Below are 121,896 nucleotides of genomic sequence, written 5' to 3'. Positions count from 1 at the left end.
CACAACAAGCTATAACTTTGAAATCCTTCTGATGATGGTAAGCGTAAATTGTTATTACATATAAAGTGGTACAGATACGATTCCTACAAATGTTTAAGCTTTAAACATGCAAACCTAGTGGTTCTCTAATCCAAATTGCAGTGAAGAATCATGTGTTTTTGGTGTGTCTCCGTCTATCCATGAGGCTGATCAGTGTTTCATCTGCATTGTATGATGAGAGGACTCTCAAGAGGCTGAACTGGTGCTTCCAGCGTTGGTGGTACAACATTCACGTCAGTATCTTCTCACCCTGTCTTATGTTGAGTGAAAGATCACAAATAAAACTGTTTCACTGCCTCAAACTAAAAACAATCAAATGTACCATTACAGTACAAATGTGGGACTCAACAGACTGGAACATGTTTGTAAATAGGAGATTAACAACGCTTGATTATCTAAAATTGAAGACTGGAAAAATCATATATTGGTTTGGCCTGACGGGGTCCAGGACTCAAACTCAGTTAAGTCGGGGGCAGCGGGGGCTTGGCCAAGTTCTTATTATATAATTCATGGTAAATTACTCAGGAAAATGTAAAATTGTAAAATGTTTCATTTGACAGATTTGATCAGATAAAACATTGGATGAAGTGCCAGCAGAGCGGTAGTTTTTTATTACAAGTGAACTATATAAACTGCTGACCAAATGTTCCTATTAATATCAAGCAGAAATGCAAAAGCAAAGGAAATGGCTGAATTACTTTGTTGATGTTTGACGTGACCCTAACCTGAAAATCTGACCAGCTCTCTCAAAAAAGATATTTCAGACCCTGATGTATCAAATAAAAGGGACATGATTGTGTTTTTTTTCCTCATCAAACCTGAAATATATACTCTCATACACATGAGAAAAGTACAGTAAGTTTTCAAAATGTTTCTTTTGTGTGATTCAATTAAGTGTTGTAACATTTTTATTGGAACCGGTTTGTCCAATGATTTAACTCCCCAAGTACATCAAAATAAATGTGGTAGATTCACGGGGATTTAACATCGTTTCTGAAACAAAGTCCAGTGTTGGATAGAAATGTTGTTTTCTCTTTGGTTCAATGAAGCATCAGGTTGTAGCAGGGATATTTATTTATTTATTTATAAAAGAAAAAAATGCACATTAAAAATCTTAAGATGTGAGAGGAATTAAACTTTTTTTTTTAATTAATTATGCTGGTTTAAATCCTGAAAACAAACAAGAAAAAAAAATATTTAAAAGGAAGCCATCTTATGTACTTGGATTCCCGTGTGTCAGCTGTGTAATGTAACTTATGCGTAATGATGTATTAATGAAGTCCAAAATAATCTTGAAATGGTCTGTGACACCGAGAGGTTTGATATGACTGACGTTTAAACTCCCCGTTTCCCCGTGAGGCCTTCTTCTTTCTCCAGTCATTATCTCATTTTCCTAATTTCCTCTCTCCGTCATTGCTTTCTCATTACATTTGACCATCCTGTTCTCATGTTTCCAACTCTGGACATTCTGAGTCCACATCTCAGCGTGTTCTTGCCAAGAACATGCTGCTCGTCATCGTAATGACATGATGTTATAATGGAGCTATTTCTACTGCTTACATTTACAAGAATCCCAGAGGAATCGCTACGTTCTCGTTGACTGTTGCCCATGTCGATGGCCAGAGCTGTGGACAGTGGTGGAGGGAAGGCTGTTTAACTGGAGCTCTTTCAGACTCAGCAGGCCAGAGGTCTCAGGTCCTGGACCATGTTCTGTCAGGGATGAGTTTACACCTTTCTAGTTGCCGTTCTGTTGGGAAGCCAGTTGAGTTGGTTCTGCTATCTTGTTTTTGGAGATTAGTGACGAGTAGATTGACATTTTAGCTGTGCATGACATGAAATAAGACACTGTTGGGAAGTCCACTGCATGTGAGTCCTTCAGTCTTGAATGTGGACAAATGCGAGTCAGACCAACTCCAAATGCAGACTGGGAATCTTAAACATAGCCAAAAACTTATCTGAATTACTTTCTTTTATGGGTTTAATGGTAGTAAAATTATTCTGCATTAAGTAGATTTAGTAGACATAATAGTCCAGACTTTAAAGTACTCTAATAAGGCTGGGCTAATTGGTTGGAATGTCATGCAATGTTGGACGTTTGCAAAATCCTTTTGAGAAAAGAGCTAAAAAAATGTTCAATACATACAATTGAAGTTTGTGCTACAGACGTCTATTTAAAACCAGTGGGGAAATATGTACTCTAACGATATACCTTGTTACCTGAGTAAAAGCACCTCCCTCTTACTATACTTAAAGCACGAAAGTAAAAGTGTTTAGTGTACAGTAAATATGTGTTCTGCATGAGTTTGAAATTGTTCACTGCTTTTACCTTCAGTGTCTCCACTGACCCCAGATTCAAACTCCACAGCAGAGATAAACATATTTACAGCTTGATACAAAGACATTTTTGGCCTCAATGGATAGATGTCAAATCAAAGATGACTGAACGAGGGTTGAATCTTTTTTTGTACCTTGTCATCTGGTAAGATTATACAAACTAGATATTGTATGTATGGAGGATTTTTTGTGCCAAAATTAAATAAATAAATACATCATTAATTAATTAAAATGGGAATGAAATTTATCATTAATTAATTAAATGTGTCATTAATTAATTAAAATTAGAATGAAATATGTCATTAATTAATTAAAATACAATTCATTTTAAGTAAAAATATTATTATATTATATTTATATATATTATATATATATTTATTATTTCAGCATTTAATTAATTAATGACACATTTAATTAATTATTTCGTGTTGCGTGTGAATCATGAAATGTAAAACTGCATTTAATTAATTAATGACACATTTAATTAATGATTTTGTGTTGCTGAATCATGAAATGTAAATGTAAAACTGTCAGTTTCCCTCGTCAAACTCAGTGGGCGGATTCCAAACACCTCATTGGTTCCCCTGCACATCAAGTCAAGATGGGAAAGTGCAGAAATAACTCCAACGACTTCGAGCAGTTCCTCTGCTTTACACGCTACATGCTCGGGGTCAGCAGATCCTGCTTCCACATACTCTGCAAGGTCGAAGATATCGCTCACCAACTCTCTACAAAGTTCACGAAAATCCTCCAAACTCACAGCTGTCATGTTTAGAAAGTCCAAAGCAGTGGATTCCACTAGACTTGCGTTAGCCCCGCCCACTGAGTTTGACGAGTGAAACTGACAGTTTTACATTTACATTGCATGATTCAGCAACACAAAATCATTAATTAAATGTGTCATTAATTACTTAAATGCAGTTTTACATTTCATGATTCACACGCAACACGAAATCATTAATTAAATGTGTCATTAATTAATTAAATGCTGAGATAATAAATATATATTTTTACTTAAAATGAATTGTATTTTAATTAATTAATGACATATTTCATTCTAATTTTAAGTAATTAATGACACATTTAATTAATTAATGATATATTTCATTCCCATTTTAATTAATTAATGATGTATTTATTCATTTAATTTTGGCACAAAAAATCCTCCATATGTATGTACCTAAAAGAGTGTAATCACCCTTATTGTAGATGTAATATGGCTTGTTGCAGTACCTGTACCAACAGAGCACTGTGACGGGCTCTGGGTCGGTCTGGAAGGGTCCTGGGGTGAAGCTTAGCTAAGTAGCCAGAAGCAGCTACTTCGGAAGGTTGCTACTTGGGCTAAGTAGAGGAAGACCTGTAGCTTGCGGGTCGTAGACTCAGCAGCCAATAGAACAACTGGCTCCACCAACTGAGCCCCCTTCCAGGTTTACCTAGACCCCAGACTGACCAATAAGACTGCAAGTTGATGAGTTACCTTTGCTTGGATCTCCAATGGGACCCGGCTCCAGAGACCTGAGAACTCCCAGGACGCAGTCAGTTAACGGAGCATGGAGTTGAGGTCCTGCTGAACCTGGTCGGAGCTCTGTACTAGTTTCAAGCTTTCTATTAGTAGTGACGTAAGAAACGGCGATGAGCAAATCTGATTGGGACGGATGTACGGTAAAGGGTAATCATGGGAGCTCGGCCTGAGCCAAGCTGAAATAACATAGCTCGTTTGCGGTGACTGAGATTGGCTGGATGTTTTTTTAACAGTTGTTTGGATTCTTTATCGCCAATAAACACGTGAAACAATATTACTATTATGCTGAAGCCTTAAACGTATCAGAATGTCCCTTTTTTCATTTTCATTCAGCTTTCATTTTAGTAGCGCATATTTTCATTATGGGGACGCATTTTCGGCAGCCATGCAGAGCTGGGTAATATTCAGTGCTTGAATTTAGGAATAAAGCTTCAGGAATTGTTATTTCCACTGTTGCTCATGTTGCATGGCATGATTTCTGTCTCCACAGACCCAAGTAAATCACATTTGAGTCACATCAGTTGATTTAAAAAAAAAAAAGAAGAAAAAAATTGGATATCAATTTAGCCGGATATCTATGTGGGCTAAAAAAAACCTCAAAACGGAACAAATAAACTAAACAAAACAAAAAACAGCAGCACAAACAAGATGTTCTAGGGCAACGTTATGCAACAGCAGAGCAGTTTACATAAAGCAAATTATGATGGCTTACCTCAACATGATTTTCAGATTTCTGGAAGCAAGTAACTTGTTTTTTCCAGGGCACAAAAGGAAGGCTATGGAAGCTCTGAAACTCTTCATACCCGTTGAAATCAAGTTTCTCATCTGAGGATGGCAGTAGAGGCTTCTTCAGTCATTATGAGCACAAGCAAGTTTTTTGCGCTTTTAGATGATCTGATTGTGACTCCTTAACATACTGGGCAGTGGAGTAGAGGTCAAAATTACTAGCATATAAATGTATTAACGTACAGATACATGGAAAGAAAATTGTAGCTAAGTACAGCAACAAAGTGTTTGTACTCCATTACTTTCCATCACTGTTTAGACCAGACCAGTAATGGCTACGCCCTTTTCCTGGGATTGAAGACGTCTTGTTTTCATGTCCCACAAAATGCATTCACACAAAGTTTACTGGAAGCCATATTTCTGTGTTCTGTGTTCAATAACCTGTTTTAGGTTTATAACAGGAGTTTACAACAACATTGTTTGGAGGCAGCATTTCCCCTCATAGAGCTCCTTTGTCTGGGGGACTACAAACAAGTTTCCTTTTATTCAGGTTGTTTTGAGTGCGTTCTCGCCCACGGCAGAAGCCTGTTGGACTCACTGGTGCTGATTGAAGGCAGGAGCTTTTCTTTTCAGGTCCATGTGCTGGAAAGCATCAGTTCTCACACTGACTGACTGCAGGCCACGCTCTGCCGGGTGTGATGATTTTCATTACATGTGCTTTTTATTTAACCTAGACAAAATGTTATTAGTTATTTGATGTTCGAGTAGCCAGCGGCGTTTCAGATGTGAGCTTTGAGTCTAAATCTGACAAGCTCCAGATTCTGTTGGAAATACATTCCTATATTTTAAAATCAATTATATATATATATATATATATATATATATATATATATATATATATATATATATATATATATATATATATATATATATATATATATATATATATATATATGTATATATATATATATATATATATATATATATATATATATATATATATATATGTATATATATATATATATATATATATATATATATATATATATATATATATATATATATATATATATATATATGTATATATATATATATATATATATATATATATATATATATATATATATATATATATATATATATATATATATATATATATATATATACATATATTGGGTGGGGGACAATAAAGTTACTTGTGTATAAAGTCCTGCATTGTCCATGATTTCCTTTATTTTTATCCTCTATTTACCTTTGTGTCCACTTGCTGTTTATGGTAAAAGTGATGCAGGAATTAATCTTTGTACTCTCCAAAATCATGCACGAGGTACAATAAAATAAAATAAAAAGAATGAACAACCAAAAAACACGAGACTAATCATCTTCAAAAAACAGAAATTTGTTTGTTCGAGCAGGTGTTATGAACTAAACTGATGTTTCAAAGTGATGCAGCCTCTAAATATTTAAAATTGACAAGCAGATAACTCTGATTCCTGAACTAAATTATGTGATTTTAGTGCAAAAATATAAACAAGAAACGATTTTGCCTTAACCCATCCAAGGGCATCTAAGACGAGAGAAAAAGAAGTGAGCTAATGGATAAAAAGGAGGAAACAGAGACGTGGAGACACAGCGTTTACAGTTCCATCTCAGACTTGAGCATCCTGTTTCTGATTTGGTTACCATCCCTCAGCTACCTTCCAGTCTTGAAAGTAAACACTTCATGTTTCCCGATGTCATTTCTTTTTAACTCATGGGAAATGATCAGACTGTGCATATTTAGGGCTGTTGACAAATGACATCAAAGAGGTGCCACATGTGCAATGTCATTTGTTTCGTGCCACTTATACAGCTGCTATGTGCTGTTTTTAAACTGTGAGAACAACTTCTAAGAGGAGGTGGTTGACCAACCATGAACAACGCCAAACTTTTGTTTCTGGTTTTTCTGAGCGGAAAAAAATAAGTGGTTGTTTTTTTCCTAAAGTGCACCATCTCGTTGGAGGGAAAAAGGCTCCGGGTTGATACTGAGACATGCAAGGTTTTAATTCAGGATTAAAAAGTTTTGGTAACATGTTTATATTTTAAAAACTTGATGATTTCAAAAAAGCATGAGTTTCTGTCTTCATTTTATTTTCTCTGGGCTCCAAGGCTCCATAGTGGGTCAGATTATTTCATATTTATGTATTTTATTCATCATAAAAGTAGAAGAGTGTTATTGTACATCTCCATCAGTTAAAAAAGAAGTGAAATAATAAATCAGTTATCTATAATCACTTTGAATATAATGACTTACGGTCTTATCTTGGGTTTCATGGAGGCTAGGCTCACAGAAATAGGTTAGATGAGTTTGACCTCACAAGACATAATGAAGTGGTAGAGGGACACGGCACAGAAAGCAATAACCCTTGACTCCACTGCTGTGAAACTTAATCCAATCTCAAAATGAAGAACAAATGGTGTAATCATTTTTGTTTTTAATACATACAATGATGTCTGCGGTTTTGGAGCTGCAGGGGGAGAGTTAAGGTCCGTCCATAGCAAGAACACTACAGTATAACAATAACTATAAAAAGTTCAGGTTCGACTAGATGACAGGTTTCACACCGCAGCTATGATAACACTGGAAATAGAGAACTATAGTTAGCTCAAGAAGTGTTTGGATAATGCCAGTTTTTATGATTTTTACCTTTACACACCACCACAATGGATTTGAAAGAAAACAATGAAGTGTAGACCTCGAGCTTTAATTTAAGAGGCTTCACAGTAATATGACATCCATCATTTAGGAGTACCAGTCATTTTAAGCAAATCCAGCCGTTTTTAAGAGCTCAAAATATTGTATTATGGTTTTTGTCAATGATTTTTGCCTTTATAGACTGCCCCGATTGATTTTAAATGAAAGATAATGCAGTGAAAGCGTTTATATTCATCCTTCATTTAAGATATTTTATTAAAATGTACTTTTACAGTTTAGGATTAACAACCATTTTACACAAAGTAACTCAATTTTCAGGGGATTTCATTTATTTTGGCAAAGCGTCATAATTTCTTTCTATAGTTCAGGTTTCTCTTCAGTAACTGTAAAAGCGTCCTATTATGTTGAGACCAGGCAGCTGACTTGGTTGTTGAATAATATTCCATTTATTTACTTTAAAAAGGTTTTGAATTTCATTTGGAGCATGTTCAGGGTTATTATTCATCTACAATAAAACAATGTCCTGTTGGTTTTGTAGCTTTTGGCTCAATATGAGCTGAGAGCATTGACTTAACACTCTATTTTCCTACCTCTATCAGCAGACGGATAGTCACTAAACGCTACCGAACCCATTCCAAAGGCACCCATATGGGCCCAAACCATAACACTACCTCCACCATGTTTGATACATGGTTTGTTTTTGGATCAGAAGCTCTGCCTTTCCTTTAATCTTCTCCTCCCATCATTCTGATGAAAGTTTATATTGGTTTAATCTGTCCAAGGAATCTGATTCCAGATAATGTGTTTTCTTTTTTCAGATGTTTTCTGTAAAATCTTATCTGATTCTCCTGTTCTTAAACGTTACCAGTGGTTTGCACCTTGTCGTAAACCCTCTGTAATTACATTCACGATGGCATTTCTTAATTGATTTCTATGTTGTCCAGAGAATCCTTGACCTCCGCTGATGCCGGACGGTGCAGGAGGGTTTTATTTACTCAGCAAAGGTTCTGCGATCATCCACATTAATTGTTTTCTGTGGTCTCAATGTTGTTGAGCTCGCAAGTACTTTGTGTTTTTAAGAACGTAGCAAACTATTGGTTTGGCCACACATAAGGGTTTTTGCTACCACTCTTATAGATTTATTTTGCCCCCCTTTTGACGTCCGTCTTTACTGGCATTGAGACCGTAATATTGGTAGCTCTGGCAGCATCCACATGCCAACTCAGTACCTGGTATCAACTCCAGACCTTTTATGTACTTTGTCTTGAAGTAAAGAGTGAATGGACAACATGTGGCCGATATTTTATTTTATTTAGCTTGTTGTACATGGCCGTAATTGTGCTTCCAAACCTGTGTGTCATTCACTCTGCATATGTGTGTTCTGTGGTTGCAGCAGTTACCCAGGTGTGAAGTCGTTTAGTGGTCGCAGGTTGGCTTTTTATGAGATGGTCTGTTTGCAAGCAGTCATCACAGGGCCATTGTGACTCCGTATTTCCACAGATGTTACAACCCAATGACCCTCTAATCACCCGCATGGCCAGACACAGTAAGTGGTAACACAATGGAGCCTGTAACACTGGGTCTGTAATTCTTTAATCACTAAAACACGTCTTCCTGTTTTTAAGAAAAAGTACACAAGCAAAGACTGGTCCAAGTAACACTGTCAAACTTTGCGCCTGTATATATGCGCATGTATCTTGCTGCCTGTTCTTATCTTCTTACCTGATACCTGTTCAATGGCTGAAAGATGATCCCAGTTTTCCCATAATAATGGAAAAATGTCACTCTTTTGGGGTTTCATCCAAGATTATACCAACCCACACATGCAAATGGGGACGGTCATTTCAAAATAACAAATGAAAAGTATTGAAAAAAAATGTCTGAATGCCAAATAGTATCATTGCATTTGTGGAGCCTGTGTGTTGTTGATTTTCTATTAAATGTAATGTGTTTCGGTGCAGTAAAAACCACGTTTAGAAGAAATGACCACACTATAAATAAAATGATGTTGGAATATGGTCTCCACATTACAAAGATCCACTTTTAATATGTTAAATAGTATACAAGTTCATCGCATGCATGGTAGAAAGACATAAATAAAACATAAATATGTATTTCATTATTGTCAAAGACCCCATGACCAGCTCACATTTTTACCTGGCAAAGATGAAACAGTTCATGAAGCAACAGTTCATGAAATGTTTCACTAAATTCATGTTTATTTAAATGTTCACAATTTAGTCCAAATTCTGCATTGTATTTAGTAAAGTGTTTTTGTATCCGGAGAATCCGTGATATCGATCATTGATTGTTTCAGGTCCAAAATACTGACTGTATATGTTAGCTGGACTGCCCATAACTTCAAGGAGAAAGATGTTTTACAGTAATTAGTTTGTTTTTTCTAATATGATCTAGTTAATGAATAGTAGCTGTGAAGGTCAGAGGACTTGGTCATCAGGTAATAAACATACAATCAATCAGGATTAGCAGCTAGTCTCAATCTTCTACCTGGAGTGAAACCTGCTGCTCCTGATTTCTAGAAAGTATCACAACACTGTAGCAAATCTACCAGTTGTTTTCATACACTCAAGCCAAAAAACATCCCACCTGATTGTAACAATTGCTGTGAATATTAGATAAACAGCTGGCAACTGACACATCGAGTTGACGTGAACATGAGTAGGGCTGGCCTGAGTACCATCTTATAGAATCTGGAACTTTGGCAGAAGACTACAACGGATATTTGAATCCCACAAGTTTGAGGCCCACATTGGCCCGGACCCACACGTGAGCCAGAGGGAAAAAAAATGGAAGTTTAAAATTTGCCAAATTCTGATCTGCCAATTTAAAGTGTGCCACACAGCTGAGGCCTTTGTCATGCTGTCATCCTTTTTATTAGTTAAAATGCACTGAGGCATCACTGCAAGAAGAAAAAAAAAAGAAAAACATACTCAAATCGGACATCCAAGTATCCGGACATCCGAGTATTCAGGTCCAGCCCTAAACATGAGTTATGTTAAAATATCTGAAATGTCAAGTGCAATACCACCACATGCTTTCAAATGTACAACAACTGCAACTGATAGATTTACATTGTTTAACATGCAAAAAATTACTGCATTTAGTCAGTCATGGTCCATTTTTTTAGAAGCACGAGTCGCTTACTGAAGGAGTTCAGTGTTGAAGCACTGCCCAGCGAGTGTCTGCATTTACCAAAGCAAAGCCATCTTATGACAGCTGTTGTAAAACGGAAACTTGTACATTAAGACAAAATTCTGTTACAATATTAGCTTCAAAAGTTACATTTTGTTTTTACATCTTCTGATGACACTTATTCATAAGTAAGAGAAGTAGAAGCTCAAACAAATACATCAAACAACCATTAAGACATTTTTAGTTATCTTATATCTTCAAAAACAGGAATATTCGCACTATTTGCTGATGATTTGAACATCTATTGAATAGAAATTAAGAGTTTTTAGGAATTCTAAATACAGATTTTCTAAGATGCATGTAGTACCTTTAATAAAAATATGTAGCTCCCTCCTTCTGCTCATCTTTATTGCTCTTTTTTCTTTCTTCTCTGAGAAGCCATTCGCTCTCCACGGAGGCCAAAAAGTTAACTGGCATTAGTACTGCTTGCAGTTAGCGATGATAGTAAATCAGTGCACAATCAAGTACATTTATTCATGCAGTTTTCACTTCAGTCTGGTGCTTGTGCTGGATCATTCACACAGTAACAGCTTTATATTAGGACAACAAAACAACAAGCAGCAGCCATGAAAACTGACAACACGGAGCCATAATGATGTGGTCTCATTTGTGTGTGTTTTGACTTGATTTTTGAGTGTAAATCATGTACTTAATTCCTTGCGTATAGGGTAGAGAAGTGAGGAAGATGGATGATAATACCAGGTGTGACCAGGGTTGAAAAAAACTTCAATTCTGGATCTGTACAATCTTCCAATTGTTCTTATCCACATAATCCATATGAATGGCATGAATCAGTATTGAATTTTAACTTTGAACATGTAATATGAAGGGTCTCTGGTCAAAATAAAATTCAGCATAAAATGGCTGATAGCCCACACAGATAAAGTAGGTTGACTAAGTTTTTTCTGCAGATCCTTTATACCTTATTGGACAGTTTCACTTTACAGATCATTCAACACTGATGCATGGATTTTACAAAATGGAAATTGGTCAAAAGTCTGCAGTATATGAAGTACAGAGCTTCTGAACGCTCCAGTGAGACATGCTGGAGGAAACGTGCCAGCTAACACAGCTAGCAGAAGGACAACAACAAAACAAAATATGATATATTGATTAATTAAAAGTTGACTTGTTTTGTGATTTCTTGCATTTTGATAGTCTGGAGGCTTGTGCCAGACTTTTTGAGTATTAATATTATTATTATTGAATAAGGTAGTCAACCAATGACACATTTATCAAAATGGCTCCTTCCCATGTACAATGCAGTATTGAATAACTACACAAGTTTCAAAAGCATTAACCACGGATCACATTTAACTAAACTGATATATTCCTTTTAAATTCCTTCATGCCTGAACTGGATTTGACCTGAAACCTTAGCTGCTGCTCAACGTGGGGGAACTAAAAAACTCTCTTTTTATTTTTTCTATTAACCACATAAAAAGATTAAAATTTAAAAAATGTCAAGGCTGTACGCTACTGTGAAATTCAACACTGCATTTTTAACTGCATCAGAAAAACATCACAAACATGTCCTTGATGGTATGGCCGTCTCTGACGAGAAAATCCTCCCCCAGGAGGTCAACAGGTAAATACAGTATGTGACCTCTAAAACAGCTCTGAATTGGCTACAGGAAGTCCTCAAAAAGGTGAAGGTGACTCTAAATCACCCAGAGCTGCCAGAGTGGACCCATTGGATTTGACAGAACATGACAGAAAAAAAAGAAAAAAGATTTTGCTGACTGCCAAAAGAACTTTTTAGTGACAGTCCTAATATAAATGCTGTGGCTGAACATGCATATACCAAAAAAGAAAAAAAATATATTGAAATGTATTCCTCAGTGTTGGAGATAATGGGATTGTGATACGTAGCCAATATGCAGAACAATATGCCTTTAATCTGTTGAATTTTCAACATTTGTCCCATGATATCCAGTTTGAGCTGGATGAGCTTAAGCATTCAGTTTAATTAAAGTTCATGTAAATGTGTGTTCATACATAAAGTGAGATACTACTCTTCTAAACCTGCGTGCTCTGCCACGTCAAATATGAGCTGAAGTCATTCCATCCAAGGTAAAGTAAGCCAGGAGACATGGACCATCAAATGTAAAGTGAAACGAACCCAGTGGTTGCGTTGTCTCTTAAAAGAGTCCAAAAAAAGAAAGTATACGTTTGCACAAGACAACCGACAATTCGGCAGAAGCCGAGCCGGAGCGTTCAGAGAGGTGAGAGAGGATAAGAAGCAAACATGAAACAGATTCCTCTGACAGACAAGTCTGCCCGCAGGCATGCATCGCTTTAGGAGTCTGAGGTTTTGGAAGTTCTGATGATTTTTCTATGCAGCAAATGGAGTGATGAAACAAAAGCTGAGTCTATCACCTCAGGAACGAAAGTACATGAGGACAAAAGTTCTGTGAAGGAAATAAAAAAAAAAGATCCCTCTCAGACTACATATAGTTGAAAGGTTGTTTCTCCTCTTTACCAAACGCCAGCATCATCTTCACCAGCTGCTCAGTCTCTTGTTGCTGTGTCTCTCCGGAGAAACAAGCTCTTAACCCAAGAACTCGACGACTGCATATACGGATCAATACATGCACCTTAGAACAGCTGAAATCTTCTTTTTTCTTCTTTAGTTTAAGTTGTGCTTTCTTTGTATGCAGCAGTCCCATGTTCATGCATTCACTTTTCTAGAAACGATATGTAGTGTAATGACTACAACAGGCTGTTCTACTAAATTAAAACAAATGGTTACTAGGCTAGTTTTGATCTTGCCCCTCTAATCTCTCCCCAAACTATAGTCTTTTTCCCTTTTTCCACTTGAACTAAATAGTCCACACATGCACAGTGCTTTTATACCCTACACAGGTTGTATGAAGCACTCTACAAGGTATTTTTCATTAACACAGTACTTCTTATTTTTTTTATACATCAATGAACTCTATTTACAGTGTGAATCCATTTTCTTTGTCTACAATCACACATGAATGAGCAAATCTGGTGCAATGTGAAGTTCAATGTCTTGTCCAAGGATGCTCTGACATGTGGAGGGTCTTGGGATTGAAGCATTTATCTTCAGATTGAGAGGTGACTGCTCTCCCACCGGGGCCTCAGCCCTCCCTCCACTCCCCGCTTCACTGCCCCCCCCGCGCGCTGAGGTCCCGCGGTGTTCGGTTGCGTTCACCAGAGCTCTTGCTCCGAGTTTTCCTGGCGCTCTCCTGTGCTTGGCGGTATTTCTCCAGCATGCTCTTGTGTTTCCTCCTGAGCTTGTCGTTGCACCACATCCTCTCGCAGTACTCCTCCACGTGGGGCATGTTCGACGGCCCGATGAGCTGCATGATGTCCTTGAACCATGTGCGTGATTGGCTGATTTGGCTGGATATGCTGCCTTTGCTGTAGGTGCTGCAGGGCATCCAGGTCCTGTAGTTTCCTGTAGACCGGTCCTTGAATGCGTCGAAGAGGCCGGTGTTGTCACGCGCCATGAGCTCGTCCACGGTGTCGCCGCGTAGAACCTCCAGGGTGAGGCGCGCCAGGGTCTGCGTGAAGCCGTGCTCTCGAGAGCGGCAGATGTAAATGCCTTCATCCTGATGGAAGAGTTGACGGAAAAGCAGACCCTGCTCTGTGGACATGACGCGTTCATCCAGCTTCACCTGAATGTGTCGGAGAAAGAAAAAAGTCTTCAGTCTTGGTTTTCTTACTCGATCCAGCAGATATTCTGGATGAATCACCAAAATCTCTACCTTGATCTCTTAACAAGTTTAAAGGGGACATATTATGGCATTTAATGTATATTTTAAACAGGCCTTGAATGTCTTAAAAACAATCTAAAGCTTGTTTTTTCTACATAAATCAGAAATCCAGCCTGTGGGCCCTGTCACTAGTTTTACCGCTTCTAACCCCTTTTTCTGTGCTCCATTCTAAGGGAAGGGGGGGGTATGATAATGAGGCTCTGTGCTGATTGGCTCCCTGAATGACGTGTAGCAGGGGAGGAGAATAAACCTCGCTCGCCAGAGCAGCCCGAGCTTGTAAATTATCACAACACTGAATTTTCACAAATGGCAACTTTATTGTTAAAAAAATAAAATATGAGTTGTATATAAATAACATTTATGCACTATTTCAGCCGGATCTACCCGGCGGATGCTGAACGCTGGCCACGCCGGGCGCCCGGCGCATGGCTCCGGGGCGCATCGCCCGTTACCGGGGATCAAACCGACAGATTTAGCTGAAAATCTCAGAGGGTGAAGCTGGTCCAGCCTGGGACGTACCCCAGAAATCCCTGCTCCCAAAGCGGCTGGGAACCTGGACAATTTAGTCGGAAACCCCGCTTTGGGAACCAGGAAGTAAGCTGGAGCAGCGCGCATCACCGCGGCTTTAACGGGGGGATCTGACCGGTTCCGACCGGCCGGGACCGCAGGAACCGGCCTGGACTGATAGCAGGGACTCCCGGGGACCGACCAGCGGAATTTCAGCCGGATCTGCCCGGCGGATGCTGCACGACGGGCGCCGCAACCCCACGGCGGGCGCACAGATCTGTGCGCATCGCCCGTTACCGGGGATCAAACCGACAGATTTTGCTGAAAATCTCGGAGGGTGAAGCTGGTCCGACCTGGGACAGACCCCCAAAGACCCAGCTCCCAAACCACCCGGGAACCTGGATGATTTAACCCGGATCCGCTCCGCCGCGGCGCCGCGTCCGACTGGCTGAAGGATGGACCCCTCCAGCCCGGCGTAGAGAGCTGGTTGTGGGCGTGGTTTCAGCAGCGGAGGCTGAACCTCTGGAAATCTGCTCCCGTCGTGACGTCACGACGGGAGCAGATTCTAAACGGCTCAAAAAAAACCACGTGACACTGGGGGACTCTGTCCGGCGGGGGTCAGAGAGCTTGCAGAAATTCATGGTATTTTGTCTCCCCTGTGCTGGCAGGGTGAGGGGAGACCACTTTATATATGTTAAAACAAGAAAAAACGTGTTTTTCATAATAGGTCCCCTTTAAACGTATTTATTTATAAGAGCTTACTTTAGCCTTCCTTGCATTGAATTTAAATATATTTACATTAAAATAGGGAGACCAACATGCACACATGCATAAAGCTCATGTTCATCATATGTCTTTAACTTTCAATAGCAAGAACAAGTATGTTCATTTTTCATAAAACCTGATCTGTTCCTCGTGTAAATCACAAAACTATTAAAAGAAATGTACTCAAGCATATAACCTATAATTATAATCGTCTGAGTTATTTGCGGGTCAAACCTCCTTGGGCAGCAGTGGTTTCAAGCAAGTGCTTTTGGTTGTTCTGGGTCGAACGCGCACAAGGTTCAGAAAGATTATTTTCTAGAACGAGTTGATTCCCATGGGTGGTGTGAACAGCTCTCTTCAGGATAATCCACCACATCTCATCCAGTTACGGTCTAGGCCTCAATTGGACCCATCTAAACACTGGATTTTCTTTTTATGAAGCCGTCTTTTATGAAGCCATTCACTTAAGTCAGAATTTCAGCAGGCGGACAGCCACTGTGATATTATCTTGTAGAATACTAAACTTGAGAATTAATCTTCATCCACGATACTTCACAGCATGTTTATGTTGCTCGTGGGAAGCGGTGCCCTTTTGCACTGTGCATGAGTTTTCTTCCGAAACAATTCAACTTTGGCAAAGAGAAGTTCAGACACACAGCAATGTTATCTGGGAAAGAGGCGGCTTCTTCCAAGCTACTCTGCTGTGGACAGCCTGTCTACTCGGTGATTTATGTACGGTTGACTCATGAACAGAGGTGTTTGCCAGTTGTCTTCAAGCCTTTAACTGTTACTCTTGGTTTCTTCTTTACCTCGCTCAGGAGTCATCAATCTGCTGCTTGGAACGTAGCCACAGAATTAAACTGCCTCTATTTAGGGAGTTTGTATAACTGTGAACTGATGAATCCCTAAACACTTGGAGATGACTCCGTTTCCCTTTGCAGCCTTATGCAAATCAGCTACTCTTCATCACAGGCCTTCAGAGATCCCCTTTTTGCGAGGCATTCCTTTTTATCGACAGCAAACCTGAACATTTTTATTTTTTTTAACCAAAGTAACACTAAACAACACCTTCAGACTAATTGTATTAATTGTGACTACAGTTAGCTTTTCCTAAAGTACTTAATTTATGGGTTCACTTACTTTTCCCACCAGCACCACAAATGTTTATTAGTTGTATTCAATAAAAACACGAGATATTATAATTATCTCCAGGTGATCATTTAACCTCAATGTCTTTATCAATTATTGTGATTTAGATGAAATCAGATCACATTTTATGAAATTGCCAAGGGTTCACATACTTTTTGTTCGGGCAGGCTCTAGTTGAATGTAAGTAAACACTGTATGAAGAACAAAATAGCACATTTAGTAATATGCAACCTCAAAATCCACTGGCCTTCTGGCAACAGTTCAGATCTATATTATTCATCCATCCATCCATCCCTACTTTATCAAGAGCCACTTATCCCGGTTCAGGGTCACAGGGAGGTTTATTAGCTTTTTTAAAAGCGTGATATGTAGATCTTGGCCTGGAAACAAGGTCCACTAACCATGACCGAAGCCCTGCAATACAAGCCGTATTCTCCAGGGTGTTTTCAGTTTAAAGAATCTCAGATAGCAACACAACTGGAATCAGATGAGCATCTTATGCAGCATGGTTTGGCCAAGTATGATATTTCTTAATTTAGAAATTAAGAAAACCAATGCGAAGTAGGTCAAAGTTACTGGAGTCGAAATGCAACAAATGCCGGGGAAAACATTTACAATTACCATAAATGCATACTTTAAGGCACAGATGAGATTAAGAAACAGAAGATAAAACACTTGAATAGTGAGAACTCCAACCTAATTCCTTTCCTCAACAATTCAAAGAATTAGTCTGGGGTCCTCCAGAATGAATGTCTCTTCAAAGAAACCTAAATATTAATCGTTACTGCACCATAAAATTCCCTCTGGGGATTAAAAAGATATTACTGAACTAAAATAAAAATGAATACAAAGGGGTTATTTGAGAATAAAATTAGCAGCCACCTTGGCTGTTTTGGACACTTTTGTATGAATCATCCCATAAATCCCTTTGCGATTAGTTCAGTGGTGGAAACATCTGTGAATGAGAGCAGTACCAGACCCATTACACAGGAAGGATCTTTACATAGTGAATAGGTATTACTGATGATAAATATCTTACATTATGGCATCTTTAACGTTTTCAAATTGTGATGATATACTTGTGCACACTCTTGTTGACCCAAAATGAAATATTCTAAAACTTGTTTTTCTTTGCTCAACAGTGGCCTTAAAAGTGTAGAAATGTCTCATTCTTATGTGTATTTTATTGAAGTAGGTAGCCATCCCTTCTGTATTAACACTACTGAGGCATTCTTTTAAAGTTCTGTTAAACATGTCGGCAGAAAAATAAAATTGAAAACCCTCACAATATCTACAAATCAAGACATCAGGAACTTTTGAGTGAGGTACTGTAGCATGTTATATTCAGAATGGAAGAGAAAAAAAGCTTGAACTGCAACAGCAATGATAAACCACTGAAATCAAACGCTTTTCTCCTCTGCTGTCTCTTTCTCCACCGTCCCCATCCAAAACCTCTCTGCCACCTCTTTCTGCATAATCTGCCTCCTGCATCCCCTTCTTTTCAGATTCCATCCGTTGGCCTCTCTTACTGTCTCCTGGTGCCAACACAAACATAGCAGCCTCGTCAGCTCGCGGCAGCCGAATATTTATTTGCAGTGAAACGGAGCCGGCTGGTAATGCCTTAATACTTTCATGGCCGACCGAGTGTGGAAGAACATAACCTCGAACAGATGAAAGATTGCTCTGGGCATGGACACACACAGCAACATCATTTTCTAAACAGAGCTTTAAAAGACTTTGCAGCCCTGTGTTTAAGTCACAGAGGCCGGTGGAGTGTCACTTGATCTTTGAGTGGCATGTGGTCGAGGTTTTTTGCGAAGAATTCCCTGTTTATTTAAGAGACGCAGCAGTCGCGCATTTCGCTTTGAAATCTAGCTGCTTAATTGCAACCATATGTCAAATGGCTGTCAAATGCGTCAGCCACATGCCAAATTCACACAAAAGTCTCACTTTTACAGGCAGTTAAGTAAGGCCACTGTTTTGCCAGGCGTCCCATTCCCTAGGAACTGTCTCCCAAAGCCTGCGCTCCTTCCTCCGATCACATGTGCGTTTTATCATTTAGCTTTTGATTTGCATCTGACTGTCATTAAGTCGTCATCTTACATCTTCCTTGCGGTCATCGCGTTGGACGAGCCAGGTGACGGTAGCCTGTGGAGAGCGAGGAACGCACTCCAGGAGGGTGCTGTTGTTCTCTGTCCCGTACACCACCTTGTCCTCCGTCATATCCAGGTCTGCTCATCAAAAGACAGACAGAAAGAAGGAAAAGAAGAAAGGAAGCATAGGTATAAGTATAGGACTAAATTACTACTTAAGATTGAGTTCCCCTGAAGGATTCAAACAACTTAACTAATATTAACTACTCAGCCACATGGAACTGTATATCTTTAAATATGTGTCAAAGTCATTTACGAGACAGTCATGATTAGGTCTTTTTACTTTTCATGATTCAGTTCTAATCACTTTTTTCCTATTTGATTTATTTTAGAGCAGCTGGAGCACCAAACTGGAGTCTTTTCACTATTTGGCCAGTATGTCTCCAGTCCTTTTGGAACAGTTGGATATGTTGGTACTAGTCAACACTAGGAATGGGCGATATTTTACCGTTCACGATATATCGCCAAAAAAATTCCCCACGGTTAGAATTTGTCATCTCGCGGTAAAAACGATAAATTCCCGTTGATGACGTTTTTGTGTAAAGCTGATTTATGATTCTGCGTTAAATCCACGCACAACTTATGTGAAGGAAGGAAGGAAGGAAGGAAGGAAGGAAGGAAGGAAGGAAGGAAGGAAGGAAGGAAGGAAGGAAGGAAGGAAGGAAGGAAGGAAGGAGCCAGAAAGAAAGAAAGAAATGAGCCAGAAAGAAAGAAAGAAAGAAAGAAAGAAAGAAAGAAAGAAAGAAAGAAAGAAAGAAAGAAAGAAAGAAAGAAAGAAAGAAAGAAAGAAAGAAAGAAAGAAAGAAAGAAAGAAAGAAAGAAAGGAGCCTGAAAGAAAGAAAGAAAGAAAGAAAGAAAGAAAGAAAGAAAGAAAGAAAGAAAGAAAGAAAGAAAGAAAGAAAGAAAGAAAGAAAGAAAGAAAGAAAGAAAGAAAGAAAGAAAGAAAAATTCCCGTTGATGACGTTTTTTTGTAACAAACATGGCGGATCTGACTCATTCCAGTTTTGCAGTACAGGTGTAACTCATTTAATTGGTTTTTATCAATTCAATTGAATTGGTGTAGTTTAGTAGCATTTAGTATCTTTTAGAGCAGTGTTTTGGCTCCAAAGACTGAATGTGGTGATAGATTTATAGTTACAAAGGTGGAGTTGAATTGGTATTTATTTTATCGTCATTTTTATCGTTATCGGGATAAATGCCAGAAATTATCGTGATAAATGTTTTAGTCCATACCGCCCATACCTAGTCAACACGTGCAGGTCAGCCAAGTAAAAATCCTGGCAACTCGGGGGATGATATACTGTAAAATAGCTCTATTACAAACTATTCAAAGCTGACTGCTCAGCACAAATTAAAGCACAGGAACTCATTTATTAAATCTACATAAAACCCAACCATTAGTGATTAGGAGCTTTGCCATCACTAAGAGGTTTCCAGGTTTGCAACTGATACTACAGTCTTGGAGTCTTTGGTCCTGGCCAAGAAACAATCAACTCCAACAAATCTAAAGATGGTAGAAAACGTACCCGTCTGATTTTGATCCACACACTGCAGCACAGGGTTCCCATGCCTGATGTCCTGCCTGCGGTAGCGTCGTTTGCTGTTGGGAACAAATCGTGAACAGGACGATCCATCCCATGCGCAGTAAGGGTCTCTGGCTAGACAACACTCAGCGCAAGCTCTCCCATAAGCCTCGCAGCGATGCAGCTTCACCTGCGTCATTCCTAACGGAGAGCCCACGTACAAGGCTTGCTGTTTGACAGAGGAGCAAAAACACAGTCAGGTTTTGTGAGGACTATTATTTACGTTGGCAAAAGGATGGATGACAGTAGTAAATCAAGGCTGCATTTGCTCACCCTTTTTACAGATATAGCCATTGATGTGATTGGAGTCGGCACCTGCAACAATGAAAATAATGAACCACAGCTATTTATAGTTTGCATAGAATAATTATGATTGAAAAGAAATATCTAAATAGCTGGAGAAAGAGTTGTGGAGAGGGTTTGATCATGAGCATAACCAACTGACGATTGTCTATGAGGGCTCATCTGATATAGATAAGCTTAAAGTGGGGTCTTTTTTGGGATAGTCCACTGGTTCCGTATTGGGCCCATATGAGTTCACTTATGTTTTTTGCCCAAATGAGACCCAGATAAGGCACAATTTGGGCCCATATGTATTCCTCAACCATGACCCAGGGCATGTTCATTTTGAAGAATTCACACAGGGCTAACACAGAACCAATGGACAATTTTTCACCCCTTTTACAAAGGGCCCCGTGTGCAAATCCTGGCTGGGATACTTTTGGAGTAAAACTTACTTTGAACACTTGTAGTTCTTCAAGGGTGACCTCCTCTGTCTCCAAACTGTTTCCATTCTGCAGGGCGATTACCTTCAGTACTGTACCAACATCTGAAATAGAAACAGACAAATACAGTCAGGCTACTGCATATTTTCTCCCTTATGCTTTGTTTCCCAGCCGGCTGGAATTTAAGGGTTTTATATTTAATGAGCAACAGACAACAATCGGGTTTCCGTTTACAAGTTTCTCTTTTCAGAAAGGCGTGGAGTCACATGTACTTACCTGTACCAATGAACATGACATCATACTGCCCGTCCTCCGCCTCGACCCGGTCTACCACAATTTGTTTCAGCTTGTAAGGAATGTTGGCCTTCACGAGCACAGGCTGGCGCAGGAGAGGATACACCGGCCGCCACATCAGTGGGTGGCTGCGCGCAAACTGCAGCACTGAGTCAGGGAAGTCCTTTGTGCTGCCAAACTCTCTGCCAGGCTGGTTGGTGATTTTACTGGGGCACTAAAGACACAGGGGAGGGGATGATAAAGTGTGACTGCATTTTAAGAGATAAATCTGAAGGGAGAATTTAAATAACACACAGAAACAAAGGCAAATGGAAACGTTTAGAGTAAAATCACAGGCATTTTCTGGATATTACCACCGTTTTTTACCACATAAAGTACGAGTGCGCTTGTCAAATGAACTGTGGCCTAGATAAGGTTTTCATGTTTTCTCAGAGAACCCTCATTAGGAGTTTTATTGAACCTAAAACCTTTGGATGGAAGTTCAAACCACCATTATAGAGTTATGTGCTTGGAAAAACCTCTGAAGAAGAAAGGTTTGTTAGAAAAAAGTCCTGCCGCATGTGCCACTTTAAGATCGAGAGAATGAATGTGCGATTTCTTGGCAGAGATTGTGTATGGCTCAAACAATCAAGAGAGCTGAACACTCTCCAAATGGAGGCATTTACATGAACTATATAACCGCTGATTATGCTCATGATTCAGATCTCTAAAGCTTGGTGGAGCAGCCGGTCTTTGTCACGCAGAACTACCTTTTCAATAAATCCACAGTTAAGTGTTACATATGTTTAAACCAGCGAGGGGTGAGAACATAACATACAGAACATAATTCCCTCTGTTCTCCCTCTGTTGGTGGCATCATGACGCCATTATTGTTCATTTACCAACACAATCACATCAATTATTTATGGCTCTCCTTAAACTTTCTGTCACAGTTCAAGAATCCCGCAGCCTGTGTTGCATTTACTTATGTTCAAAGATGACAAAAGGACCAGACATTTTTATGTACAGACCTTCTGTTTTAGCTCAGGAGACTTCATTATTGTCTGATCACAATATGTAAATGATCAAAAAAGAAACAAAATGAATTTGGCGTGTCCTTTGGAGGTTTACTTGCATGCCACAACAAAGAAAAGATCTGATTAGAAAAACCAGAAATGGGCAAAGACTCTGACTGATTAAATACTGTGTAGTCATCTTCTCATTTAGCGCTGAGCTGCTGGATGCCAAAAGGTAATTATACACAAGCAGGAACTTATGATGACTGTCTGTTTGTCTGTAATTTATGAGCCAAATAAATTGGAAAATGAAAAGCTGGTGATTTAATTTAAATCATATTTGGAATGCCAAAAACATCTGGATGAGTAAAGGACCATCAGTGAGGAAACTAATGACGAAATGAAAGATTAGGTCAAAAGTTTAGATGAAAAAATGAGGCTGAGACAAAAAAAAAAGTCTATGAAAGAGCAGTTGATTATTTGATTATTATTTGAAGGGTTTCTGTATCAATGTATCCGGTAACTAACTGAAATGTTCAGAGTTTACAAAATTCGGGATTGAAGAACATTTTTGTCATATTGCTTCATGTCACATAACCCTAACTTTAAAATCTACCTCATCTTGACTTCCTCAGATGTTCCACGGTCTCTTTAATGACTGCAAGGCTCTTTATGCATGCTGGACTTTGTTACCCTACCCAACCACAGAAGACTTAATGCCTAAATCTAACCAGATTCTCAGAAGCTCTTTCAGTGATGGATCTTCTTATATGTGCCCTGACTTCTTGCCCTAACCTCAGCCATTCATGGTGTTCATTACCCTTCAACCAGGACATTTCACATAGCTAACTTCTTCTTCATGTGAAACGTGGGACATCCTGACCATAATCAGAACATCTGACTCTTCATTTTCTTGCTGAATCCTGCAATTCTGGTCCTTCTGAACCTTCCTTAACTTGATGACTTTGTAAACATGTTCGGCTCTCTTGGTCCTTGTGGATTAGTGGTAACATCTAATCTACAACTGGGACTACATACAAATACAACAAATACAAACATAGCAGAAGATAATATGGCACTGGGAGCTGTGGTCTACCTGTGCTCGTCCTTTAATCCCGGGTTTAACTGCCCACTCAGTGGACGATGCCACTCAGTGTGGTTACATGCATATCTAAGTCAAGGTATTGCCAACAATCTAGCTAAGGATTAAAGTTTCAGATAAATCTAATCATACATGCACAAGTAGACAATCGATTATTGAGTGAGGTGCGCTCGACTCCGCGACGCGAGGTGGCACCACACGCACGCGTTGGCCTTGGCGTTGGCGTTCTTCCGGTACAATTAGTAAACAAGCGTGAAGGAGGAGAACATGCGAAAAAATGAATGCTAATGATGCAGCAGCTCTGTAAATTTCGTACATACAAATCGTGTTGCAGGTAAGATGCAAAGTCTCCCTCTCCTTCTGTTACCGTGTTGTAGTGGTGCCCTGACTGTTATTATTCCCGCGCTTCGTCACTCCTGGAAGGGGGAGTCCCGGGTGGTCAGTAGCTCGGCTAAGCGTCGGTTGCGTATAAGTGCCGGAATAACTTGGATTAGGACCGCATCATGGCACTAAAAGCTCGATCTCAAGAGCTTCGGTTCAGTTCGACTGCAGCCCGGCTAAGGGATTTTCTGTTAGTGCATGTAAACGTACTGACTGAGTTAACTATTCTCCACCTAACAACAGATGGTGCGAGCCCAACGCTAAATCCACTGGTCCAATTTTTACATGAAGCAATCAATCATCTCTTTTTTGGATTAAACAAAAGCAGCATTTTAATTTGGAAACATAAACTAACATGCTCCTTCATATTTGTGTCACGGACCTTTTAAAGCCTGACTTTTTCAAAACACCTCACTAAACTACTATTCATTGCACATTAAGTCAAAGGATCAAAACTCCAACTGGCTTTCCGACTTATTAAACATTTTCTGAAGTAGGATGGCTGGTTTCAATCAGAGGGAGGACTTGAGTTTGTTTGGCAGACACTTGGTCATGTTCATTACTGAGTATGTGCACATGTCTTTCATGTATATACTGTTTAATCCTGAAAGATTGCATTGTGGTCTAACTCATTTCCACCCTGAAAGGATAAAACAATTTCAAACCATCAAAGAAACATTATCTTTGACGGAGAAAAACAGCAGAAATGACATCTCTTAAGCAAATGTTTATTCCTCTGTAATAACATTATAGTTATCTGCAATATAACAATCAAACTTCCAATTAAAATATCCAATATAATGGTACACTTGATGATAAGTTATATAAATTAGCATGATGAAAAATTCATGAAAATGGGAAGGACTTAATATTCAGAAAATCCTGATAATTAAAGCTGACTTGAAGCAAGTTAAAACTGCGGAAGGTTCATTTTCCTGATAAAGATCTACAGATCTGGGACTTGAGAGAGAAACAGCGGCTCTCTTCCCACCATCTGTACCTCCTCACCAGCCTGCCCTGAGTCACCAGCCTCCTCTACTTCCATTCCTTCCTTCCTGCTCTCTTTTTGTACTGTCACCCGAGACATTCCTGTTAATCAGAGAGTCAGTGGAGTGAAACCACAGAGGTGTCTGCTCTCTTCTCAAATTATTCCTCTTCTTCTGCCTCCATGTGTGCTCGTTCACTCTGCCAGTGAACTGGAATACTTACATCATCTCGTGTGCTGCGTACACGTGTGTGTTTGTGTGCATAACAAGGCTGAGTTACAGCGATATGGTTGAGAGAACATGAGAGAGCTCCGCTGAGAGTCGGGATGTAAACCAGGAGAGGGCTTCGTGCTGTACACAAGCTCCACAGCTGCACTTCCACATACAGTGCTTTACTTTACTGGCATGACAACTCTCTGCACCTCCAGTTCAATGTTTTTATAGGCTTTCTATCCCATAACATTTTCTCCCTTCTGTCTTAGTGCACACTGTGGACATAAGCAACTGTTTTTTGAATTAAAGGTCATTCATACACAACAGTTTTTTTAAGAAAACTGGGAGTTTCACAAAATACCACTGATTCATCACTGTCACAGGCCATATCGCTGCTTTGAGGGAAACAGTACCAGATTTTCTATCGTGGTGCTTAGCTTTAACTTGTAAGATGTTTGTTTCAGGATGTGATTAAAGTAAGGTGCTCCATCAGGCTGCTGAACTCCTGCCAAAGTTGAAGTGGCAAAATGTGCAGTTTCTTGAATGATCACTGGCTGGCTCCAAAAGAGAGCCAATCTCCACAAAAAACAAAAAAAAAAAACGATTTTGATCTCCAGTGCTACTTTTCAGATACGTGGGACTTGTACGGAAGGGGAATTTCTATGAACCTCATGAAGTAAAATTGATTGAAGCCACAAATTCATGCTTAATTAGTGGGACAATTTTTTTGTGTTTTTTTTTTAAGCAACAGTTACACTCCAGTGTTTGGTGATCAAACTTAAGCTACTTAGCACATAGCGCTTTGGGTGGACTTGACTTCTGAGCTGTAAATTAAGAGCTGCAAGAACATAATCAGTATTATTTTAAAGATACTATGGCGTGTTGTGCTCTCGGTTGGCCTGCAAGGGTCTGGTGGTGTAGTTGAACACTAGCTAGCGTTTTTTTTCCTTTTTTACTGCTTCCAAAACGTATCTATTACACTTTATTTATAACACAGCTAGGATGCAAAAGCATAAAGTCCATTAAAAACAGATTGTATAAAGTAATGGTTATGAAACCTTAACCGAAAGCAATATATGGTCCATTCGCAGTTGATTATTTTTTTTTACAACCAGTTAAACTGTAGACATACCCTGTACAGTGCAATACGTTTTAGTGTGTTTGCTGGGGTTTGACGTCATCAACAACACAAATACCCTGCTGCTTCAGCAGCAGAAGGAGACACGGATTGTCACAATCTCCAGACATATGTTCTCCTGACTGGTACTTGCCAAGTACGGACTTCCCAAGAACGCAAGTCTAGACAGTTCGGTCCAGCTACTGAGCCAAGTAGCTGGACCGAAGCTTGTCTGGCCAGTAACCTGTGGTCAGGGTTCCGTTTTCACCTTTGGCAGTCCTCATCTCAGACATTATTTTAGTAGTAACAGATGCGAATGGAATGAATATAAGGTTTTGTTGGCATCATGGGTTAGTATGAGTTAAGCTCAGATAGAAAAAATGTGTTTTTGATAACGGACGTCCGCCAGCCATGTCCATTCTGTCCATTAGTCTAGTGATGAGTTGAGTACCAAGTTTGGGCAGAATTCTCTAAAAGCTTTGACTCTCTTTAGAAAACTAGTGGGTGTCGTAACAGAGACTTTTTCCAGATGACTTAGCTGATAATATACTACTTACCACTCCTGGCCGGGGATAAGGCACCCTGCCTTCATAAGCACCCCACTGGTGGTCAGGACCCTCTTTATGAGCGAAAGGTCCGTTGAAAGCTTCTCTGATGTCAGCCATACGGTAGACACACACAGCAAAGCCCTGGAACACATTACTGTGGAGGAGAGGAGGGAAATAAAACGTTTAGGAGTGAAACACGTCCACCTGTCTCAGTTCTTCAAGGCAAGAGGTTAAATAGAAAGAAAAGGGAGAGACGATTTTCTTTCTTTCATGTAAAGATTGAGGAGCTTTATAGTCTTTCTATACCAGCCACATGGTTGTCTTCTTTTTTTTTTTTTTTTTACAGCACCCTTCAACCATTATCTCATGTATAAAAGCATCTGATTAGCATTTGATTTGCATTAAATCAGGGAAAACCGCAACTTATCAAACTATTTTTTCTGACAACACTTGGATGGATTACAATGTGGTGGAATAGATGGTGAAGAGGCTGCACGCATGTTTACCTGATGGTGCTGAAGATGGCGTAGATATCTGGGTTCCTCTCATCCTTGGTCCTCAGCAGGAAAACATCCTCTGTTTTACATTGAAACATTAGTTAACACGAGTGTGACTGAGTATCCGTGAACTTGTGTGTGTACAAGATTATAGCCATCATATGGCACTGGGAGTAATCGTGCATGTCCAAATACAAATTCTCACGGCAACAGTTTGTTGTATCATACCAAGCTGGTTGAAGTGTGTGTCGATGCCATGTGGTCCTGGAACAGAACACACCAGTCTGGCTTTTATGAAGGTGCTCCACTTATTGACCAAAACCCTTTGACCGCCAACATCATTCTGGAGGAAATCACAGAGAAAGAATCTGTTAAACACAGCTGCATATTTATTTCAAGGGAGTAATTAGGGCCCGAGCACCTTCAGTGCGAAGGCCCTATTGTATCTGTAGGAATTCTTCGCGTTATTATTAGGGCCCGAGCACTTGCAGTGCGAAGGCCCTATTGTAATTGCAGGAATTATTAGGGCCCGAGCACTTGCAGTGCGAAGGCCCTATTGTAATTGCAGGAATTATTCTTCTTCTTCTTCTTCTTATTGTTCTGACAAAAGGAAGGCCTTTTTGCCCCCCTAAACGTGCCCAAAAAGTCACCAAATTTTGCATGCAAGCCAGGTCTGGCGAAAAATTTGATATTTAATGGTTTGCATTAATGGGCGTGTCAAAATGGCTCAACAGCGCCCCCTTGAAAACTTTGTGCCTCAAGCCCCACAATGCGGTTTGTCGTACATGCACGAAAATCGGTACACACCTGTATCAGTACACAACTTAAAGAAAAGTCTCTGGGCGTCATGTCGAGAAACCGAACAGGAAGTCGGCCATTTTGAATTAATCGCGTCATTTTGGCGAAATTGATGCCATTCCTTCGGCAGTTAATACGGCCCGAACCGTAACGTGCACCCAGGTGTGTTATACATCAAAATGTGCGTCTCCATCCTGCGACTACGCGCATTACTTTTCTCTTTCACAAGCGTTACCGTGGCGACGCTAGACGCCAAAAAGTGCGCCCACCCTTCATCTGATCGGTTCAGATAGAAAAAACTTTGCGCCTCAAGCCCCACAATACGGTTTGACGTACATGAACGAAAATCGGTACACACCTGTATCATGTCGCAACTTAAAGAAAAGTCTCTTGGTGCCATGGCCGAAACCGAACAGGAAGTCGGCCATTTTGAACATTCTGAATTAATCGCGTAATTTTGGAGCAATATATGCCATTCCTTCGAGAATTAATACGGCCCGAACCGTATTGTGAACCCAGATGTGTTATACATCAAAATGTGCGTCTCCATCCTGCGACTACGCGCATTACTTTTCTCTTTCAAAAGTGTTACCGTGGCGACGCTAGACGCCAAAAGGCGCGGCCCCCCTTCATCTGATTGGTCCATATTTGATAGTTCCCCAAAAGTCACCAAATTTTGCATGCAAGGCATGCCTGGCAATAAATTTGATATTTCATGGTTTGTATTAATGGGCGTGGCAAAATGGCTCAACAGCGCCCCCCGGAAAACTTTGTGCCTCAAGCCCCACAATACGGTTTGACGTACATGCATGAAAATCGGTACACACCTGTATCATGTCGCAACTTAAAGAAAAGTCTCTTGGAGCCATGGCCCAAACCCAACAGGAAGTCGGCGATTTTGAAATCTGATTGGTCCATATTTGATAGTTCTCCAAAAGTCACCAAATTTTGCATGCAAGACAGACTTGGCGATAAATTTGATATTTCATGGTTTGCATTAATGGGCGTGGCCTAACGGCTCAACAGCGCCCCCTAGAATACTTTTCTCTGCCATAACTTTTGAATGGTTTGACATAGGAAGTTGTGGGTGGTGTCATGGGACTCTGTAATGAGTCCTTAAGCTTCGTTGGCCTTAATTAGCCCCGCCCCTTCTTCTGATTGGTTGTCCCGATTTTCTGCTATAACTTTTTAATGGTTTGACATAGGAAGTCGTGGGTGGTGTCATGGGACTCTGTAATGAGTCCTTAAGCTTCGTTGGCCTTAATTAGCCCCGCCCCTTCTTCTGATTGGTTGTCCCGATTTTCTGCTATAACTTTGGAATGGTTTGACATAGAGAGTCGTGGCTGGTGTCATCAGATTCTTTATGGAGTCCTTGACCTTCATTGGCCTGAATTAGCCCCGCCCCTCCTTCTGATTGGTTGTCCCGATTTTCTGCTATAACTTTTGAATGGTTTGACATAGAGAGTCGTGGGTGGTGTCATCAGACTCTGTATGGAGTCCTTGACCTTCATTGGCCTGAATTTGCCCTGGCCCTTCTTCTGATTGGTTGTTCCTTTTTTCTGCTATAACTTTTGAATGGTTTGACATAGAGAGTCGTGGGTGGTGTCTTTTCTGATATGCTTATGGGGGGCGGTGGACGTGAGTGCGAGGGCCCGTTCATCGCTGCTTGCAGCTTTAATTAGGGCCCGAGCACTTGCAGTGCGAAGGCCCTATTGTAATTGCAGGAATTATTCTTCTTCTTCTTCTTCTTATTGTTCTGACAAAAGGAAGGCCTTTTTGCCCCCCTAAAAGTGCCCAAAAAGTCACCAAATTTTGCATGCAAGCCAGGTCTGGCGAAAAATTTGATATTTAATGGTTTGCATTAATGGGCGTGGCAAAATGGCTCAACAGCGCCCCCTTGAAAACTTTGTGCCTCAAGCCCCACAATGCGGTTTGTCGTACATGCACGAAAATCGGTACACACCTGTATCATGGCACAACTTAAAGAAAAGTGTCTGGGCGTCATGTCGAGAAACGGAACAGGAAGTCGGCCATTTTGAATTAATCGTGTCATTTTGGCGAAATTTATGCCTTCCTTCGGCAGTTAATACGGCCCGAACCGTAACGTGCACCCAGGTGTGTTATACATCAAAATGTGCGTCTCCATCCTGCGACTACGCGCATTACTTTTCTCTTTCAAAAGCGTTACCGTAGCGACGCTAGACGCCAAAAAGTGCACCCACCCTTCATCTGATCGGTTCAGACCGAAAAAACTTTGTGCCTCAAGCCCCATAATACGGTTTGACGTACATGAACGAAAATCGGTACACACCTGTATCATGTCGCAACTTAAAGAAAAGTCTCTTGGCACCATGGCCGAAACCGAACAGGAAGTCGGCCATTTTGAACATTCTGAATTAATCGCGTAATTTTGGAGCAATATATGCCATTCTTTCGAGAATTAATACAGCCCGAACCGTATCGTGAACCCAGATGTGTTATACATCAAAATGTGCGTCTACATCCTGCGATTACACGCATTACTTTTCTCTTTCAAAAGTGTTACCGTGGTGACGCTAGACGCCAACAAGCGCACCCCCCCTTCATCTGATTGGTCCACATTTGATAGTTCCCCAAAAGGCACCAAATTTGGCATGCAAGCCAGGCCTGGCGATACATTTGATATGTCATGGTTTGCATTAATGGGCGTGGCAAAATGGCTCAACAGCGCCCCCCGGAAAACTTTGTGCTTCAAGCCCCACAATACGGTTTGACGTACATGCACGAAAATCGGTACACACCTGCATCATGTTGCAACTTAAAGAAAAGTCTCTTGGCGCCATGGCTGAAACCGAACAGGAAGTCGGCCATTTTGAATTAATTGTGTAATTTTGGCGCAATTTATGCCATTCCTTCGGCAATTAATACGGCCCGAACCGTAATGTGCACCCAGGCGTGTTATACATCAAAATGTGCGTCTCCATCCTGGGACTACGCGCATTACTTTTCTCTTTCAAAAGTGTTACTGTGGCGACGCTAGACGCCAAAAGGCGCGCCCCCCCTTCATCTGATTGGTCCATATTTGATAGTCACCAAATTTTGCATGCAAGCCAGGCCTGGGGATACATTTGATATTTCATGGTTTGCATTAATGGGCGTGGCCTAACGGCTCAACAGCGCCCCCTAGAATACTTTTCTCTGCCATAACTTTTGAATGGTTTGACATAAAGAGTCGTGGGTGGTGTCATGGGACTCGGTATTGAGTCCTTTACCATAATTGGTGAAAATTAGCCCCGCCCCTTCTTCTGATAGGTTGTCCGATTTTCTGCTATAACTTTTGAATGGTTTGACATAGAGAGTAATGGGTGGTGTCATCAGACTCTGTATGGGCTCCTTGACCTTCATTGGCCTGAATTAGCCCCCCCCCCTCCTTCTGATTGGTTGTCCCTTTTTTCTGCTATAACTTTTGAATGGTTTGATATAGGAAGTCATGGGTGGTGTAATTTCTGATATGCTTATGGGGGGCGGTGGCCGTGAGTGCGAGGGCCCGTTCATCGCTGCTTGCAGCTTTAATTCTTCTTCTTCTTCTTCTTCTTCTTATTGTTCTGACAAAAGGAAGGCCTTTTTGCCCCCCTAAACGTGCCCAAAAAGTCACCAAATTTTGCATGCAAGCCAGGTCTGGCGAAAAATTTGATATTTAATGGTTTGCATTAATGGGCGTGGCAAAATGGCTCAACAGCGCCCCCTTGAAAACTTTGTGCCTCAAGCCCCACAATGCGGTTTGTCGTACATGCACGAAAATCGGTACACACCTGTATCAGTACACAACTTAAAGAAAAGTCTCTGGGCGTCATGTCGAGAAACCGAACAGGAAGTCGGACATTTTGAATTAATCGCGTCATTTTGGCGAAATTTATGCCTTCCTTCGGCAGTTAATACGGCCCGAACCGTAACGTGCACCAAGGTGTGTTATACATCAAAATGTGCGTCTCCATCCTGCGACTACGCGCATTACTTTTCTCTTTCAAAAGCGTTACCGTGGCGACGCTAGACGCCAAAAAGTGCGCCCACCCTTCATCTGATCGGTTCAGATAGAAAAAACTTTGCGCCTCAAGCCCCACAATACGGTTTGACGTACATGAACAAAAATCGGTACACACCTGTATCATGTCACAACTTAAAGAAAAGTCTCTTGGCGCCATGGCCGAAACCGAACAGGAAGTCGGCCATTTTGAACATTCTGAATTAATCGCGTAATTTTGGAGCAATATATGCCATTCCTTCGAGAATTAATACGGCCCGAACCGTATCGATAACCCAGATGTGTTATACATCAAAATGTGCGTCTCCATCCTGCGACTACGCGCATTACTTTTCTCTTTCAAAAGTGTTACCGTGGCGACGCTAGACGCCAAAAGGCGCGGCCCCCCTTCATCTGATTGGTCCATTTTTGATAGTTCCCCAAAAGTCACCAAATTTTGCATGCAAGGCAGGCCTGGCGATAAATTTGATATTTCATGGTTTGTATTAATGGGCGTGGCAAAATGGCTCAACAGCGCCCCCCGGAAAACTTTGTGCCTCAAGCCCCACAATACGGTTTGATGTACATGCACGAAAATCGGTACACACCTGTATCATGTCGCAACTTAAAGAAAAGTCTCTTGGAGCCATGGCCGAAACCGAACAGGAAGTCGGCCATTTTGAAATCTGATTGGTCCATATTTGATAGTTCTCCAAAAGTCACCAAATTTTGCATGCAAGACAGACTTGGCGATAAATTTGATATTTCATGGTTTGCATTAATGGGCGTGGCCTAACGGCTCAACAGCGCCCCCTAGAATACTTTTTTCTGCCATAACTTTTGAATGGTTTGACATAGGAAGTTGTGGGTGGTGTCATGGGACTCTGTAATGAGTCCTTAAGCTTCGTTGGCCTTAATTAGCCCCGCCCCTTCTTCTGATTGGTTGTCCCGATTTTCTGCTATAACTTTTGAATGGTTTGACATAGAGAGTCGTGGGTGGTGTCATCAGACTCTGTATGGAGTCCTTGACCTTCATTGGCCTGAATTTGCCCTGCCCCTTCTTCTGATTGGTTGTTCCTTTTTTCTGCTATAACTTTTGAATGGTTTGACATAGAGAGTCGTGGGTGGTGTCATTTCTGATATGCTTATGGGGGGCGGTGGACGTGAGTGCGAGGGCCCGTTCATCGCTGCTTGCAGCTTTAATTATTAGGGCCCGAGCACCTTCAGTGCGAAGGCCCTATTGTATCTGTAGGAATTTTTCTTTCTTTCTTTCTTCTGACGAAAGGAGGGCCTTTTTGCCCCCCTAAACGTGCCCAAAAAGTCACCAAATTTTGCATGCAAGTCAGGCCTGGTGAAAAATTTGATATTTAAGGGTTTACATTAATGGGCGTGCCAAAATGGCTCAACAGCGCCCCCCGGAAAACTTTGTGCCTCAAGCCCCACAATACGGTTTGACGTACATGCACGAAAATCGCTACACACCTGTATCAGTACACAACTTAAAGAAAAGTCTCTTGGCGCCATGGCCGAAACCGAACAGGAAGTCGGCCATTTTGAATTAATCGTGTCACTTTGGCGCAATTTATGCCATTCCTTCGGCAGTTAATACGGCCCGAACCGTAACGTGCACCCAAGTGTGTTATACATCAAAATGTGCGTCTCCATCCTGCGACAACACGCATTACTTTTCTCTTTCAAAAGCGTTACCGTGGCGACGCTAGACGCCAAAAAGCGCGCCCACCCTTCATCTGATTCGTTCAGACAGAAAAAACTTTGCGCCTCAAGCCCCATAATACGGTTTGACGTACATGAACGAAAATCGGTACACACCTGTATCATGCCGCAACTTAAAGAAAAGTCTCTTGGCGCCATGGCCGAAACCGAACAGGAAGTCGGCCATTTTGAACATTTTGAATTAATCACGTAATTTTGGAGCAATATATGCCATTCCTTCGAGAATTAATACGGCCCGAACCGTAACGTGCACCCAGGTGTGTTATACATCAAAATGTGCGTCTCTATCCTGAGACTACACGCATTACTTTTCTCTTTCAAAAGTGTTACCGTGGTGACGCTAGACGCCAAAAAGCGCGCCCCCCTTTCATCTGATTGGTCCATATTTGATAGTTCCCCAAAAGGCACCAAATTTGGCATGCAAGCCAGGCCTGGCGATAAATTTGATATTTAATGGTTTGCATTAATGGGCGTGGCAAAATGGCTCAACAGCGCCACCTGGAAAACTTTGTGCCTCAAGCCCCACAATACGGTTTGACGTACATACACGAAAATCGGTACACACCTGTATCATGTCGCAACTTAAAGAAAAGTCTCTTGGCGCCATGGCCGAAACCGAACAGGATGTCGGCCATTTTGAATTAATTGTGTAATTTTGGCGCAATTTATGCCATTCCTTCAGCAATTAATACCGCCCAAACCGTAACGTGCACCCAGGTGTGTTATACATCAAAATGTGCGTCTCCATCCTGCGACTACGCGCATTACTTTTCTCTTTCAAAAGTGTTACCGTGGCGACGCTAGACGCCAAAAAGCGCGCCCCCCTTTCATCTGATTGGTCCATATTTGATAGTTCCCCAAAAGGCACCAAATTTTGCGTGCAAGCCAGGCCTGGCAATAAATTTGATATTTCATGGTTTGCATTAATGGGCGTGGCAAAATGGCTCAACAGCGCCACCTGGAAAACTTTTCTCTGCCATAACTTTTGAATGGTATGACATAAAGAGTTGTGGGTGGTGTCATCGGACTCGGTATTGAGTCCTTGACCATAATTAGTGAAAATTAGCCCCACCCCTTCTTCTGATTGGTTGTCCCTATTTCCTGCTATAACTTTTGAATGGTTTGACATAGAGAGTCGTGGGTGGTGTCATCAGACTCTGTATGGAGTCCTTGACCTTCATTGGCTTGAATTAGCCCCGCCCCTTCTTCTGATTGGTTGTCCCTTTTTTCTGCTATAACTTTTGAATGGTTTGACATAGGAAGTTGTGGGTGGTGTCATGTCTGATATGCTTATGGGGGGCGGTGGCCGTGAGTGCGAGGGCCCGTTCATCGCTGCTTGCAGCTTTAATTATTATTATTTTTCTGACGAAAGGAGGGCCTTTTTGCCCCCCTAAACGTGCCCAAAAAGTCACCAAATTTTGCGTGCAAGCCAGGCCTGGCGAAAAATTTTATATTTAATGGTTTGCATTAATGGGCGTGGCAAAATGGCTCAACAGCGCCCCCTTGAAAACTTTGTGCCTCAAGCCCCACGATACGTTTTGACGTACATGCACGAAAATCGGTACACACCTGTATCATGGCGCAACTTAAAGAAAAGTCTCTTGGTGCCATGCCCGAAACCGAACAGGATGTCGGCCATTTTGAATTAATCGTGTCATTTTGGCGAAATTTATGCCATTCCTTCGGCAGTTAATACGGCCCGAACCGTAATGTGCCCCCAAGTGTGTTATACATCAAAATGTGCGTTTCCAACCTCCGACACCACGCATTACTTTTCTCTTTCAAAAGCGTTACCGTGGCGATGCTAGACGCCAAAAAGCGCGCCCACCCTTCATCTGATTGGTTCTGACAGAAAAAACTTTGCGCCTCAAGCCCCATAATACGGTTTGACGTACATGAACGAAAATCAGTTTTACACCTGTATCATGTCGCAACTAAAAGAAAAGTCTCTTGGCGCCATGGCCGAAACCGAACAGGAAGTCGGCCATTTTGGACATTCTGAATTAATCGCGTAATTTTGGAGCAATTTATGCCATTCATTTGAGAATTAATACGGCCCGAACCGTAATGGGCACCCAGGTGTGTTATACATCAAAATGTGCATCTACATCCTGCAACACCACGCATTACTTTTCTCTTTCAAAAGTGTTACCGTGGCGACGCTAGACGCCAAAAGGCGCGCCCCCCCTTCATGTGATTGGTCCATATTTGATAGTTCTCCAAAAGTCACCAAATTTTGCATGCAAGCCAGACTTGGCGATAAATTTGATATTTCATGGTTTGCATTAATGGGCGTGGCCTAACAGCTCAACAGCGCCCCCTAGAATACTTTTATCTGCCATAACTTTTGAATGGTTTGACATAGGAAGTTGTGGGTGGTGTCATGGGACTCTGTAATGAGTCCTTAAGCTTCGTTTGCCTTAATTAGCCCCGCCCCTTCTTCTGATTGGTTGTCCCTTTTTTCTGCTATAACTTTTTAATGGTTTGACTCCCGCTTCCTGATTCAAACGTCTGCCGGCCCCGCCCCCCGACCAATCAGGGGCGAGTAGGGTGATGACGGCCCCGCCCCCCGACCAATCAGTGGCGAGTAGGGTGATGACGGCCCCGCCCCCCGACCGATCAGCTGTTGTAATGTGGTGACGTCAGAAATAGTCCCGTGCTCAGCCCGGTTAGAACCTCGGTAGAATGTTTACAGAAAGAGTAATAAATGAAATTGTAGTGTTTTACTAATATTTATACCTTACAAATATTTAAAAAATTTGGAAAAAAAGTTCCAGACATTTTATTGCTATGTTGGTCTCTCCTAAGCCAGTAAGTCAAAGCGAAAGGAATGGCTGAGACATAGCTCACACAGAGCATATCGGTCTTTGGTGCCAGAGGTCGGGAGTTCGAGCCTGGTTGTAGCCTATGCCGAAATTTTTGTCAGCAATTTTTTTTTTCTTTTTACATCAAAATGTGCGTCTCTGTCCTGCGACGACGCACATTACTTTTCTCTTTCAAAAGTGTTACCGTGGTGACGCTAGACGCGAAAAAGCGCGCATCCCCTTCATCTGATCGGCCCATATTTGATAGTTCTCCAAAAGTCACCAAATTTTGCATGCAGGCCAGGCCTGGTGATACATTTGATATTTCATGGTTTGCATTAATGGGCGTGGCCTAACGGCTCAACAGCGCCCCCTAGAAAACTTTTCTCTGCCATAACTTTTGAAAGGTTTGACATAAAGAGTCGGTGGTGGTGTCATGGGACTCAGTATTGAGTCCTTGACCATAATTGGTGAAAATTAGCCCCGCCCCTTCTTCTGATTGGTTGTCCCGATTTTCTGCTATAACTTTTGAATGGTTTGACATAGAGAGTCGTGGGTGATGTCATCAGATTCTGTATGGAGTCCTTGACCTTCATTGGCCTGAATTAGCCCCGCCCCTTCTTCTGATTGGTTGTCCCTTTTTTCTGCTATATCTTTTGAATGGTTTGACATAGGAAGTCGTGGGTGGTTTCATTTCTGATATGCTTATGGGGGCGGTGGCCGTGAGTGCGAGGGCCCGTTCATCGCTGCTTGCAGCTTTAATTATTCCTTGTTTTTGTTTTGGCTCTGTAGTCCAGCACACTGGATTTAGATTAACACAGTTGCTGAGTTGAAAGCGCTTGGCGTCCAACTTAAGCTACGATTCCAGGTCTTCCCACCTCTTCCTCTGAACAATCCAGTGCTCAAAGCTTTTTATTTGCTTAATTCCACAAATGAAATAGTGTGAAGCAGGATACTGTTCGAAGTTACAATGTGATCATTGACTTTCATTTAATTATTTCTAGATTGGAACTGAAATGGTGAACGTTAAGAGTCGCTTGCCGCAGCCCCAAGTGGCCATTGGATGAACTGCACATTGCAGCACTTCCTGGACTGCATCAGTTTAGAAAGTAACCATGTAACCTCGTGTACCTGTAACCCGTGTGTGTGTGTGTGTGTGTGTGTGTGTGTGTGTGTGTGTGTGTGTGTGTGTGTGTGTGTGTGTGTGTGTGTGTGTGTGTATGTGGGTTTGTCTGATAATTGTTCAAGTCTTGACAACTATTCATTTTTGCCTGAGGAAGAAGTGGAATCAGGGAGGAAATATTACAAAGCTAAAGTTCAAACTAGAAGGGTTTAGTAGGATTTTGTTTCAGAGGTCCATCAGTCGTCAACTCTACAACCCCACAGCTGCCTATATACGTGAATTTGTGTGCATTCCTTCATGCATAGCTTTTATTTGCCTGTGCCTCTCACGGTACACTTATGGATCTTTAAGACAGATCGATGCGTGACAGAATGTTAAAGAGCGTGCAGAGCAGATGGAGGCTGTGGTTGGGAAATATGACAGCTGCATGCACTTTAGGAGAAGAAAACGTTTATCAAATTCTTAGTGTAGTGATACCTCTACACTCCTTTGGGGGAATGTAAATACATAATTACCCTAAATGAAAAGTTGTCTCTCCCACAAGAGGGTTTGAAAGAAGTATAATAATAGGATAAATGAATAAACCCATTACCTCCTGTTGTAGAAAGTGATGCATGCAGAGATTTGTATGTCTCAGAACCGCAGCAAGAGAAATGGTCAACAAGTTTCCTAAATCTGCTACACTTCCATCAGCAGCCCCAATCATGATCATTTACTGTTTCAACAATAACAGAAAGTTATGAAGCGCCTCACCGCACACACTCGTCCAACACGTGTGTGTATGGCTCCCTCCCTGTCACCGGCATCCGAGGCTTTCTCAGTGAAGAAGAAGTAGACTTTATCGTTGTCCCTGTCGTCGTTGTCTGGGATGAGGTGGGCAGCGATGAACTTAGGGTCTGCAAGGAGAAGAGGGTAAACAATTATTCAGATAAAAAGGAAAAGAAAAAAGGATAAAACCCTCTGATTTCTTTTTTCTGTATCTTCAAAATGTTTGAGTCCAACAACTCTATATTCATCGGTGTTATGTCTTAGAAGGAGAGAAACAGGAGTTTCATATATTAAGTACGGTAACTCATTTGAGTAAAAAGAAAAAAAAAAGAAAAGAAAAACTGATAACTCGAAAGCAATGAAATAATAATCACTAAAAAATAATACAGCTTTCATTTAACTTCAGGTTAGGATTTTAAAATCCTCTCCTCACCTTCTTATGGACCTTCCTCCTTCTTATTTTAAAGAACTCATAGTTTCACATTGCTCCAAAAAAGCACTTGGCTGTAAGACTGTAGGTCTACTTGTGGTTCCTAAAGTTCCCAAAAGTTGGACGGGGGACAGAGTTTTCTTCTCTGGTAGGTTTCAGACAAAGACAGTGTCTCTACTTTTAAGATTAGACTTAGAACTGTCTTTTTTGATAAATTATAATTAGGAATATCTTCAGTGATGGCATATGCTCTTCTCGTAGGTATATGTCATTATTATTGCAATTAACGTTGTTCTCTGTTGTGTCTCATCATCAGATATCAGAAAAAAACCAAACTGTACCATGGAGGAGTTTCTGATCGGTCTCTGTCCTCATGGTGGAACGAGTCCCCATGCTCCTGAAGATCACAGAGTCTCTTCCCAGGAAATCTGCTGTCAGCCCCGTGTACAGCTCCCCACCTGCAGACAGGAACCCACGGAGGGTTGGAGAAGAGATAACATGCTCATGATGAGCAAATGCTCAATACTGAAATCAAAAGAGTCTGTCCATCCATCCATCCATCCATCCATCCATCCATCCATCCATCCATCCATCCATCCATCCATCCATCCATCCATCCATCCATCCATCCATCCATCCATCCATCCATCCATCCATCCATCCATCGCAGGGTCACTGTGGTCTGCTGGAAGCTATCCAAGTGCAATTTAAAGTTATTTTTGAGTTTTCTCAATCAAAACAAAAATCTAGAGTTAGAGGAAATAAAAAGTTAGTGTTGAATCACAGGAGTAATGTCTTCACCGCCTCAGGGCCTGGACTTCATGGGGATGTGAATTCCCACACTCACAGTAATATTTAGGCCTAATTTGAAGAGTTATGTAATTCCACTGCATATAAAATAGATTTATCATAAACAGGCTAAGAAACTTAACATGTTGCACAATTGTCAGTCAAAAGTAAATAATAACCAATAACAATGAGATTTGTGTAATAACACCAATAAACTCAACGTAATTTAAACACATAATGACAGATTTAAGGACCAGTGGCACACCTTACGATCACCTGTTGGGTGGCCGAGGCCGGATGATGCAGCAGGACAGGTGTTCTGGCATCAAAGTAAACCCACCACAGGAAAAAAAAACTGTTTCTGGACAAGCCAAGTTACAGCACAATCCTAAAACCCCCGGAAAACCACAGAGATTTGGATACTTTTCTTTTCAAGTGTTGACTGAAATATCCGATCATATATCTGTTAGATGGCTGTTTTTATTTAAACAATGAATGGAAAAATATGCTGAATGGCAGAAGAAAAAGCTCCGTCCCTGTGTCTGACTGACTACGTCTATCTGAAATGCACCATATTACTTATAAAAAAGTCTCTTTTTGGCTTTGAAAATTGTTGCAAACATTTGGGAAAATGAATGTTTGCAGTTAAACATTTTAATGGGAAAATCCTTCACATTACGGCCATGAATTGAGATGTGGAAAATAAGCACAACAGACGTTGAAGGAAAAAGGCTGTAAAACTGTGAATGGAGGAGGAAAGAAGTAGTCGTACAAACACAGCGGGAATAAAAAAGAAGAAATTGTCGGAAATGAAAAAAAAGGAACATTAAGAAAATCACAGGTGACAGGCTTTTTTGTGGGTTAGACAAATAAAATAAGGCAGGAAAGGGAAATCAAAGAAATCCAACACTGGACCCATTCAGAGAGATGTGAGCACATTTAGAGCCGTATGCTTCACACGAACAACTTTCACTTTCAACCAGTCAGAAAATTCCCGGTAAGTGGCAATAAAACTCCCTGGCACTTTTGTTGCGTGATATGTGGAAAAACAAAGTAGTTGGCAGGGTTTTCTGTCCTTAGATCGGACAGCTGCATCTGGAAACAGCAGAGGGAGGAAAAAAGAGACAAAGGATTCACGCCCACCTTTGTCAGATGATGATGAATTAAAATGGTCTTTCTTGTGTGTGTTAAAACCCAGAGTCTTTTTAATTTTTCCCAGCTATTGCAGTAACTGAATCTGGACATGGATCGCTCTCCTGCGACATCTCAGACAACGTTACTTATTGTGTTTGGCTGCGGTATCCGTATGAGAATCAGACGCACTCAGACTTCTTAACCTCGCAGCACTTTTGTTTGTCTTACGTGCTACAACATTATCCCACAAGCTGATATGAACAGATAGACGTGGTAATAAGTTATGACAGAGGCTCAGGAGTTCAGCTTTTATGTATTTTGGGAGAAGACGTCGAATCTGTAGAGGAGGCATTATAACTGAGGAAGAGGACTTTCAGAAAGTTTCACATTTTCACTTTTTGGCTCTGACCTGATGTCTTCCTTCCGTCTCTTCTTTGTATTCCTTCATTATTTTGATTCCCTAATAATTGTATTCATGTGGGAAGAAGAAAATAATCGGGAGCAACTGATGTTAAAATCCCATGGAGATGTCAAAGGTCTGGGGAGGGACTGTAAAACGTTCAGAAGGAGTTTTTGACCATTTTGATTCACAGAACTGTGACAGCCCAGACACATTTGTTGGAAGTCTGGTTTGAACGGCTCTTGAGGTCATTTGAGCATCATGGATAAAGGTCTGGACTGTAGTTAGGCTTCTCCACAAGCCAGATTTTCATCTTGTGGTTAGTTGCTTCAATGCTTCAGGTCTTCCTCCTGCTGCACCGCCCAACCAAACTTCAGCTGGCAGTTCACCACGCTTGCACTTGGGATGTGTTTTTTTTCTCTATTAAAGGCACTGAAGCTGCAAAGCGAGTCCACATCATGATGCTCCCTCCACCAAACTTCACCACTGATAATCATACGTTGGTAAACAGTGCCATGTTTCCGCCATACCATAGTTCTGTGTATTCTTTCTAAATAATTCAACATTTGTTTAATGAATATCAAAACATTTTCTCAGCAGTGTCGCAGACTGCCAAGGTTTTCTTTGGAAAACTTAAGGTTCACAGCAATGTTTGTTTTGGTTTTTTTGGAGTGCAGCAACTTCCTCGCAGGCATTCCCTGCCTGTTCGCTCATGAAAAGAGAGGGTTCTCCTTTACATCACTGATGATTCTGCATGAGGCTGCCTGTCTCCATTTATACACAATTTGGCTAAATGTGAACTGATGGATACCTTAGTACTTTGGGATCACTTTGCATTTATGTCCAGCCTTGTGCAGATCAACTACTCCTTCTCATTTTTCTCCAAATTTTCCAATGCATGCATGGTTAACATCAGCAGATGCATTGTATGTCAACCAAATTTAATATGCTTGAGTGTCTTTTGTTAATCAAAGTAGATCTAAACCTCACTTCCAAAGGCAATTTCAAATATTTGACTCCGTTTAGGTTTCTTAAAAGTCATTAGTCTTTGGGTGATAAGAGTGATAGAGTGATAGAGTATTAGAGAGTGATAAGAAATACTGTAAATGCAGTTATGTCACAAAAATAAGGACCATGTTGCCTGCTGAGATATCTACGCAAGTTAGCATGCTAAATAACTAGCATTTCACCATCCAGTCTGCCATGTCATGCGGTAGTGAGCAACGTAGCTGCCTCAGTAAAACACAGTGACACAAAGAAGTCGTTTGCCCATGAAGTTTGTGGGCGAACCTGAACTTGTTACTAGTCATGTAGATACTGCCCATAAACTCTATATAAGAATGGATGAAGCATTCGGTCATATGACCCATTGGTTTCTGAAGAGCGCTTTTGAAGCCCAGCAAGCCTTGCTCAGCAAGGCAACAGGAACTCACTCACTGCATGTCAATCAAAGTAGCTCTGGCCCCAGCTCCTTCAGCTGAACCATGCCTAAGTATCTGCAAAGTATTGCTTGATATAATCTCTCCTGGCGTGGTACAAAAAAATCACCTCCTTCAGAGTTGTCATGCGTGTGAAATTAAAAGATTGAAAACAAAACTTTTTTTTTTGAACCAGGCTGTAAATATGTTTATTTCTGCTCTAAAGTTGGACATTTTAACATGGAGGTCAATGGAGATTGACTCGCTTTTGCAGCCAAAGGAACTGGTCATCAAAAACAGCAGAATGCATGATGCTCTAGGGGAGAGAACTTAACTCCATTAAAACCACCCGGTACAGGGAAAAGCCTCATTCAGACGATAAAAAAAACATATTAAATCAGGACTAGCAGTTTAAGTTTTCTTATTATTCTTTTAATTGACACCTAATCTGACATTTTTCGACAGAAACTTCCATCTTTATCAGAGGTGTCACTAGGTGGTGAGTTGCCAGTACAAATCAGCTGATAAAAAGCAATCGTAAACACAGAAACTATAGACTTTGTTGGCCTAAAATCGGGACTAAAACCACATTAAATATCCGTAGTTATTTCCCCCGTTAGAGACAGCTCATGGACAGCAGAGAAATGGAGTTTGATGCTGAACTTGCATCGGTTCTTAGATTGGTGGGTAAACTGCTGCTGATCATAGTTATCGTCGTTGTAGTTACAATCCTTCATTTTGATTGGAGAGTGGAGTATGAATTTATTTTTTGGCTTCCCATTACTAACTCTTCCCTTAAGCCCATTGTTTTTGTCTACTATTGGGACTTTTAAAAAATCAGATCATTTTTTTTCATAAACTAATGCAGAAAACCTTGTTGCATCTGTCAAATAGCACGTCCCTGAAGCCAGGTGATAGTCCCAGTGAGCAAACATGGATATATCACTCTCGTCTATTTTCAGATCACATCAATGTATTTTTATGCTTGCATGGAGCCCTTCATATCTGCAACTCTTTTCAGAATGAGCTTAAACAGTGCTGTGTGCATGTGGCCACTGCATATCACTCCTGCAGTCTCAACTATTAAAAGTTTGGCTCCGATTTAAAGCTTAACTGCCAAACAGAAAGCTCTGTGGGACGACATCTGATGCTGGAAGGATCCAGCTGTGAGGAGAGGGAAGGATGCATACACACACCATACATACCCCTCCTTCCCTTCAACGGATGCTGGAATTGTATATTGTTGGCATAAATCAAGGTTATTTTATATGATACAATAAATACCTAATGACAGTCAGGGAGAAACACCCAAACCGGTTTAATCTGTTCAACAAAGTTTGTGCATTTACAGTATTTGTCTGTGCCAGAGCTAAAGAAAGTGTTCCTTGCTTCTGCTAGTGGGTTTTTATTCTTTGAAAATATAATACAAGTCTGTGCAGCAGGTGAGGGTTGAAAGGATGCATTTGTGCGTGGCATTTTACAGCGTTACATGTCTAAATCAAGAGTTGATTTTTCGGTGATATGAGATTTTCATATATTTTTTTGTCCATAAGTACTAAAATCCTATTATTTTTAGCCATGTTTTGGTTTTTTGTGCTCTGTATTTAAGGTATTTTTTTTAACTTTATTTCTTTCAAACACAAATGATTAAAAAGACTGGAATATTCTTTTTCAAATACAATTATTTGCCTCCAATGATGTAAAAAGTGATGTTCGCTCTCTTCTTTTTTTATTGATATACTTTTCTCATATTTTTGAACTTTTAGGTGTGTAGGTTATACGTATTTGTTGACTTTCTCATGTTAGGAAATAGTGCGATCCTTTCACAAATTAATTTTGCTTCTGTTTCCCCTAAACATATTTGTCGGTCTTTTGAAGAACTCAAAAAGTTATCCAATTGTTCAGCCTGTCCTTTAACGCTTACATTTTTTAGGTCTACACGTCCCCTGGGATGGACAGAATGGATCTAAGTTTTCAGTGGAAAAAGAAATTGTTTGCCTGTCTCTTTTTTTCCGTCTATTGTATGGACTAATGCACAAGTCAGATATGATTTATGCTGCTACATCACACTCATGACATATGTCCATGTGAGAAGTATGTGTCAACCACATTCACAACCACATTCAGCTTACTTGTCCGACATGAACCGGGAAGTCAAGAAAACTGCATTTCTTCAACTGACCAGTAGGGGCTGGCTCCAAAATCGAGTTAATCCCTATTTACGTTCATGTTAAAACGTCTAAACAGCAGAAATAAAAATATTTACAGTCTGGTAAAAAAAAATGAAAAGAAAGGAAAAAACTGTTTTGGTCAACAGTGAATCTTTATAACTATCAGCTAATATAATTAATGACGACAAATTTACACATCATGAAGGACGTAATATTTCATTTACCGTCTTAAGTCAAGGCTGTCACATGGCTAGCTGCCTCTTTAACTTTTTAGCACTTTAATGATCCTGACTTCAAAGCTGTTAATGAAGACGTTACAGAGTATAATCATACTTGAAGAATATGGTGGGTTTAAAGTGCTAACTGTGGTAAAAAATCCCTGCACCTGTTTTGAGTCGGCCTGGGAGGGTTTGGGGGTGAAAGGTTTGTAAACCAGACTTCGCCACCAGTTGAAGGCTGCTAGTGAGGGCTAATTGGCTAGATGGTTAACTGGATAATCTGGATTACCTCTGCCTCAGTCCACATGCTGCAATTGATCCATGCTAGCGGTTAAATCAGACTGCTACAAAGAAAAAAACAGATAGAATGGGACATACCAGTGAAAGCGCTAGCGAACGGTAGACTGGGGTCATGTGGTACCTTCCCTCGTCCACTCTCCACATTCATGGGATCTATGGTGAACACATGCTGTGGGGAAAAAAATGTACAGTTACAATTATTACTACAGTAGGTGGTTCCATAGACAGGATCTATCAACTTGCTGTTTTTGCACTTACAGAGTAATACTAGAAATATCAATTTGTCTCATGTGATTCGGATTACGGAGATGAAATGAATAACTGAATCACATTTTCTTCATCAGTTCTTCCAAGTGGAAAATCTTTTTCCTTCTACTCTAGAAACAGGCAGAGCAATGAACTTCCTGACACTGATTATTCTTCTCAACCCAAACTCAGCAGACCAACCCAAATATTTGATTGTGTTACTGTCATTTTAAAACTCCAATTCCAAAAACATATTTCAAATGTAAGTAAAAACAAAATGCAACTATTTCCAAATATCATGAACTTATTTAATTCACAATAGAACAACAACAAACAAACAAACAAAACATGTTTCAAGTAAGCCATTTAACAATTTAACCAAAAATGTTATCTAATTTTGAATGAGATGGTAGCAAGGCATTCCAAAAATACTTTATTAATCCCCAATATCAATCATTTGAAATTAAAGTGCTGGAAAATGAAGTAGTATAAAATAATAATGAGAAAAACTTGGGAGAACATTTTATAACTGATTAGGTTGATTGGCAACAAGTCAGAAACGTGACATTAATTGAACGTCCCAGTTAATCTTTATGCAGTAACGATGGGTTGAGGTACCCCAGTCTGTGAAAAAGTACATTTATAAACTCTGAGAAAAAAAAAGTCAGAATAATGTTCCTGTGAGTAAAATTGCAAAGACATTAAAATATGATCATTATCCCTTTGTAATTACAGTATATAATCAAAAGACTTAACCTGGAGAAATTGCAGCTCGAGTAGGATAAAATCCAATATTAATATTTAAAGGCCATGACTTAGGTCTTCAGGTGGCTTTGTATTAAAATGTGCATGTGGAATGAGCAGTTTGCATATCTAAAACCCAAACATCAATACTGAAATATATATATGTACAGACTTTTGAGAAACATATTCTTCAATATAGACAATGCATTTACAAGGATGGCATTGCATATTTCAGCAATGCAATGACAAACCGCATATTGGATCCATTAAAAAAGAAAAGCTGGGTTTATGAGATTGCCAGGTCACTGCATTCTGGTTTGGTATGGGACATGTCATAACCTTTTTAGAATTAGCATTGGATTAACTAAAAAACCTTTTTCCACCTCTTGGTTCCATTCTTCACACAAATAAGGACAAGGTATATTCTTAATTTAGTTTTACTCATTTTCTCAGACTTGTGTGTCCTTTTACCGAACTCTCGTCTGTCTGAGAACCAAAGTGTTCTCTGAGATAAGAGGAAATGCTGGATCAGTGTAGCTGCCAGAGTTTGGACAAGTTTCCCACCCTGTTCCCAGTGCAGAGCAGTCCTCAGGGTGCTGGCTGTTAAGGAGCCAGCTGGGTAATAAGGAAAACAGTGCACGCCACTGCTTTCAAATAAAAGCTGCACTCAAAGTTCAACTTTATCAGCAATGAAAGAATGCTGATAGCAACAGATTTCATGACTACCCCGATGGCACAAAACAATCTGTATGTACTCTGCAGTCACTGAACAAGAACTAATGTTAAAACATGTTTAGTGACATTTATGAGCTGCTTGCCAGGTGTTTGACTGACTACTAGAGGCTGGTTCCAAAAGTGAGTCAATCTCTGAATAAGCTTGTGTTAAAATGTTCAATTTTACAACAAGAATGAACATATGAACACCTTGGTATCAAAGATGGTTCTGCTCTTCACGGCTTTATTTCACACTCATGATGCACTCGTGAATTTTTGTGACCCTCATCATGTAAAAGTATTCCAAGCTATGAATTTAGCTATGAATTCATGCATATTTATTTAATCTTTTTTTGTTTATTGACAGGTAAGAACGTAAACTGTGGTGTAAATCAGTGATTCTTAACCATAGGGCCGCGGCCCACACTTGGGCCGCGAGCGCCATCTAGTGGGCCGCCAAAAAGAATTCAGTTTTGTACGTGTGGGCCGCGGGGGCCGCGGGACTGCATAGCAACTCCCAACCAAATGAGGAGAACAAGACACTCAGCTAGCTGTACGTGTAATAGTAAGAGAAATGGTGTGTCTTTACAGAGAAAATCCTTCATTTTGCACAGAGTAGGTTTAGATCCGCCAGGATTAGGGATCGATTAATTGGGTCTGCGCCCAGAGCGAGCGAGCGCGGCGTGCTCATTTATCCCGACGCGTCCCCGCGGCCGGGGAGGTCGGCTGAGGCTGCCGCTCGGGCGGTGGGCTCCGTCGTTACTGCTGAAGGATGGTAGATGTAGATGCGTGGGCTGTCGTGTCTGCTGGACTGGACTGTTTGGGCTTTCGAAAAAGCATCGGAAAGTAACTGCTGCAGCGCGACCAGAGAGCTGCGGTGCGGGCTGTGCCCGTCGCAGCTGATCAGGCTCGGATGAACCCGACACACTGAGTCCTGACAACTTATTAATGCAAATAACTTAAAGTAAAATCAAACTAAGTTTTGTCCTCGCTGTATTTTTAAATATGCAACCCGGAATGGACAAATTCATCCTGTCCAGTCTTCCCACTGGGACAAAACCAGTGTCTCATACGTTCAGAGACCGTGGCGTTCAAAGTGCGAAAGTAAAACGCCACTGAAACAAAACACAAAGTTTTTCATCAAACATATCCACTCAAGTCTGAACTGAAGTCACAGAAAAATAAACTGACCATCTTAAAACACCCATGTTTGAGTCCAGATACAGCTGTGAAGCAGCCTTCTCCACAATGAACATAATTAAAACTAAATATCGTTCCAGGTTCATCAATGAGCACCTCCACATGCATATGAGAACCTGACACCATCCAGCCCAGATTTAAAGTCCTGAAGTTAGAGCTCAGTTCTCTCACTGAACAACAGAAAGTGGGCGCATAAGATTATAAGAGGGGAAGAAAGAAAAACTGCAAAACTGTTAAATTGTTAAGATGTGTTTATATTAATTTAGTATAAAAATGTGTTGAGACAATTAACAAAGAAAAGGGGAAATTCAAACTGTTGGTAGAGAAATAAAATAAAATAAAATCTACTTTATTTTTAAGAGAAAAAAATATGTTTAATTCAAGTTAAACATGTTAATTGGCAAATATGTACTTTTTTTAATATAACAGTCAGATGCAGATGTTGATACAACTATGAGGCTACTTGAATATATATATATACAATACACACACACACACTATATATATATATATATATATATATATATATATATATATATATATATATATATATATATATATATATATATATATATATATATATATATATATATATATATATATATATTATGATGTTCTGGACCTTCGCTTGAGTAAATTTTCTCTAAATGGACCTCTTAAAGTTTTAGTTGAATACCCCTGCTATACAGTGTTTATATTTAATGGGCCCCGGGCCACTCTGTACTGAAAAAATTGGGCCCCAAGGTCAGAAAGGTTAAGAACCCCTGGTGTAAATGACAAATTTTCATCATGTTTGCCACTTTGTGCTTAGCATTTTTGGTGAACATGACATGGGAGGTGGGAGAGGAAAATCCCTCTTATTTTAAAGAAAACATGCCTTTTTGTGATCTTAACATTTACAGACAAAGTACCATGCATACTCTCATTCACACGCAATTTAGAATCATCAATTAACCTAGCATGCACGGTCTTGCGGAACGTTCTTGCTGTGAGGCAACAGTGCTAAGCCGCCGTGCTGCCCCAATATCAGCAAAAATAGACCCCATGAAACATCATCATATTAGCCACTTTACCACTGATGCCTAAAAAACACTTTCCTGGAAAAAAGAATCCATAAAATTCACACACATTTTATTGATTTCCACTTCAGATCCAACTTCAGATCAATTCCTTTTTCTGACTTCAGCAGTGCAAAGGTAAGGAAGCAATTTAATTAACTGAGTTGGTTCTGTCTCCCCCATTCAGCATTTGATCAAGTTCACCTAAAAAACACTTTCCGCATCCTAGAATTGTGTGCTTTGTTAGGTCGAAAAAGGGTCACTGTGGAGTAAAGGCCTTTTGTATTTTAGTCTTTCTTCTTCCACTTCAGTGCCACCAATGTACCAGGCTGTCTCTGCCAGAGACGCCTGAGTGTGATCAAACGCAGTCCACTTCCAGGATCAAAAAGGGAATGGGAGGTGACAAGACTGACGGTAAAAGCTTGGGTTTGCTGCAAGTCCACATTACAAATTTAAGCGTCCTTACAGTGAACTCTGTGGCCCAGCCTCTGTTCCTCCGATAGACAATGGAGTATTGTTGCAAGGTGGGCAAGTCCTTCAATGAGCTGAGATCACAGGGGAGATGATGGCATTGAAGTCAGCGGGATAAAAATACAGTAAGAAACATTGGACAATGCACGCTCCAGCACTGACTTATGCAATAAAGCACTACGTGCTGAGTGACTCGGACACAGCTTAATTGCTACATGCAGCAGAATTATCCATACGCTTGAAGAACTCGGGAAATAAGTGGAGCCTGTTAATGTTTTCCATTTGATCCATATGTTTCTTTTAAAATGTTCATCAGGAGAATTGAATGACTTCCACAGGCATTAAAGTGCACATGTGCGGCTGACAACCACACGCAACCCTTGAACATAAGCTTATGCTTGATGGGATGTGACACAAAAAGGGAGTTTATAAAGTATTCTGAGTCCTGTCTTGATGTAAATTTTAGGTCCTCCACCAGGGACATCTGGATGTTTGGCACTATCATTCTTCATATGTACTATTTTTATTTATTATTAAGATACAGAATAAACAAATGATAACAGAGGATCATGGCTTTTGTTCGAATGCAATTCCTCACTTCACTTTGATTCTTTTTCTTGAATTTCACCTTCTTTCTTGTTGCTTTCTGTTCTCCATGTTTTTCTCTGCAGTCTTTCAGGTCACTTGTCATTCTTTCAAGACCTCTTTCTGTGTATTTGCAAAAGTTAATGTCCATGTATCTCCCTGTCTAAAAGTCCTTTTTTTTTCTCTTCTGACGAAAAGTTTTCACTTTGCACTCGTTTATTCTACGTGAACAAGAGACCTTCAGGTTGTTTTGTGCGTTCTCAAACACAGAATGTGTAAAGACAACCGGATCTTTGAGATCCCCAAAAGGTTGTCTAAAGGGTCGATTAGAACAGTGCTTGCCAACTCCGGCCGTCGTGCACTCCTGCCCTGCATGTTTTAGGTGTTTCCCTGCTTCAACACAACCCTGATAGACATGGCTGTGTCATGAACAGATTTGTAGAGACCTTGATGAGAAGCTAACAATGGCCTTCATTTAGAATCAGGGTGTTGAAAATGTAAAACGTGCAGGGCAAGAGTACACGAAAACCGGACATGGGAAATACTGGATTGGAAGACCACTTTTGGGTGTTTGAGAAACACTATATTGGCAGTAATTGACTAGAATATGATAGAAACTCTTACTTTCATTTTCATTTAATGATTCATTCCAGACATGTCAAAACCATTGTATAACGTTATTAATCTATGCATCCATATACAAATAGTTATACATATACACACATATTTTCAACATACAGAATCACTTGTAAATAAATTTATATAAATAAATGAATTTAATTCAACTGAATATATACCCAATGTGTACACACCTATCGATATATAACCTCATGATACTTCATTTGTCAAAATATTCACCATGTTGACCAAAGAAAAACCTGTACATTTTTATTATCTTGCTTATTGATTTTCATGCTTATAATTGACCAAAATAAAGATTAACTAACTAAATAAAGATGAACTATATACAGTACATACCTATATACATGCACACGCCTAACAATACACGTAACACAACCAAAACGAGATCCAGACGAGTACTACTGGAGACCGATTGAGGACCACCATAGTCTCGACCAGTTGGCTAGCCGTGATTAGTTAAGCATTGGTAAGTAGTCCAAGTTGGTCCGAGGTGCCAAGCTGCTGAACACTGAACTCGTGAGATACATAAGAATTCATGTGCTGGGTTCATGGATATTAAAGGTATTGTGACATCATTTTTAACATGCTTTTAACACTATTAAAAGTCTTGGCCAACATCCCTCAAATGTGTCTAAAAGGGTGTAACAAGAAAAACTTCACTCTAGTACTCCATTCCTGGCTTTTTATGACAGTGTTTTTTTGCGCCGTGAAAAACGCTTCCTTTTCCCCCTTTCCTGTCAATCATTTCGCCCCTCCTCCTCCAAACCTCCTCCAACCCACCCATACGCTCACAGCGGCGTCGGAGAGTTAAGCCGGGAGCGACAGGCGAATCATGCACGGAAAAGCAGCACGGCGAACCACAGCAAACAATCATAAAAATAAAGGCATGCAAGCAGCACTGTCCCCTTATCTTAAGTCCAGTCAGTGGCCGCGGGTCTTCTTAGCAGTTTTCCTCCGGTGATTAGAACAAAAGAGGCTCTAAACAGCTCCGTGTTAAGCCTGATTTATGGTTCCGCGTTAAATCGACGCAGAACCTACGCCGTAGGGTTCAGCGTACGGTGCGCGTCGTCGCGTAACCTTACGCCGTAGGCTCTGCGCCGGTGTAACGCGGAACCATAAATCAGCCTTTATGGTGCGCTGGAGAGGAGAGGAGGCAGGGAGCTGGGTGGAGGGGGCGGTGATTTAGCGGGTCTATACGTAACGACCCGCCACCAAACCAGATGCGCCGTTTTTGCATAGTTATGCGGAAAATCCCAGAAAGCACACAATACACTGAATGTTAAAAGTTCGTTGTTTTTTGGGTGTAATTGATGTCAAGACACCCAACAAAACACAAAAAATCAAGAAAAATGTGTTTTTCATGTCACAATCCCTTTAAATCTAGCTATGAACACGAAAGACAAGTTTTTTTTGTACCAGGCTGTGACGTATATTTATTTATAGCGTAAAATTGTACATTTCAACATGGAGTCAATGGAATTTCTTTCACTTTTGGAACCAGCCCCTAATGGTAATATCAGGAACTGCACATTTCGGGAATTACAAATTGGCGGCAGATTGGCAAGACAAATGTATCCCCTCGCTCTAACCAAACGCTGCAGTGGCCGAACAAACGGGCTGAACTACAGCTGGTCTGCAGCAGAGCTCGGACATTAGACGCCCGAGGAACAGTAATCAGTGATGGAGGTTTAGTTCAAATTACAAAGACAGGTTTTGACTTTAGTCTGTTTTCTTATTGCGGTCCAGAGGAGCGGTGCAGCTGAGCAGACTGTCAGAGACCCTCAGTTCAAACTCTGCCAAGACAAATACACACAAGTGCTGCGCTGCAGAGAGGGAAACATCCAGGCCACTTTGTACTCTGCTGTGCCAAGAAAAACGCAACAGACCCCCTCTACAAAACCACTGAGACATGCGACTACTGACACACACGCACATTTGTGTCATTTAACTTGTGAAAATGTTTTACTCTGCCAATTCATTAACCACTAATTCACCTATTATTTAACCTTTAACGTTGTAAAAATGTAAACTATTTCTAACCCAAGTCTCAGGGCAAATCAACAGCTTTGAATAAACAGTCAATTTTAATTGGAAAAAATACATTTTTTTCCTCCGAAATGTAGAAATGCCTTTAGTGAATCTGGTATCTATTGTTCTTGTCTAATTGCAACTGGTGAGTGTTTCACAGCTGGTTCAATGGGTTATTTCAATTTAAAAAAGGTACCAAAGAAAACAGAGGAATGTGAGGCCAGGGGCAGTTTGAGTGCATGAGTATGTGACATATAGGTGCCAGCCCTGTCTCACAGAAACACACAACCATGACCTCACAACCATGAGTTACAATGGTGGGGGCACGCAAAGCGTTTAATGATGTTGCCCTCTCTTCAGCAGGGCTTGTTGAGCTCACTCTTTAGTCACGCTCATTTTTCAGCACCTGATCCGGTTACCATGGTGATGGGTTCCTTCCCAGGCGGTCTCCACCAGGAGCTCAGTCACAGTTTGTGGGTTTTGATATATTTAAACCTAAACAACCTTCTTCAAGTAAAACTTAGGCCACGTTTACACGTAGCCGGGTATTTACAAAAACGGATATTTTCCCCTCTACGTTTTCAAAAAAATCCTCGTTTACACGGACCCGCATAAATACGCCAATCAGAATCCTGGAAAAAACATCAACAAATCACACGTGTAACTTCCAGTTGAGGCTGATTTATGGTTCCGCGTTGCACCGGCGCAGATCTTGCGGCGCAGGGCACGCGGCGACGCGCACCGCACGGCGCGCATCGCCGCGTGCCCTGCGCCGCAAGCTCTGCATCGATCTGGCGCGGGACCATAATTCAGGCTTTACTTCCAAGACGGAATATAAAACAGGTAAAATACAAGAAAATATTGACGGTGGCCAAACTAATTGTAAACACAGGTCGCACACATGACGCTGGTGAGTTTCTGGTGCATATGTGACGTTCTGAAGCTTAAATCTCCGTTTTCCTCCATTTAGACGCAAACGTGAAAACGGAGTTTTTGAAAATCTCCACTTTGGCTGGAGTTTTCAGAAATGATCGTTTTTGGGGGCTTTGAGCTGCGTTTTCGTGTAAACGAACGGCCAAAACGCATGAAAACACCTCCGTTTTTGCCCCGTGTAAACGGGGCCTTAGTAAGTTCATATTAAAAAGAAACGGACATTGACTCACCGGCTTCTTTATAAGGTACACCTGGTGTATCTGATCAAGTGGTGGGTGTATTCAAATATTTTCCTCCCAAAAAATTACAATAGCGTTTAAAGGAGCTTGGGGCTCCTTTTAAGAAATGAGACGCTCTAGCGCCACCCTTCACCACGACGGCCGTTGGGGGTACTGCAGCCAACAGTGAAGCCGGCACGGGAGAACGGGGAGAACGTGCATGCAGCGTCATGTGACGTCACATCCGCAGCCCAGCGTGGGAAATTCGGGACCGAATTGCAGCACATTTTGCAGCACACAGCCTGTTCAAGGCAAAGGAGAGATACACTAGAGGGCTCATTCTTTTGGGTTTGGAACGCTTCATCTGACATTATTACCAGAAAACTTAAAATGTATACGGATTTTTTTCATAAATCCTGCCACAATCCGGCCTCAAGCTCCTTTAAAGACAAAACAAAAACAATAACGCCAAAACTAGATACATTCCTTTCTCTTTCCAGGACTGACCTTATAGCATTCTTTTTATCAGAAGGATGCAATTTTTTGACCCAACAAAGTTTGATTGTGGAAAAGGTGTGGGTGAAACTGGAAGAAAATGTAGGTGCAAGAAAGCCCACAAGTGACTCAGCTCTGCCAGTTTATCAGGAGGAAGGAACCAAAATAGATTTACAAGAAGCTGGTGGAGGATGTCAGGACAGGTTTAGACCTAGTTAAACAGACCAAAGACAATTCTACAAATATGTAACCAAGTGTATGTAAACCTTACTTTAAACAAAGTTAAAACAAAAATTGCTTCTGATTGTTTTGATATTTTAAAAATGCAAACACTTGGGGAATCCTATCAGACTTAAAACAGGAAAACATGCCCCACTTTAATATCCGACATGGAGGGTAAAAAAAAGGAAAAACCTTATCTTTTATAAAGCTGCTTGTGTTAAATGTGAAGAAAACCCCAAATAAACTGATGAGGAGGGTTCTCAAGGAGAGAAAAAAACAGAAACAGGAAAATTAGTTTCAAAACGTCTTTATTAGTTTTGCTATGTTTATACGACTCTGATCCAAAAGCAACATAAGTGGAAGAACTAAATGAATGATCTAAGAACGGCTAATTTTTCATCATGTTTTCCAACTACACAGTAAAAAAATGAGTTGGCAGGAGGTTTAAGTCAAAGTTGACTTTTCCTGAAAATGGAGCCTTTTTACTTTATAAATTTCAGGGATATTAAACGTTTGAAGCGCACCGTCTTCACCGCCTGTCAGCTGCTTCTCCGTGGATGTCTGCTTTCTCCGTGTGCGTACATCAGTCAGTGTTCTGACACCCTGCCTTTCCTACATGTTTATGTTTGAATGTGCACGTCTCTCCGTATGTTTGTGTGTGTTTCTGTCTGCATCGCTGCATATTTATGTGTTCAACTTGGTGTCATTTGTTTTGTTTAGCTGGATGTGTATGGACATGTGTGTGTGGTCTTGTTCTCGCTTTGTCGTCACTGTAACACGATTGTTTATTTTCACATCTATGACGCTGGTCGGGCCGTTGTGTCCCCCAGCGGGGAGGTTCCAGATCATGTCAGTGGGTGAGTGTGGGGTTTGTGGGTGAGACAGACGGAGGGAGGGAAAAACGCAGAGACTCAAGACACATATCATAAATTTATGTGTTTATAAATATATGTTGAGGGGAATTGAGATGAACACCATATGAGGATGATTATTCTAAATATTTGTTTTTCTGAAAACTGCTTTCTTTAATTAAATTTAGACATATTTGTCCAATAAACTATTGCATGATATCTTTTGAACATTCGCATGAAATTCATGACACATCAGTTTGAAATGCTTTTTGTGGTTTTCAAAAGTCTGCCCTCGATGACATCTCATGTCCCCCTTTAATCACTAAAGTTCCTTCTTGTGGTTTGTTGACTAGAATATGGAAGGGACATGTCAACATTTGGGGAATTAGTTTATTTGCAATCAACCTCAGAGGTTTATAGGAGGATATTTTTCACTCTCTTGTCCTTTTATCCAATAACCCATTCTTGAAATCGGTCAGCACACCTAGCCAGTTCACCGACGGTCCTACTCCACTGCATTTTGGATTTCTTTTGTCGTTTGGTTGTGTACCTCTGTCTACGTTACATATGTAATTTTTCTGATTGGTTGTCTATCGAATGGTGTCCAGGCGCAGTTTCTTCTGCTTACTGGAACTCAAAGTCAAATCCAGAGAAACCAGACTAAGTCTTTGTAAGGTAGACTGGCCAGGCTAACTTATAAACACATACAGTACATTCAGGAAACTGTATTCTCCTTTTGGTGTAGTGCCACTACCTGGGTGTAGTGACCAAGCAATACATCCCCAAAACACTGCTCTAATGCTCTGAATTGATTGCTTTTGATTGATTACCTGGTACAGTGCACTCTGTCACTTTACCTAGTTAGCAGTCCTTTTCCAAAATGTAGTTCCCTATACAGTTGTCTCATTATACAACGTTATTTCTATACAAGCTTAATGTGTATGTCACCACATGTATATAACAGCATTTGGGCATTCTTAGGATGTTTATTTTTCTCACTTAGGCTAGATGTAGTGATCCATTTTTAGCAACTATGCCAAGTTAGTCTTCCAGGGATTTCGTCAGATGAAGGACAATATTACCCAGATTTTGGTGTCTGTCTTTATCCAACTACGTTTCTCTCATCCTTGGACAAGGGCATGAAACCTTGCTTGGCTTAGCTAACACTAAAGAACAATAACAGCATGTCCAATACTAATATATTTCAACAAAACATTGTTGAAAGAGGAGACTGTTTCCTCACTTGTTTGAATATTCAGAGTTCTCAGAAAATCTCATAGTTTCTTTGTGTAAAACTTGAGAAATATTTTGACAATAACATTGTGGTTTAGAAAGACAGAAGCAGGGTGGTGTAAGTGAGGTGCAAAGGGCATGTGTACGTCTGCCCCTCACAGAGATGAAACACCCCCAAGGTCAATGGTCATCCCACCCAAGGTCCAGTCACAAACATGCCGGTGTGTGTGAGTTTTCCACCACTTAAAGATTGGTTAAATAAATGGACAGGCTCCTTTTGGTGTCATCCTGTCAGACGAGCTCTGACTACCTAAGAGGACCCACTTAAGGTTTGACAGATTGTAGTCTGCACAAATGCAAACAGAAAAACACACAAGCGGGAGAGCAGCTGGGAATTTAATCTGAGTTAGACCAGTTTAGGCATATTGACAGATACCAACATCAACTGCGTGAGTGATGCCTTGCAATCTATGGCTCACACAGAAAAGCACACAAACCCAACCTTTCTACTTTAAACACACAATCAGGGATGCATTTACAGAATAAATAAACCAAGTGCAGCAATAATCATGAAGAAAGATGCACTCCATTCATCAATATCATGTTGTTGATGTTGTTGTTCACCAGTCCAACAAGAAATTATATCGTACACTTTAGCCTAAAAATGTAAAACTATATTAGGAAACATGGATAAAATCCAATAGTCATAACCATTCAAATGACGCCAAGGAGGGTTTCTGTGCTAGAAGATCGATTTCAGTTTTGTTTGAAGCAAAACGTAATTATTTTTAGGAAGCATCATCTAGTACTTTAAGTCCTGCAGAGTAAATTTGAATTCCCATCTCAGAGGGGTTTAGTGAGAATTGGCTTTCTGGCACAATTATAGCACAACGCAAAATCAATGGTCAATGACGGATGAGATGAAACCATCTCACAAGACTGTAGTCAACATAATGGTTACGCAGAGACCCGAGAAAGTAATGACAGAAGGAGCAGTGAGAGGAAATCGAGAAAGACCAAGAAATAGACTGAACAAAAAAAAAATCTTGGACATATCATAAGGTTAACCCCCACACCTAAAGGGGGACTCACTGAGAAAAGAAAGCAGCAAAAAAAAACATAAAGTTCCTTAGTGATGAAACTTGATTTATACTTCTGTGTTAACCTTGGTTTAAGTCTCAATGTTGAAACCATTATGTATGTACACTACAGAGGGAAATTATACACCATAAGGTACACCATACCCTGATACTCTCCACCAATGTTACAATGCATTGGGATCAATGTGGACTGCAACAAATCAGCTTGGTCCACTTGGTAGAATTGTACTCCTTTACTTCATTGTATTTCTTGCAACTACCGTCAGGGAGATAGAATGCATCAGTATCAGTAAAAATAACAGTTGGTCAACATTTTTCAGCTTCAACTCACGTAAGATATGGTTTATTTGCTCTGTTGCTATGTCTGAGCTATATTTATGAAGTAAACAAAATGAAGCTCAGCACTGAAAGCTAAAGCTCTGCAGAAAATAAATCACCCTCCTACATATACAGTAGTGGTTAAGAAACAAGCATAAATACCAATGATGATGTGATCCTATTATTAGGCTATGTGCGGGTTTGCTCCAAAGAAGCATAAATCCACATTTAAAAGTACAAAAACATTGAGTAAGTGACAACTTTATCGTAGTGGTTATTGGGTTTTGGGATATTGTTGCATCTGCACTGCTTTGTAATTACACATCAAAATGCTTGCTGATGATGCTGGTTGTTTTGTGTAGAACTGCATCTTCCTTTTGTTAACTTATGTCATATACTGTAACTCAGACATGGGGACTGAAACTAAGCCAGCACAAATCAAGTCTTAGTTGTCATTGTCACAGTTTTTGGGTTGATGTTCCTGTTTTATTTTGAAAGCCTGTGTCCTTTTGTTTTAGTTTTGTCTTGACTTCCCTTGTTCCCATCTGCCCTGATTGTTTGCACCTGTGTCTCGTTAAGGCCTATATGTATATCTTGCCTTGTCTTTCCTTTGCTCCCTGCTGGTTCTTACTGTTTTCTCCTGACTCTTTCTGTTGGCATGTCCTTGTTGTGGTTAGTGTCCAGTTTTGTCAAATTTGGGCTCTTGCTTTTGATTTTGTTTTTGGATCCTGTTTAGCAGTGTGTTTAGTGAAATGAATACCTTTGGAACTCTTGCCTCCTTTGCCTACTGCATCTGGCTCCAACGTCACCAAGTCGTGACAATCATTTGGATGTGCTATGAGAAAATCCTATCCTGTACCTATCCAGTACAGCTGTGATGGATAGCTATTGAGACCAAGCTGGCTTTGTTTAAGCGGGCTGAAAATATTCCTATTTCTGTATGCAGAGTTGGACATTTTAACATTCAATGACTCACTTTTGGAACCAGTTCCTGGTGGGCAGTCGAGTAACTGCAATTAAACTTAGCTCCTAGCTGTCATCAAACTAGCCTGGTTGACGTAGCCGCTTGCTTTCATCAATTGGGGGTTGATGGCCATTTCCTGATCCATAGTACTGATAATCCTGCAGCTCTGTGGACAGACTGGACATAGTAGGGCTGAATAGACTGGTGACAGCAGCAGCCACTCGGGTTCAGAATGAACAAGAGGATACGTGTTGTTAAATATCCCATTTATCACAGACTAGTCTGAATGTTGGCTTGTGGTGAAACAGTTTTTTAAATTGTATTTTAAGGTCTGTGAGTATAGTCACACTTTTCCTCCAACTGGGTTGCAGAAGTGTTGTATAAATGGATTTTGTGTCATGAATCAGTATAACCTTTTACTGTATGTACAGCAGTCCATCTATAAATGTTAGAAAAGAAGAAATAGATGGAAATTCATGGTAGAAAAGACAATACTAAATACTAAGCACAGGAATCAGTTGTGGTCTGTGTCAAAATGCACTAACATTTTCCATGGAGGTGCATGGCAAGCTATGGCATAGAGAGGCATACACCTTGGCCACAGGCACCACAAAGCCTTCAAGCATATGTAACAAATGAATATTAGTATAAAATGGTTGGAAGTCAATTTTAAGTGCTATCTTTAAGGTCTGGTGGTAGCTGCCCAACAGATCAGAACTATGTTTTGGCAGGTTGGTTCTTTCCTAGATATAACTGCCACTCTTGAAACAAGATTTGATTAATTGCTTTTTTTTTTTCTTTTTTTTTTTTTTACTCGAGCCTTTGTGTATTACATCATATGATGTGCCATGAAACCCACAATCATAACATCTCACGGAGGATGACAGAGTGGAAGACAGCAAGCCGCACCACCAAACAGCAGCTGACAAACTAAATTCATAATAAGAAAAATAAGGCTGCACTGTATTTCATGTGCACACACGCACCATGACACACATACGCTAACAGCCTGGCATTTTCCCATTGCACTCATTTCCCCCCTCAAACCTCTGTGCCAACAGCCAGCCTTCCTCTTTCCAAATGCAAATTTTGACCCCCTCCTGCTCAGTGAGGCAGGGCAGCACACTGAGCAATGAGCTGGAAAACTGGCTTGAGACAGAGAGCTATGAATTTGTCTTAAAAGCCCCATTCATTGCTTCTTGTCCTTTTTTTAACGGCTCCAAGTGTGAGACTCTGCAGAGGGTCCCACTGAGCTGAGTGCTGGTGAGGAGAGCCAGCCCGTGCTGTTGAAAAGATGTATAGGGACCCCGATGCTGTGGCTGAGTAAGCCTAAAGAAAATCTCACCGCAGAGCAGCCTGCTGAAACCCCGACAATCTATATCCAGACCACAGCTAGTCTTTAGTTTTTCGAGAAAAGGGATACTGACACCGACCATATTCGTTCCATTAGCCTGATTTTCTTCAGCAAGATTCCACAGATAATACAATCTTTTCTGATTGTATTATCGTATTCGCTAGGCACCAAAAAAATAAGAATCAAAGCAGTTTTGAGTTGGAACAGTATGTATTTGCTGCATATTGGTTACTGATGTCAGCAACGAGGGAAAGCAACTGACATTAGAAAAAAAGCTATTTTAAGACTGACAGGACTCAAACATGACATTCAAAATGAAGTGATAGGCATTTGGTCGCTGGAGATGAACCAATGCCAGTTTGAACTTGTGTACAGGAAGTGCATTACAATACCTGCTTGTACTCCCCTGACATTGCCTTCAGGCCAGAGAGTTTATGGACACTTCCACAGAACTGGATCAGTATGACAGTCGTTCACATCGTTTTGACACCAAATAAAAGTTTACTATCATTGCAGTCTTAGCCTTTAAATTGATTTTTAACTCCAGAAGAAGCAATCAAGTTAAGGCTGGAAAGTGTTTGTTGTGTCCTCACAACTAAATACACATTACTTCTAAGATACTGAAGAAACAAAACTGTTTGTATATAGAAGCTGATTCTCTCGTACGCCTTTGAAGACCTTCACTTTTCAGATGAGCGCGATGTCCATATACAGTAAATCTTGACACTAGACTGGCTGTAACGCCGTTTCACTGTGGGTGGGCCAGTTGCGTCAGGAACTAAGGTTACGTTCTCCTCCTCATGAACACACACATAGATCCTTTATGACGTAATTACTTGTTGTTCCAAAATAAACTCACACCAAAGAGTTTGAGACTTGGATACACTGAGTTTATATTGCATAGAAACACGTCTACGATTGGTTTCATCCAAGGCCACCCCCCTTCGCTTACCTCTCCTCTGTGACCCACATAGATGAAGGTGCACATGGGCTGGAAGGCCCCGGTACCACAGGCCAGCAGGTGGGTGCGGTTGTAAGGCTGCAGCAGACGAACAAAGTTTGCGCATTCCGTCTGCAAAAGGCAAATACACACAGACATGCATCTTCAGTAAAATAAACAGTTAATTTAAAGTACATCTTAGTTACTTCATGTTATTTTATGCCATTTTTGTCAGTGGTGTGGTGAAATTAGGGTTACTGAAGGAAATACAGTTTTAGCCAATTTTTCTTTGAACATTGGAATGTTTTTGTTGACATGAAACTTCTGCCCATGAGCAAGATGGAGGCATTAATAACAAAGAAATAGGAGGGTGCTTAAATAAATCACATTAATGCTCCTGTCATCCAAACTCTCATAAGTTGATGCACATGGTTTCGAAGAAGGACCTAAAAGATTTCTTAACAAGGTTTATTGACAGCATATGTCGTAATGTGGGCCAAGAAAAGGGCTTTGCCAGATGAAACGTTAGACTCCCCTAACAGCACTTGGATCTTTGATTGTCGGTTGTCAGCCATCAGTGGCATGCTAATGTTAAATATTGAACTGCATCCCATCCTTTTATTGGAGGGACTTCAGAACCACCAGTAATGCCTTTGTGCATGTGTAAGTATGTGGTTGGTATTTCCATAACTTTTGACATGAGCTGCTAATCTGGAGAAAATGACAAGGGTATGGCAGCGCTTCTTAACCACATCCTACCAAAAATAAATCTGTATTTGATGTCAAACATTTGGAGTGAAAAGGAAAGAGACATTAAATGTAGCAAAACAGAGGGAGAACAAAGAGGGAAAGAAAGGATAGACGGTAACATTTGTTAAAAAATGGACTGTAGAGGATCAAAGGTCCTAAACACAGATATAAGTGGTACACAAAGAATAAGAACAAGAGATAGAAGGTAAGGAAGCAAGTATCATGACATTTGAAGCTCCACAGTGACCCAGAGGAAGCATGACTACTTCCTTTTTCTTATCTGTAACAACAGCAGCAGCAGACAAACGTGTGTGACAAGAATAAAGAAACTGTCTGGTTGTCATCCCCTGAAGTTAACCAGGTCAAACTCATACGTGCACAATTGTTACCTAGAGTGTGTGTGTGTGTGAGGGTTTATAATAACAGAATATGCTAACCATGGACCTGTCTTCCTTGTAGGGATAAAAGTATAAAAAAAAAGTTTTATGGGTAGTGAGCCTGGTTGAGGTTTCAGAAAATTGCCAATGTTCTATCCATCCATCCATCCATCCATCCATCCATCCATCCATCCATCCATCCATCCATCCTTGCTTGTTGGGGTTTCAGGAGCAGCATCCTACGCAGAGAGGTCCAGACCTCCCTCTCCCCCGTCACCTGCTCTATTTTTCTCAGGGTGAATATTGGGGTATTCCCAAGCCAGCTGACATTATGTCTCTCCAGTGTGTCCTGGATCTGTCCAAAACACTTCCCTAGTGAGGCATCCAGGAAACATCCAGATGCCCAAACCACCTCAACTGGCTCCTCTGGATGCGGGGAAGAAGCAATTAAACTTTGAGTTCCTCCCGAATGACAAGAACTGACCGGACGAGTGCAGCCACCCTACGGAGGAAACTCATTTCATGTCCTACAGTATGTCTCCCACAGGAGGGCGGGCGTATGTATTGTGTATTTATATCGTAATTCCCCAAGCTGGTGTTTCTACAATGGAGATTCCCAGAAAATCTTTCACGTCATGTGTGGTCGTCGTAGCTCTCAAAGCTGCTGTCAGACTCTCGGTCGCTGTTAACCGTTTCCTCAAGTGCTTTGGCAGCATAGCAGACCTATTGTAAACCAGGTCGCTGCACTGTGATGCACAGGATACACCATTATATCGCCCCTCTTGGCATGACTCATTCCTTCAAGTTTCGGAATTTATATAATTTAAAAGATACTCTATATCTTTCAGAAGGGGGGCATTTATTTCCCTTTGTGATGTATTTTCATAAAGAGGATTCAAAAGGCCAGGCAGAGCCCTGCGGAATCAGGATATATAGAAACGTTTCTCCTTTTGATTTCAGCCCTCGAGGAGCCGTGCTGGAGATCCATGCGGTGTGGGCGACCAAAGAGTGGAATGAAATGTTGAAAAGAGGAAATATGTCTCTCCTCTCCCACTCTGGGATTTGGGGTTTTACAATCCTGTGTGGTCTTTCTGAGATTAAGTGGCAGCTAAGGGAGTGGTGTTGGGGTGAAAGCAAAGTGGTTTGATTATTAAAACACTGGAACAATTCATGGAGCAGTCTTCTAGCCAGGGTTGAAAATTGGAGAATAAATAGCTTGGGTCGGGGCACTCTGGTGAGCACAAATGCTTGCAATGTTCATTTATTAACCTTTTAAAATTAAGGGAGGATTGGCTGAGCATCTATACTTTTTCCCAGTAATCTATACACCCACTTAAACATTTAAAGTTGCCCCCTAAAGCCCAGTTGTGAGTTTTGGGGAAAGGTAAAAGATTGCATCTTAAACACTGTATTATTACTTCTTTTGAGGTATATGAATCATTACCATAAACAAACAAGACCACTGCCAAGACTTCTGGAAGCTTTCCCGAGGATTAACAATTCACAATGCTAAGAGTGATTTCTCTCACAATATGGTATTTATTTAGAGTGTATAACAGGAAGGCACTGAGCCTCCACAGCTCAATGGCGAGTTCAACAGCAGGTGAAGGTGCAATCTTCTAGTAATTTCCCACATGTTCAACAAAAGTCAAACAACTGTAGCCCCCTACTGGTTGAGGAATCATACCAGATCTGGTGTACGTTTTACAAGGCATATAATATTTAGGTAACAAATTGAATAACCAGTCTAACATTTATTTTTATATAAATTGTAGAGAAAACACCCGGCTAAAGGAAGCACAAGTTTTGATAAAACATGGTGGTAAAATTTGAAGAGCACAAGCAGATTATAACAAAATTCCCAGGGTTCTATGGATGGATGGATGGATGGATGGATGGATGGATGGATGGATGGATGGATGGATGGATGGATGGATGGATGGATGGATGGATGGATGGATGGATGGATGGATGGATGGATGGATGGATGGATGGGTTTGTAGCAAAGGCAAAGTAAAAACATACTGACGTTTCTGTGAATCACTCACATAAATGTGCTGGAAGCATCAACAGCGTTGATGTCCGTTGACTCTGAACATCAGCAAAAAAGAATCGAAATGAAAGTAGCTCAGAGTGGCTTCACAGCCGGTATGAGCAGATAAAATCATACATGGGGTGGGAATGTGTTGAAGCACCACCTTTGTTGTGTAGAGACATTGATGATGTTTTTTTGTAATGATAAAGGCATAAACAAGAGACAGTCCATAGGGTTAGATACACCCGTCATCAATGCTCCTGTGTGGGTTTATAGTTATAGTTTTGAAGCTGTGAGGGAGGGGAGGTTGTACATGTAACAAGTAATTGGATTCATATACATTGGATTTTAGTATTGACAAAGCATAACATCTTAACATGGTGGTGCTTCATTTAAAGAATCTGAACAGGATCATTCCTCTTCAACCTTTCTTCAGGACTTGGAACAGCAGTCATACACACACTGACGAAATAGTAGACTGTTTAAGAGCAAAAGTATGCTATTGGATCAGCGTTTTTTAGCTTTACTTCCCCTTTTACTCTGAATATATGCTTTCCCTTGGATGTGATTTGTGCTTTAACTTTCTTTATTGGACTATTTTGTTCTAACTGTTCAAAACTGCTTCCAGTAAGGCTTCGTTCATAAAGGTCGGTGTATCCTCCTTGGGTTGCCAGTCCATCTTCTGTCTAGCTGTGGTTCAGCTCTTTGTTCTTTGGTGACTTGTGTTGCCTGCAGGTTTGTTTCTAAGTTCCTGGATTTCGATTGTTCTGCCCTGGCAGCTCCAGTTTAAAATAAAGGACCTTTTTTCCCTCCTCTTGCATCTTGGGTCCAACCCCTATGAGTCTGACAAACTCATTTTTATATAATTTGTGACTTTCTGAACAAAGAGGAGACAAGTTTATCACAATACTGATTCTTTGTCAGTTAGAGATTTTTGAAAGGCTATATTTCATGAAAAAACATGATCTTTACGAAACTTTAACTAAGAAGGGGATGTCTTTAGTGAGACCAAAAAAATGGCCTTCAGTCTCTCAATCTTTAAATTCAGCCAATATATGAATTAATTACTTCAATCTGCAATCAGGTTTCATTCTTCTGAAGCAGTTTTCTTGACTAATTATCTGTAAAGCACTGTCATGGCAAAAAGCCTTTTCCAAAGAGACTGAGAGGATTTTTCCTAATATCGCCCGACCGCTCCCATCAAGTAACCAATCAAAGATGGGTTTCAGTCAAGAAAACCACAATCACCTACTTGCTGTCCAAAAAATAGTAAAGGCTGCTGCGGTAGCGTTTTCTCCATCTTCTTCTCATTATTAAACACAAACACAGGAAAAAAATCATGAAGTGTAAGTGGTGCAGAGGGAAATCCATATGCCAATGCTATAACTCTGGCATTGTAGGCTCAGTCACAGAGCTTTACAGATGTTTCAGCTCAAAACATTAACATTTCATCAACTGACTGATGCTCAACGCACAGTAGATAATTTAATAGCTGTGAAATGCATCAGATTTTCTGGAACTGCTTCAGTCGCCAGCACAGTCACTGATTTCAGCCACCATGAGGGAATTTCTTTCACATTTTCCATAATTGAGCTGATTAAATTTCAACAAGAACTCAAATTCTTATGGCCTCATAAGTCATTTGTTCAAAGGCTGAAATACAATCCACTGGGGGTGTCTATCGATTAGTGCCAGGTACTTCACATCTCACAACTAATCTGCCATATAAGACTTTTGTTAAATTCTCATGAGCCTTTCCACAGCAACGTAAATGTTATTTATCATGTTTTTTATTTTAATTTGTAAAGAAATGCTTATTGACGAGGCAGGAGAGGGGGCAGATAGAGCTATTATGCACATCACTTTCATCATGCAGGCACCAGTTTAAAACCAAGACAAAGCTACTGCTTTTGTTTTCAATCTGGTTTAGGTTGAAAGAGTAAGAAAGCAACATTTTACAAGAGATGCAATGACTTATTGACATGAGGAACATAATCTATAATGAATATTTTTAGTGTCAACGTGTCACTTAAAACTAAGTAATTGTCATGGACAAACAGGTCTTTGTGACTTGGCGGCATATTTTTATTTATTTAATCTATTACAGGAACTTCAGGGGGTAGTAAAGCGTGTGTCTGCTACAGTGAAAGCATGTAAAAGAAGAGAGGGATAGAAAAAGAGCATCTGAAACCAGGCGCTAACCATCTTTCTTCACAACCCTCATGTGGAACTAAGTTTCATTGCAGTTCCTCGACTGACTGCTAGATCCTGGCTGCAAAAGCGAGTCAATCTTCATTGACCTGCTGAACTTTAGAGCAGAAAAACGTATGCCTGGCTTAAAAAAAAAATGTTTTGGTATTATTTGTTTGATTTTACACCCATGACAACTTTGAGGGGGTGCATTTTTTTGTACCACGCGACGTGAGTTTATATCAAGCAATACACTTTTTTCTAATATTATTGGTGGTCCGCTCAGCCAATTGCTAGCCGTTATCACAGCAACCTTATCTGTAATTGTCAAGTTACTGCCCTTCGCAAAGCAACTGCCTATTTCTATGAACCCAGCGTCGGCTAAACACGATGGTCAGCCCGTTGCATTAACATGTTTAACGGTACATCCCACTGTAAAGGTCTGACGGCAGCTCTGAAGGAGCTGGTGGCAAAGCTAACTTTAATTGACATGCAATGGGTATGTCCCGTTGGCTTCCTGATCAACATGGACTTCAAAACCGGTCTTCAGAAAGCAATTGGTCACATGACAGAATGCTTTGTCCACTGGTTTTTACAGTCTAGGTCTGAATGGCAATAAGGGAACCAGTGAACAGGGAGGGAGTAAACAAACAGCACTGCTCAGCTGCATGTTGGTAATGCTGCTGAAGGCCCGCGGTACGAGGCCACGTTAGTCATCTTCATGGCTCGTACCGTCCACTGTGTGTGCGCTAGTGGTGAGTTACCTGTAAACAGCTGTTATTTCTAGGCAACATTGTGGCAAGGCACATGGTAAGCACGACTGAAATAATCAGCTAGTGAACTGTTGGAGAACTTTTTTTTTTTTTTTAAAGATTTTTTATTGCTTAGCTGTGTCTAGGCGATACAAATGTCATTAGAAAAAGATCATAACGAGTGCTTATAGATACATTCTTCTTATTAAGCCACTGTTTTTTTTAAATCTAGTCATACTAAAATTTCACAACCAGTAGAGGTCTCATATTCTTCAGAAATAATTATACAGCTATTTCCTGCAAACCCTGTGGGACAAAGACAGCCTGTTTTGATTTTGATTGTAAAATATTACAGAATTTGGTTAATTCCAAACATGAGAATAAAATACAGGGGTTATGATATTTATCTGACATTTGATATGATCATTCTACCCAAATCTGGGCTACAACTTGATCAAGGTGGAATTTATTTAGCATATTTAAGAATAACAAGGTTGACCAAAGTGCTTTACAATCAAACAGAAATCATAATTTTAAAGAAGGAAAATATAATTAAAAGCATTTCAGCAATAAAATCAAAATAGCAGCACAGTTGTATATTTGTCTGTGTCATCCTCTAAGCTGAATTGAAAGCCAAAGAGAAAAAATATGTTTTTGAATTGATCATAGCTAAAGTCTGAGTAGTGCAAATATGAAAAGGCAAGTCGTTCCACAGCTTTGGGGCCGCCCCTGCAAAAGCTCGATCACCACTGTGATTTAATCGTGGAAAGTCCAGAAACAACTGGTTGGTTGACTGCAGTGGTCTAACGGGTGTAGAGATTGCAGGAGTTTCTACAGATAAGAGGGTGCCATTCCATTTAAAACTTTAAAAGTCAACAATAAAATCTTGAAATCAATTAGGAATCGAATGGGGAGCCAGTGGAGGGATGCCAAAACTGGAGTTATATGATCCCATTACTTGGTGGTACATTACTTCTTCACTGTTATCACTTCCTTTGCCAAACCTTAATTTCCAAGTATGATGAAGAGACATTGGTTTAAACCCTGAACATTTTTCTACCTGGCTTTTATTAACTAAATTAGGCCAGATATTATCAAACTTCTCCTCAATGCTTTCCTATAATGGCTATCTTACTAGAAGAGGCAAATAATCACAAACAAAACAATAACCTACTTCCTTAATCGCACATATGCTCATTGCACAGATAATCCATGTTCTACTCTTAGTTTTATTTGTGCACTATATTTTATTACACTGACTCCCGATTTCACCAGTAACTAATCTGATTATCAGTCCCGATGGAAGCAGAGCATGAAAATAGACAGAGCTGAAAACTGTGTTCCCAGCCAGAGCAAGACGGCGCACGTTCAGATGAAGTCGGTGAACGCCTCCTCGCTGCCTGGTATTTATTTGTCTGAGCGGTGATTAATGATTGTGGAGGTCAGAAGGTTGTGACTCTGGGAGGAAACACTATCGGTAAAGACATGTTTAAGGTGGTAGACACTTGTCAGCAGAAGGCTGCGGACACAAATACAAGGAGATAAAAAAAATAGGGCACATGGGGGGGCAACCATGTTTTTCTTTACTTTTCCTTGATTTTTGATATAAAGGCGTTTTTTTTAAATTATCATTATTATTTTCTTCAATTTAAGGAATGCCTTGGTGTAGTTTATTTTTAGCCTATAAAACTTTCTATCCTTTAGTTTGAATGAATCTCCCTTTTTGTCTTTTCTTCTCATTATAAGATATACAGTATAACATACTAAAAGTCTCAACACATCACAAAGCACTTGTGAAGAAACATAACAAGAAGAAATCCTTCTTTTAGTTTTCAACTTCCTCTTTTTTTAATGCGCATCTGCGTTAACAGACCCTACTTGTTTGAGAAGTAACATGTGTGCTCATGCATGTGCTCATGCATGTGTTCTTGTGAGTGTTCGTAGTGGCCTGCGATGTAAATGTCCCAGAGTACAATAACAATAGTAACTCATTCAGTCTGACACCAAAAGACTCCCAGAAAACAAGAAACGTGAAAGAATGCAGGAGGACATATTGGAGCTTTACAAGACCTGACAAACATTTCAATCTCTTTCACTCAAACAGAAACATACTCTTTTATGACTCTTCTGGAAAGTGGTAGATAAAGTTACATGCAGCCTTAGAACTCTGCTGTAATACATTATGCTTCCTCGTGTCCGCTGTGGCGGCGCACTCATCTAGAACTGCGTGATCCCTGTGAGCTGTACGTAGGAAACACTTAATAAAACTGATATAAGACACCCCCGACACACCTGCCACTTCAAACGCAGAACATATGCATACACAGAAACACACAGCATCTAACTGGTTCCAGATGGAGGTGGCTGTCAGGTTTCTTGCTGTGAGCAGAAGAGGGTACAATAATCTGTGTTTTTACAACTTACAACAGTGTGTATTCATTGTTGTGTATGTTTAGAATCAATAGCTCCTACAAATACAACTATTACAAATGGCACTCAGTTTGTATTCCAACTGGGACCCAACTGGCTCAAAGTTTCTAGCTACGTCACCATCATGCTGGAAGCATCCTCAGCGTTGCCGTCTATCGACTTTTATTGGGGTGATGTCAGGCATTGTCTGAACTGGATCGTGGGATCTGTGTGTAGCAGTGGCAGCGTTTCATCCATCACAACTTGTGGACTTTTCAGCTTTTCATGCTGGTGGGGAGTGGCGGTGGGCCATAAGTTCCTGTTCCTGTCATTCAAAATGCCATTGTACAGAACGAGGAAGAAGACACTTCAAAAGAGTCCTTAAGAAAACTGATGGTGGACGTCACAGATCATTTGTCCAGTAATTACGGCCTATGATGGCTGCACAGCAACTGCTAGGCAGTCAAATTGCGCATGGGGGCAGGACTGTTTCAAAGCAACATGCAAGTGTCACTTGTGCAGCCAACAGGGGACAATGTGATTATTTACTTGAGCTATGATGAAGCTATGTCAGAAATCCTCTACGCTTGGTCATTGCCAAGCTCTGCTGTTTGAAACCCGGTTAAGAACTTTAAAACTTTCTATAGACTTTTGGGGCATGTAACTGAACCTATCACTGGATACCCTGCATATCAACCATATTAGGTACAGTTCTGACAAAGTGTACTGAATAATAAAAGCAGTTGAGTTACCTTGAACAAGCTTTTTTTGCAATCAAAAAGCTACTTTCCCAGGTTTGAATGCAGTCATTTACCAAAAACTTGTATCCCAAGCAACTTACAAGTGAGGAATACCATTCAAGCTTCAGTATTGTAACTCCAACGTCCCACTGGACACAAAAGTGCCACAAAAAGCCTCAGCTGAGCTAGCTGGTGTGAATTATAGTCATTCTAGTCAAAGAGAGAGGGCCCACCATCGGTGCCACAGTGGGTTTAGGAAGCATCCCAGAAGCAACAATTGCTCTGTTAAAGCTATGCGCTGATTCTACTTTGTGGGCTTGACTGCAACTCGAGTTGACAAGAAGTCAACCTTGAGAATCTGGTCAATTTTCCAAATTAAACACCACAGGATCCAACATCTACATTACACAAACCTGTGGACACTGCGGGTAAATAATCCAGAAGATCTCCAAATATGAAGTGCAGTTCAGTTTAGAAGTCCACGTGCATTTTATTTAACACCACTCATCTATTTATGCAAATTCCAGTATGGTGAAGACACAAACAAGGTAGGAATGGTAATGCCATATAATGTTCCTGAGAAGAATGCAATAGATGAGGAACTTAAACCATATCAGTCAAACAGACTCATGACTGTCATGAAATTCATGTTTAAACTGTAGGGTCCAGTTGCGAATGAAATATGTAGTTGAGTATCATCTGCATAACAGTGATACAAGAAGCCATGGAATCTGATGATTAGAACAAGGAAGGAGTCCCAATCTCAAGCTTTATCTGTGTCTACTGCATCCTCCTCCCTTGATGTAAAGATTTTTAGTCAATAAAATTCCATCTTATCATCTTCACAACTAGAAAGTCCTCATTTATAATCGCAATGAATGAAATTAATCTCTTTCCCCTTAGCTCAACTCTGTTTTTTTGTCATATTCATTAATGAAAAATATGAAAACCTCACATGAGAAGGACAACACCACTCACACAGTATGATACTAAGCTGTCAAACAAATCCATTTCAACTTTAAGTACCTTCTGTTGTTTTCATCACATTTCATCATTTGTGAAATGCTGTAAATCACCATAGTTTTCAAACTCCGTAATATGTCTTTCAGTAAATCCATGCAGAGGCTGGGAACACTGGGTCCTGAGTGGAGTAAGATGCAAGACCCGGCTGGTGAGCTGCCAACATCTTTCACCAACTTGACAAGTTGAAGTCATGGAGAGACCTGTTCAGAGGAAGTTTATAGGGGCAAGTAGAGAGCTGTTCAGCAGCTTGTGTCAAGTCACGTATTTCCCCTATGAAAAGGTGAAGTTGTTGCATCGTACACTCAAAGGTCAAGTTTCCGGAAACAAGAATGACATTCACACAAAGACTCTGCTGGTGTCAAGACAGGCCAGAATGGCAAATGAATAACTCAGCAGCCAGATGAGAAACAGTGCTGGTTACAGATTAGAGGTTGGATCGTAGGTAGGTGATCTCTGAATAAAAACTTGAGTGCGGGTGCACAACATTAAGCACAGAAACACTGGAAAATGAAAGATAGTGTGTTTGTTTGAAAAGACTGTGATGACAACTTTACAAGCAACTTTCTTTTAAACAGTTTGAATATTTGACCCAGTTGAGGTTGCCGTGAAATACATTACACCCAATTATATTTGAGTGAAAATTGTGTCAAACGCTCACCTGTTCTTTCCCCGTTTGAATGCAATCTTCCCTGTTGCCAGGCAACGGTGGCCAGTATAACTGTGAAGGAAGCGAAAAAGAAAAACAACGATCAGAGATAGGGAAAGACAGGACTGTGATGATTAATGGCCTCATAACAATGAAATTATGCAAACGGCAATCTTATCCAGCAATTTTGAAAACTGCAATTCCTTTGAGGGAACAAAATGCTTTGTGGGATGCAATTAAAGCACTACAATCAACCTTGATGTCATTAAATGTGAATTCTCAAGAAAAAATAATAATAAACGTAATGAAAATTAGAAGCAAATTTAGAAGAGCAGACTCTCCCATGATGAAACGGCGGGTGTGCACCAAGCAGCCAAAGGCTGGGGCTGGATTAGCAAAAACCTTGTCTGAGATAAAGCAGTTGTATTTCCTCATACTTTAATCCAAAACCTTCTTTTTGGGGGATTTTGATTGTAGTAGTGAAGTGGTAGGAATTTCTTCGGCATTCTTAATAAAATGTTTTTTGTGGGTAAAAGTTGCGTCTAATCCCTAAATCAATCATTATTGGTTGTTTTACTTGTGTTTTGTAATTTAGAGTTAAGTGGTTTTAAATTCCATCCTTATGTCAGTTAAAATATTTCTTTTACTGAGATATGCAATCGTCCCTCCCTCTATTAAAGGCATTTTGAAATCTGTCTTTTTGTCCCAGGCAATGAAAATAGAGCTTTAGCTGCAAATAAACAGGGGATCTGTGATAGACTGCCTTCAGAGTATCATGTCAAGATGATGTAGACCTTTAAATAAAAAAGAGAAATTAAAGGAAACAAAGATCTAAACGTACAAAACTCTCTTGAGCTCTCAATCCAAGATTTTCTTATTAAGAGTGTCACTAAGTCTTCCTCTTTTCTATTACAAACGTGATGAATCTCATATAACCATGAAATAGAATTTGAACCTAACACAATAAAACAAGTCAAGATGAAACGAACGTGACCCTGAAGTGGAAAGCTCAGTCACTGCTGAACCTCAGTGTTGTAGACAAGAAGTCTTTGTCTGATCTAAAAGGAAACTGCTTTTTGTTTTGGCTGACGAGGAGAAAAGCAACCGGAGGGGGGAAGAAATGGTCCACACATGCATTATTATGTCTTGTTGTGTCGGTGTGTGTGTGTATGAACAGCATTAGCTGCATTACATAAAACATTGAACATCCGTCACAAGTGCCTTGTTGGCCATAACTCGAGCCACGGGCTCCTCTTCTAGTCAGCACATGGATTTGATTTCAACAGTGAAACTGGAAGACAGACTATTTATTTTGTGCCATAAATCTGGAATCATCACGGACCGCCTGTAAATCAGAAGGTCTGAAAGCTGGTTTCCAAAATTACAAGACTCTAACTTTAACCTCAAATCCTATTGAATAAATGATGTGACAGAGGGAGACCATACATTTTTTTAAACTGTCATTTCTGAATGTAACGGCATACTGACGAAGATTTCCCAACGCACTCCCTTTGCTCCAGTGGTCACGTCAGCTATTGATGGATGGCAGTTCTTGATGCAGTGGTGTCTGAGGGATTCACGCTCACAGTGTTGAATTTCAACCAGCGCCCGCACCACCTGCACCACCTGCACCACCTGCACCACCTGCACCACCTGCACCACCTGCACCGGCCACATTGGCACGTTTGCACTGTAGAAGGAGAAATGCATGAATCCTTTTCTATGTCAGGGTGTGTTGGCTCTTGTTTGGTACTTTAAATCCAGGCCAAAGGAGAAAATCATCCATTTCGGCATGTTTGCTACTAAGTCCTGGCTCGTTTTGGTGATCACATATTTCACAGTTTGTGTAATCCAGACAATTGAGACTTATTCTTTGCCTTGAAGACGAACAGAACTGGGATGGCTTAGTTCACACAGGCTTTTTAACATTGAAATGATCAAAAGATACAACAGAAGAAACAGTTTAATGACGTCAACTGCGCAATGCAGTTTACTGAAATCAAACAACAATGTTGTGAAACCGCAGACATGGTAGCCTTTCTTTGCCAGAGTCACTAGCAGTGAGCATCGTGCACTGTGATATGCAATAGCATTGACAAGGCTGAGTTATTTTTATTCAGAACGCATTCAATACTTCTGTGGAACTCATTGTTTTAACTTGTGGCTGAATAATTCAAACACTTCAGCATTTCTGTCAAGCTTGCTTGAAATATGTATGTCATACCAAATATTTGAAGCATTTTACCTCTTTGTAACCCCAAGTTTGTTCTGCTGATTTAGTTTACCATGGAGTTCCTCCCACTCAGCATGTCATATGGTTGTTGCTTCACACGGTACGTTCTTTTCATGCCTTTGGTTGCACCCCTTTTTTTTTTTTTTTTCTAACAAACACATATGGTTTTTGGAGCATTATTGAAGTAAAATGACTTGGTTGTGGTCGTGATCAATAACAACAGGGATGTAATAAGGGATTTTTCACTAACCTGCACAAACAGAGCAATGACACCAGTTTTCTTTAACCGAAACAGTCTTGCCAAGCGTGAACACACCCAAAGAGATCCTACGCCTACTGTTGCTCTTCAAAGACTCACTCTTTAGGTATTGCCTTGGTACAAAAATCAGGGCTTTTAAAAAAAAATAATAGAAGATATGTTGAGTTTTTCTTTCAGTATTTTATGCAGGGAGAGTTTGTTTATAAAGTTGATATACTGTATGCAACTTTTTTGAAATGTTGTTCCACCCTTGGACCAACGGGCTGGATGGCCTCTTCAATACTTGACCTGCTTTTGTCTCCAAGCTAGTTTCCTGGAGTGAAGAGCCATCAAAAACAATGAAAAAATTCATTCCTGGAAATAATCATAAAAGACTAAGACCCACCTACTGTAAAACTAACCTTGAGGGGAGGGTGAGTCTCACTCCAAATGTTTCTTAGCATGTTCCTGTATTAATGTGTGCCTGTCAGAAGGCCTGCTTCAAACCCAACTCGTACTTGGCATGCCTGACCGACACTGATATAGTGAGAAATAAGCCCTAGCCCAAACCTGGCTGACAATGATCTGATTGAGTGTTTTCTTCAATATCCATGCATCACCTACAAGTCTTAGTCCACATGTGTGGGAAACTATGACCAACATCCACCTGCCACTCTCAGTCACACCTCTATTTATTATTTTAAACTGTAAAGAAGTCTTTCCAGATACCCCTTAACATGAAACAGACATTTCTAACTGCATAAAAGGTCTTTCTTACAGAAAAACAAAGTGAGAGGCAGCCGTTAAACAGCAGAGATGCTAAACATGCTGCGATCATCAAAGGAAGTTGACATTAATCAAACCCTGAATTATACTTTGCAATCTTACATCCAGGTCCAGCTGACTGATGCAGGCAACAGCATGAGATGTGATGAAGGCATTTTGTGGTAAGATTTTACACTTTAACTTAATACATTTAAATGAAGAAGAGAAAGTTAGGCTGGATTAAAGGGTATTCTACACATGCCAATCATGTTAATATTGACTGGAAATGCCATTAAGGCTGAATTTACAGGACTTGAGTTACAGGAATGAATCATGAGCAGCCGACTGTCAGAAGACGACTGTTATGTGTGAACGACACTCACCATGGAGTCATTTCCAACTGCCCATGGGTATAGCCGAACGCTGTAAGTTATTAAGTGAATCCCCATTCAAACTACAACCGCTGAGAGAGCAAGAAATGAACTGACGGACAGAATGCCACAAAGTGAGTGGGAGGCGCCACAAACCGGAGTCCCTACTTTTTCATTACATGGTTTTCAATTTGCCTCTTGCTCTCTGTAGCCCCAATGCCTACATGTGCTAATCCATTCCTTCACCCTTTTTGGTTGTCTTTTCCATATCATTTGTGTCATGCACAAAGCACAGCTCAAGCAGCTTGCACCACTTTTTCTTCCCTCAACCCATTTTCAAACAAGCAACTTGTGTTTTGCCTGTGGTTGCGCCTTATTTTTTGTGTTTTTTTGTTGACAAAAGTGGTTTGGAGACCGAGTTGGATGACTGAGTTGCTGTCAGATTATGTTGTGTGTGGCTCCAGTCAAGTTGCAATATGGATAGGCTACAAGTGCCGAGGGCAAATGGACCACCTAACCACCACCGGGACCCTCTCCCCTCAAAAAAAGACTTCATAACGATACTCAACATTCCTCAACGGAGATAACTTAGCGGAGGGAAATATGATACAAAACTGACAAAGTTCATTAAGATTGATGATATGCTAATACATTGATATGATGTCTTACTCATGAACTTTCTGGCAATATGCTACTACCATTTGGTCTGGAGTGTTATTGCTACTTGGAGTGCTTTTAAGTATCATATATATGCAAAAATTAATTAAAATGTTGGGTAGGTGATGTTGGATCAAACAGTAAAAGTTAGGAAAAAGAAGTTTAACCTTTTGAGGCCACACCTCCCGTACCCACAAACAGGTTTGACAGACAAGCCAACAGTCCAATGACTGTGAATGCTCACACACAATGGTTGGTGTTTTTAGAGCCATGTCGCTTCCATGGGTGATTGCTACCGGAGGAAAAGAAAAGAGAAATGAAACTGCCAAAAAAATAATGAAAAACAATTCAACATCTTTAACAGTTTCTTACACGAAAACTGAGAAATGTATGACGTCTACAATGGGTGGAATTGGCTAGCCCCTTATGTCACTCATGTAATGAAGAATTCCCCTGCCCACCCCGACCCCCCCCAAGAGGGAAACGTTAAATTTCAACACACAATCTGCTTTTATCAACACACCCTTCTAACGCTGTTTCCTTTCCATGCCGAAGAGACTACACTGAAGTTAAGCAACACTAAGTAAGCTGGGTGAGATGCCGTCACCTGAATCAGCGAGGTAGCACGGCTCAAATGGTTCGATGTGCGTAACCAAACTCTGAGCAAAATAAACCAGTTGTCTGAACGTGCTGAAACATTGGAAACGCCTGTGAAAACCAATCACCTTTCCAGGCTAAAAAAGCAACACTGAGCAATTCAGATACAAAACCCACATGCAGAATATCATATACTAATCAAATTTGTTTATCTTTTAGCAACGCGAGGAGTATTAATTCCATCACATGAAATATTACAGATGAACTAGATCAGTGTTTGTTTTAGTTTGCGGGGTAATTATCATCGAGGGAATTGTGTACGGTGAATAAGTAGGTGGAAACAGCTTCGGACAGAAACGCACTGCATGACCTGAGTAACTGCCATTTGACTTGTGCTCAACTAAATTCTGGTGTTATGAATTACATCTATGCCCCATCGTGTGAAGCTTTGTCAGGTTGTTAGTGGAAAAGGTGACGAACTAAGTTTTCGTGCCAGATGTCAAAGCAGGAGCTGGAGGTGGTAAAACTTCAGAAATGATGACTTCTCTCCCTTTAAATCAGCAGTGAGGCTTGCAGCATTTCAGCATTAGAAGGTAGATGTCAAATAAACAGGAACGGCAACATGATTTCTGGAGAAACGAAGCAGAATGTGAAGACTAAAGGAAAGGTAAGCAATTTCTGAATGATGTCAAATCTGTTGATATTCCTCCTCCTGTTGGTGATTGACTGGAACAATAATTGATACAGTTTGATTCCACTTTACAGAGCCCACAAAATGTGCAGCTGGCAGATGATGACATTTACAACAAATGTAACAAAAAGTGTTAGGAATGGCATGGAATCGTTAACCCCACCTTTTTATATATACAGTATTGTTATAGACTGATTACTATGTGTCAAGAAGTTAGAAAACTATCTTCACTAAGCTAACATGGCAGGTTACCATATAAACAGGGTCATTCAATATTATCTTACAGCAAAATGGAGTGTGAGCAAGTGTTACATATAACCATTATCTGGAGCCGAAGGATCGGTCAGAGGGGGATAAGGTGGGCGAAATCTGGCATTCGGTGTTCCTACATTCTCCGTTCACCCATTCACTCCGCGCCATCACAGCTTATCTGATCTGCTGCAAACAAACACACATTCGCTCACACACACACTGCTGCTCCTATGGGAGTGCTGGGACACTGCAGGTCCATTCTGAGTTATTTCTATCAGGTGCAAGCCAGTTTAGTGGAACACTGTATTTGCAGGCTGAGTGTAAAGTACAGTACGTATTTGCTTCACATTTTTCCTGCCACGCCAAGAAGAGACATGTTATTGAAATGAAATCCGGTTTTTACTTGAACACATTAATTTCCTAATGAATTCTTCTCGCTAACACTTTCTGAAGCTTCATAGAATATAACTTAAAATATATATCATCCCATCAACTTCACAAATCGTTATCAAACTTAACCAACTGTTGGTCTACTGCCGCTCTACTGAATAAATTACATCAAATATCAATAACTGTCATGGTTTTGCAATGTTTTTGTGTTTCAGTTCGACCCTATCCGTTTGCATTCCCATGATGCACTTTACTTCCTTTTTTATTTAGTAATGGTGGGCCTTTTTCTACATCTTGAGTTTGCGTCCCTCTTCTTGAGTCACACAGTTTGCTGATTGTCCGTCACCTCACCAGCTGCTCTTCAAATCACATGATGCAGTGGGTCTGTATTAGCCAACATGTTGTACATAGTATGGATGATGTGGGCATTTGCACGATCTGCAGTATGCAATCATTTGTGCAAAAAATGTCCAAAAAGAGTCAAAAAAGAACTATTCTAACTGACATACTCTATCCCACAATGCAATGGGCCTCGACAACATGTGACCAGCTTCTGGTTGTGCTGAGGTAGTTTAGTTTTTAATCAGAGTAAACTCCATCCTAACAGTTGCTGGACCTGTATATACTGTATGTTTACTCAGAACTTTATTGGGTACATCAGGAACACTGGATAGTTTTGTATTGTATAAACTGTTTTCTCTGCTACGTTGTAACTGTGTTTGGATTTCTTCCCTGTGGATACCAGTTTAGTAAGCCATTGTCTTCTGTACTGTCTTCTGTCATTTTCCATTTCCTGCCCATACGGATGATGTAGTTTGTGTATTGTAGTTTTTACCTGAGAGATGAAGGGAGTTCGTAGATGCTTTGAGTGTTTTTTTGCTGATAGTATGGATTACAAACCACAATATTTAGCACTTCCTGCAAATAACAAAATAGTAATTCAAATGGAAATGAAACTGATATTTTAAAATTTGAAAAGGAAAAAAAACCCTCCTTGCTGTCACTTTGAATCATTTCCAGTGTTGACTACTGTATCTATTTCTCATGAAGATATGTCTGATAGCACATTTGTTTTCGACACCCACGTCATCCTGTTCAGGGTTGAGGGGAGTTTATCCTGGCTGTCACTCTGGACAGGGAAGATCCCAGACAGGTCGCTAGTCCATCACAGGACCACACATACACGGGACTAACCGGCCAACACTCCTACAGACAATTTAGAATCAACAATCAACCCAGCATGCCTGTTCTTAGACCGTGGGAGGAAGCTCCCACACTTCCATAAAACCCACACAGAAGACACTGCAGCTGAGAGTCCAACTGAAAATGTTCTCCCTTTAACAGAAACACAATCTTCCTGTCCACAAGACACAATTTAATGAAAAAACAAAACAAAGGGACATTAGTTAAAATTACTTTGTTGTAACTTTTGGATTGGAGTCTTGAGGCTGGAGCTGGAAACTAATCAAATGGTGTCAGGCATCATCGAGCAGGTGTGCATTTGTGGATCTTAATAAGTCATGCAGATTTTTGTTATTTCTATCTAACTTGTGGAGAAAATAATTACGCTCAAGATCACAGAACCAGAACACAGAACCATCATGGTCATCATGTGTGTGTGTGTGTGTGTGTGTGTGTGTGTGTGTGTGTGTGTGTGTGTGTGTGTGTGTGTGTGTGTGTATGTAGTAATGTATGTATCTTTATTTTATTTCAATCTGTATTTATGCTGCTTTTATAAATCAAATTCATAAAAGCTATTTGACTGTAATGTAATCCAATAAATTTCATCAAGACAATGATCAAATTCCTGCCAAAGGATAAAAAAAGTTTTGGATTTTTTAATAAAATATCTAAAATATTCCTTCATTAAGTGTTTTCCCTTAAACCACAGTGTTGTGTAACAGTGACAACTGCTCAGTGAATTTCACCCAGAGTCAAAGAATTTTATTAACAGTGTTAAACTATTATACACTTCTTATTAAATTTTTTTTTTCAAGTTTCAAAATAAACAACTATAGCAGTATTTTGTTTCTAGTCAGACTTCCGAGGGGAACTCTGGACACACTGTTACCCACCATGCATTGCTTCTCATTACTTTAACAGCATCGTCCGTGTTTTAAGCGGCATAAAAGAGAAACGCTTTACAGGTTAAAAAATGTGGCGGTGCAGCTGGATGGATTCATGACGATAGGCACTTTTACGGGTGTTGGTGCATGAGGAGGGGTACAAATGTTTTGACAAATGGAGATACATAAAATCTCAGAAGTTTAGATAAGAGAACCTCTGTATATAAAACAAAAACTAGTGGTGCAAACATTTACATAGCATACGAAGGAAGTGGAGCACAGAAACTATTCCCTGAAAGTCCTCAGCCAAAATAAGAGATCTTCATCTGAAACCAGTCTTTTCTTAAACTACCTTCAGCATTTTTCACTTTTTTTTAATTTAATCACTTAAAACCCTTAATCCCTGATGCATTAGTATTAGTATAAACATTCAGGTGGGGACCTAAAATTTAGACAGGGAACCTTAAGTTCTGCAACTGGTAATAAAAATAATAATATATCAAACTCCTGTGGACTCCCCACAGCTTAAATCAGTAGGCAACGATAAATACAGACTGTACAGTCAATAATATCTTACTGAGCGTAAATTAAACGTCCCGACAAAATTCCTTATTAAAATGTTATCAGAGCTCGTGAAGGCTCACCTCTTTGGATTCGCTGCTGACGGGACCCAGCCTGAGAGAGTACAGGACGTCTTTCCCTCCCAGGAAGAGCCGGTCGCGGTACTCGTCCAGGACAACGGCGCTGAGAGAGAGCTGGCCATGGTGCCCGCTGAAGACGGAGGACCTGTTGGAGGACAGCAGGTCTGCAAAGGGAGAGGAAAAAAGAAAAGCAAGGGATGAGAGTGGCATTCAGAAATAAGACAACCTTTTGGGAGCTACTTCAGGCAGCCATCTCGAGCGGCGTTTGGTGCTCGCTCCTACGACGGAGTATTAGGGCCAAACTAAGACAAAAAAATGGGAAATTACGAGAATAAAGTCTTAATATAATGAGAATAAAGTCGTAAAATTACGAGAATAAAGTCGTAATGTTGCGAGAATAAAGTCGTAATAGAATAAAGTCGTAATATTATGAGAATAAAGTCGTAATATTACGAGAATAAAGTTGTAAAATTACGAGAATAAAGTCGTAACATTACGAGAATAAAGTCGTAAAATTACGAGAATAAAGTCGTAAAATTACGAGAATAAAGTCGTAACATTACGAGAATAAAGTCGTAATGTTGCGAGAATAAAGTCGTAATATTATGAGAATATAATTTATGAGAACTCTAACAGGAAGAGCTTCTTCTCCCTGTGTTAAAATGCGGAATATTGAGCATCTTGTGAAGTTATATTTATATATATTTATAATATAATACGACTTTATCCTCGTAATATTATTACTTTATTCTCGTAATTTTACGACTTTATTCTCGTAATATTATGACTTTATTCTCGTAATTTTACGACTTTATTCTCATTACATTATGACTTTATTCTCGTAATTTCCCTTTTTTTGTTTTTTTGTTTGGCCCTAATACTCCGTCGTACGCTCCCACCACCAGACAGTGATTTATTCCTATTAAGCTCATTCGTAAGTCCGGTTTAGAGGGGCTCAGATATGACTCCTGATGTTCACCCAGACAGAAAGGTGTCATCAAACCTGAAACCTGCTGGTGTCAGGTACAAGTTTTTGTTTTTTTGACCAGAAAAATATGTTTTTTATGATTGTGATCTTGTGAATGTCAGATATGGTATTTTTGGTCAAACTCACATTGACTAGAAGAATGTCCACATCACAAAGCCGTCTCTACAGTTTCCAATGCTGCACACATTCTGGCTTATTTCTTATTTTTTCTCTGTGTTTCGTTTCTACTTCTTCACCATCTACTTTCCCTCTTTCTCTCTCTCTCTCCGTTAAGGTAAGATGACAAATGTGTGTGAGAACATGCCGTCGGTATGTCAAACTTCCACCGGTGGAGTCGATGGTCTGAATCGGCTTTCATCATATCTCTCATCACTCGTCCGTCGCGCTGCCTCCCTTGACCCGATACACACGGACCAGCATGCACACGCATACACAAACACACGCACACGGTTAGCACCGAGCTGGAGTCTCTCATCACTCGGCAGGAGTATTGACAGTGAAGCATGACACCTTGTCCATCACTGGGGCCGTGACAACACACGTTCCTCGTTCCTCAGACTCGTACCCTTCAACACGGGCTTGAATACTCAGGCTGTACTCAGGCTGCGAGACAGGATTATTTTCTTTATCCACTTTCCAATAATTTGCTTGTTTTAGGTTACTTCATGCATAGAGCTGGCGACCTGTCTAGACTCAGCGGGGATGGACTCCCGCTCCAGAGACCACATCCAGCTGATGGATGGATGGTTTGTTTTTTGACTTGTGAAATGTTACAAATTACATTTTTCATAAATACAATGGCAAGAAAAACTGTGTGAACCTCTTGGAGTATACATTTTTCCATATAATAAGATATAATTTTCATCCAAATCGAACATAATGGACAAAGTCAATGTAGTCAAGCTGAAGACACACAAACAACCACCATTTATCTTTTGTCTTTTCTGTCTTTTTTTAAACACAGCCACTAAATATGAATAACCTTAGGGGTAAATAAAGTCCACCCTTTGCTTATATAGTGGGTGGAACCTTCTTTGGCTTCAGTGATTTTAAGTGAGTGATGTTGAGGCTCTTGAGGCCGTTTCACAGCCTCTCCGTGGGGTTAAGATCGGGCTCTGATTGGATCTGCCCGAAAGGTGGACGTTCTGTTTTTCTGAAGTCATTTTGTGGATCTACTTTTATGTTTGGGGTTGTTGTCTTGATGATCCAGCAGGACTTCTACAGACAGACAGAAACCCTGACATTATCTGGAACGATCTATTGGTAAACTTAATGGAAAGGAGGTCCAGGCATGGAGGCTGTGCAGCAAATCACTTCCTCATCACCACCACGCATCATGGGATGGACTAATGTCCATCAATTATAGCAATTATAGCTTTTGCTTGATCAGTCCAGAGAACATGTTCCTGGTAGTGATTTGCGAAACTTCAGGCACACAGCAATGTTTTCATTTAGTTTTCTTTTGGAGAGCAGTGGCTTCATCCACAGTCTTCTGCATGGTTTTACTGCTGGTGGTTTTAATGGTTCTCAACTATACTATACCTCCAAATGAATTTCACTGTGAATGTTTTATCGTAATGTTCAATAAAGATGAATTATGATCATTATCTACTTAAGTACACTCTTTTTCTCAATTTACTGTAATTTAGATGATCAGATCACATTTTATGGCAAAGTAATGGTGCAAACCAAGTAATACGGAAAACGTGAAAACGTGATAATATTTTTATTGAACCAGGGAAAGAAACTCTGGAGATTTAAAATCTGTTTTTCAAGAGTACCCTGGCCAAGACTTGTAGCAGTTACGAGCACAAGAGTTACAAACACACAAAATAGCAACAAAATAAACATAAAATATGTAAAGACTGAATATAAAAAGGTCTAACATGACTATTAGTTTTCGACATTTAAAGGTTTCATAGGTCATTGTAATCATGGGTGATGGTTATCAGTCATGAAATCTACAGCCAGATGTGGATGCATGTAAAATGTTTAAATTAGGTTCAAAATGGTCTAATGGGATCAGATTCTAATGATAATAGTTGTGGTTATTACTTTACAGTAGAAACGTGTAGACACACACGTACACAACACATCAGCCAAAACCAGCAAACACATCACACCCTGGATAACCTTCATTAGTTGCAAAACCCTTCTTACAATTCAAGATTTTGTCATCTTTTACAGTAACTGAATGAAAACCAGGATGAGGCAGAAACTCTGGTGAAACACTGTCCTCCACCGAGGGGCGTACACACCAAAGCTTCTTAAATGTTGTTACAAACAAACCCTCTGTAGACCGCGGTGAGGAAAAGTTTTGCAAGAAAGACTTGGACACAAAACTTTGAAGCCTTTCTAATTATGTAACTCCTCATTATTCTTTTGCCAGAAGCTTTAAAGATATTTTGTGAGAAGAGAGAGAGTTGGCCAAAGTTGGAGAGAGAGAGAGAGAAATGAAGTTGAAAAGAGGAGAGCAAGAGGCTTTTAGCAGCTAGTCAGAGTCAGGAAATAATCGGTGGCGAGAGAAACATGCAGAGAAAGCCACTAAACACAATGTGGTGATTGTTGATGGATTTGTTGTAACTGATGGAATAACTCAAAAAAAAGAGAAGACAGAGGAAATGCTGCTGCGTTTCGGATTGAATGATGGTTATGCCACTCTAAGATCAATAAATCCAATTAAAAATGTTCATGAGCAGACAAGGGTAGAACCTGTCACATTTCACAGATGTTACAGCAGCTGCAGGGAAACAGCACAAGACATGTAACAACTAATTAAGTCCCAAACTATGACTTCCACTCATCACAGAGGGGGTTTATTAGCGTGAACTGCTCTGACTATCCATGAATTAGTTGTCATAGATGATGAGAAATTACTGGAGTCTGGTAACGACTCAATATGCACATTTTAGGTCACTGAAAAAGTGAAAAGAGTATTTTACAGAACACGACATATCTGCATGAACACTCCTTAAATGTGGGGGATTACGGATGTAGCCCCGTGGTTTTGCAGTCCCAGGCGACGTGCGGAGGAGGGCTGAGAAAATGATACTCTACTTACTTCTGCTGTAAAGTGGAAACTTTGAACAAGTGCGGTGCTTGTGTGGCGCTTTTATTTTGGCAGCTGTAATAGTTTCACGTTTATGCTTCAGAGGTTGTCTGCTGCTGTGGCCAAGTATTTCAGCAGGAAGGTGTGCTGAGTGTTTTCTTGATACTGCTTATCAGCAGATCATGCAGCCGCCTCTTCACATCTTCATCCAACTGTCAGCCTCCACAACAGCTGTGAGCACTGAGATGACCTCCAACCTGACACCCAGGGAAGAGAACGTACACGAGTGTGTGTTGCTGAGCGTGCATGTGAACCTTTTCTACAGATAACGGACGTGTCGGGAGGAGATCCCATGTTCACAACACACCTATTTGTTTTGACAGTCAAGATTGTGCAGAAGGGGTACGGCTAGATAACTGCAGGGTATGAATAACAAACTTTTACGAGCCTTGTGTGTTGACATGTGAAAAACTAAAAGTCAGTTTGAAAGTGAGCAGGAAATGATGCAAACCTTTTTATGAAGTCTTAAACCTTCAGAGCCATGAGGTGTTTGGTAACTTATCAGTTTATAGACAATTCTCTCAGTATGACCGGTCAGTACAAGAGTGCCCACAAAGTCTTTTACAAAAAGGAACATTTATTTGGGTTTTATTTGGGTGAAAAAACGCGGTCAAGGTTTGGTTCAGGTCGTAATTAAAACATTCACCTCCACTCTAAGAAATGTTAACCCTCTAAAATGATGTCATCGCTTGTCAGTGTTTTTAAAGAAATCCACATCACAATGTGTGAAGACGAGACAGACATGAAATTAGACATGTGACGGTGAAGCAATTATCCTGTCAGTTTCCAAGCTAAAACTTCCTGTGCAGACTATATACAAAAAATAAAAAAAAAAAACATTCCAGATATCAATTGTTAAAAGGAATTTATGCTGGAGAAGTTAACATACAAGCTATTTTATGATTACAGGTTATGTCTATGAGGACAGCATGAGAGTGAGTGTAATTATTACCCAGGTATTTATAGTCTAGACGGTGAGTGATCTCGAAATTGGCTGTTGTGGAAGTGATTTTATATGACTTATCAAATGCAGCTTGTAAAATCACTTATATTAGACAAGACACATGCCCAGAGTACACAAGTGCCAGGAGTTAGCAAGCATTTATATGAAAGTCTCCCTATGAGCTAAACGTGGGTGTAAAGTGGGTCCCATGTAGGTTTGTCTGCAGGTTCCATGTTGGCCTTGCCTGTGTTTCCCAAACCAACTCTGAATGGGATCTCCCTGGATTTTAGGTTGGGCCCAACTGGTTAATCCTCTAATCTGCTCTATACAGTTTGTTAACGAGACTATTTGGGACCCACATAATCTGCTCTTTTCTTAGCCCAATAGTACACCTGTATGCCTTATAGGCCCCTCGTCTTGCATTGGCTTCCCATTTGGACCCCATAGTAATGAAATCTTGTCAGGCCAAGTCATTTTCCCCATTTCAAGCCCACTCCAACTCTAGTCCACTATTAATCCAGATGGACATGCTGGCTGGGCAGCAGCAAGGTTACCATTGTTTAACTTGCCCCTGTTTTTCATGCTGTTGTCTGAGACATCAGTTTTCTCCTGTACAACAGTTTTTCATCCCTGTCATTTTAATCAGAACTGAATGTCTTTAAGCGTATGCCAGTTGTTTTTAAATCCAATTCAGCTAAATAATTCACCATGACAACAGCGTTACTTACTACAAAGGAGCTCTAAACCCACTGGAGACTCTCCATGTCCACCTGACCATCTCGTTTCTCTGGGCCCAGCCCTGTTCCCTGTGGCTTTCTTCTGACGACATCACAGAGAAACTCTTTCATCAGAAATTCCCTCTCGAGTGTTGGTTCTCTGCTACTTCAACTAACCATTGTACACAGCAGCAGAAGAAAGATTCCTTTTCTCAAACGTTGGGTACAAGATCTTTTTTTCTGAAGCACTGTGTGATAAACCTGAAGTTCTCTTTAACACACCAATAACAATCAAATAAATGAATGGTCTCAAGTCAAAAAACTAAAAAATATTAGTCATTTGTGGAAGTGACGGGGCTCAAGGGAAACCATCCACTCATTGCGAATGACCCATGTAGCGTAACTGGATAGACCCAAATAGTCCACAAATGTTTGCTGGGAATGTACGCATCAAGAAGCATTAAGTTTCTAAACAAAACAATATTACTCCTTCACTATTGTAGTAAGACATTCTTACAGTCTTACTATTCAGCTGTATTAAGTTAATGTAAAGATTATGGAAGACACATGTTTATACTGAGTATGACAACACTTTTTTTTTTATTAAACCAGGCTCCCAATGTCATAGAAACTACTTGAACCTTTAAATGAGCAAACCATTTGAAACTTGCCCTGCTGTTATACAAGATTAAATTACGAATAAAAAGAGTAAAGATAGAGATTGGGTTTGGCTACAACTGTAAACATGTTTTACTCTTAGTAAGGCAGCAATGTTTGACACATCCCTTTGTTTTAACTTCAGAAGGTAGTTACTAACAGTTTGTAGACTACAATCATTGTAATACAGACTCTTACTTAGTGCTGCTGTGCAGTGATTGTGGTGAAGACGGAGCGGGGTCGAGGCCCCTGGACGTTGTAGGTAAAAACTATGAAGAATCATCGGGGAATAGGGATGGGAATTGAGAACCGGTTCTCGATTCCCAATTCCTAGTCTTAAAGCTTCTCAGCCCATTCTGTTACCGCTGCTATTACCATTTTACATGATCACTTGATCGTCATTTCTTCTATCGGTGGTCGTATCTCATGCTGACCTGTGATGCTAACTAACTTTACCTTACATCCTTTCTCAATGGAACTGTCCACCCATCTTCATTTCAGATGTCACAACAGATACGATATTTGAAATATTGTATCTGTTCTCCAGTTAGTCCAGGTATTAGCTGTCGATCGTGGGTGAAAGTAGATACTGCGTGCAGCTCGGCTTATCTTCATTCTTTGGCCCTTTTAAACCAATCCAGCGCCAGTCACAGTGGTCTGTTATTAGAATTCACTGCACAAGAAAATATATAAATTGCTAAATAAGAATAATTATGCTAAGTTAGGTCTTTATTCACAGCTCAGAAGTCAAATCGGGAGGGTTTTAAGCACTAAGTAGCTCGAGTTGTGTCAGCTAGCCGTTAACTATAGCCAGCTGTCATACAAAAAAAACTAAACAAAAAAAACACGCTCCCCGTTTAACATAAAGTTGTGATGTTATATGATTCTGCCTGATGTGGTATATAAAACTTCATCCCTTGCACGGTTGTCAGGAATCTAACTATGGAGACCAAAACCATTTTTTCAGTGTTTGGATCAAGCAACTTTGTGACTTCTGGGTAGAGTATCTTTGGTAATCAAATACCAATGATTTGGATAAATTATTAAACCACTAGGTTATCCACAGCATTTTCAAAGTTCCTGTTTTCTTTCATTCATCAGTGGATATAATATGAATCTAAAGTCTTCTTCCAAACTCGAGGTTTCTGGCTTTCTTTGTATACAAGAGTTGGTTTCATGGAGTTCGTCCCACCGCATAAACAAACCCACACGGACCAATACGCATGTCCCTGTTTGATGTCTCTTTCTCTTCCTTTCTGTATTTAAGTCTCATAAATCACCCACAAGTGTACACAGAATTCCTGTTTAAACCAAAACAAAAATGTAGGCACATGAATACAAACACAGAGACAGGGACACACACCCAAACCATGGGGAAGGTGAGCTAACAGCTTCCATCTGTGGCTTGTTATCGCTCCAGCGGCTCATCGCCTCGCTGCAGAAATCACACCAGTGTCTCACCTTCTCACCAAGCTTTTCGCCTCCTGCTGACTATCCATCAACACTTCTCTTCTGTCTACCTGGTTAACTTCTCTCTTCTCTCAATCACAATGTGTCTGTACATGTTTAATGTCTTCTCTCGTTACCTCTCCTCCCTTAACGTTTCTTTTAAATACCACATCTTCAGCTTCATCTCTAGTCCATCTTTCTGACTCTGTCCCTTTTGCAACTTGATCTTCCTCCATTGTGTCTCTTTCCATCCATCTGGTGCCCACAGATAAATGTAGTTCTGCAAACTCCTGACAGCATCTGCAGTGAAACATCTGTCTTCAATGTGTATCGTTTCTCTACAGGGGGCCGGTTGGTGCTGGATGGCAAACGTAGAAAACGTGCCATACCAGAGAGACACATGAAACGGCATCTGGCTTCAGTGTGTCAAACCCCAGCGATCTAATCACACAGACGTAACAGTTACAAAGATGTGCAATGCATGCGGTTGTTTTTTTCTAAAAGCTGTTTACAATGTCAGCACTCTGCCCTGCATGGCGTCCGCCAAATCTAAGACCGAGGCGTGAGCTTGCGATCTAATTCCCTACCTCTGTTTGCTTACTCTGTCTGGTGAGGGAGGATAAACCACACGAAGACCAACAAATGGCAATGAAACTTCTACATAAAAGATAAAAGAAAGGACTGTTATGAATATTATATTTCAATTAAACATATGATGAACCTGAGGAATGCATCGCTGAAGAAAAACATGTAATTTGAAGTGTTTTCTCAAAAAACTTTTCACCGCAAGTGTTTTTTCCATCACATTTTACAGCCTCTCTGCACCGAGAGTTCATATTTTCTTTGTCCACTGAGGAATCCGTCTGGTGTTCTGATTTCCTCTGCCACTCAAAAAGAAGAAGAAAAAAGACAGTTTAGGGTCTCCGGTGTGTCTACAGCTTATGCATAGTGAGTGTCTGTATTTATGAGTCCAGGTTGAACGCTACCTCTTCCCCAGCGGTAGATGAATGGATGAATGACATGCCAGAACGCTCAGAAAGCTGCCAACATTCAGGCGTCCTGAAACAAACTTATATGTCTTAAACTCATACTGAGGTTCCTCAGCAACCAAAACAAATTCAGAAAGGACACACATTTGTGCAGGTCCACAGTCACGTGCCTTTATTTTCTTGAATAACAGGACTTTATGATGTCCCAGAGGTGCACGATAGGCTTAGAATTATGGCCAGCTGTTAGGGAAATCCAAAATGTTTCCCTATTATTGTTTTTTGGCTAAATTTGAAGGTTTTGTGACTGGCAGCCTGTCCAGGATGTACCCCACCTCCTATCTAAAACAACTTGGACACGCTGGATGGCTGGAAGGATCACGAATGTGTGACATGCAACCTTGACTCGCTAAAGAAAAAAAAACACAACAAAATCGGATATAATTGTAGTTAAAATGAAGAGAAATGCATCACGATACCCTTTTCAGACAGACAGTGGAAGCCTCTGATAAAAAGCAATGTGTTATCTGTGTCAAAAATGTAAACGTGTTCTTGTCACCCAACCCAGGAGTCCTCGGTAGGACACATGTAAATCCATTAGAGGGTGTTGACTGACGCCTGGATCCCACCGGATGCAGAACTGTTGCAAAGCAGCTGATCCATGTCTGCTGCTGTGAACTGTGGCCAACACTAGTCATTAAGACTGGTCCAACAGAGAGAACTGTAGCTCAGGCGTGGTTTGGAAGTGTCCCTGAAGCGGCCATCCTCTCTGCTCCACCAAACATGCACTAGGTCTATTTTGACACAACAGGTTGCGCTGGTAGGAAGTCAGACACCAGAATGGCAGAGGTAAGCCAGTGACGCAGGCTCAGATTCGTACCTCAGCATCATGCTGGTCGATGGTGGGTTTCAGAAGAGATTTAACCATCTGCGAGGAGAGTTTAAATTTAGAAGTGGAAACACACTATTTATGACATCATTTATCCCTTTTGTGTAATTAAAAAAAATCCAACTGAGCAGGCGGCACACACAAGTGCTCAACGTGTCCTGAGGGTGGAGCGAAGCCACAACAGAGGCGGACCGTCGCGCTACCAACCCTAGTGGCACCCAGGCCTGAAACACAGCAGTGATGAGCGAGTTGAGACCAGATAAAAACAAACACTGTGCTGTATTACTGACACAAATTAGCACTACACTACATTAGATGACTCATTCAAGAAGCCGATAAAAATGGAAGAAGTGACGACAAGAGACTAGAATGGCAACAAAATCAATGGTCTGTTGGTTGTTTGTGCTGAGGGGTGAAATTTCCTGGCAGATTAGTGACATCGCATGGGATGCAGTCATCTGCAGTGAGATTGTTGAAACGATCCATCAAAACCACAAGTGATTAAAAAAAATACATTTGTAATTATTAAAAAAAATAAATCATGACATCAGTGATTATTAATGCCAAAAAAGAAAAAAGGGAGCTGAAGAGATTTTATTACAGGCAAAAGAGCCTGTTGGCAAGATAAAGAAAAGCTCTGGTGTGCAGTTTGGATGTGGAGTTGGAAATCCAAGACATGGGTGGAGAGCATCAGCCAGCCAGCTGTGAATGAAGAAGAGGTTCTGAAGAATCCTGGTTCGTACAAATGAGCTTGAACGTTGGCCGGCGATACTTTAACCCGTTCAGCTCCAGCTTATTCTCAATGCCCATCTGCTTCTCTGCAGTAAGGACTGGAACAGGTTAATGAGGTTTGACGGATATCTGACTGTGTTGCAAGCTGGAAAATAAACAGGATTTGCTTTAAAAATCAGTATGACACTCATAAATTAATTAATTTTATTTAATACCTACCGCCTCCTTTTTATTTTAATCTCAGGTTGGTAATGAGCTTTGCACTCATACAGTATATCCTGTGTACGTCTTTGTGGTTCTAGATTATCAATACAGACTCTTGGTTATCAACATGTATGTCTGTTTGTTTACACTTATCTGCACTGGTCTTATATAATTACATTCTTCAAGCTCCCTGGATGCATCTGTGTTTATACATTTGTCCAGTTTTAAAACTTGGTCTGAAGAACTGCATGCTCCCATCGGCACCATTTATGATTTACGACCACTTGGTAACCTGCCTGGGTTAGTAAATCTGTCCCTTGATGATTTGTTCATAGCTTTCAATGTCTCACCAAGAGAGACAGTAACAGGACGCTTGGGTAATAGTGTTTTAAAAAATGTCAAACTTTTGAGAAACATAAAATATTGCACCCAAAAAAAAATCCTCGGAGACACAGATGCTCTGACATCATTTGGTCAGAATGATTCTTCAAAATACAACACAATGGGACTTTCTGTGTAAATGCATGTAATGTGAATGCATGTAATGTGAATGCATGTAATGTAAATGCATGTAATGTGAATGCATATAATGTAAATGCATGTAATGTAAATGCATGTGATGTGAATGCATGTAATGTAAATGCATGTAATGTAAATGCATGTAATGTAAATGCATGTCATGTGAATGCATGTGCAGTTACACGTAGGATTTTTTTTCTTTTTCAACAATGTTCTGAATGTGAAGCAGAATTACGGCAGCACCAAGGAACTTTGCTAATTTTAGCTCTTTGGGTAGGTGTGGGGTTTAAATCGCTTTTGTTTCGTCTGTCACTCAGTCGAGCTGGTTGTGTCGATTTTAGAGAAGGAAGCCTGCTTCAGCCAGAGGAAGCTTCCTCAAACTAAACAAATATTCTTTAAAATGAAATTAAAAAGGTATTTTGATGTGAACTTAAGGCCTTTTAGCTGCTTTAAGAGTCTATACTCTGACTGAGCTCAAAAAGCAATGCACATATTTAGTGGGATTGTATTAATGTTAAATAGTCTTCTTCAAACCGTTTCATCTTAATGTTTTTTCCGGTTTTTTTTTTTTAAGTATCAACTTTCCTGACGTCCTAATGAAATGTTTGTCGCATGCTTTTTTTGTGCTTTCAAAATACGACAGAGATACAGTACAAAAGCTCCCTATGTAACCACATCAGTGCTGCTCTGTTCCCAGCAGCTGGTTTTAGGGGGCGGAGTCAGACATTCAACTCCACCCTCCTCCTTCCGAGGGTATGCCTCTTCTGAGATCAATGTTAGAGCTTCATGCTGCTCACTGCAGTGGCTCAATAAATGCAGTATTATGTGAAGATGAAGATGGGAAGGCTGGATAATTCTTCTCTGATCTGGGTCTGTGATGTCACAGAACCCTGAAAATTTGAACGGTTAAGTCAACATGTTTTCAGACAACCCTAAACAAAGTGCTATGGGTGTTCTATGTGTAAATGAATGGTCTCAAGCACAGTTTCTATTTCATAATATGCTGTACAATTTATAATGTTGAAATGAAAACCGTCCAACAAATATGTGGGGTTCTGTGTCCTGCCCGATGACATTTCACATGTCACAGGGCAAGGGGTTGTTCCAACAACCTTCTGGTTATAGGTAAACTGATCCCACCCACTAATCCACAACCATCCCCCATTTAGAGGTATGCCAAAAGAAAATTAAGGTTTCTGATGACGAGTCAAAAAGAAAAGAGAAAGACAAAGATTTATCGAGAGCATGCCAAAGAGTAGCAAAAACTCCTTATCTTCTGCTGACATCTCTAATATACAAATTGGGCACAGGCACAGAGTAAGCCAAGTTAAACTGCAGAAGGGTTTATGCACATGCATGATCACTATCGGTGTTTTTGTTGGCTTAGAAGGAGGGAGAATAACATCTGAAGCCTATTAGACCCCCTGTATTAGAAAAACCCACTCCAGAACCAGACACCCATGCACGCCATCATGAATCAATGAGTCCCTGGTTCAGGCACATCTGAGCTGACAAACCTCTGTCAGCTGTCAGGTTCCATCTCCAAATATTGATCTTTGTCATTTTATTTTCTTGCGCTCTGACACACAGACACTCACAAAACAAAGTCTCATTAGACTCATTACACTGCTGACAGACTTCCCAAGGTATCATTAGATCTCGGCTGTATATTATTGCAGAGTGTCAAATATTTCTGGAATCTGCTGCGTGAACAAAAAGCCATCTGACATCCTCTCACCACTCCCAGTCCTCCTCCTCCTCTCCTGAGTCTTGTATTCCCTATCATACTTTAAATTTGACCTCCATGTAGAGGTCTTGATGAGGTGTGTTTCAGAGCAGAACAATGACTTAAATCCTTTAAAACATTTCTCGCTTTTCAAAATTCTTTCTCATGCATCTGCAAATATTTTTCTTCTGATCCATTTATTGCTAACAATTCATGGCATGTGTGAAATCAGTCATATCTAAAGAGTGAGTGTGAAGATGAAGACAGATGTGCAAAAGGCTAAACACACAGTAGTTGGTCGGTGATCAAAATGCTCCATAACACTGGTCATGTCCTGTGGTGCCACTTTGCTGGTAAAACCCGAGTCTTGTGGAGTGGTGGTTTCGGGTTTTCTGTCATGGATTGCAGTTAAAACCTTCCCTAGAAGTTCATAAATCCCATAATATGAATTCTACGGCCTCAGTGGTCATCTGTGTTTCCATTTAACATTTCAATGTTTCATTTAAATAACTCAACAGATACTGTTCTGTCGTTTCACACGTTATTTTTCAATGGTGACCAATATCTTTGGAGATTGCTCAAACTTTTTCTTTAGAGCATTAATCAGGTCAAATTCGGTCAAAAACGTTTAAGATCAAGTACCTGTTAAACCTATCATGCTGTATATGTACACAACATTGCTGATAATCACACGCTAAAACATTGGAGTATCTGCTTTAAAATCTGCATTTTAGCTAGGGCTGGGGAAAGAGCCAAGGAAAATACAAAACTTTGCTCAGGGACTTTGTCACTGTATTACTTTCTTTTATCGAAGCACATACATGTAAAACGTTATCTGATGTTATATATAATAGCTGTGCTGGCCACATTCTCCAGGGTCCTGGAGAGTGTGGGAGTTTGCCACAGGTTGTTTGTGGAGTTGAAAAGGTATTTCATTGTGTCCATCAGGGTATCCTGTGGGGGGTTCTGGGAGTAAGGGGTACTGGGTCCATTGCTATGGGCCCTCCAGTCCATATACAAATGGAGTGACAGTTTGGTCCACATTGCTGGTATTAAGTCAAATTTGTTCCAGGTGGGAGTTGGACTTCACCAGAGCTGCCTTTTGTCATCGCACACATCAGGAGGGCTGGCTTTTGGGTCAGCGTGCAGAGGGGGTCTGGTTTGATGGTGTTGGGCTTTCATCTCTGCTATTTTGTGGATAATGTGGTCAAGTTGGTGTCCAATAAATGAGCATCATCAGCTCTCACTGGAGGGGTTCACGGCCAAGTGTAAGACTGTAGGGATGACCATTCTGCATCAAGTGGGGGAGTTTAAGTATCTTGGGGTCTTGTTCACAAGTGAGGGAAGAATAAAGTTGGAGGTTGACAGACGGATCACTGCAGCGGCCTCTCTGCTGAGACTCCTGCCCCCTTGACCAGAACCTTGGTTAATATTTGGATACATGGATAGCACCAAAGCAGCTATTTCAATAAAAACCAAATGCACAGGTCTCTACCGAATAGAACCAATTGAAAAATACAACACAGCACATACCTCTTGTCCTGCTGTACATTTAAACTCTCAAACCAAGCAGAGTTAAGAGTTTGTCATAAGAATTTGTCAAGTTCACATAGGGAAAGACGCCTTATAAGCTAAGTATGCTAGCAACAAGTTGCCTGTTTGTACCGTTCCAGCTACTTAATACGTAGCTAATTGTATTAAACAGTAAATGTTGTCAATGCTGTTCCTCTGGCTGCCGTAGCACTGTAGGAGGCCAGATTTCAACTGCATACTTGACAGACTGCCTTTATCTTGTCTTTGACATGTCGTCTTCTTTTCAAGAGCCAGGGATGTGAAGCATCACTGTGGTTGACGTTCACAGCTAACGGGAACGTTCATGGCAGCTACTGAATGACAGCGCTGCTGCTGACAACAAGTGTGACGCTGTGGCAACAGTTCGTTTTTCCTCACAAAGATGATTTATATGGATCAGACATTCACTACAGTAGCTGAAGTAAACTGAACACTGACTGTACATTATATCTTAGCTTTGCCCGAATCAGATTTTTTTTTTCCTCCTCTTTAACTAAAAGTTGTTTTTTTTAAGAAAAGCCACAGTAGTAATCCTGGACATTTAAAGAGAGCAAACTAATTCATCATTTTGTAACTCATGTTAAAACTTTGTAGTAATAAAAAAGAGACCTGCTGCTTCTCCAAGCGAGGAAAAATACTGATGGAAAGAAAAAGTTTCTATTCTGTGAAGCTGACATCATAAATAATGATACACATATTGAACACATGTTCAAAATTTCAAAATCTTTTTTCTTTTAGGCCTCTGACCTCAGTTAAGAGTTTTTATTCTATAAAATGTGCTGTGGGACATGTTTTTATCAATAAAATTACATACAAGACATATTAGTCTTGGTATCAAGTATTGTTTTGATTTTAACTCCAATAATCTTTTAAGACCTTTTAGAAAATATTGATTTCACTGCTATTAGACCTCAGGCAATTATGTTCTCATTGTTTAAACATTAAAAAGATGCATGCAGACATGAACAGTGGGGCTTAATATGTGATGACAGAGTAAATCCAGTAATTTTCAGCTAATTCCTCTTCGTCACTGGAGATGTACTTTTTACCCACATAAGACATATTTCAACACAGCCAGACTTGTGTCAGTTTGTGATAACATTAGAAGTGAGGTGACCATCTCACTGGGACGTTAACTTGTTTCCTTCTCTGAGCTGGTCTTTCATTATCATCTATGTCCCATCTACACATTGCTATTCTTTTCCTTTCTCTTGCTCACAGTCCAAAAATGCACAGAGTGACATCCTGAAGACATCTTCTCCCAGTGTTGTCTCAAGACCCCCATATAGTTCCTGTTACCCGATCGTCCCAGTTGAATCAATTAAAACGCCGCGGAGGACTGTTACCTCATCACCTTGAACCTCAACCTCCTATCCCATTTCGTCATCTCTCCCTCTTAAATTTATCTCCTTGCATCCGGCTCTCCTGCTCAGTCCCTTATTTTCTCTATCCATTTTCCTGTTTTTCTTCCTTCAGCATTTTCACCACACTATTAAAACATCTCATGTCTTTATTAAACACGCATATAAAGGATTCCCTGTGCTGGTGGAAGAAATAAATCAGCCCTTGGAGTTAATAGCTGTTTGAGCCCATTTTGGCAGTGGCTCCAGATCAGCTCTGGCAATGAGCCATGCCTCGCAGAAGAAGATCTCTGAGGACGATCAAGAGGAGGTGATCTGCCTTAGGTTGGGAAAGGTGTAAAGCCATGTAAAAGTTACAGTTAGAAAACTTTCTCTATGAAAGGAGACAGCACTGCGTCTTCTCTTACTAGAGGTTAACGACTCCAAAGGCACAACAGAGAATCCTCAGCGAGGTAAAGAAGAACCCATGAGTAACTGTACGGCTTGAAAACATCACTGAAATAGACAAACAGATCATACTTAAGTCACGGAACAGGGTGTCCAAGAACATTGACGAAGGTGCTGCTCTCCAACAAAGAACATCGCTACATGCCTGAAATTCCGGCACAAACAGGTCACATCCTACCGACATCAACACACCAACCCGACGGTGATGTATGATGGAAGGAGCAGATGATTTGGACTTGCTTCGCTGCCTCAGTGCTTGAACTACTTCTCATCAGTTAACAAATCTACTAAAGACAGGGTAACATCAGGGTAGCAGTCCACCTGCTGAGACCACGTGGAAGTTGGGGAATGCAGCAGGATGATGACCATATGTATTGAAGTAAATCCAACACAGAATGGTTTTTCAAACGGAAACTGCCTTTTGCAGTGGTGCAGTGAGAGTCTAGTCATGAACCCCGTGGGGTTGCAGTGGAACGACCTCGAGAACCATGAACACCAGACATCCTATAAATGTGCCCGAGCTGACGCAAGCCTGTAAAGATGAATTCCTCCTGACCGTAGAAGTCTGATCCAGAGCTGCTGAAATCCTTATGCAGTCATTGTTTCCAAAAGACGGTTTAACCAGGTATTAACTCAATTTACTTTTAATTACATTTCCCTCCAGCACTGAGTTTTTTTAAGGCTGTGTCAATGAAGACACAAAAAATTATGTTATCAGCTGGAGCACATTGTATTTGTTATTGTGACTAAGATGAAGATTAGATCACATTTTAGGAGAAATTAATGCAGAAAAACACTAAATTCCACAGGGCTCGTGTAAAGTAGTGGTTCATTCCTCAGTTTATCATGTACATTGAAGAGAGTACAATGTTCCTCACTGATTTTTACTCTTGGCCTTCAGTCTTCTTCATTCTTCCAATTATTTACTTTACTTGCAACTTCAAATTTCTTCAAATGGGATGAGTTCATGAATATAAAGATATAAGATTATGAAAAAAGCAGAAGAAAAGAAGAAAGGAAGAAAAAAAAATCTAGATTAAATTTAAAATAGATTTTTTTTATGGAAGTAGTTGACTGTCTTTTTCTTTTATTAACATAAAATCTGGCTTTAGTTATGGCAACATAAGAAGCTGAAAGCCTTACAGCTGAAAAAACTACTTGGCAGCACTTTGCATGCGTTAGTGCATCTGTTTGTTTCTGAGCTGATATAGAGAGATTTTCCTCTGGTATCAGTTAGCTGCAGTATTCGTGTGTCTCTCAGCTGCTGTTTAATTGACACATTAGTCCACAGAAGAGGCCTTTATAATCTGCTCCTCATTTCAGCAGCTCCAGTGGAACTAATTGATTGCTGGAATAGAGAGCGTGCTTGTTTCTTAGTGTGTGTGTGTTGTGTGTGTGTGTGTTTGCTGTGTAATATGCTTGCATTTAAGAGGATTCCCATTGCCGCCTGCCTGCTCCCCTGTCACTTTACTTTGCTTCTGAGCCAAAATGTCAAATGGCAGAACAATGAAATTACATAAAAAGACACAAAGATCTTCTTTCTATGTGAAAGTTTTTTTTTCTGTTATTTTTTGTTTTCAATGTTGGTATCTCGATGAGGGTCCATACGAAATATACAAAGCATGTGGTGATTTATTAAAAAGAAAAACCTAAAAGAAACAAAAACTTACACTATTTATCTGCTCAGCCAGAGAAAAGGGGCCCTGGATAGCTCAGTAGGATGAGGCAGCGACATTTACAGACAAGAAGGATGGGATGTTACTGCCTCAAGCTGGGTCAGCAAAACTCTCAATAAAACACTGGACGAGGCATCCATCATCTCGGCTCCGGGGCTCAGCATGCACTCGCTGGACTGAGACATGTGAAGGCCAGGATCAACATTGGTTGAGGAAGGACAAAGTTTTCAGTGCGATATGTTTAAAGCATCAAATATATTACAGCTGGCAATGTCATTTATACATACCTTAACCTGAAATGAGTCAATCAGAATTGGTTTATTCTTGGCTGATTGGGCGAGTTTGATCTGATTAATGATCTGCCAATAGTACATCTGATAGTTAACCTGACCAGTAAATTGCATTAGTACCGGTCCTGACCACAGGAGGGCACCGGTGCCTGGGACTACTTGATCGGTGCTTGATCATCCCCACTCATTAGCACAATGTTCTCATCTAGACCTGGAAGAGTTTAAATGCTCCAAAATAATACTCTAATTAACCCTTTCAGAATCCCAGGACACAACCATAGTTATACGGGTTGGAAATGGACCTCAAAAAAGGGATTGCAACAAGCTACATCAGCATTCAAATATGCTGAGATTGTGGGCCATGTCCAGCAGGGAAGAGGAAGTTTGGGCCTACGTTAGGAAAGACTACTGTGGATCAAGGCAACCCGTCAGAGCAACAAAAACTGGTGACCACGACGTCCAGCACCAGGAAGAGGCCACAAGATGTGCAAAGGTTGTCTCACAAGCTTGGCAGGGGCAGTGGATGAAATGGGAAAGCACAGAAAAAAGGAAAATCAGTTGGAAAGATCTATGAAAAATGGAAACAAGTAGGATCAGCTTCCTGCTGAGAACGCTGTATGATGTTCTTCTTTCGCCCACAAATCTCCACCAGTGCCTGGGCAAAAATCCTCCGCACCCTTTGTGCTCAACTCCTGCAACGCTCAGGCACATCGTCACTGGATTCAAACTGAGCCTCTCTCAAGGCAGATACAGTTGGAGGCACAACCAGGGGCTGGAATCCCTGGCCACAGCTTTCGAGGCAAAAACAACATCCATCAACCCCTAGAATGGGTATGGGAAATCCTCGCAGATGTACAGTAGGGCAACACGCTCACAATTCCTCCGCAAACAGTCACCTCCAGCTTAAGGATCAGACCTGGTACTCTGGTCCAACGCTTTGCATACCGTCTATTTTATATAACTGACCGTACCACAGGACCATGCCACAGATAAGGCCTATGAGAGGGAGATGCTGCCCTACACAGAGCTAAAGGCAGAGACAGAACACTGAGTAGAATGACGCTCAGTAGAGGTTTGCTACCGGGACTGCATTGCAACTTCTACTGTCAAACTCCTTAACGAACTGGGGATTTGCGGCCAAGTCCTGCACCACACCATCAAAGATATATCCTGAGTGCTGCAGCCAGTGGGCGCTGATCAGGATGAAAGACCGCTAGCCTCTATTGGCAGACGTCATCTGAATCTAATGTTGTGCTGAAGGCCTTCAAGTTAAATGGGATCATGTATTATGCTTCAAAAAGTGACTTTTTTGTAAACACAGCAGATCTGTATGCCCATAATGTGATCAAAAGTGGTATTACTACATAGAGTGGCTTTAATACAACACTTAGATTAGATTAGATTCGATTAGATTGTCCTTTATTCATCCCTCAGTGGGGAAATTCGCTTTGTGCAGCAGCAGTACACACAACACTCACATGCAGCTAAAGGATAAAAAAGTAAAAAATATATAATTACTAAATATAAACAGTATATACAGTGGAATGAAAAGAAAAGATGCTGAGTATTGCAGCTGTCATATCATCCTCAGCAAGTAGCCAAGTCACAGACAAGTTTAAGGACACTTAAGAAAGAAAAAGAAACACATTTTATTCTCAAGTCTGTTTTAGGCTTCACCATCAACTCGGCGCAAAGGGAACACTGTGACCTCGAAGTTCTGCATTGACGTCTATTCGTCACAGAGTACCCACAAAGTAGTTGACAGCCTAAATGCTTGAGGGTGTTGAGTTTCAGAGGGATCTTTCATGAACTCACATGAGTTTTTACTTCCAGGATTCACTTTTCTATGAGAAAGGGTATTGTTGGAGTTGGAACGGATGGACGCGGAACAGCAAACGCAAATGTGGCAAATGTTGGACTGTAAATGAAAAAGACGTTGTGCGAGGAAGTGTTCTGTGCGCCCTCTGAACAAGTCCAGTAGAGGCCAGAACAAAGCAGACAAGTGAAGTATTGGAAAATGGTACCGTGCAGTGGGCCAATCACAGCCCTTGTGGTCTGCATTACATTGACGTGTAGTCAGAAATGTTTGGAGGTGTATATTAGGCCACACGCGGGGGGCGGGGGCTGGTTGGGGGGCTTGCGGCCACCGAGAGGCTCTGCATTGTGACATCAATTTGACAGAGAAGCATAAATCACGCTTAACCACAGCCTGTTTGTGAGGTACTTGCACATTTCAAATTCATTTGCAGGCCCTACAAGATTCTCATTTCCTCATGCATGTCAAATTATAAGGAGAAAATCACTTTATAAATTACAAGACTGGTGAAATGGATGAACTGGGACCTAAATTTGATTAAAGCTCTTGTTAGTTCTTACTGTAAGTATTTGGCAAAAGCGCGCAAAAATTGAAGATTCCCTGAAAATGTCTCTTATAAAACTTGAAAACTAAGACGAATAGTGTCCAACGTCTCGAGGACAGCTGGGAGGGAATCTTCAATTTTCAGGGTGCGGCAGAGTGCGGAGAAGTTAGACAAACAGATTTTTGGGACTTGAACTCTGCTTTGTGAGGGTCTGCTGCTTTGATTTGTAAAGCTTGTGTTAAAACAAGCATGACTGCTGAGGACATTGAGGTTGGTTTTGGCTTGATCTTTAACACACACACACACACACACACACACACACACACACACACACACACACACACACACACACACACACACACACACACACACACACACACACACACACACACACACACACACACACACACACACAGGTTCTGTGTGTGGGTAATCAAAATGACAGACTATCAAAGCCACATTGTTGGGACTTGAACCTTCAACCTCTCCTTCTCAAAGGGACCAGTGTCTTCCAGCCTCCAGGTTAGCTCCTCTCTTCTCTTTATCCATCTATCTGTCAGTCTTCCACCGCTCTCAATTTCCTCTTGAGTCTTTCAGCGGCCTGTCTTTTCCTTTCCTCTTCACCCCCCACCCCCCGTCTCTTTCTCTCTCCACCACCATGACTACTTTTATCTACACTCCAATGGCATTCTCATCTCAGGCTCCATCTTCCTCTCTTCTACTTCTGTATTCAGTGCTGGGTCATTTGGCTTCCACAAATCTCTTTCTCTCCTTTTTTGCACCACCAACTTCACTCCATCCATCAGCTCATTGATTCCTGCCAGCATTAAAGGAACATGCTTTAATTCAGTTCAGACTTGCAGGACTTGGACACCTCGACCTTTCGGGCATCAACGCCGCGTTTATCTGGATTTGCTTTGCCCCTGCCCTGATCCATTTAATCCTGCAGGCATTTATCAGCCGATCCTTGGACTGTAGTGGACGGGGCGTGGCGTTCGATTTATCTCTCGGGATTAACTAGTAGATGCTTATTGAGACAGTTAGTCCAAACGATTTACACTTTGTTTTAAAACTTTTTGAACCAGCAAATTCCTGAGGGTTTATGTTCAAAAAGTAGCCCCCTGTGTTTATATCTGGGGGAGTTTTTATTCTCACAAGATGAACTCATCAGTCAGTTTGATTAGTTTAAAATCAGGACAAATGGGTTTCACAGAGCAGCTACTAGTTTTCTGTTTCAAACTCCCAACCTTCTACTTTGAAAGTAGTATTTATTTTTACTTCTTACAAGATTAGATTAGACCAAAAAACATCTGCAAAAAACATCTGCATACAGTATATTGAAGAATAAATGTACTTAATCGACTATATAAACAGTTTTTTGCCTTAAATTCAACTACCTCGGTTTTATGTTGATGGAGAACAAAACTGGAACTTTCAAGTAAAATGTAAGCTTTGTTTAAAGTCTGCTTTGGTTATGAGCGTCACTTCATTCCTTTGATAAGCAGGGAACGCTGCCAGCTGTGGGGTTTATTCTTGATCAGCATGAGAAGTTCCAGTTCAGTCCCAAAAACAAACAATTCAAGGACACATTTTTTTCTTATCACAAGAGTCCATCTGGTGCTGTCTCTGCCCTTTTTGTTTCTTTGTCTCTATATTCTGCGTTATTGTGTCTTTTTTTATCTGTTACTTTCATTCACTCATTCTCTCCTGCTTTTTCTTTCCCAAACATCACAAAAATATGACATTTAGGAATAACAGCCATTTGACCAAAGTAGCATAATTGTAACTATAAGGATCATGTTTGTTACTTGGATGTGGGTGTATGGTGTGTCACATTTGGACGCCACCAAACTCCCTCCCTGGAGAAGCCTTGTCAGGCCTCCCCAGCAGCTTCCTTCAGCTGCTGCACATTTGTGTCCAGGAACTGGAAAGCTGCTCTGCTGGGATGAGATCAGATGACTGACCTATAGCCATCGAAGAATATTTCACCTCTTTGTCTTTTTACAAGTTGCCTTTACAGTATGTTTATGGTCTTTATCCATCTGGACTATAAAGTGGCGTTCCGTCACTTTTGAAGCATTTGACCGAATGTGAGCAGAGTGCAGCAGTGATGTCATCAATAAAGGCCAGTCAACCCGTCCCAGCAGCAGCCCCACATGCATCCCAAACCATGTTTGACACATGATGTGGTCTGTTTTGGATCATTAGCTGTTTGTTGTTTCCTCCTCCAGACCTTTCTCATTTTTCTTGGTTTCATCTCTCCACATAATCTGATTCCAGGATATCTGAGCCTTTTTAGACGTTTCCTGGTAAAGTTTATTCGGGCTTCCCTGTTTTTGAGCCTTGCTAGTGGCTTGTTGTGAACCCTCAATGTGAAGACATCTCTTCATTGTGCAGTTTGCCAGTCATACGTCTACTTTCTTCAGAGTATTATTGACGTCTGCTGATGTTGTAAAGGGTTTTTCTTAATCAAGGAAAGGATTCTGCATCCTTAATGTATGTTTTTTTCCAGACCTTTGAAAGTTGGTGAGCTCCCTAGTGCATTCATTCTTTATAAGACTGGTGATTTGCTTAGATATTTATGTTTGTTTATTTTTTTATTTTTCAGCCTTTAGTGGCCTATTTCACTTGCTCTTCTTTACAGTCAATTGATCAAATACTTTTTCCTTAGAATGGCTGGGATTCCTAAATGGAAGAACTATATTTTTTTTTTATATTTTTTTAATTAAAGCCGTAAGTCTCCAATTTGATCACATCTTCATTGTTTTATTTAAAATCCATTGCGATGGTCTATAAGAGGAAAAAATCTGAAAAAACACCTGTTCAAAACCTTGCGGACATAAGCGCCTTTCTTCCGCTCACTCCAGCCTCCCTCTCATCCGTTCTCTCTGTTCTGACTCTGTTATTTCCTGCTCATTATAATCTCTCGAGCATTTATCATCAATGCTTCCGTCCCCCGTCACTAATTTTTCCCTCGGCGTCTCGTCTGTGATCCTGCCAGGTCAACATCTGAGAGCCGTTACGCGCCGGCTGCCGCTGACATCCACAAGTGACACGTTGAAACAATTAGATGTCTATAAAAGCTCTCTGTGTGACAGCCAAACTCTGTAATAGTCACACACACACACACACACGAACACACACACACGTTCCTGCAGCTCAGCAGACACAGTAACATTTCTTGTTTCAGTGTCTTCTCCTTAGAAAACAAGAACCTATGAATCTGCTTCCGCGCCTCAACACACCCAGATCCGTCTTCCTGTTTGCCTCTCATATATACAAGATACACACGTGGAGTGTGTTTCCTCTGTCAGCATCGTGTCTCCGTAGCCTGCGAACTGACTACACACACGGCTGAGTGTTTAAAATCATTACTGTGATTGTTTTTTGAAATAAAACGACAGCTTTCAGCACTGCAGTTATCACTCGGCTTCTGTATTGCAGCAAATATCCTGCAAGCAAAACAACAGATGTCGGCTCACAGTTTCTTTTGGCATGTGAAAAAATTGAGTGTCTAGATTTGTTTATATTTGAAATAAGATAATGAAATGAGTTTGAACATTGATTAGACTGCATTACCTGAGCTGTATAAGTGTCAAATTATGAACTAATACATGTTTAGGCTGACATGTTAGGTTTTCTACTCCGTTCTCTTTTAACAAAAGTAAAAGCGGGTAATTTTAAGTTACAGTTGGCAATATTGAGACACAAAGTTACATTAAAGCTTGTCAATTAAATTTGAGCTCACAACTGAGGTTCATAAACATAACGACTTTAACATAGACCACATTCTTACTATTTCTACATTCTCTTTCTTTTATGGATCATTCTTAACTGTTGCTGGTGTAAACTTCAGAGACTATATATTTTATTTGAAACAGACATGTGAAAATCAAACACATGTAAACCATCACTAAAACACTGAAAAGTCTAAACGTCTTTTTTTGCTTTCAAATATTCTCACAACTCTATACATCCCTGTTTAAGGGAGAACAAAAAAGCATGAGAAACAAGTCAGTGGGCCTTGCACTAAGCCCTCAAGTTTCGCTCTATTGTTCAGCCTTTTCTTTCTTTTTCTGATGTGGGTTTTAGATCAGATCAGAGGTCTGGGAGCACTTCAGCTGAACTTCAGAGAACCAGGAGAGCCTGCACTGAACGAGCCATTACACGATCCCTTGCAGGAAAGATGGATGGAGATGGATCGCGACCGGACAAAGAAAAGAGCTGAGAGATGACGGGGCCGAGAGACGCCCTGCATTCCTGCAGCTCCAGCCTCTCCAGCTGACTCCTGGTGACGGTTCGGCCCGCCTGGCCTGAGAACGACTAACATCCGTCAGTATGTGCATCCGGGCACCGCCGACTGAGAAAATAAACTCATTAATTCACAGGCTGTAAGCAAAAACAAACAGACCCTTTCACTCCAAAAACGCCTGCAATCTGATTAAAACAGGGCACCGATGTGAGCCTTTGTGTTTACAAGTGCCCCCCGCCTCAACGGGACAAAGTGAATATTGTATTGGACAGAAAGTGCGTGTCTGAAGTTGGTGTGAGAGCATACGAGTAAACAAAGATGGAATAAAAGAAGCAGGGGAGCAGAGGACAAAAAACACAGAACGCATGAGACAGAATGATGCATGATGGGAGATTTGTATCCATAAATGTAGCTCAATTGAACACTCATTACAAACAAGCACCTGATGACACGCATGGACACAGATGCTGCTACTGTTGTGGCGGGCACCGTTATTGACAAGTTAGATTTAGACAGAATTAGAAACTGTGATATTTGGTAAACACTGTTGTTTTTTGGATAAATGACGTGACAAGACAGCAAATATAACCAGAAACAAAGAGAACGTGATAAATGTGGGGTTATGTTTTCCAGGCCCTGGGATAGCGACACAAAAGCATATGATGACGCTCCCGCCGCCGTGCTTTACTGCTGCGATGACGTTGATAAATTGTGCCCTTTCAGCATCACAGAGATGCTGGGCATTCGTCCTAAACACTTTCCTTCCCTTCACACAACATCTTCACAGTAGCGTTGCAGACCGCCAAGGTGATTTTTAGAAAACCTGAGGCCCACAGCAGTGCTGTTTTGGAGAGAAGTCCTCAGTGGTTTTCTGCCAAGGACAAGTCAGCATGTTAAATGACTTGCGTATGTTACACTCATGAGCAGAAATGGTATCCAGCTCCAGTGATGTCTGCAAAACCTTAACTGTTACTCCTGGGTTCTTCTTTACCTCAGCGCTGTCTCCATTGTGTCTTCTGGGTCATCTTGGCTGTGCGCCCCCCTTTAGACCTAAACTACGTCTATTTGCATACAGTTTGTCTAATAGTGGACTTACTGATGCCTAAGGACTTTAAATTCCTTCGTGTCCCTCTCCTCCATCGTGCAGATCACCCAGAGATCCTTTTTTTGCAAATCATGCTCCACACCAGCTCCTTCTTATAAAGAGCAAACTTAAAGTGTCTTTTTCCAGTCCTTCCAAACGCATTTCATCAACTGAGCTACACGTGAACAAACAACTCTAATAAGCTTATTATAAGGTTATTAGTCTGAGGGTTCACCAGCACTGTGGATGTTTAAAGTCTGTGTTCAATTTCACAAATGGAGTTATAACTCTTTCTCTGTTATCAGATTACGAACATTATGTTTGTCTACTTTTGTGACGTAAATTACATTTTATGGTAAATTTACTGCGGAAAAACCAGTTAATTCCAAAGGCTCAAATACTATTTTTTGTTTTTATATCTGGTTCTGCAGGCCAGAAAAGGGACTTATCCTAACAGATTTTAATACTCTTTTAAGTGAAATATCAAGAGCAGCTAGGGTGAAAATAGGCGTTTTCCTGCTTTAACCTCTACTCGCTAATTCATTGAAATTAGATAATGACAGCTTTTCCTGTCCCTAAATGACTTCTCCATCCTCCTGGTTGTACAAACACCCTCTGGGTGTATGAGGAACACAATATAAGGAGGTGATGGAGGAAGTGCAGCCAATTTTGGGGGGAAAAAAAGAAAGAAAGCTATCTGAGTGAGGAACTGAAAGAGTGAGGGGATGAGACACACGGAGAGGTGAGAAGAGATTTACTCGTGAAGATAAGAACGGGGAGACTTAAATCTAGCAGGAAATTATGTACAAGAGGATAAACTGTGAGGTCAAATTTGAGGTCATGCAGACAGGAAGAAAGAAACTGTGAGGTCACTAATGAGAATCTTAGAAAGAAAATCCTTCCCACAGCTCACAGTCCTCATGATGCACAAGCCCAGGGTTTCTGATCACAAGTTAGAAAGATAAATGTTTTATAAGGTTCTGTTTGTTGCTCCTTCACAGTTTTGTAAGAGAAGCTTTGTCTGAGAAAATTCTAGTTAGGGGCGCTACTTTCTCCCTCTTGTTGTGTTTGCAAAGGGCCTGACTCTGTTTGCTCCATAGCAGAAGCCTCCACACCCCCGCTACTACTGAAATGTGCTGGAGAACTTCTTGTATTTGGTATTTGGGGACTAAAAATGTCACCTAATAAAATCTGCTGGAAGGACAAGCAGTATAAATATGTTCATAATCAAGAAAGGAAAGGAAAAAGAAACAGGAATGAGGGTGGGGTGTTGGATTTGGTTGATTTGGTTTCTTTATGCTGCAAATCCAACAGACGTGCTTCTTTGGCTCTGCGCCTCAGTTTGAACACATCACTATTCGGCTTTGCTGCTGAATTCATAACTTTAATGACAACAGAAGCTTGTCAAAATCCACTTAGTCCCACGCTGAAATGTAAGCGCTTCTCGATTAACAGCTGGTGGCGCCAGCTGTTAACCAGCAGATGAAGTAATAAGGTGATGTCATTAAAGAGCAGCAGTGGAACCACACACTGGAAAATGACATGGAAATTGGGATGAAAATGGGTCCCCATGTTTGGTTAAATCCAGCTGTTTTTAATGCAGGTGAATGGTAGTGATTTTAACGATTATGCGATGTGACTGCTGTCAGCTCAAGTAATTACCATCAGCCTTGTAATACAGGTCAATGCGCATCAAAAAGTAATAAAGAATTTACATAACATCCTGATGGAAAACCTTTTTCCTGCACTAACATTAAAATTGGCATGTTTTTCTTTGCCTCCCACTGTTCGTTTCTGCAGCCCCGTTCAGACCTTTGGTCTGAAACACTTTCTCTATAGCTCCTGTCTCTTTAAGCCCTCCTGTCTGTCAAAAGTGCTTGTCAGAGGTTTTCCAAAGAGGCAATTCTGCAGAGCAGACATATGTGTTATAGGCAGAGAGTAGAAAAACCATGAAAGGCGTAAAAAAAACTGGACAAACCCTTTGTGATGTGACCCATAGGTTTCTAAAGAGTGGATTTGAAGCCCATTTTTGGACCACCAGTTTTGAAAGAACTGGCCTGAAGCCATTTAGTAGAAAAATGGATAAATGTCCAATGGACAAAATAACACAAGTCCCACAGACAGTTGGTACTAGCCCAGTGCTACACTAAAATGCAATTTAACATTTCCTCACACTGAATCTGATTGAGTCTGTCCATCCATCCTTGTTTCAGATACTGCTATCAAAACAAAAACTCAGGCTACAACTGTCTAAACCAAAACCAGGACTGCCGGCACACTGGCCAACCTGCACCAGAGCTACAATGGCCATCTGTCACTAGCTGGATAGCAGAAGCTGGCCGAGGTCTGGCCAGGTGACCGCAGCAGCTGGCAGCAGCTGCTGCTGGACCAAATCCTTCCAGACCCTTCCGGGTCGGCATGACAGGCTCTGGTGAGGAAGAAGAGCGAAGGCTGCTCTGCCTGCCAGCTAGCGACCAGCTGCTGGGTTGATCCCTGGCCGAAGGCCTCGAGGTGGCTGGCGGCAGTTGCCCGGATCGAAGACTGCTTCAGCTGTCATCTCAGTCCACAGTTAGCAGTTTTGAGGCCAAAATGTAAAACAGTAAGTAGTTTATATTATAACAATATAATGCTGCCTTCACTCAAAATAAAGAAATAAAAAATGTCAACCCATTCCTGTGGTCAGGGAAGTAAAATGTATCTACAGGAACTAAAGATTTTTTTTTTTTTAAGGCAAGTTTGTAGTGTTAAACTGAATTTTTACAAGGGGTCAAATAGAAACTGACTCACTTATGGAGTCATCCCCCAGTGGTCACTCGAGAAACTGCATATTTTGCCACTTCCCCTGAGGTGTCTGTGTGGCTAACTGGTTGTAACCCCTTAAAAACAGGAATATCAGACGTTTGAGCACTTTCTTTGGTCTGGATTTACTTCAGGCAAGCATGTACTAATGTAGAAAAGACAAGGGAATGTGCCTTGTACAATATTAACTTTTAATTCATAATCCTCTGTAGAACATTATAATAAGCAAAAGTTCAGTGACGTGACCAGTAATTTTCAACACCATCCCTCCAGCATTTCCACATGAGACATCACCTACGTGCAGAGTTTTCACATCCTCCACATTATTGCTCTATTCGTGTTGCACAACAGCTCGGTCTCTGTCTCCCAGCTGAGCGGGGCTCATTTCCAGACCAGCCAACAGGAAGCTTAATAGGCTCAGATGCAGACTTTTCTCCTGAAAACTGAACAGGAGGAAATCCTGTGTGATATCTAGCGCTGATGATGACGATGATTGCAAAACTGCTCTAGGGTGAATGAAACAATGAGTCCAGCTTGGCAACAGCAGTCAATATTACTTAAACACACACTCTGCTGCCTTATTATCTTTAAACTTGAATGAGTCATGACCAGCAACTGGAGACTCCTGGACACAGGGGGCATGTGAACCGGCCAAAAATACACTCTATATGGTAATAACTCCCCTTTGGTAAGATATCATGATGTTAGGGGAAAATGCCAATAATCTATAAGAATCTCACAAGAGTCCTACTAACAGCAAAACCAGTATTGCTTAAAGCATGAAAAAAGATATCTACATTTAAACAATGTGAAATATGTTAACTTATAGGTCCTCCAAAACAAAGCAGCGCTTCCATGTCTGCAGTAATAAAACATGTAGCACTTTAACTGATTATAATGGTGCATGCTGCCAAAGTATTTGGTTGCGGTTGTCGTTCCTAATAAAGGCTGTATAATGAGACGGTCGTACCGGTGATGTGACCGCAGAGGTGCAGCTCTGCCAGAACCTCCTCTCTCCTAAAACACATAAACCCCAGAAACAGTAGCCAAAACACAGAGACCCAGATTAAACGCTTCCAGTGCGGACCACCTCGCGAGAGAGAGAGAGAGGGAATAAGGGGGGAAAAGAAATTAAAAAAAAGCTCGAGTGGGGTGTGAAGTTGACGTGTTCACATAAGAAAACAAACTTACAGGCTGCTGTGTTTTTTAGTGAAGCAATGACTCCGGATAAATGTTTCTTATAAGAGTCAAGACTCATTAGTGCCACCTGCGCACAAGTGCGCGCAGAAAAGCAGACATTCCGAGCATCTCTGTGACTGCGAGGATGGATTTAAAACACATTACCTTTGTAGGACAGTCTCAGCCGCGGCACGTTTATCTTGGTGGCAGAGATGGTGCCAATAATAATCATGTTGAAGAAGAAAAGTCCAAATCCCATCTTCTGAGAAGATGCCATAATGCTTTGAGAAAAAAAAATGAGTCTAAATTTCCAAAAGTGAGACAATATTGTCAAGGATTTTGATCGTTGTGATCAGAGCGGCCACATCTGAAGGTGCAGGTTAAGGTTCTCCGAGCTCTGCCCGGACCGCTGAGGAGGAGACTCACTTACTCACAGGACTTCAGGAGTTCACTTCCAGCAGCAGCCGCACAGAAGTCTGCTCCTAGAAGTCTGCTCCTGCCTCGCACAGAGGGAGACAGAGAGAGAGCGATACCACGCCTTTCCACTGAGGAGAAGGAGAAACTCGCCCCCCTTAAACCTGAATTATGGTCTGCGTTAAATCGACGCAGAGACTACGGCGTAGGGTACGCGTTGGTGTAACGCGGAACCATAAATCAGCCTTTACGCAAAACTAAACCAGGTGCACCTGGTTGAGTGCACTCGGGAATGATTCACGACACGATGTCATCATCTTTTACAAGTAAAGTAAATTTAGCAACAAATAAAACTCAGCAGAAAAACTCGAATAGACAGTAAAATCCATTGTGCTTAAATGTCAACTCCACCTCTCTCACCCACAACACATAAAAACACTTGCAATGCAGATGTGTTCAACTTGTAATAATTCCTATACAGCTGGAATACAAATTATAAGCAACAGATAATGAAAATGCGTGTGTTAAGAGGTGGAATTTGAGTATGTGTTGATGGGTCCATGGTAAGCTTATGAAAACAGAGAGCAGAACAATGTGGAAACATTGTTCCTGATCTCAGAACTCCGATTATAGCATTTCATTTTATAAGTTACAATGAATATTAGGAGGAAATTTGATTTTAAACATCCGTTTGCACGCACCACTTTAAAACAAATGTGTATTCCAGTATGTGGTGTAAAATTATGGAACTCCTTAACAACTGATTTAAAGGATTGTAAAAATATTCACCAGTTCAAAAAATTGTATAAAGACCACACAATTAGACAATATGAATTTAACGGGTAAAATATATTTAGTTGTTTTTGTTTTTATATTGTTGGTGAGTTAGTGTGTATGTTTTCTTATTTTTTTGTTTTGTTTTTTCATTATTTCTTTTTTTTTTGGTATTATATAAGTAGTGATTGTTGAACAGACGGACAGACCATCTTCATATGAATTGTTTAATTTTTTTTGAGAAAGGGGCTTGGTATATAAGGCTTTCTTCTTCTTGCCCCTTTTCCATCATGGAATGGAACATATGTGAACTATTTCCATGATATGGAATAAATAAAAATGAAATGAAATGAAATATTTGGGGGTTTTGTGAGTGAACTGACTCGTTTTCATTCCCATGCTGCTGAATACTGCAGTTACAAAAGAGCATATTTGAGACATAAACAAGCTATATTAGTTAATTAACAAACTGCCCATGACTTAACATCTTAAAGTAATCCAAAGGAGGTTTTTATTCCATGTGAAACTATCAACTTTAGTTTCATTCAAAGAAATATGTTATTACTTCTAGAAAGTGCCCTCGAATTCTCGTAGTCTCCCATCCCTGAAACCATCCAAAGCAACTTTGGACCTCCATCCTAGCGGTCTTCAGGGAGAACCAGGCTTTATGGTGCTTCCTTTTAAACAAATGATATGAGTAGTTCACAGAGCTACAGGGGATATTATGACCGAGGTGACCAAGACACAAAAAATAAGTGTAACTGGAAACCGAGCGAGAGTAAATGTTAACAATGCTGTAAAAACATCTTCATCATCGCACTCACCGGTGGACCATCTGAGTTCGAAATTGCAAAAATCTGTTATTGCTGCTTCGGGGAGCAACATTGGGCTCACTAATCTGACAAGATACAGGAAGTGCCAAAACATGCACTTCCTAAAATCACTGCTTGGGGCTGGCTTAAAAATATGACTCCATTTTCAGTGACCTGTGTTAAAATGTGCATCTTTATAGCAGCAATGAACATATTTAAAGCCTCCAGACATGAAGTTAACATCAAGACATGGTTGGTAAACTAGGTACGTGACTGCTGTGACAGCTGCATTGCAGCCTTTGGTGTCAAACTAGGCGTCATCACTCTCACATCACTACTATTGAGACAACGTCTAACCATACCACACAAATAATGGGATAAATTCAACCATCAGACCTCTTCCACCAGCTCTGGGTTCTGGGATGATTGCTGAAGCGAAGGCTGCTGAGCTGGCAGGTGAATTAGCCTTCTGCCAATGATCGACAGGCTTGTTGTTGAACAACAAGTCGCTTTGGCTACCTGTTCTAGACGGGCCACTTTTGCCCCAAGAGATTTCAAAACCTATTCTTGCAAAGGTTCAAGACACAACTGCTGTTGCAGTCAGTTGCTCTACATGAGTCAGCTAGCTGGACCCAGGCTATCTGGCGATGGATGGCCTCACCTGACATGATCACAGATTCAATCAGAGTGAATCTAAGGTCATCTTAGTTCGCACCGTAGGTCAACATGAGCCAAGTTAAGGTGGGTGTGTGGCTTGGGTGGCTACAGAGGTGGGCTTGGGTCAGGAGGACCCAGGTTCAAGCCCTGGAATGGCAACCAAGATGAACCACCTTGGGCCCCTGCAAGGCCCTTAACCCTAATTGCTCCCGGGTGAAATCGTGTGTTTGTTCTCTCAGATATAAGTCACTTTGGATAGAAGCTTCTGCTAAATGGTGGTAGTAGTAGTAGTAGTAGTTCCTCCTCTCATTTAACTCTCTATTATAGTTTAATCTTCCCTCATCTTAATTACTGCAACATTGTTTGGGCTTCGACACATTCAACATATATTAATAAATTATTGATAATTCAAAAAAGGTTTCTCAGAATGATATCACACGCAAACAGATATGAGCCATCTGCTCCCCTTTTCATTAATTATTCATTATTATCCGTAAATAAAATTAACATTTTTAAAACATGTTTATTTATGTTCAAATTTAAAAATGATATACAAGATCTTCCTTCTTCTTTTCATAATTTCTTTTGTGTTAATTCCGATATTCATTCTTATGCTACAAGGCACAAAGATGATTTTAATTTACCGTTTTGTAGAACATGGAAACATCAATCTTTCATCACTTACAGAGGCCCTCACTTGTGGAATTCACTCAATAAATCTCTTAAATCTTCACCATCCTTGCCAATATTCAAAAAACATTTAAAGACCTTTCTTATTGTTTCATCTTTGTAATGTTCATTATTTGATCTGAGTTACATTTTCTTGTGTTTTTTTGTTTTTTTTTTACTCTCCCTTGTGTAGCTTTGTTTTTTATTAATATATGGAAAGGATTCTATATAAGCCACCAGGCTTCTTCCTTTCCTTGCATGTTATTTAATTGTTTTTCATTTTTTGTTCATATTTGTCTTATATTGCTAAATAAATAAACTAAAACTAAAAAACTAGTAATAGTAGTTGTTAGTTGGTTAGTGAACCATTGTCCATTTTTGGACTAACTGTAGTCAGCCACCGTCAGTTATCGTCAAAACTGCAACCCCTAGATAAGAACTAGCTTTGAAGCTACTCTTCCTATGGGTGACATCATGAGTTTCTCCAGTTATTTCTTATACACAAGAATTCCTGCTTTAAACAAATACTGTGTGATGAAACAGCACCAACATTTGCATACGGACACAGGATGGTAGAAGTGGAATAAATCAAAAGACTTATTTTGCAGACTTTTAAGTCAGTTTGTATTTTCTTCACATAGCCTTCCCTTTGTGTCCTTTGTGAATCCCTTTTTCAGATAGTTTCATTGTTACTTCTGGTTGGTTTAATTTAAGGCACTAAAAAGTTTTGGCAAAGTTCATGACCTCACTTAAAACACTTAAATGATGTTGACCCTACCTACCTGGGACACCTTGTATCCTCCAAGTAACACTGACCCATTCAGACGTGTTGAGAGTGAAAGTTACGAGTCTGTGGGAGAAATATACTGAGATGTGAAGCGGTGGGACTTTTCTGAGTTGACAACAAAGAATCCCACAGTTGTGAGTTATCAACTAATGGAAAACTAACATGCATCTCCATCTCAACATTTCTCGCCCTGGCATATCTTTTGTGCTACTGACCATATTTATGTGATATGCTCAGCAGTTTAATTAAGTTGTGGGATACCTCCTCAAAGCCCCCCTCCCATAAGTATCTATTCACAGGCAAGCCTGTGGGTGCAAGTAGGGGTCACAGCAGAGTAAGAAAGAGCCATTGAAGGTGTCAGTGCTCCTGCAAGCCTTCGTCCACTGGGAATACTTGTTTGTAGCAGGAAAGAGACTCGCATACATGGTTCATACATGCTGAGAGGCAGTGTGTGGGAAAGTAGAGGGGTGTTAGGATGCTGGTGGGGTGTTTTGAGTGACAATTCTTCTCTGGTCAGGACTTTTTTTGCTCACTTGAGCTCTAGAAGTCATATCTGTTTGAAAACTCAACATCAAGTGTCAGATTCAACAAAAGTTTGACAAAAGTCAGTTGTGTGCATGCAAAAGTATCTCAGTACAAGTAACTAAATGTCATTTCTATCTACAGTATGCATTATATAACCCCCACATGCAATTATTTATGCATTACCAAGGCAAAAAATAGCCTCTTGTTGTCAAATGAAACCTCATATAGGCAGGTAACCTCCAACTCCTTCCACTAACATCATGCTTATTGAAATTGAAGTGATCATGTTTCAAATACACAAAGGAGCTTATTGAGGGGACAAAAAAAATGTTCCAACTTAAGTTTTTCTCCAGGCCCTTTTTACACGCACGTCTTTTGTGGACAAACACATCCGATGGATTTTTCTATTTGACGGTCTTTGGTTACCAGAAATCAGGAAATATTATCTGTGTCTGCTCTGTGTGCTCCTTTTCTGTGCCATAAAGCGATGCAGCAGATATACAGTAAACCCGACACAATGGGACAGACTCAAAATGAGGCCTTCCATACACGTCTAATATAGAAACCACAGAAGGCTGCCAGTGATGGGATTTACATGTGGTTTGCCACTGCTGGTATGGAAACAATTAAATGCTACAGTAAGTTTGAGATGTAGATATGTGGATAGGGATCTTTGTCAAATCTTGATCTATATCTTTTAATAATTATGTCAAACTACCAAGGGGATCTTGTTTATTCATGTCAGACCAAAGACAGGAAAATAATTTTGTTCTCAAATATTTGACATACATATAAAAAGTAAATTTTTTAATAAACTAATGAAAAAGCAAATGTTTATTGTTCTCCCAGTACTTTTGAGGAAAAATAAATGAAAAGTATGTTGTGACATTAAAACCATGACTTTTCTTCTACAGACTTTGCTGTGTCTGGCCTTGTAGGTGAACGACCCAAATACAGGTGACCTGCAGGCAGGAGAAATCAAACAACGTCCTTGAAGCAAGACTTGGCTGTTCTTGGTTCTCTCCAGCACTCAACAAGCAAGTTCAGCTCGCACAGTTTATTTGTCAAGACGTGTTGTCAGAGATTATGAGGATGTATGGTTTTATGCCAATCCTGGTCACCTGTTCCCCTCCAGTCCCATCTGCTATTACATAAAAGGAAGGCGATAAATGAGCAGAGTAAAAGCAGCAGATCCAGTGCAATGACCTGAACCGCTGCTCTGCAGCTCCCCCTACAGCTGAGGCCCAAACCACAGCCCATCGCCATCCTTTAAAAAAAAATAATAATGCTGTGTGTCTTAAAGTACTTTATTAATAAAGTTTTGATTGCTTTGATTTCATTTGATTGAAAGTGATAATGATGGGCAGAGAGATGCCAGAGCAGCAGGTGTAAAGGAAGACAGTCAAGGTTAAATGAAGACACACAAAAGAGCCAATGAGAAACAGGTGGAGACCATGGATGTATTATATTAACCTGGATACCGGACCGGAAAATGGTCGCCGTTGATTTCAATGGAAGTTGCTCGCCTGGTGCATACGCCGAAAAAGTTCCTGACTTTCGGGTTTACTTCCGCGTTATGGGGCCCATAGAGCATGCGCAGTTGAGTCACCTCCCATGATGCTCTGGGGCCTCCCATCATGCCCCGGGGCAATGAGAACGAGTATTAATATAATATGTATTAATATAATATATTAATTAATGTATATTATTACATGTATATTATTACATATATTATTAATGTATGAATATAATATAATTATATAATATATATTAATATAATACATCCATGGAGTGCACGGACACAGCTGTGACGTCACGCCCAGAAAGAGACTTTTCTTTGACTTTTCTGGCCGTTAGAAAACATTTTTTGACGGATATTAAGTCCATGACTTAAAAATATAGAATACAAAGATTAGTAATTGCCGGTGATTACAGCTGGAGGTGTCCTGTGAACAGTTTTAGAGGCTTCTCTTTTACTATTGCGGTCTATGGGAAAAAAGCTTTTTGGGCCCCATGGGATTTTTTGTTGCAGTACCGCGGCTGGCCACTGGAAAAAATCGGCGTGCCTGCTGAGTGCGAGACCCGGGGCCTGGTGGAGACTAGAACAGAAATGACAGGAAGTCATGTACAAAGTCCAATTTCAACATAAAACAGACATTTTTTCTCTCCTTCATCAGCTAAAAGTTTATAAAGTCACACATTTATGCATACTTGTGAATGACAGACTTTCAGTGTATGGTGAGCCAACTTCCAGGTTGACTGAGCAGACCACTAGCCGAGAGTCAACTAGCTCCAGTCACCTGGACCTCCACTGGTACCGAGCTCCAGGACCCTTAGTTGGTGTCAGTTAGCTGAGAGTTGGTGAGTCCCGGGTCATAGTGGAGCTCAGTGGAAGTTCTGGGAGTATCTGTCCACCTCTTTTGATACACTCTGAGCCTAAACCCCATAACAGACTAAAACATGACAAGGCAAGTAAACAAGAAAACATCAAACTCAAAGCCAGAGTTTGTGTTTTTGCTAGAATTAAAACACATTGCATGTTCATTACGCAGTTACAAATTATACAGTTAACCTAGTATTGTTGTTTTATTAATTTTATATTGTATACATTGGAATTTTGTAAATATATAATGATCAAATACAATAAGAGTGAAGGTTTTTATATCAAGCAGATGAAAAACCAACTGAGTTTGCAAATTGGTGCTCCTGTTGGACTGAAGATCTCTGAGCCCGCAGTGGCTCACAAGTGGACAAAACCTGCTTAACTGCAGATTCTTTTGAAGGACAGACGTGGGAACGCAGCAGAAGAGGCCATGAGCAGGAGGAGTGTTTAAGCTGCATTAATTAGTTTGTTATAGAAACAGCCATCTTGTCTTTGTAAGTAAGTGCTCTATTTGTTAAAGGAGCTCGTAGCTTTGAAATGACTTGAGAGGGGGACTGGTTCTTTAACCACAAGTTTGTAAGAGGAACATGAAGAGGTGGGATGATTATACAAGCAGAATTTCATTTTCTCCATTTTAGTCTTTTCCTCCCTAACCCCATCTCTAAATTCCTCACCATCGTTACTAATCATAGGAAACATGTGGTTTTTAGACATCTTTCTTCCTTTTAAACATCCCACAAAGAATCCTCCTGTGTCTCAGTTTTGCCATCCAAACTCCAGAACAACATAATTCATTTGGAAAGGTATGCCATATTTCTCGGAATATCATCTCTTTTGGAATTGTAGTGTCTAGCTGAAGGGCTTTCTTTGCACCTCACAAAACTCTCCCAGGATTAAATTATGCTCTTCAAGCTGTCACAAAAGATGTAATGTCAAACCACTTTCAACATCTTGACATTGTGTCACTTTGGGAAATCAGGCTGCAGCTTCTTGACTTGTGATTGGGAATGGCAGGGCAGACGTTCATGAATTCTCAATGTGGGAGGTAGGGTACAAATAATGGATGGAGAACAATTTTGAGGCACACAGCATGCAGGCAGCTGGTGCATTTGTGTATGTGCCTCCGGGTTCATGAATGTTTAATCCTTCTTGGAAAATAAGAGTAGAAAGCCACGTAATGGAGTTGACTTGAGTGGGGACAGTATGTGACAAAGTGATTCAAGGTCGGTACTGTGAGTGGTGATGGAGCAAATATGCAGGGATAGGCTGGGACAGAGGGGGTGTTGAACACGGTGTCCAATGATCAACAGTGTCAAACATATACCGGATATACTAGAGACATTGGAAATGTACGTTCTCCACACACAACCCAGTCTCGCATAAAAAGAACCCTGCCTACGTTGGTCCAAAGTGCAAAAACGTAGAGGGGTTACAATAATAGCCCTTGAATTGTATAACTGTTACATTTTTCTGACTAGTCATTTTGCGTCCAAGTCACGTGACTTTCAAGATTCTGGCCGTGACACCAAAAAACATGGCATTTCTCATTTTTTAGTGAAACAAATCAATATTTTGAGTTAGTTTCTGCATAAAGATGCGTTTTGATTACATTTCTAGCGAAAAAATATATATTTTACTTTCATAATATTCACTCAGTGAATGTACATAATCATTAGCTTGCTCGTTGTTTCAGATCTCGCCAGAATAAAGTGAAACCACAACGTTTTGGTTGCTGGACGGCAACCTGATTATTACATTATTATTATTTATATATTATTCTTTATTATAGTGGCTAAGTTAACATACATTTTATTTTTCTTGGAAAATGCAATATTTTAAGATAGTTTTGGCAGAAACTAACTCAAAATATTGATTTTTTTCACAGCACCGTCCAGCAACCAAAACGTTGCGATTTCACATTATTCTGGCGAGATCTGAAACAACTTCGCAACAACGAGCAAGTGAATGATTATGTACATTCACTGAGTGAATATTATGAAAGTAAAATATATATTTCTCGCTAGAAATGTAATCAAACACATTTTTATGCAGAAACTAACTCAAAATATTGATTTGTTTCACTAAAAAATGAGAAATGTCTGCCATGTTTTTTGGTGTAACGGCCAGAATCTTGAAAGTCATGTGACTTGGACGCAAAACGAATAGTCAGAAAAATGTAACAGTTATACAATTCAAGGGCTATTATTGTAACCCCTCTACGTTTTTGCACTTTGGACCAACGTAGGCAGGGTACTTTTTATGTGAGACTGGGTTGCACTTGCCAGACAGGAACACGTAACGGAGGGATGGTACATGTTATTAAAATATATATATATATATATATTGTACGATACAATATAATATATTGTATTATACTGTATTATAGAGTCCTGTCTAACCTCACTACAGATGAGGTTAGACAGGACTCTTCATGGACTATGATGTTTGCAGATGACATTATGATCTGTTGTGAGAGCAGGGAGCAGGTGGAGGAAAGTGTAGACAGGTGGATGTATGCCCTGGAAAGAAGAGGAACTCAGGTGGAACGGTGAGGCTACAGGGAGCAGAGATGAAGAAGCTGGGGGATTTTAACTACTTAAGATCAACAGTCCAGAACAATGGAGAGTGTGAAACAGGGAGAAAAAGAGTGTGTAAGCAGGTTGGGACAGGTGGAGAAAAATGTTGGAGGTGATGTGTGATAAGAGTATCAGCAAGAACGAAAGGAAAGGTCTACCACATGGTGAGGAGGCCAGTGATATTTTAGAACAGGGGTGTCAAATGTGCAGCCCGCGAGAGATTTTCGTGCGGCCCGCGAGAAGTTTCCAACGCAAAAAAACGAAATGTTAATTTACTAAAAAGGAAGGCATAAATAGTTGCCATGAATTGGAGCATATCCGATAATGTATTTCTTCTACAAATCCATCGTTATTCCACAAAGAGAGCAGTTTTCGAAATTTTTTTAGTTTTCTAGAATGCATTTGCCGATTTTATTTCTTTGTAGACGGCCGTTTATTTTTATTAACTGACTACTATTATATATATTATATATTTTTGCAGGAAAAATATCACTGCTAAAAAAGATGATCAAGGATATTTATTCCGAGAATTTCAGTTTTAAATACGAGGATAGTGACAAAGTAAAACAGTTAAAAAAGTGCTGACTTTTTCGGCACACTGGCGTAAATATCCGCGCCAATTTTTAAAAATAAATACACTTAATTGTACTGGAAAAATCTCTAAATCACAAAGAAACACTCTCGGATGTAATAAGAAAGATTTTGCTTTTAATTAAATTTCCTATAAAAAAGCAAAATATAAAAAAAACATACTTGTTTCAGTTTATCTTTGTAAAATTATATTAAAAGTATCTTACATAATTTGAAAAAAAACGAGAAATTTCAAGAAAAGATCCTGAAGAAAT

General features: G+C 40.5%; 1 protein-coding gene across 1 annotated transcript; it reads right to left on the bottom strand.

Moving 5' to 3' along the window:
* Positions 1–9,321: 9,321 nt before the first annotated feature.
* sema3bl (sema domain, immunoglobulin domain (Ig), short basic domain, secreted, (semaphorin) 3bl) lies at positions 9,322–111,949 on the bottom strand. The gene is made up of 16 exons (XM_061736603.1): positions 111,620–111,949; positions 81,520–81,680; positions 72,628–72,687; positions 61,706–61,825; positions 45,456–45,546; positions 39,289–39,405; positions 38,503–38,645; positions 27,519–27,633; positions 27,300–27,369; positions 26,803–26,947; positions 21,434–21,665; positions 21,170–21,261; positions 20,706–20,747; positions 20,376–20,601; positions 18,800–18,927; positions 9,322–14,176 (listed from the first exon to the last, which is right to left on the bottom strand). Exons 1-16 carry the CDS (start codon positions 111,729–111,731, stop codon positions 13,661–13,663), a joined length of 2,370 nt encoding a protein of 789 aa, XP_061592587.1. The 5' UTR covers positions 111,732–111,949; the 3' UTR covers positions 9,322–13,660.
* Between the last annotated feature and the right edge of the window lie 9,947 nt (positions 111,950–121,896).

This window comes from Cololabis saira, chromosome 12 (genome assembly GCF_033807715.1).
Source record: "Cololabis saira isolate AMF1-May2022 chromosome 12, fColSai1.1, whole genome shotgun sequence".
NCBI lineage: Eukaryota > Metazoa > Chordata > Actinopteri > Beloniformes > Belonidae > Cololabis > Cololabis saira.
This window is presented reverse-complemented; position numbering and strand designations above follow the sequence as displayed.

What these genes read in the sequence shown, in the direction of transcription:
- sema3bl (XM_061736603.1), bottom strand. Translation starts at nt 111,731, where the DNA reads ATGGCATCTTCTCAGAAGATGGGATTTGGACTTTTCTTCTTCAACATG. An exon ending in TCAGCAGCGAATCCAAAGAG is followed by an intron (nt 72,688 to 81,519) that starts GTGAGCCTTCAC and finishes CTTCCTTCACAG; the next exon opens with TTATACTGGCCACCGTTGCC. An exon ending in TGGCTATATCTGTAAAAAGG is followed by an intron (nt 20,602 to 20,705) that starts GTGAGCAAATGC and finishes TCTGTCAAACAG; the next exon opens with CAAGCCTTGTACGTGGGCTC.